Source organism: Schistocerca nitens, chromosome 9 (assembly GCF_023898315.1).
Source record: "Schistocerca nitens isolate TAMUIC-IGC-003100 chromosome 9, iqSchNite1.1, whole genome shotgun sequence".
NCBI lineage: Eukaryota > Metazoa > Arthropoda > Insecta > Orthoptera > Acrididae > Schistocerca > Schistocerca nitens.
Window position 1 is genome coordinate 295,320,453 of NC_064622.1, and position 144,179 is coordinate 295,464,631.

Sequence of the window (144,179 nt, forward strand, 5' to 3'; positions counted from 1 at the left end):
TCCTGCACACAGTTTTAATCTGCCAGGAAGTTTCACATCAGCGCACACTCCGCTGCATAGTGAAAATCTCATTCTAGATCATCCTTGTGATGGCACTATAGCCCTTGTTGGGCCTTGGCCTCCACAACAATCTGCCAGAATATTCGTTCTCTGCTTTTCTCCACTATCCTCGGTTCTCCCTCTTGGTATAGTCAGTCAACAGACTGTCCAGCTCTTGGTCGGTCCTACCTTCTGTTGGAATACCACCTGCCTTATTGAAAGTCAGAATGAAAGGAGAGAAATCCCCAGAAGTAAAACTAGCTTCGAGCGTACCCCAAAGAAGCGTTGTAGGACCATTACTTTTCAAATTATATATAAATGACCCACTAGATAATGTCAGAAGCTGAATGAGGTTGTGCGCGGATGATGCTGTTCTATACAGAGAAATCACAGAGCCAGAAAATTGTAACTAAATGCAGGATGATCTGTAGAGTGTTCCGTCACAAGTATGTTGGCGAGCTGTTCGTAGATTTAAGGCCGGTACTGCGGAGAGCCGAATTTGCTTTGTTGGCTGGGTACAAGTGGGCGAGACGAGGACGTCACACGGCCACCCCAGGCGAGCTCAGGTGCAGAGATAAGAAGTGCGTGGCCGCAAATGGGTAAATCCCGGTATGGGGAATTTTGACAGCTGTTGCTTGCATTGCCTTTCTGCAGAAGATGCACCAAAAAGGTGGAGTGTCAGACAAGCTGAAAGATGGCTTTTACAGCTCTCTGAGAATCTTTACTAATTTACAGTTAAGTATTAAAGGAAATCTGAATACATCTGCGATCTCGGCAAAATGAGATGCATCCAATGACAAGACAATATTTTCAAAATCTTTAAAAATACAGAAGTTAATATTTCACTATGACTAAACACTTTCGCAATGAATCTCTAAATTAACAACTTCTAATTTCTTCATGCGAGTTCAACAAATGACATCTCAGGTGACAGAATTGCACGACAGCTATCATCCCTGAAAGCCGCTCAATATTTATTGACTTATCAAGTCTTTTATATCTCTTTTATTTTGCAAATATTTGTCGAAAAACTGTATTCTCCACAATTGCACACCAAATGAATCCAGCATGAATATCTCTCATATTGACATACTTGTGTAATTATTTAATGAAGAGTTTACTATTTTGCCGGTAACTTAATTTAAACGTTAATTGCAAGTGCTATTCAAAATTGCGCTAATTGGAAAATGGTCAGTTGCATGTGTCAGCGGACACTACAGTTGAAAGGAGAAACAAAAGATTATTTTCTCAAGAAGACATAAATAATTCCTTAAACAATATTTCACGACAATGTGTTGCCATTTATCTTGAGCACACTTGTGCAAGAATACTAGCTTATTTATTTATGGACAACCCTTTATTTAAATTTATTTTGAATGGTCTGAATGTGACCGAATGTTTATAACAGTTCTTTTTTAAATATTGTTGTAATATATTAGTTTAGTCAGGGAAGTTTTCAACCTGAGTCAAATGATGTCCGAAGAACGCAAGAACGTAATATTTTTCGTGGGGACAGCCATCAGCCAATGGAATGTAGACCATAGTGCAATGCTACAAGAGTCAAGTGGATGATGTTTGATGATGTTTTGTTTGTGGGGCGCTCAAAAGCGCGGTCATCATCACCCGTACAAAGTCCCAATTTTTACACAATCCATTTTTTTCACAATCCAATCTAGTCACTGTCACAAATGATGATGATGATGACGAAATGATGAGGACAACACAAACACCCGTTCCCCAGGCAGAGAAAATCCCCAACGCGGCCCGGAATCGAAGCCGGGACCCCGTGATCCAGAGGCAGCAACGCTAGCCCCCAGACCACGAGCTGCGGACAAGTCAAGTGGAGACTGGGGCTTTCGAATGAAGAGCTCATGTGAACGGTTCTGGGCACTTTTACGCTAGTCCTGGAAGGAGGTAGACCTGCCTGTGATAAGGATGAGTATTCCATATGGAGGTGTTTAATTATGGCCGATGAACAGCCGTTACCATATTTGAACTTCTCAAGGAACTTTATATTTCAAGGCATCTGAACATGCTTCAGGGTATGACTTTAGCTTTCCCGCTTGTGTTGTGGAACTGAGGATACTCAGAACATGAGTTGCTACTCTTAGTATCATGTGTGACAATTTGTATATCATCATGTTGAACTCTGAACTGCTTTGAGCTGGTGAATATTTCGTCTATTGTGTTTACGAAATGGACTTAGTTTTCGCGTCTCTTTGATTACAATTTAGTCTGGGAACTTTGCTGTCATTCTAATAACGCTCTCAATGTAACTTTACTGCATTTGATAAGAGTATTTTCTGACTGTATTTTAACTGAATATCACAGGACCATTTCTCGTCTGTTGTGATGTCTCCTCTTAAACAAATATTATTCAACATAATTCTCTGTCGTATACATCAATTACAGAATATAGCCCCTGATATTAAACAATTTATTTAACTTTTATTTTTCTATTTCTGTGTATTTTATTAACTCGCAGTTCTAGCCAATGCATAGTCTATTTGACTGCACGGTGAGAGCTACAGATTGTTAGATTGTTATTTGGAGCTAATTAGCTACTGGGCACGAAAGCAGACATGCGCAGCTGGAATCTATGACTTTTTCGAGCCTTTTTTATTTTATTTTATTTTATTTATTTATTTTTTTTAACAGAGACTTGCATAGCTCCAGTGCCTAATGCACGAGTAACCATAGGCAAGGACGCAACTGGTTTGCTCGTATGGGATGCTGCAGCAAAAAACCGTTAGGTACCGTGGCGAAAGGATTGTCACTTGGAGCAGGGGCTGGCAGTTGACCCTCAGCAGAGACAAAAGTAACCTACTGCTCATAAATATGTAGAAAGAGCCATTATTGTATGACTACACGATTGCGGAAATAATCACTGGGAATATGTACACGAAATGATTTAATGTGGAACGATTAGGTAAAACTAACCATTTGTAAGGCAGATATTTTGAGATTCATTGAAAGAAACCTCAAGAAGCATAGTCCACCCAAGAAGGAGCTAACGTACGAAACCGTCGTTGGACCAGTATCTGAATATAGCTCGTCAATAACGATACAGAGAAAATATCCAAATAAGAGCAACATGTTTCCTCACAGGTTCATTTGGGAAGCGCGAAAGCGTCATAGAGATGCTCATCAAATTCCACTGGCAGATGCTGCAAGGGATGGCATTGTGCATAAAGTTTTGGTTTACTGTTAGAATTCCGAGAGCTTAGGTGCCTAGAAAAGTAAATCAATACATTGCTTCCCCTCGGGCATGGGTGTGGGTATTGTCCTTAGCGTAAGTTAGTGTAAGTTAGATTAAGTAGTTTGTAAGCCTAAGGACCGATGACCTCAGCGGTTTGGTCCCGTAGGAACTTACCACAAATTTAAAAAATTCATATACATTGCTTCCTCCTGCGTATATCTCAAGAAAAGATCATTGTGGCAAAATCAGAGAGATTCGAGATCTCACGGAGGCTTACCGACAACCATTCTTCTCGCTGAAATTTCGACACAGGATCGGAAAAGAGGGAAACGACTGTGGTATCCAGGGCATACAGCTTCTCATCTCTCCACATTATGTTTTTATACAGAAAAGAAAAATTTCTTTTCGTTTCGTAATCTGTTTGTGTTGCAAAATGAAATTCAGTTTGCAAGCGTGGCAGAGTTATATATGATAAATGCAAAATTGCCACAATTACTTCGTGAACCAGAGATTAGACTGGCAGTCGCGAATAGGAGTAGCAAGAGAGACAGGCTGGAGGGCAGTCGGCGTGCATAGCAGCTGCGATCTGGTTCACACGAAGGAAGAGTGTGTGGGAGAGGTCCATTATGCAAAACGCCCGGTGTGAGAGAAGTCCATTATGCAAAATGCCCGGTGTAAATGATGGAGTTGTTGGCTAGTACTGAGCATTAATTGGACGCATATTTCTGGAATCAATTTGAAACCAGAGCTGCGAGAGGACGACGCGCCGAAAGAATATGGAAGGTGATTCATAAGCCGATTTAACAATTGTATGAAATGGTCTGAATAAAAGCAGTACTGTTACTGCAACCTCTTTTACAGTCAGAAAAAACTTGGATGCTCTAACTTATTTGTAAAATTAGCTTCTGTTGCCGTATTTGAATTTCTTTATTGTCTAATGCTGGCTCCTGATAATTGCTGCTCGTATTCTTTCTAATGAACTATTTACAGTTTAAAAGTAAAATAAGGCAAATGTAGTATTGTTTCATGTAATTGTTTTGGGTCCATGAACGAATGAATTTACTATTTTCTGCCTTTTGTGTGTAACATTCTACACTACATTATACTAACGTGGTATTATGACAAGTTTTAATTTTAGCATATGCGATAAGCTACGCAATACCAGTTGTTAGTGTGTCTTTTAGTTGCAATGTTTTTTGTTATTGTACTAATGATTTTAAGCTGAATTATGTTTTTTCCAGAAATTAATTCGTCATGCGGTTTGCCATTTTGTCGATAACCTATGTTATATTTAAGAGTAATTTTTGAGTAATAAGTGCATGATTCATTACAAGGAAATTTTGAGGTACCCTAATAATCTACATCTACATCCATACTCCACAAGCCACCTGACGGTGTGTGGCGGAGGGTACCTTGAGTACCTCTATCGGTTCTCCCTTCTATTCCAGTCTCGTATTGTTCGTGGAAAGAAGGATTGTCGGTATGCCTCTGTGTGGGCTCTAATCTCTCTGATTTTATCCTCATGGTCTCTTCGCGAGATATACGTAGGAGGGAGCAATATACTACTTGACTCCTCGGTGAAGGTATGTTCTCGAAACTTCAACAAAAGCCCGTACCGAGCTACTGAGCGTCTCTCCTGCAGAGTCTTCCACTGGAGTTTATCATCTCCGTAACACTTTCGCGATTACTAAATGATCCTGTAACGAAGCGCGCTGCTCTCCGTTGGATCTTCTCTATCTCTTCTATCAACCCTATCTGGTACGGATCCCACACTGCTGAGCAGTATTCAAGCAGTGGGCGAACTAACGTACTGTAACCTACTTCCTTTGTTTTCGGATTGCATTTCCTTAGCATTCTTCCAATGAGTCTCAGTCTGGCATCTGCTTTACCGACGATCAACTTGATATGATCATTCCATTTTAAATCACTCCTAATGCGTACTCCCAGATAATTTATGGAATTAACAGCTTCCAGTTGCTGACCTGCTATATTGTAGCTAAATGATAAGGGATCTTTCTTTCTGTGTATTCGCAGCACATTATACTTGTCTACATTGAGATTCAATTGCCATTACCTGCACCATGCGTCAATTCGCTGCAGATCCTCCTGCATTTCAGTACAATTTTCCATTGTTACAACCTCTCGATATACCACAGCATCATCCGCAAAAAGCCTCAGTGAACTTCCGATGTTATCCACAACGTCATTTATGCATATTGTGAATAGCAACGGCCCTACGACACTCCCCTGTGGCACACCTGAAATCACTCTTACTTCGGAAAACTTCTCTTCATTGAGAATGACATGCTGCGTTCTGTTATCTAGGACCTCTTCAATCCAATCACACAATTGGTCTGTGTCTTAGAGAAGACCATTGTCTAAATTGCTTCAATGTCGTAAAAAAATCACTAGAGCGCAGGATTAGTCAATACAAGTGTGTAGATTTCTTTTTTCATGACAGTTCAGAGACGTCTTACAATCACCACAGGGATCGCTAGTGGTCTAGTCTTCTTCTTGTCACATGTAAATGATCTTCCATCACATACTGATTCGCCAAAAGTCATGGAATACCTCCTAATATTGTGTCGGACCTCCTTTTGCCAGGCGTAGGGCAGCAGCTCGACATGGCGTGGACTCAACAAGTCGTTGGAAGTTCCTTGCAGAAATATTGAGCCATACTGCCTCTATAGGTGTCCTTAAATGAGAAAGAATTTCCGGTGCAGAATTTTGTACACGAACAGGCCTGTCGCTTATATCCTATAAATGTTTGATGTGATCCATGTCGAGCGATCTGGGTGGCCAAATCATTCGTTCGAATTGTCCAGAATGTTCTTCAAACTAATCGCGAACAATTGTGGCCTGCTGGCATGCCGTACTGTCATCCATAAAAATTCCATAGTTGTTTGGAAACATAAAGTCCGTGTTGTTGTTGTTGTTGTGGTCTTCAGTCCTGAGACTGGTTTGATGAAGCTCTCCATGCTACTCTATCCTGTGCAAGCTTCTTCATCTCCCAGTACCTACTGCAACCTACATCCTTCTGAATCTGCTTAGTGTATTCACCTCTTGGTCTCCCTCTACGATTTTTACCCTCCACGCTGCCCTCCAATACTAAATTGGTGATGCCTCGATGTCTCAGAACATGTCCTACCAACCGATCCCTTCTTCTGGTCAGTCCATGAATGGCTGCAAATGGTGAACTCCACTGAATGATCGATTCAGTTGCGCCAGAGGAGTTAGTCCATTCCATGTCAACACAACCCACACCACGATGCCTTGTTGACAACTTCAGTCAGTGGTCTCGTGGGATCTGCACCACACTCGAACCTTTCCGTGAGCTCTTATCAACTGAAACCCGGACTCATCTGACCAGGACACTGTTTTCCAGTCGTCTAGGGTTCAACCAATATGGTCATGAGCTGCAGGTGATGATGTCGTGCTGTTAGCAAAGGCACTCGTGTCGGTCCTCTGCTGCCATAGCCCATTAATGTCAAATTTCGCCACACTGTCCTGATGGATACGTCCGTCGTACGTCCCACTTTGATTTCTGCGGATTTTTCACGCGTTGTTGCTTGTCTGTTAGCACTTACAACTCTATGCAAACGCCGCTGCTCTCGGTCGTTAATTCGAGGACGTCAGCCACTGTGTTGTCCGCGGTGACACGTGATCCAGAAATTTTGTGTATTCGGCACACTCTTGACGCTGTGGATCTCGGAACACTGAATCCCCTAACGATTTCCAAAATGGAACGTCGCCTGTGCCTAGCTCCAATTACAATCCCGCGCGCAGAATTTGTTAATTCCCTTTGTGCGTTCATAACACGTCGGAAACCTTTTCACATAAATCACTTGAGTACAAATGACAGCTCCGCCAACGCACTGCCGTTTTTCACCTGGTGTACGCGATACTTCCGCCATCTGTATACAGGGTTATTACAAATGATAGAAGCGATTTCACAGCTCTACAATAACTTTATTATTTGAGATATTTTCACAATGCTTTGCACACACATACAAAAACTCAAAAAGTTTTTTTAGGCATTCACAAATGTTCGATATGTGCCCCTTTAGTGATTCGGCAGACATCAAGCAGATAATCAAGTTACTCCCACACTCGGCGCAGCATGTCCCTATCAATGAGTTCGAAAGCATCGTTGATGCGAGCTGGCAGTTCTGGCACGTTTCTTGGTAGAGGAGGTTTAAACACTGAATCTTTCACATAACCCCACAGAAAGAAATTACATGGGGTTAAGTCGGGAGAGCGTGGAGGCCATGACATGAATTGCTGATCACGATCTCCACCACGAGCGATCCATCGGTTTTCCAATCTCCTGTTTAAGAAATGCCGAACATCATGATGGAAGTGCGGTGGAACACCATCCTGTTGAAAGATGAAGTCGGCGCTGTCGGTCTCCAGTTGTGGCATGAGCCAATTTTCCAGCATGTCCAAATACCCGTGTCCTGTAACGTTTTTTTCGCGGAAGAAAAACGGGCCGTAAACTTTAAATCGTGAGATTGCACAAAACACGTTAACTTTTGGTGAATTGCGAATTTGCTGCACGAATGCGTGAGGATTCTCTACCGGCCAGATACGCACATTGTGTCTGTTCACTTCACCATTAAGAAAAAATGTTGCTTCATCACTGGAAACAAGATTTGCACTGAACGCATCCTCTTCCATGAGCTGTTGCAACCGCGCCGAAAATTCAAAGCGTTTGACTTTGTCATCGGGTGTCAGGGCTTGTAGCAATTGTAAACGGTAAGGCTTCTGCTTTAGCCTTTTCCGTAAGATTTTCCAAACCGTCGGCTGTGGTACGTTTAGCTCCCTGCTTGCTTTATTCGTCGACTTCCGCCGGCTACGCGTGAAACTTGCCCGCACGCGTTCAACCGTTTCTTCGCTCACTGCAGGCCGACCCGTTGATTTCCCCTTACAGCGGCATCCAGAAGCTTTCAACTGTGCATACCATCGCCGAATGGAGTTAGCAGTTGGTGGATCTTTGTTGAACTTCGTTCTGAAGTGTCGTTGCACTGTTATGACTGACTGATGTGAGTGCATTTCAAGCACGACATACGCTTTCTCGGCTCCTGTCGCCATTTTGTCTCACTGCGCTCTCGAGCGCTCTGGCGGCAGAAACCTGAAGTGCGGCTTCAACCGAACAAAACTTTATGAGTTTTTCTACGTATCTGTAGTGTGTCGTGACCATATGTCAATGAATGGAGCTACAGTGAATTTATGAAATCGCTTCAATCATTTGTAATAGCCCTGTATGTTTATGTCGCTCTCCCGTGCGTTTTGTCACCACTGTGTGTATCCAACAAGCGGAAGCAATTATCTTTGCTGACAGCGCACGTATTATAATCAAGCCTCATGGAATAACTGTGAAATAAATAAACAACTTGAAAATAAATAAATAACTCGAAAATGTAAATAATATTTTCTTGGTCACACTATTATAAATAACTCATGAGCACAAATCGATAAACAAAAGAGAATATTCTTAATTCTTAAGTGTTTTATTCTTAATTCTTAAGAATGTGAACTGGAAGTCACATTATACAGATCTTCTTACTCGTCTTAGCTTTGCAACTTTCGTGTCATGGATAATATCAGCTTTTAGAAATGATAAAGGAAAAAAAATTGTGATTTATTTTTCCTATTTTCATTCACTAATGTCTTATGGCATCATAAACAGGAGCAACTTGTCACTGCGAAAAAAGTGGTTATTGAACAGAAGCGTGCAATAAGGGTAACGTGTGGTGTCTACTCTAGAACCGCCATTAGACAACTCCTTAAACAGTTGGTCTTACTGACAATAGCCTTACAGAAAATTTACTCCCTTATGAAGTTCGTGGTCAACCATGAATCGCCTAATCTAAACAACAGTAACATTCGTAAATTCATTATTAGAAGCAGAAACGATTTCTGCTATCCATCACTCAGTCCTCGTACGTCGCAAAAAGGAGTAGCGTACTCAACCGTAACAATTTTTCACCACCTACCCAGCAATATAAACAATTTGATGGATAATAAACTTCAAACAAATTCAATCGAAATGTACCACCCTGACATCTCCTTCTCCTCCATAAAATAATTTCTCAATGTCTGTCTGTGTGTGTGTGTGTGTGTGTGTGTGTGTATTTTGAAGAGAGGGGCAGAGAGACACTGAACATATTGTGTGATTCAGTCAGCAGACTAGTCTACTGCAGCACTTCATGCTAGTCTATCTAGTGCAGGCATGTTCTCTGCGCAACTATGGCAATCTACATCCATTTGAACTTGTTTGGAACATTCATTTCTTGGTCCCATTGTACAATTTTTACTCCTGCCCCCCTCACAGCCTGCCAACACACACACACGCGCGCGCGCGCGCGCGCGCGCGCGCTTCTTACCTCCAATACCAAATTGACGGTTTATTGATACTTCTGTAATGTGCACTGTCAATGATTCCTTCTCCCTAATACGATTCTGTATCACCTGGTTACGTGATCTACCCATCTAATCTTCAACATTCTTCTATCGTACCGTGTTTCAAAAGCTTCCATTCTCACCTGAAATGCTAATAGTCTAAGTATCACACATGTGCAAGACTACACGCCATTCAAATACCTTTGGAGAAGACTTCCTAACAGTTGCATTTGTATTTCGGGTTAGCAAATTTCTCTTTTTCAGAAACCGTTTCCTTGCTACAGTCAGTCTGAAAGTCATATTGACTGTTAATGGACAGTGACTGTTTCAAAATATGAAATTGTTTTTCAGACACCGCTACCGGTTTCAAAACATGTTTACTACTCAAACGGTTTAATGTAGCAACGTGTTCCCATCTGTCAACCTCATCTTCAAGCTACAGTGGCCATGTGGATATATTTAACAAATGTATGCGTAGATTTGCTACATTAAACCATGTATGCGTAGATACAGGGTAGACCCGTGGTCTAGGGGTAGCCGGCACGGTAGCTCAACGTTTCCGGTCAGAGGGTTTCACTACCTTCTGTAATAAAAAAACTGAGTGAACGGTTCAACGAAGAACCTGAACGGGTGTCATGAGACGTCCGCCCCGATCATGTACAAAAAAAAAAAAGGTGGCGTCTTTGATTCATAATCAAAACGTCTTCGGTCCCGGGTTCGATCCCTGCCACTGCCTAAATTTTGATAAATAATCAGCATTGGCGGCCGAAGACTTCCGGCATAAGAAGTCAGCCTCGTTCTGCCAACGGCCTTGTCAAAGAGGGCGGAGGAGCGGATAGAGGTTCAGGGCACTCTCTTGTCCTAGGGGTGGGAAATTGCCCCTAAAGGCGGAAGAATCAGCAATGATCAACGACATGAGGATGCAGAAGGCAATGGAAACCACTGCATTAAAGACACGTAACGTGTATCCACAGGACATGTAGCCTGTAATTGAAGAAGTGTCAAGATGATCTCTCCATTGGCAAAAGATTCCGGAATAGTCCCCCATTCGGATCTCTGGGAGGGGACTGCCAAGGGGGAGGTTACCATGAGAAAAAGATTGAATAATCAACGAAAGGATAACGTTCTACGAGTCGGGGCATGGAATGTCAGAAGCTTGAACGTGGTAGGGAAACAAGAAAATCTGAAAAGGGAAATGCAAAGGCTCAAGCCAGATATAGTAGGGGTCAGTGAAGTGAAGTGAAGTGGAAGGAAGACAAGGATTTCTGGTCAGATGAGTATCGGGTAATATCAACAGCAGCAGAAAATGGTATAACAGGTGTAGGATTCGTTATGAATAGGAAGGTAGGGCAGAGGGTGTGTTACTGTGAACAGTTCAGTGACCGGGTTGTTCTAATCAGAATCGACAGCAGACCAACACCGACAACGATAGTTCAGGTATACATGCCGACGTCGCAAGCTGAAGATGAACAGATAGAGGAAGTGTATGAGGATATTGAAAGGGTAATGCAGTATGTAAAGGGGGACGAAAATCTAATAGTCATGGGCGACTGGAATGCAGTTGTAGGGGAAGGAGTAGAAGAAAAGGTTACAGGAGAATATGGGCTTGGGACAAGGAATGAAAGAGGAAAAAGACTAATTGAGTTCCGTAACAAGTTTCAGCTAGTAATAGCGAATACCCTGTTCAAGAATCACAAGAGGAAGAGGTATACTTGGAAAAGGCCTGGAGATACGGGAAGATTTCAATTCGATTACATCATGGTCGGACAGAGATTCCGAAATCAGATACTGGATTGTAAGGCGCACCCAGGAGCAGATATAGACTCAGTTCACAATATAGTAGTGATGAAGAGTAGGCTGAAGTTCAAGACATTAGTCAGGAAGAATCAATACGCAAAGAAGTGGGATACGGAACTACTAAGGAATGACGAGATACGTTTGAAGTTCTCTAACGCTATAGATACAGCAATAAGGAGTAGCGCAGTAGGCAGTAGAGTTGAAGAGGAATGGACATCTCTAAAAATGGCCATCACAGAAGTTGGGAAGGAAAACATAGGTACAAAGAAGGTAGCTGCGAAGAAACCATGGGTAACAGAAGAAATACTTCAGTTGATTGATGAAAGGAGGAAGTACAAACATGTTCCGGGAAAATCAGGAATACAGAAATACAAGTCGCTGAGGAATGAAATAAATAGGAAGTGCAGGGAAGTTAAGACGAAATGGCTGCAGGAAAAATGTGAAGACATCGAAAAAGATATGATTGTCGGAAGGACAGACTCAGCATACAGGAAAGTCAAAACAACCTTTGGTGACATTAAAAGCAACGGTGGTAACATTAAGAGTGCAACGGGAATTCCACTGTTGAATGCAGAGGAGAGAGCAGATAGGTGGAAAGAATACATTGAAAGCCTCTATGAGGGTGAAGATTTGTCTGATGTGATAGAAGAAGAAACAGGAGTCGATTTAGAAGAGATAGGGGATCCAGTATTAGAATCGGAATTTAAAAGAGCTTTGGAGGACTTACATTCAAACAAGGCAGAAGGGATAGATAACATTCCATCAGAATTTCTAAAATCATTGGGGGAAGTGGCAACAAAACGACTATTCACGTTGGTTTATAGAATATATGAGTCTGGCGACATACCATCTGACTTCCGAAAAAGCATCATCCACACAATTCCCAAGACGGCAAGAGCTGACAAGTGCGAGAATTATCGCACAATCAGCTTAATAGCTCATGCATCGAAGCTGCTTACAAGAATAATATACAGAAGAATGGAAAAGAAAATTGAGACTGCGCTAGGTGACGTTCAGTTTGGCTTTAGGAAAAGTAAAGGGGCGAGAGAGGCAATTCTGACGTTACGGCTAATAATGGAAGCAAGGCTAAAGAAAAATCAAGACACTTTCATAGGATTTGTCGACCTGGAAAAAGCGATCGACAATATAAAATGGTGCAAGCTGTTCGAGATTCTGAAAAAAGTAGGGGTAAGCTATAGGGAGAGACGGGTCATATACAATATGTACAACAACCAAGAGGGAATAATAGGAGTGGACGATCAAGAACGAAGTGCTCGTATTAAGAAGGGTGTAAGACAATGCTGTAGCCTTTCGCCCCTACTCTTCAATCTGTACATCGAGGAAGCAATGATAGAAATAAAAGAAAGGTTCAGGAGTGGAATTAAAATACAAGGTGAAATGATATCAATGATACGATTCGCTGATGACATTGCTATCCTGAGTGAAAGTGAAGAAGAATTAAATGATCTGCTGAACAGAATGAACAGTCTAATGAGTACACAGTATGGTTTGAGAGAAAATCGGAGAAAGACGAAGGTAATGAGAAGTAGTAGAAATGAGAACAGCGAGAAACTTAACATCAGGATTGATGGTCACGAAGTCAATGAAGTTAAGGAATTCTGCTACCTAGGCAGTAAAATAACCAATGACGGACGGAGCAAGGAGGACATCAAAAACAGACTCGCTATGGCAAAAAAGGCACTTCTGGCCAAGAGAAGTCTACTAATATCAAATACCGGCCTTAATTTGAGGAGGAAATTTCTGAGGATGTACGTCTGGAGTACAGCATTGTATGGTAGTGAAACATGGACTATGGGAAAACCGGAACAGAAGAGAATCGAAGCATTTGAGATGTGGTGCTATAGACGAATGTTGAAAATTAGGTGGACTGATAAGGTAAGGAATGAGGAGGTTCTACGCAGAATCGGAGAGGAAAGCAATATGTGGAAAACACTGATAAGGAGAAGGGACAGGATGATAGGACATCTGCTAAGACATGAGGGAATGATTTCCATGGTACTAGAGGGAGCTGTAGAGGGCAAAAACTGTAGAGGAAGACAGATATTGGAATACGTCAAGCAAGTAATTGAGGACGTAGGTTGCAAGTGCTACTCTGAGATGAAGAGGTTAGCACAGGAAAGGAATTCGTGGCGGGCCGCATCAAACCAGTCAGTAGACTGATGACAAAAAAAAAAAAAAAATATGCGTAGATATTAAAGTTGTTCCTGAGACTCTTGGTATGTGTGACGTAGTCATTCTGTGGAGAAGGAGGAGGATAACTTAATATGAGGGAATATGTACCTCGTATGTTGGTCTGTCGTTCATATTTAAAATCACTCACGTTGTTTATATAATATGGTTATCTTCTTGTGATGTGTTCAGTCATCGCCATTGTTTTTCCTCCTCGGATCTTGTTTAACCAGTGTTCATAAACATGCAAAGGATTCTTAACACATGGAATCACAGTCTATCACCCTATGCAGCAAAAACCAGATGGCGGTAAGAACAAAGCTTGTTTCGATTTAACTAACGATATCTCGATACTCGCTAGGTTTATCAGATGCAACGTTATCAACAGATTCTACCCTTTTGTTTTGTTTTGTTTTTTTTCTGTTTTTTTCGCCAAAGTTTTCTTCCTCCGTTTATTTTTTCCCCGGAGTATTTTATGTATTAAAATGCATGTTCTTGAAAGTCTTTGTTATAATTTCTTTAGTTACACTGAATTACATGAATATTGGTCAAGCTTAAACTTCCAAACCAAAGCAACAACCAGCGATACCAATTCACATTGCTTTCTCGAGCAACTCTAGTCTGATTCAAGCATGTTTCGGAGTGCGTTGTTAATTCGTTTGTCTTCGCTTGAAAATTAGTTGGAACTAGAAATGTGTGATGGTGAACGAGATCATCAAAGATTCCTCTGCGAAAGAGTGATAGCCAATTATTAAAAAGCTCCAAAAGTTCAGTGACATAAATTACAATCATTTTGAATCTCCAAACAATCCTGTTGAAAGAACATCCGCAACTTAGCATTATACCAGAGGTTGAAAGTACCGCTTCAGTTGTAAATTTCTAATATTATCACGACCGGTTTCGGGCTCTCATATGCCCATCCTCAGGATCGCACCGGAAATAGCAAAAGACTGGAGATAATTTTAACACGCCACAACACACACAAAAAATTTCAAAAAATGTTTTAAAAAACTTTCAAAAAGCTTTCGAAACAGCTGGTCGGGCTAGGTACTGTGAGACCTATGCCAATGCGAAAGTGACATCAGACAGTACTACGGACGGCTGCCTGGGTAGGGAAATATACAAATAATACCAGGACACTTACACTGTGCTGTGGGCCCGAGCGTCGCGGTGGACGTGTACTAGGCGCGGTGTGCTGCCTATGAGCGCAGAACAGGAAGCAGCGGATGCCAACGAGGAAGCAAACTGGTAAACCAGAGTGGCAAAAGTGCTGCGATCTATTAACGAAGAGAAGAACGTGGGCTACTAGCCCAGCCATACACAATTTGAATTAGTGGTTTACATTTAAAATGAAGAAAAAAAGCAACAAAAAAAATTACATAAAAAATACACGAAATAAGTTAAAAGGGCATTATGCGTAGTAAAGGAGCGTATTGAACAGGTCAGAACAGAACTGTGGTAAAACTGAATGGAAGCTGCGATATAAGATTATTATATGTCCTGGTATTATTTGTATATTTCCCTACCCAGGCAGTCGTCCGTAGTACTGTCTGGTGTCACTTTCGCATTGACACAGGTTTCACAGCACCTAGCCCGACCATCTGTTTCGAAAGCTTTTTGAAAGTTTTCTAAAACTTTTTATGAATTTTTTTGTTTTTTTATATGTATTGGTTCAAATGGTTCAAATGGCTCTGAGCACTATGGGACTCAACTGCTGAGGTCATGAGTCCCCTAGAACTTAGAACTACTTAAACCTAACTAACCTAAAGGACAACACACACATCCATGCCCGAGGCAGGATTCGAACCTGCGACCGTAGCGGTCGCGCGGTTCCAGACTGTAGCGCCAGAACCGCTCGGCCACCAGCGGCCGGCTTTTATATGTATTGCGGTGTGTGAAAATTATCTCCTGCCTCTTGCTATTTCCAGTGCGACACCTGAGGATGGGCTTGTGAGAGCCCGAAACCGATCGTGATAATGAAATAAATTTACAACTTAAGGGGTATTTTCAACCTCTGACAGTTTGAATCTGATTAACTAGACCTTCAAAATCATAAATTTGTACTTTTTTTGTTCTTTAGATGCATACTTCGGCACTATTGCTATTTTGTAGCCTCTATCAAATATACGTAAGGGCTATGTATTTTTTATGTGCACAATGCGTGTATTTTAGTTCTGAAAATATTATTATAAACAAATAATGAGTCGTCACTATGTTCTCTTATTATTTTATAAAATCTGGCAATCCTGATCCTAGCGTTTCAGTCACTTGCAGTTTCTTTCTGCACACATTGCTGTCGCATCTCTGATGTTAGTTGGCGGAATATATTCCAGTATGAACCACTGTGAGCCTTTACTGTTAAAAACGACAGTATAAAAATTACTTTAAAGAATTAAAACATGTTACTGAAAAACAGATTCATATATGTTCTCAATTTTTACGTGTTTTCTATTTCTACAGTGTTAAATGGAAGTTGGTGAAGAAATGTGTGGTCTTAAACAGTGTAATTTCATTAAGAATCCCGCTTTTTCAGCTTTGACCACGGGTGAATATTTCCACTTCCTCCAAGATCTCCATTTTCCAGCTGTTTTCCAAAATACACTAACGGAAAATAAATCGCAACATCAAGAAAGAGCGCTAGTAGCTACACTATGAGAATGCAAATCAGATTTGCTTTAAATACGCTCTCTAACGGTCGTGAGTGTTAGCCACCATTGAGATTGGACGTGATTAGTCAATAATGCCTTTAAGGCAACAAAGACGCCATTACAACACCTCACTCAGTTTTAATGAGGTCTTGTAATAGGGCTACGAGAAGCTAGATGTTCCTTCTGCGATATGCAGGAATACTTGGTATGAATGTAGCAACTGTGCACAATTACTGGCAGACCGGGTTCGTATGGACACGTTGCACTACTGAGGGGGAAGACAGTCATGTTCGTCTATACCTCTGCTGCCTCGTACTGCATCTGCAGCAGAATGCTGAGCAGGTCTTCTAAACACTGGCAACGAACTGCTACAAACTGCTTACTTCAAGGATAGCTCCGAGCCACATTCCCTGTAGAGTGCGTTCCATTTCATCGGTGTCAAGCGAGAGCTCATTCCAGGCCAGGGTGGAGGTCTGTTGTGTTTTCGAATTAAAGTTGTTTCTGCCTCGGTGCCAGTGACGGGCGTGTCTTGGTTAGAAGGAAGCCATTGGGAGCCTGCAACCAGACTGTTTGCGTTCTGGACACACTGGACCAAAACCTAGTGTTCTGGTCTAGGGTTGCGATTTGGTATGGCAGCAGGAGCACTCTGGTGGTTAATCTACACACTCTGGCTGCAAATCTGTACGTCATTCTGGTGATTCGGCCTGTTGTGCTGCCATTCATGAACAGCATTCCGGGGGGTGTTTTTCAACAGGATAACGCTCGCGCACAATCTCTGCTGTAACCCAACATGGTCTACAGATTGTGGACACGCTGCCTTGGCCTGCTCGACCACCAGATCTGTCTCCAACCGAGCAAATATGCGACATCATCGGACGACAACTCCAGTGTCATCCGCAACCGTCCCTGGGGCGCCTTGCCACGGTCCACGCGGCTTCTCCCGTCGGAGGTTCGAGTGTTCCCTCGGGCATGGGTGTGTGTAAAGTTAGATTAAGTAGTTTGTAAGCTTAGGGACCGATGACCTCAGCAGTTTGGTCCCATAAGACCTTACCACAAATTTCCAGAATTTCCGTCCCTGGTGTTGACCGAGCAAATGCAACATGGACGGAACTCCATCCAAGAAGCTGACATATGGCACATGCGCAACGCAATGAATACCAGTTTGTATGCTTGAATTCAACATTCTGGCGGTTATATCTGATATTAAAGTTCTAGCATTTTATATTTGCAATGATTTATCTAACGCTTACCTGTGACCTTGCAACGTTAATGAGTTACATAAATTTCATAGACAAATGCATTTCAGAAATTTCGCTACTCTACATTAATTTCTCTTTTTTTTGTGCTGCTATTTTTTTCCGTCAGTGTATGCAGTATATTAAGATCGTTGACTATTACAACTCTGTGCCCTCTGTCGTCTATATGTTTTTCGCTAGATAACTGATTATTTTTATCAAGTCTGAAACAGTCGGTTTTTTAACGGGTTTTAAAATTTCTCCCCTTAGATGAATGTTATAATTTGTTGCAATGATCACGAGTTATTTTATAAATACCTGATTTGTTCAGTTTCTCAGCTGGTTGTGAGACGTCAGGCGCCGGTTTCTTAAAAGTGTTTGTCGTGGCAAAAGTGATCCTGATATCTGCTTACCTATTTTGTCTGTAGTGACTCCTAAATGCGGTATAGTTACACACCTAGGTCTTTGTATGTTGTTCTCAGTGGTGGCCATGTCGGTTTGTTAGTTTTTACTTCTTGTTATATGTAGTGTAACTGTATCTGTTTCATGTTTATGATAGCTATTGTAATGTGCAATGTACTGGACTGCATTCATTTCTGTCTGATAGTTGTTGTAGAATCATAAAAGAAGGTTGTATACCTGGAAGAATCCTGGAGATACTAATAGGTATCAGATAGATTATATAATGGTAAGACAGAGATTTAGGAACCAGGTTTTAAATTGTAAGACATTTCCAGGGGCAGATGTGGATTCTGACCACAATCTATTGGTTATGAACTGCAGATTGAAACTGAAGAAACTGCAAAAAGGTGGGAATTTAAGGAGATGGGACCTGGATAAACTGAAAGAACCAGAGGTTGTAGAGAGTTTCAGGGAGAGCATAAGGGAACAATTGACAGGAATGGGGGAAAGAAATACAGTAGAAGAAGAATGGGTAGCTCTGAGGGATGAAGTAGTGAAGGCAGCAGAGGATCAAGTAGGTAAAAAGACGAGGGCTAATAGAAATCCTTGGGTAACAGAAGAAATATTGAATTTAATTGATGAAAGGAGAAAATATAAAAATGCGGTAAATGAAGCAGGCAAAAGGGAATACAAACGTCTCAAAAATGAGATCGACAGAAAGTGCAAAATGGCTAAGCAGGGATGGCTAGAGGACAAATGTAAGGATGTAGAGGCTTGTCTCACTAGGGGTAAGATAGATACTGCCTACAGGAAAATTAAAGAGACCTTTGGAGAGAAGAGAACCACTTGTATGAATATCAAGAGCTCAGATGGCAATCCAGTTCTAAGCAAAGAAGGGAAGGCAGAAAGGTGGAAGGAGTATATAGAGGGTTTATACAAGGTCGATGTACTTGAGGACAATATTATGGAAATGGAAGAGGATGTAGATGAAATGGGAGATAAGATACTGCGTGAAGAGTTTGACAGAGCACTGAAAGACCTGAGTCGAAACAAGACCCCGGGAGTAGACAACATTCCATTAGAACTACTGATGGCCTTGGGAGAGCCAGTCATGACAAAACTCTACCATCTGGTGAGCAAGATGTATGAGACAGGCGAAATACCCACAGACTTCAAGAAGAATATAATAATTCCAATACCAAAGAAAGCAGGTGTTGTCAGATGTGAAAATTACCGAACTATCAGTTTAATAAGTCACAGCTGCAAAATACTAACGCGAATTCTTTACAGACGAATGGAAAAACTGGTAGAAGCGGACCTCGGGGAAGATCAGTTTGGATTCCGTAGAAATGTTGGAACACGTGAGGCAATACTAACCTTACGACTTATCTTAGAAGAAAGATTAAGAAAAGGCAAACCTACGTTTCTAGCATTTGTAGACTTAGAGAAAGCTTTTGACAACGTTAACTGGAATATTCTCTTTCAAATTCTGAAGGTGGCAGGGGTAAAATACAGGGAGCGAAAGGCTATTTACAATTTGTACAGAAACCAGATGGCAGTTATAAGAGTCGAGGGGCATGAAAGGGAAGCAGTGGTTGGGAAAGGAGTGAGACAGGGTTGTAGCCTCTCCCCGATGTTATTCAATCTGTATACTGAGCAAGCAGTAAAGGAAACAAAAGAAAAAATCGGAGTAGGTATTAAAATTCATGGAGAAGAAATAAAAACTTTGAGGTTCGCCGATGACATTGTAATTCTGTCAGAGACAGCAAAGGACTTGTAAGAGCAGTTGAACGGAATGGACAGTGTCTTGAAAGGAGGATATAAGATGAACATCAACAAAAGCAAAACGAGGATAATGGAATGTAGTCAAATTAAATCGGGTGATGCTGAGGGTATTAGATTAGGAAATGAGACACTTAAAGTAGTAAAGGAGTTTTGCTATTTAGGGAGTAAAATAACTGATGATGGTCGAAGTAGAGAGGATATAAAATGTAGACTGGCAATGGCAAGGAAATCGTTTCTGAAGAAGAGAAATTTGTTAACATCGAGTATAGATTTAAGTGTCAGGAAGTCGTTTCTGAAAGTATTTGTATGGAGTGTAGCCATGTATGGAAGTGAAACATGGACGATAAATAGTTTGGACAAGAAGAGAATAGAAGCTTTCGAAATGTGGTGCTACAGAAGAATGCTGAAGATAAGGTGGGTAGATCACGTAACTAATGAGGAGGTATTGAATAGGATTGGGGAGAAGAGAAGTTTGTGGCACAACTTGACTAGAAGAAGGGATCGGTTGGTAGGACATGTTTTGAGGCATCAAGGGATCACAAATTTAGCATTGGAGGGCAGCGTGGAGGGTAAAAATCGTAGAGGGAGACCAAGAGATCAATACACTAAGCAAATTCAGAAGGATGTAGGTTGCAGTAGGTACTGGGAGATGAAGAAGACATTACACATTCCGTTCAACTGCTCCTCCAAGCCCTGTGCTGTCTCTGACGGAATTACAGTGTCAGCAGTGCTAAGTAGTAATTTCTGTACTCTGTTTAAGAAAGCTCCAAATGCATCTTGCATACGTGAATTGGGATGTGTGGGGGACTTGGCAATGACAGTTTCTGCCTCTGTTGGTTTTCTGTTTACATTGATGTTCAGGGTCTGGTTTACGCTAGTTATTTCCACGCGTAAAAATTTTATTTTGTTATATTTTGGTATTAGGTTCGTGTATGTGGCTTTGTATTTGGTTTTATGTCCTGCAGGTCTGGATTAACTTGTGCCTACGTGCGGTACTGCAGGCTCTGACAGCCTGACAGGGAATTAGTGCAGCTCCAGGGTCTACGTGAGTAGAAACGACTCGAGCAGTGCCATTAGGACGGGGATTAGACGCGGACGTGGCAGAACGAGCTGTTGTAATGACAAGGTGCAGTACGTTACTGGCCAGCCTCAAGGTGGCTCGCGACACGGGCCGCAGTGGGGTGTGGTGAGGTGCGCCGTGACGTAATGTGGCCCCTGGAGGGGAGATGTGGTCCACGGCGCGGCCGGCGCTGGCGACTGGCGGCGCGGACCGGGGGGTTGGAATTTGAAAGCCGGCGGATAGTGGGGCAGTGGCGGCTCTATAAAGCGGGGCGGGGCCGGGCAGCGGCCAGTGTGTTCAGTGACCGCCGCACAGCAAGATGAAGGCCGCTCTTCTCACGGTGAGTAGCACCAGCCCCCCGCGGTCCACCGGCCCCACGTGCGCACCACGCGGCCACAGCGCAAGGCCGCCGCGCTGACCCAAATCCGCCGCCGGGACTGGTTCCGACGGCGCCAAACCGATCTGCCGCGTAGGGGGCAGTTCCACGCGTAACAGGAAGCTGCCCGCTCTTTCCCATGTGGAGGAGAAACATCCCGAATAGTACCTGATCACAACATTAGTAGTGAATATCGTCAAATCGTAGACAGGTATTAAGAGCAAATCAGCGGTGTGGCTCGATGGCATAGTGGCTAAGTTCCAGACCACGTATCCAAACATCGTGCATCCATCTCCCGCTAGATGCCGGTTGATGTTCTGCCATAACCAGGAAAGTAGGTTCAGTATAGCGGATGGAATTTTTTTTTGTATACTCTATGAGTTGTATGATGACGATTACAAGTGTACTACGTCAAATATTTTTACCTCAGGATGACTGAGTGCCGAAAAGGGTAATCAGAAATAGCAAAGTGCGACCAATAAACAAAATATCTGTGCGATTTCAAATAAAATAAGTCCTATAACTTAAGCGTCATAAGAAGGCAACAGCATATCGTGCCTAGTAAAGCACAATACCTTTCAATGCAACCCCCCGGTTGAAGACAGCTTACGAAATGGGGCGATCACGTAAATTCAGTATTAGCGACGGTGAACGGAAGACTTTAATTTGTTGGAAAAATTCTAGAAAACATCAGTATATCTGTAAATTAAATTGCATACAAGACGCTATTGCCATCAGTTCTAAAGCATTGTTCCAGCGTTTGGAGTTCTTCTCAAACATACAGTGAATGAATTCAAAGGCGCGCTGCTAAGATCGTGACACGTCGGTATAAACCACATAAAAATGTAACAGAAATGCTCATAGAACTTAAAATGCAATTACCTAGAAGAAAACGGCACAGTTCTCGCCAAACCCTTTTGGATAGTTAGGAGACCTGTATTTCGAGAGGACCGCACTACCATCGTATGTCTCGCGTAAGTGTCATGAGAGAAATTATGGTACCTACAGAGGCGCGCAGGCAACTTTTCTCTAGCTCAAAGCGCGAATAAAGCGGGAAAGGAAATCTATAATACTGGCAGTATGTACCCTCCATCATGCACTGTGCACAGGCTTGCAACAAGTACTGTGTGCCGCAGGTGGAATGGTCAATATATTCAGGGATATGACAGAATCACTCATTTGAAGCAACAAATTTCGCACGGATATATGCCTTATTTCGAATAATTTCTGAGATAGAACACATTTAATGTACTTTTTTTTCTATGGAACACAGCTGGCTGAATCATGCTTCACAAAGAGAATTCAGAAATTCGTGCGCAATAATTCAAATAACCTTCGACATATAAAAAAAATTACTTATTGCAGATAAATCACAAAGGGAGTCCTACAGGGTTTTGTATTGGGTCCACTTCTATTCCTATAGCAGACAGACATCGACAGAAAAGCGGTTGAAAGCAACGAGGTATGTTGGGCTAGAACAGAACATGAAGGACTTTGGGTACGTAAGACACATGCTTGCACACCACTAGCCCAAATACAAATGTATATTAAGTGTGTAACAGGTCACGTGTCCATAAGAAGTTTTCTGCGTTCCTGTCATATCTCTGAATACTGATCATGCCTCCTGGGACACCCCTCATATGTAGATGCAGAAGCGAAATCAGCTGAAGGACCATAAGGGGAAACTTCAAGAATTAGTATGAATTGAATCCTCCTGTTTTTCTTTCTCTGACTGCAGATTCTTCTTCTAGAGTGAATACCGTCGTTGAAAAATTTTCTGGCCGTTAAAACTGTGCTAGACATGCGGACAGGACTAGAACGTGGACCGGTGCCTGCTTGGTACCCCGGTTTCATTACAGCGCACATTCAGCTGCTGGGTGACAGATTCTTTCTGGAAACAGCCTCTTAGGCTGTGGGTAAGCAACGTCCCACGATGCCCTTGTTCCCAGGAGCCACTCCAGCAATACGAGCAAGGCAGCTTCTCTGGTGTTGGGAAACTGGCAAAGAGATAGCAGCGGGATCGAAGTGGCTTGGATAGCTCAGGCAGTAAAAGCTTTGACCGCGATAGCACACAATTTGCTCAGGAAATTTACCTTGATTCCTTCACGGAAACACTTTTCAGCACTTTTGTACCGTCTTCAGTGGGTTTCTCTTTCATATCTTAGCTGAAATTCATTTTTATTCAAGGTAGATTTTCATGCCTTATTTCGCTGTTGTGCTCTCATGTACATTGTCCTTCGTTGAAACATAGTAAGACGAACATAGTTCATGTCTTTTTTTACGCCACACTTGAACCCGCTAAGTATTGCACTGCACTATGTAAAATGCAGTATTTTCATTATTTCTGTAAACGCGTGATAGAGCAAAACTGAAGAATTGTCAAAAGAAAAGGCGGTTAGTGTTTCGTGTCTCGTCGACGTCGAGATAATTAGAGACGGAGCACAAGATGGGATTGCTCAAAAAGAGGTACGAAATGGACCATGGCCTCTACAAGAGCTATCCCAGCACACGGAACTTACAGAAATATCACTACAACATACCACATTTTACAATGCAGCCGATGACATTCCACGAAACTCAAGATTTCGCCGCTGAAAATGGGAAAAAGTCAGATGGCGAATAATAACATACAGCTGAGTATAGCTTAAACTAAATTATGAAACAAAGCAACCTTCAGTAGCTGTGCCTACTTACAGTTGTTTCATTTAAATATAAAATCTTTTTCGTTGGCTGTGTGGCGTCTCCCAAAATTCAGTATTATTCTTAAATAGGCGTTCGTTGGTATTATTACATTATATCTCGGTACATTTGCATATTCATCTAATTTCTCTTGTTGTCTATCTCAAAACCGTTTGTTCTACGTACTTCTCGAATATGCAATTTACCCATCAAGGAAAAAGGGATACATTTTACTTTAGAGAGTTTGTCCTCTTCTCTGTTTCATTTCATCAGTAGGAGAAACCAATTTACATTGTACAAACTACACATACAGAAGAGACATAGAAAGTAACAGTAATGTTTCATGTAATACAGCTAGCACGGCTAGTATAAAGATTTTTATAACAAAAGTATGTGAGAAAAATTTTCGAACGTCATTAGTGTTATGCCTACATCTTTCGCAGATGATACATGTTAAGTATAGTGGAATACTTGCGAATCTGAAAATAATTCTTCAAATCATAAAATAGTGCGCCAGATAAAAAGTGCAATGAGATTTTTTTGTACGAATAAAAGAAAATTTTACAATTTATCAAAAAAGAGTTAACATTAATTTCAGAATAAATAGTAAAAAGCTCCCGATAATGCGGCTGCACTCACGTGAAAAGTTTGGGAGAACGTAAAACAAAACACTGTTTTCACAGCGTGGACCAAACACACAGAATATTTTCAAGACTCTAACAAATTCTGCCCACAGCTTATCAACATCAGTTACGTACTCCCTATACCACAGAGATTGTCAACGAGGTCGTTATAATAGTTGCCCTTTCTCGTATTGCTGTTTTAGTTTTAGTCGTTCGCTTATAGACTCTGTATCTCCTACACCCAGGCTTTATCGTTATCCGCAGTACTTGGCTTACAGGGACTGTTGTTATAGCGGTGAGAAAAGAACGTACCTGGAGCTCGGGAAGAATCCGCCTTGCCCGATACTGGCTCCATTATCTACGGCGCAAATGGGATATGCCCTGTAGTCGTCATTATTGATCGGCTTTTCACAGCCATAAGTGGCAGAGAGCAAATATTTGTAACTGTGGCTACACCTTACGTCGGAGTTCCATACTGAAAAATCTTTGTATTGTCATCACACATGGTTTCCTCGACAGACAAAAAGAGAGGGAAATGATTGAGTTTTCGGTTACGCATAGTCATGTACACAGCGCCTCTTGAAATCCTGCACGATAATTCGTATACGTAATGTAAAATATGCAGATACGCAATTCCTGGTGGCAATAGCAATCGTAATTGCAATTTTAAATCTCCGTTCAGTAATGACAGTGGTTACTTCACAAAAAACAGCTAACATACGGTCCGCAGTAATAACGCCTAAGTACAAGTCACTAGCGACAATTATTGCTACACAGCTGTCCGAAGATAGCAGCGTCTCTAAAATGGAGCATAAACTGGCGCATTATGTTAATATACACTCGGATACTAGAGAAGGGAGCGACGCTGTAATCCGTTCGTGTTCCGTATCGTGAACGTAAGAAAATGTCTCAAGCTCATAAGAAGACTTGTCGCGGAGGGAAAACACAATTCAGTTGCGAAAAAGCGAGAAGCATTCTTAAGTACCGTACTGCCACCTCAGTATTGTTTGCAGAACGTCAAGGAACAATTTGAAGCTCCGAACACGCTTTGCAAGGAGCTCGAGCTACAGAAAGTAACGCAAGAGTGCAGTTTTGAAATCTCACAGACTAAAATGGAGCCCCTTGACTTTTGTGCCCCATCGCTAGTCCACTGGATGTTAGTCTTTTATAACAGATCCGTTAAACAAATCGGCTAGTTTATTTTGCTTGACCGTATACTTCCACCCGCTGAGAGAGTCAATAATATTTCGACTCGTAACGAATAACGTCTCCCTTTACATGTGGATTAAGGTAATGTAATGAACTCAATAAAGAGCGGAAATCCGACAAGATTAGTCATAAATGTATGGAACACGTCATGACGCATATTTGGTATAATCCTAAGAAGTTATATAAAATGGAACGATCACGTATAATCAGTATTAGGAAAGGCAAAAGCAAGACTTAGATTTGTAAGAACGCTTCCCGGAAAGCGTGGTGGATCTCTAAAGGAAATCAGCGTTTGGAGTCCTTATCAAATAGTTATGATAACAGAATCCGAAACAATTCAAAGACGCGCTGCTAGGAACGTAACATATCGGTATATTCTTAACGCAAGTGCCACAGGGGCGTTAGGTGGGTCTTAAATGGAAATCTTTGAAAGAAAGCTGACATAGTTGTCGCGAAACCCAGTTGGATAAATTTAGAGAAACTACATTCGAAGAAGACTGTGCAAAGTTTCTGCTGCCATCGTTGTATATCTCCCGTAGTGATAATGACAGTAAGATAAGAGAGACTGTAGGGCCTAAGCGACATACTATCTTTCCCTCGCTCAGTACGTGAAAGGTGTAGAACGGATATCGCAATACTGCTAAGAAGGACCCTCCATCAGGCTCTGCACAGTGGCTTGTGGAGCTTGTAATTAGATGCAAGTACCAATATTTTCATACAGTAGCACATACCGTCTTGTCTCTCGAACAATACTATTGTGACGAAGGTACGCATGCTATAGAGCGGCTGCGCACCATTGAGACGTAACTGGCAGGGCCAGATGACTCAGTCAAAGTTACGATAGGCTGCTGATGACGAGGTATGGAATGGCATCAAATACAGTGTTTTACACGCATGGTTCATTATCAAATGAGTCAATAGAGGTACAAGTCTCTCTTTTTGCTACATACATGAGCGCTCCAACGCTAGGCGGACCGTCTGCGATTGAATGGCCACAATAAAACCACAGTCATTCATATTAATAACAGCTTCTAGCTTCTCAACATGGTGTTGCACAAAATGGCGGCACTAGAAAAATTTCACGTTGAGTATCAGAACGCAGGGATGGGGGGGGCGGGGGGGGAGTTTTTGGATGCATCGTTAAATTGCTTAACCAAAACATTGAAATAAATATAATTTTACAGCAGCATTAAACAGCTCGCCATAAGGTACGTGCAGTAATTTAGCATATTTCAAAATTCGCAATGAGCTTTTTCACTAAACAAAGTCGGAAAATATTGTAAATCTGAGGAAAGGGTCTGGAGTACAGTACAGTTTCAACTCCCATATAAATATAGCCTAATAGGACTGATGTCATGCTGTGCTAGCAGCTTGCATTTTCACATTTAGCAATTTACCCAGCTTTTATTTTCTTTCTTTTTCAAGAATAATAGACTGTGAGCATTGACAGACTGTGAGCATTGACAGCGCCATATGATTGTTTGTCTGATGTATGGAACGCCTCTAGAGATGTACATCTTTCCAGTTTTCTTCAAATATCGGTATTACATCTCGCAACATCATTTGCTGGGCACCCATGACGATGGGTACCAACTGTACACGCTTCTAATAGATACCAAAGACAAGCACCCAAAAATTAGTCACCCTATGAAGACATTTGGACAGTATTGTCTAACAGCGGATCTAGCCTTTGTAACTATCCGAATTCGGCGAGGAAGAGAGTCGATAAGTTTCGTCACGTACGCTTTTTCCAACTGAAGCCACTCATTGGTTCAAAAATGGCTCTGAGCACTATGGGACTTAACTGCTGTGGTCATCAGTCCCCTAGAACTTAGAACTACTTAAACGTAACTAACCTAAGGACATCACACACATCCATTCCCGAGGCAGGATTCGAACCTGCGACCGTAGCGGTCGTGCGGTTCCAGACTGTAGCGCCTAGAACCGCTCGGCCACACTGGCCGGCTCCACTCATTGGTGATCAGGTCGTGTAGAAGTATCTGATTACGGGGATGTGGACAGCTACGTTTGACCTACTGCTCGAAGGAGTGGTTCAAATGGTTCAAATGGCTCTGAGCACTATGGGACTTAATATCTGTGGTCATCAGTCCCCTAGAACTTAGACCTACTTAAACATAACTAACCTAAGGACATCACACACATCCATGCCCGAGGCAGGATTCGAAGGAGTGCCAGACTTTTGTACGGGATTAAGATCGGTTGGCTTAGAGGGCCAGTCGAAGTGCTAAAGGGTGCTCGAATACTCGTCAACACAGGAACGTATGCGTGCGACTCTGTGAGCATTTCTGCAGTGGTCCTGGAAGATGGGAGTGCACGAGATACTCATCCTGATGATAAAGGAGATTGGGCAACAGCTGGTCACAGAGAAACTTAAAAGAATCATACTGGTTGACGTTCGCGGTAAAGTGAATTAATGGGCACAAATCGTGATTCGATGAGCACCCCCATAACATCACAGAACCAGCTATGACCTGATAGGCTACAGGTTAAATGCGCCAAGGCCCCGTCGATGCCTTGTATCATTTAAAAAGTGCAAAATCGCGATTCTTTGCACTGAAACACTTGCCTCCAGTTAGCTATAGTGTCTTGTCCTGTCTGCACCACTGAAAAGTACAGCTTTACGTGTGCCTGTGAGCAACGGCCTTTCACAAGGAACCCGACTCAAAATGGCCATTACAACAGTTCTCTTTGCAGTGTTCGCAAGAAAACTGGTTGATATGCACGTGCATTTATTGAAAGCAGCAACTTCTGCCGGATTTCAAATCGACGATCATTCACAAAGTGTGACACAGACGTGCTGACACTGTCGGTTAGGATCTTTTGCAGACCGCTGTTCTTTTTCTGTGTTTCATTGCTGCCAGTGGTACATCATCCTTTGTAGGCTCGTTGGACCGTGTGTGATGACACATCAATAGATCCAGAACTTCATCCACGGCGCTTGCAAAACCGAGAGCTCCTCTCAGCTGTCACTACTCCACGCCGCCTCATCTTGGCTGATTTGATACAAGCGACTGGCACGTACACATCAATCGATGACGCAGGGCCACGTGGCCACCCGGATCCACTTCTACACCGATCCAAAGCCGACACTGTATTGCTCTAAGGAGGTGATCAATGTTTTGTCCGGTGACTTTACTCCTAATGAGTACGAATGGAACACTGATATACAAACATTAAGAACGAAAGTAACTTTTGCATGATGTGTCACTGACAAGTAACGGAGCTCGATGAAAGTGGACGATACATAGAAAGCACTGCTTCAGTATAGTACAGAAGGTTGAGGCGGACACAAATGACACTTTTGTTAAAAGGCAGTAATTACACTGAACTCACCGTGATTTATGATGGTCCCCTAGACGGGACATGGTTCTTAATAGGATGTGTGATCAGCACGGATTGCAGTAGATGCTGTGCAACGTGTCCCCGTGCTGCTCACAAGTTTGGTAAGCAGTCATTGTGGTAAGGCATCCCATTCCTCCAGCAGTGCATTTAACAACTCATGATGTAGAGGTGGTGCAGTATGTCTCCCCAACGCACCCCAAACGTGCTGAATGGGATTTAAGTCGTGGAAACGAGCAGGCCAGTCCATTCTCCGGATATCCTCTCGTTCCAAGAGATACTCCACTTGTGCTGCTCGATGCTGTCGCGCATTTTCATCCATAAAATAAAGTCAAGGCAGAAAGTACCAGTGAAAGGAGGTACAGTTGGAAGGAGTGCAGCGTCCAGTAACGTGTGTACCTTGTTCAAAGGTTTCTAAGTTAGTATACTATTGCAACTTTAAGCTTCCCCACATCATAACACTATGACAACCAAAAAAAATGCCGGGATGGTTCCTCTGAAAGGGCACGGCCGCCTTCCTTCCCCATCCTTCCCTAATCCGATGAGACCGATGACCACGCTGTCTGGTCTCCTTCCCCAAACCAACCAACCAACCAACCAAAACAATCATGTTCGACCCTGCTCCTGGGCACATTTCGTGTTCCCACCTCTCACCATATGAGAGTGCGTCCAGCATTGCCGAAAACGACAGTTCTGGTGGACCAGGTGCTGTGGTGTGGGGAAGCATAATACTGCATGGGCGTATCGACCTCCAGATCTCTGAACACAATACACTCGGCGGTCAACGTTGCTGCGACACTGCACTCCTTCCCTATGTGCGACTTTTCACGGGTAAATTCGGTCTTGACTTCATTTTTATGGATGACAATACGCCGCATCATCGGGCCGCGCAGGTGAAGGAGCACTTGGAAGGACAGGATATTCGCCGAATGCACTGGCGTACCGTTTTCCCGTTGGGGAAACGTATTGCATCTCGTCCACCTACACTAACTACCATCGAGCAGTTTACAACCACGCTAGTGGGGGAATAGAACGTCACACATCCATAACTCCTTATCAGCTTTGTGACCAGCGTGGGAGCAATTAGCTGAACATGTATTGCCGTCCGAGGTCATCAAACATCTAATAAGAACCATGTGTTGCAGTTGTTAGCCCAAGGGATGACTTCAGAGTAATTAATGCCTTTGAATGAAAGTGTCATTTCTGTTCGTATCATTGCGTATTCCTTTCATTTGACCTCTGTACTATACTGTAGAAACTCTTTCTACACTATGTGATCAAAAGTATCCCCACACCCGGCTGAAAATGATTTATAAGTTCGTGGAGCCCTCCATCGGTACTGCTGGGATATGGTGTTGGCCCACCCTTAGCCTTGATGACAGCTTCCACTCTAACCGGCATACGTTCAGTCAGGTGCTGGAAGGTTTCATGAGGAATGCCAGCCCATTCTTCACGGAGTGCTGCACTGAGGAGAGGTATTGATGTCGGTCGGTGAGATCTGGCACGAAGTCGGCGTTCCAAAACACCCCAAAAGTGTTCTATAGGATTCAGGTCAGGACTCTGTGCAGGCCAGTACATTACAGGGATGTTATTGTCGCGCAAACACTCCACCACGAGCCGTGCATTATGAACAGGTGCTTGATCGTGTTGAAAGATGCAATCGCCATCCCCGAATTGCTCTTCAACAGCGGGAAGCAAGAAGGCGCTTAAAACATCAGTGTAAGCCTGTGCTGTGATACTGCCACGCAAAACAATAAGGGGTGCAAGCCCCTCCTTGATAAACACGACCACACCATAACACCACCACCTCCGAATTTTACTGTTGGCACTACACACGTTCACCGGGCATTAGCCATACCCACACCCTACCATCGGACCGCCACATTGTGTACCGTGATTGGTCACTCCATACAGAGTTTTTCCACTGTTCAATCGTCCAATGTTTACTCTCCTTACACCAAGCGACGCGACGTTTGGCACTTACCGGCGTGATGTGTGGCTTATGAGCAGCCGCTCGACCATGAAATCCAAGTTTTCTCACCTCCCGCCTAACATAGTAGTTGCAATGGGTTCTGATGTTGGAATTCCAGTGTAATGGTCTGGATAGATGTTTGCCTATTCAACTATCGGCAGTCTCTGTCGGTCAACAGACGACGTCGGCCTGTACGCTTGCGTGCTTTACGTGTCCCTTCACTTTTACACTTCACTATCACATCGGAAACAGTGGACCTACTGGTGTTTAGGAGTGTGGAAGTCTCCCTTACAGACGTATGACACAAGTGACAGCCAATCACCTGACCACGTTCGAAGTCCGTGAGTTCCGCGGAGCGCCCCATTCTGCTCTCTCACGATATCTAATGACCACTGAGTTCACTGATATGGAGTACCTGGCAGTAGGTGGCAGCACAGTGCACCTAATAAGAAAAACGTATGTTTTTGGAGGTCTCCGGATACTTTTGATCACATAGTGTATGTATGGTCCAAGTTTCTTCGAGCTGTGTTACTTAGCGACAGCTACTTTTGTTCTGAAGTTTTGCACACAAGTGTATAGGCTACTAACGATTATCAGTGGGACATACTCCTAATGATTAGCAACGGAACAAACACCTAATAGCTGCTGCTGGTAACTGCCCGAAAGTGTAGCAACGACATGCACTCGTAATGGGTAGCGACGCCGTCTGCCGTAATGAGCGGCGTTGGCAGTTGGCAGTTGCTCCTAATGCGGCGCCGACCTTCGTCGCCGTCCGCCGTTCGCCGGCCCACTGACCGTCTTGTCCACACCGCGTTGCGTCACAGCCGACGCGAGCCTCTGCGTCACCACAGCCCGGAAAACAAATCAAACACACTGCCTCTCGCCTGCACACGCCACCATCCACTTCACCCTCCAAGTCTACACGCTTTCGACTGGTTCACCCCCGCCGGCCGTGGTGGCCGTGCGGTTCTAGACGCTACAGTCTGGAACCGCAGGACCGCTACGGTCGCAGGTTCGAATCCTGCCTCGGGCATGGATGTGTGTGGTGTCCTGAGGTTAGTTGGGTTTAAGTAGTTCTAAGTTCTAGGGGACTGATGACCTCAGAAGTTAAGTCCCATAGTGCTCAGAACCATTTTGGTTCCTCCCCGCTTCCATGCCTGTCTATCCAGTGCCAATGTCCTCACCTACTACTACCTGTTACGTCTCCAATTAGCCGTGACTCACAGCCGAAGTTCCTCATTACAGACGTACACGAGAGAAAATCTGGGAGTAAAAAGCGATATCCACCCCAGTCTTTGTCGTTTTCTGCCATACCCGCAGATTGTTTCCCCTTTGTGCCTCCTTTGCGCTGTTGCCATTTTTCGGGGTGCACTCAGCCTCGTGGTGCCAATTGAGGAGCTACTCGACCGAATAGTAGTGGCTTCGGTCAAGAATACCATCATAACGACCGGGAGAGCGGTGTGCTGACCACACGCCCCTCCTATCCGCATCCTCCACTGAGGATGACACGGCGGTCGGATGGTCCCGGTAGGCCAGTCGTGGCCTGAAGACGGAGTGCTTTTTGTGCCTGCTTTTGGTAAGGATTTTCTGTAAGTTTCCTTCCTTCGTTAATTTAACACTCTTCTCCTTCTGTATTCACTCTCAAATATTTTCTAGTTTTCTACATCTACATTTACATCCATACTCCGCAAGCCACCTGACGGTGTGTGGCGGAGGGTACTTTGAGTACTTCTATCGGTTCTCCCTTCTATTCCAGTCTTGTATTGTTCGTGGAAAGAAAGATTGTCGGTATGCCTCTGTGTGGGCTCTCTCTGATTTTATCCTCATGGTCTCTTCGCGAGATATACGTAGAAGAGAGCAAGATGCTGCTTGACTCCTCAGTGAAGGTATGTTCTCGAAACTTCAACAAAAGCTCGTACCGAGCTACTGAGCGTCTCTCCTGCAGAGTCTTCCACTGGAGTTCATCTATCATCATCGTAATGCTTTCGCGATTACTAAATTATCCCGTAACGAAGAGCGCTGCTCTCCCTTCGATCTTCTCTATCTCTTCTATCAACCCTATCTGGTACGGATCCCACACTGGTGAGAAATATTCAAGAAGTGGGCAAACAAGTGTACTGTAACCTAGTTCCTTTGTTTTCGGATTGCATTTCCTTAGAATTCTTCCAATGAATCTGCTTTACCGACGATCAACTTTATATGATCATTCCATTTGCCGGTACTTATATGATTGATGGTCATAACATCATTGCAGGTGGCAGCATTGGGATTTCCCTATATAATATGGCGTGAGATGCAGATGAAGGGGAGGGTGAGAAATTCATCTTTCGAAAGCATAAAATACAGTCTGTGTGATGCCAATGGGTGGGTAGGCCACAGTACAATTTAAGACTGTGTATAGCGTTCGAACACAAGTCGGGAGTAATGTGTTGGCATTACTGCTGAAATGTCAGAGTCAGCTATGTTTAGAAACTGAGCTGTCTCCATTAAAGTTCACACATTTCTTTGTCAGTAAAAGCTGTCACGTTCACTTCTCAATCATAAAGCCTCATCGGAGAATTTACATTGTTTGTACGATGAGGAAGTCTGCACATCTGTACCTTTAGAAGCTAATAAGGATCTAGCTATTGAATTAGCGCCAGCCGTAGTGGCCGAGCGGTTCTAAGCGCTACAGTCTGGAGCCGCGCGATCGCTACGGTCGCAGGTTCGAATCCTGCCTCCGGAATGGATGTGTGTGATGTCATTAGGTTAGTTAGGTTTAAGTAGTTCTAAGTTCTAGTGGACTGATAACCTCAGAAGTCCCATAGTGCTCAGAGCATTTTTTTTATTAAATTAGCACATATGGATTCAGCAAAAAATTATCAGATATCTTGTTTTCACTTCTCAATACTATCTCATCTAAGTTTGTATTGAGGAATTTGCGCTGTGTGTCACTATATGAAAACTTTTTACGTCCTTAACCATATCACAACAGCTGACACTTGAGAAATTAATTTTCAAGCGTTTCTAAGGACTGTAGCAAGCAGAAACTCTGGACGGTGAATTTCTCCAGCTCACTCCTCGTTTAACACGCTGAATGGAGTGCAGATGAAAGTGAAACGTTTTATAATTTTTCGAGGTGGGTAAGTGGGTGCACCTGTCTAACTTGGAACGCGTGTCCCACTCAGCTTGACCGCGACGGGGTTCGCCCAAACCAGTTTCATAAAAATTTCCATATCATAACCTTTCGATTTAAATAGTTCCGCTTCGTATCACGTCGCTGAGTGTGAGGTCTTCATTTTCAAATTTAGAAATCAGTGAACATAATATGACTGCTCTTTTTTGCTTTAATCGTTACCTGCCGTATACAAGTAAACCAAATGAAACTGTCAGGCCTGTAGACATCCACAGCCTGTGTAGCATTCAAATTACGAACTTGCAGCCCTACGCGAACTGGGGTGACTTGGCTCAAGTAGATTTTCTTTGACATTGAACCAGAATCCTTGTCTGATACCGTTGTTTCGTTCTGGATTCTTATTCCCTTCCATGCACTTTCATTTACATGCTCTTACCACTGTCTTGGGTCGAATGACACCGAATACCGCTTTTCAATAGGGTTGAAATGATTTTTCTCTTTTTGTGGGCCACCAGAAAACAATCCAGTTTTAAGCAGTTTTGAGGCATGCTTACCAGCGTCACATAGGACATACGCAGTCAGATTCATGTTAGCGAAAAATGTACCCCAAAGTGTGAGATATGAAAAGATTTATTTCGTTCCAGTTTGCCGAAGATCATTAGTACCTACTAAGCCATCAGGAATATTCATTTTGAGTGTTTTTCATATTGATGCACCTGAACTCTCGTCTTTACGTTCCAACCTAACTTTACTATTTAGAAAAATAGCAAATATAACAAACCCGCGGAAGCACAAGCCCTGTGTATAATCTCGATTTAAAGTAGTTATACATGGAATTATTACGCAGTCCGGGGGATGTTGAAACTGAACTAGAGTTTCGACTTGTTCTCGTAGATCAGAGCAATGGCCACACGTTTACCTATTGGTAGTAACATCAATCACCAGGAAAATTCTTAAAGTTCAGTACTATAGAGCGGTTTACCTAGACAAAAATAAAATGATCTTCTTTTTTTACCAAAAGTATTAATCATATCAAATAATGACGGCAGTTAATTCGTACGATGTTACTCATACAGTCCAACGTGTAAGGCAATATTAAAATTCTGCTGTTGGTTTTTAAACTATCGATGCCAAACACGGAAGCTGAATATAACGCTTCCCAACGTTCGCTTGAGGGGTGTTAAGCTTCATATATCTATCCCTACTTGTACTCCGATTCAGATGTATATCAGCCCATTTTACGTGCATTTAGTCACTGTATCATTCTCCGTACAGCTTTTACATCGCGGTATTCGTCCAAATAACATATAAAAAAACACTTAACGAACTCTGTAACTGCGTACTTCCAATCTTGTCTCCATTTCTCATGTAATCATCTTCTACTATCAAAACAGAGAGACTCCCAGTATCTGCAAGTATGCTAAGCAGGACACACGTATACAGGACTGGAAATCGTGTTTACGATTTCCGTTGTCAAACAACTGCTGCAAGAGGAGGGAATGATCGATACGTAGACCGGCAACTTACAAACCTCGATGCTGAGATTAGCGATACGTCCCAGAGGCGGGCCACAAATCAGCAAAGTAATAGGGACCCGGCTCCTAACGGCCGGCGATCTAATTACGCGCCGAGATTTATGCCACGTATCGACACCTGGAGTGCCTTCGCGAGATAAATGTGATTCCAGGAACCAGTTGTGGTGCTAGTCCAATTGGGAATGGTACCCGATCATTAATAGGCACAGCACGGTGATTCGTGTCTAGGAGGCGCTCGTAGAGGAGGGGAAAAGAAACCATCATGCCCCTTCAGTCGACATTAAAGAACTGACAATCAACAGCTGAATCACTAATGTGAAGGTTGAAACTGCAGGCTACCAGCTCTTCTCTTCCTGCCAGGCAGATTCTCGGTTTGAAAATTTCTTTACAGTGACAGTAATACCGTGGGCTAGGTCCAAATCGGTCGCCATTATGTTCTAGGAAGTTGTCGATGTCGAACACGAGGGTGTGGTTTATCGAAAATTGCCTCATGACAGGCTGAAAGCGTGTGCAGCACGAAAAATGAAACGCAGTAGGTGTTTTGCAAATCGAGTAGGCTGATCACGCTTCACGAAAGGCCTCTCAGGTTAACTGGCCGGTTCCTCTCATTCCAAAACAATGCACCACTGAAACCATATCACTATGTGGAACATGTGAGGTGTATCTAAGAATTGAATGCTTTTGTTGCCTGCATCAGGGAAATTAAGTACTCACTCCGTCTTCAGGCCACGAGTGGCCAACCGGGACCACCAGACCGCCGTGTCATCCTCATAGAGGATGCGGATAGGAGGGCCGTGGGGTCAGCACACCGCTCTCCCGGTCGTTATGATGGTATTCTTGACCGAAGCCGCTACTATTCGGTCGAGTAGCTCCTCAATTGGCATCACGAGGCTTAGTGCACCACGAAAAATGGCAACAGCGCACGGCGGCCTGGATGGTCACCCATCCAAGTGCCGACCACGCCCGACAGCGCTTAACTTCGGTGATCTCACGGGAATGTGTATCGACTGCGGCAAGGCCGTTGCCCTCAGGGAAATTAAGTAAGTAATGTAATTAATATAATTTACGAAAATAAGTCTTGTTTCGAAATATAAACTTACATATGACATCTGTACAGCATGCATACATGCAATTCAGTGTATCATACTCATTTCTGCTACCAACAGAACATCGACTGGCAGTTGAGTCTCGTCGTAAATAGACGGAACTATTTTTTGTTTGATTATTACGCTAGTTATCAATCGATGTAAATAGTCAAATCACGCATTCGGGCCGATTTAAGGTGGAACGAAAACAAAGAACTGGTTAACAGTAATGACTGGTAGCGTTCAGCTGTTTTGTGTCCAACACACAACTCAACAACGCGTTTCGAGAGACAATGATTTCGTTATCAGTGTGTCCAATTCAGCTCATGATCTGAGTTTGACAACTTGATGAGTATAGCGTTCTCTCTTAAACGCATCGTTGAGTTGGGTGTAGGGCACAAAACAGTTGCATGCTCCCAATTATTCTTCTTTTTTTTGCCTTTGTCCCGCATCTACGCGGGGTGGACATGATTGTAATCAGATTTGGCATTGTTAGTTTAAGTTGCCTCTACGGATTCCTAAAAGCTATCCTGATCGGTAAATGGAGGCGAGACAACTGTTATTTCAGTTTTACAGTTCCAGAGAAACGCCCATTGTTATTGTTTTCTTTAAGCTATTTTCTTGAACGTTATTAAAAACAGAACGTTAATTTCATAGAACGCTTCAGTGAACTCTAGGGTTCGGAGCAACACAATTTAAAACCGCTTTCCAGAGGGGCATTACATTTCCTTTCGCGTCACCCTGGTGTTACCATTCAGTATTCACCGGCAAAGTAGCGTGTTCCTAAAGTGAGCATTCGCCGGAAGTTACCAAGGAAGGTGGCGTCCTCCATCATCAGCTCTGATCCGTGGCTGATTTTGGACGGCACCCAGGTCCCGCCAGCAGAGTGCAGGAACTTCCACCGTAGTACGTGATGAAGACAGTGAACTCAGGCCAGCAGAGCGTCGACCGGCCTGTTGAGCTACAAACGTGTCCTGTGCGACCATTCGCGTTCGCGCGTGTTGCGAGGCAAAGTGTGCGCCGCGATGTGCGAACAGGAAATCACGAATGTGCCGGTGAAAGCGGCATCGGAATGCGGCGGGCGAGATAACGCAGGCCTGTTACGAAATGACCGCTCTTTGCCCCAGGGCCCTAAACACATTTCAGCGGCCGGCGCCCTGCTCCGTGCCCTTATTTGGAGAGCTCCGCTAAGTAGTTTCTGTGTTTTCCTGACACGCCTGATCACCGTTCCTGCGGCCTATCTCCAGCTGCATTAGCGTAAAGATATCATAGCAGACGACGCTGCCGCTCAGCTAAAGAGATTGCCTCGCCCCAGAGACCGTGTCTGGGAAAACGATTTACGCTCATGATTCTAGGTTCTATGATCTCCGCAATTTTCTTGAAACATATCGCTTTCATTCTCTGCTGCTTTTGTTCTCTCCTCAGCTCATTCCCCACTGAGCAAGATGGTGAAATATCTGCAACGTTACACTCATATTCTGGAGGAGCGGTGTCCACATACCCGTTCGGCCAATCCGATCAACTTTTTAGTTTCCTCCATTTCACTTGATGCTAACACCACGCGAGACACTCGAGAGCAGGATGGTCAAAAGGTTTGAAATCTGATCTACATTTGCATCTAAAAAATTACTCTGCAACTCATACTTACGTGTTTGCTAGTGGGTTCATAGAACAACGTAAGACTGTTTCTCGACCGTTTCACTCTCGAACAGCATATGGGGAGAATTAAAACTCTGTGTGAGCTCTGATTTCCTTTATTTTATTGCGATCGTCATTTCTCCCTAGCAGGTGGAAGTCAATAAAATATTTTGGGATTCGGAGGAGAAAGTTAATGATTAAAATTTGGTGAAAAGATCTTGCCCCAACGAAAATGATTGCCACCCCAACTCGATTGCCATATCTGTGACTCTCTCTCTCTCTCTCTCTCTCTCTCTCTCTCTCTCTTTCTCTTTCCCGATAATACAAAAATAACTATCCATTGAACTTTCTCAGAGAAAAACGTCACGGGGGTTGCGGGGGGGGGGGGGGGGGGAGACTAGTAGACTTTTTTTGTGCAGGGTAAAATAATCACTGTGCGCTACGTTGCACAGGCTACTATCCCCGTGCCTCGGACCTTTCTTCGACATGAGAGTGATGCGCTTTTTCAGCAGGACAATGCACGACCACATACGACTGCCTAGACGGAACGTGCTCATCGTGGCGTACAAAAACTGCCCTGGCCAAGAAGATCACCAGATCTCTCGCCATTTAACACATATAGGACGTGATAAAGCGGAAACTTACTCGTCCTCCAGGGCCTACAAGAATCATTGCCAAATTGTAGCAAAAGGTCTAAAATGCTATGGACAGTCTACTCAAAAAGACCATTCGGCACCATTATGATCGCTTGTACGTGAAAATACATGCTTCTATTGTCACCAGAAGGGGATCGCTATATACTTATGCGTCTGTTCTGGCGCCTTTACTCTGACATGTGTGTTTTATGTCTGAATTTGTTACTTCTACAATGATACACCACCTTTCACCTCATTTATCAATAAAACAAACTTGTACTTGAGGGTGATGCGTTGTTTTCGGCCTTGTGTTCTATAAAACTGTCCGATTTTACAAGGGTATATGTTTTACATGCATCCTTGTGGTTGAATCGTAGTTTTCAATTACGTTTCACAAAAGTTCACTGTGCCCGTCACCGAACGCACATAAAACAACCAGGTGATAATCAAACTAGCCCCGAAAACATTAGAGTATGTGCCGAGTTAATGTACAGGCAGCTTCGCAGTTCGTCCAGTGCCATCATTGGTATTGTTGTTGGAAAAGAGACAGAGAAGTCCGTCACAAACCTCATCAAAAAAGTCGCCTCCTGTAAGATCAGGAGGCCAACATCACGTTCCACATTCATTACTGTTACTAGGCAGATTCCCAGTTCATCCATTGTTGTTGGAGAAAGGACGGCAGAGTCCGTCACAAACTTCGTCAAAAAATGCGGTATTTTAAGATCGAGCAGTAGTTTATCAACATCATGAAGGGCTTGTAAATAGAAAGTGAATCCTTTATGGTTTGAAACACAACGTCGGTGACAAACTCGCCACACAGACACATGATGAAAGGCTAACTCTCGGCTCGCACCACAAGTACACTTCCGTGCAAAACTGCAATGAACGCACTACACGTCAAGAACGAGTGCGACCTGTTGATTTCTCTTTACAAAGACAACCATTCTCTTGAAACTGTTGATGACAATATCTAATGCTACGAGCTACGCGAAGTGCACTGCGGTACTCTTGACGAATGTGACACCGCAGAGCCATAACTTTCCCCTGTTGAAATGGAGACGCAACACCACTTGACTTGCTGTTTTTGTTATCCTCTCGGCTCGATACCCATTGGGTAATTAACGAGATATGCAACGAAAAATCGAAACAGCTGGCTACATCCTCAGCATTGTTATCCAAAAGCGCCAATCGTGACCGACCTACCGCCATGTAACCCTCCGCCAATGGGTCATTTGAATGCAGTACTGAGGAGCACATCTCCTGGCCGTTGACAGCTTCCTAGACCTTGGAAAACCTAATTCACGTGGCTCCTCAATTGGCATCATAAGACTGGGTTCAGCTCATTCCAGTCCTCCCACAAAGGAAAAATCTTTAGTAATAGCAGGAATCGAACAAGGGTCCTTCGCATAGTAGCCAGGCTCGCTGAAGAGCTACGGAATTTACTAATTTAGAGCTAACGCCAATATAAATTTTTAGTATCAGTTCTTAAGTTATATTCACCCCACGTTTCTCTCTTCTTTCATGTAAAAAGTAGTGTCATGAAATCGGGGAGGCCGAAAGTAGATTAACAACATAAAACCAGGAAAAGCAGATTCCAGGCTACTCACTGGAAGCACCTTAAGGAAACATAATCTACCACGAAATAAATGGCTGGTTCTACTCAAAAGTACGATTTATCAGTCTTGGGAACCTTACCAGACTGGATTCCTGGATGAGATTCGAAACATGCAAGGAACAGCGGGTCGTTTCATCACGGGGTAGTTTATTCGGTGCGAGAGCGTTATGACGGAGATGTTGAACAAACTCGAGTGGCAAACGGTACAAGAGAGGCGTTGTGCACGACTTAGATGTTTATTATTGGAATTCCGAGAGAGTACGGTCCGGGAAGAGTCGGGATATATATTACTTCTTCACACATACGTCTCACGAAATGAGCATAATGAGAAAATCAGAGAAATTACAGCTTATACGGTTCACCGACAATCATTCCTCCAAGGGTTAACGGCCACGCTAAGGTGGTTACTTCGCTTCGCGTCACATCGAAGTTACGGCCGGGCGTCGACAGTAGTTGGATGGGTAGTCATCTGGATACGCTGCGTATTGTTTACAATCTTCGTTTGGCCTGTACGGCAGAGGGGACAGGAAGGTTGGTGGTAACAGGTCCCTTATCACCAGTCTTTGTGCCGGTGTCCTAGACTGAATTCCAAACCCGTCAGCAGCGTTTCTTGGAGTGAGGGCGTGTGACACTGTTGATCGTGAGCCGTCGTCCAGGAAGACTAAACTCGACGGCCCCGTTGGTAGTCTTGTAGGCTATGTGCCAGCACCCTGTTACACCTTCTCGCTTCTCTCGCCATCTCCAACACTTAACACGACACCACACACACACCATTACAATGATATACACTAAACAGATACACTTCCACACACAACTCTCATTCTTCGCGAATGAAAGGTGCCTGCGGACCGGAGGATAGGGAAAACCTTTCAGTTAAGCAGCAGAAGCTGCCTGTCGGGGTCTCCCAGCCATTCACGCCATTCGACTTTACTTTTTTCTTCCAACAGAAAATTCACGAACGCAACGGAAAGGGCCACTCGGCTTACGGAGTATGGATGTAGATGAATCTCATTGAAACAACATGTAGAATCCTACACACATACACTGATCAGCCAGAGCATTATGACCACTGATCTACTATCGATACAAACGAGTCTTGGCGATAGCAGCGTCACGTGGCGAGAAATGACTGCTAGTCAGGAACACGCGCGGTGCATTTAGTATCAGTGATTACGCTGTGCGCGTGTAGAATGGGCAAGGCGTAAGATCGATCTGAGTTTCACCGAGAGCAGATTGTGATGGCCCGAAGGCTCGGCACGAGCAGTTTCGGAAATTGCACGACTTTTCGCGTATTTGAGGAGTGCTGTGGTGTCTTCAATACGTGGCGAAACCAGGGTGAAAACACGTCCAGACATCGTGGTGTTGGGCAGCCACCCCTCATTACACCGTAGGCTGGGCAGACTGGAAGGACAGGCGGCGAACTGTGGTGGACCTAGCATCAGACTTTAATGCTAGGCAGGGTAACGGCGAGCCTCCGCAGCCGACTGTTAACACCACGACATCGGCAAATTGGACTGAAATGGGCACGTGACCATCGACACTGGACGGTCTGCTGAATCCCGATAACTTCTTCGCCATGCGGATGAGAGGTCGCAAATCCGTCGTCTTACTGGAGAATAGCTTCGTGACACCTCTACTGCGGGGCGGAGACAAGCTGGCAGCGGCTCCATATGCTCTGGGGAACATTCACGTTGTCACCCATGGGTCCACTGGCACCCGTGCAAGGCACCGTGACATCCTAGGTGTGTTGTACACTGGTTGCAGAACACGTGCACCGCCTCATGACGATTATATTGCCCGATGACAATGGCATTTTTCAACAAGATAATGCGCCATGACACAAGGCCAGGAGAGTGATGGAATGGTTCGAGGAACACAGTGGCGAGTTTCAGTTGATGTGCTGGCTCTCCAAACCGCCAGATCTGAACCCGATCGAGCATATCTGGGATGTATTTGAACGTGGCGTCGAAGCTCATGCCCCCACCCCTGCATCTTACGGGATTTAAGTGACTTGTGTGTGCAGTGTTGGAGCCAACTCCCTCCAGCGACCTAACAAGGCCTCATTCTTCCGTGCCACGACGCATCGCCTCTGTTACTCGCGGCAAATGTTGACATGCCGGCTGCTAGGTACGTGGTTGTTGTGTTCTGGCTGATCAGCGTAAACAAGCATCTCTGTGAATGTTACAGCAGCTAGTGATCGTAGGCACACCATGAGGGGCCTCTAGGAACCCAGAGATAGTCCGGAAATGGCGACCCCCGCTCCGCCAGAGCTGTTGCTGGCTCGCGTGGCGCCGCGGCGCAGCTGGACAGCCAGCTGTCAGGCCACGGAGGAGCCGCGGGCGCTCCAGGAAGCGGGCAGACGGCTGCCGCGTCGTGTCGCAAGCCGCCAGCCCCGGCCGGGCGCTAATTGCCGTTCGTGTAATCGCTGACGCCGTACGTAACGCGGTAGCGGCGCTGTCTGCTGTCTGCCTGTCTGCTGTCCTCCTACCCCCCCTTTCTTACCTCTCCTCCTCCCAGCCGAGGAGACCACTCCCCTGGTCTGGTCCGCCATTAGACTGCAACCAGCCTAAGCCGCGGCTGCGAAATACAGCCACGCACTCCACTGTACACCAGTGCACTTCTTCACAGCTACCCCTGACGTATGAACTACACTACTGGCCATTAAAATTGCTACACCAAGAAGAAATGCAGATGATAAACGGGTATTCATTCGACAAATATATTATACTAGAACTGACATGTGATTAAATTTTCACGCAATTTGGGTGCATAGATCCTGAGAAATCAGTACCCAGAACAACCACCTCTGGCCGTAATAACGGCCTTGATACGCCTGGGCATTGAGTCAAACAGAGCTTGGATGGCGTGTACAGGTACAGGTGCCCATGCACCTTCAACACGATACCACAGTTCATCAAGAGCAGTGACTGGTGTATTGTGACGAGCCAGTTGCTCGGCCACCATTGACCAGACGTTTTCAGTTGGTGAGAGATCTGGAGAATGTGCTGGCCAGGGCATCAGTCAAAAATTTTCTGTATCCAGAAAGGCCTGTACAGGACCTGTATCATGCGGTCATGCATTATCCTGCTGGAATGTAGGGTTTCGCAGGGATCGAACGAAGGGTAGAGCCACGGGTCGTAACACATCTGAAATGGAACGTCCACTATTCAAAGTGCCGTCAATGCGAACAAGAGGTGACCGAGACGTGTAACCAATGGCACCCCATACCGTCACGCCGGGTGGTACGTCAGTATGGCGATGACGAATACATGCTTCCAATATGCGTTCACCGCGATGTCGCCAAACACGGATGCGACCATCATGATGCTGTAAACAGAACCTGGATTCATCCCAAAAAAATGACGTTTTGCCATTCGTGCACCCAGGTTCGTCGTTGAGTACACCATCGCAGGTGCTCCTGTCTGTGATGCAGCGTCCAGGGTAACCGCAGCCATAGTCTCTGAGCTGATAGTCCATGGTGCTGCAAACGTCGTCGAACTGTTCGTGCAGATGGTTGTTGTTTTGCAAACGTCCCCATCTGTTGACTCAGGGATCGAGACGTGGCTGCACGATCCGTTTCAGCCATGCGGATAAGATGCCTGTCATCTCGACTGCTAGTGATACGAGGCCGTTTGGATCCAGCACGGCGTTCCGTATTACCCTCCTGAACCCACCGATTCCATATTCTGCTAACAGTCAGTGGATCTCGACCAACGCGAGCAAAAATGTCGCGATACGATATACCGCAATGGCGATAGGCTACAATCCGACGTTTATCAAAGGCGCAAACGTGATAGTACGCATTTCTCCTCCTTACACGAGGCATCACAACAACGTTTCACCAGGCAGCGCCGGTCAGCTGCTGTTTGTGTATGAGAAATCGGTTGGAAACTTTCCTCATGTCAGCACGTTGTAGTCGTCGCCACCGGTGCCAACCATGTCTGAATGCTCTGAAAAGCTAATCATTTGCATATCACAGCATTTCCTTCCTGTCGGTTAAATTTCGCGTCTGTAGCACGTCATCTTCGTGGTGTAGCAATTTTAATGGCCAGTAGTGTACATTGGCGTACCTAAAAATCTTCACAGCCTCACATCCAGCAACATCACTATCACACTACGAAGGCACTTACACTTTACTTGCTCCTCAGTCAATAACTTGCTATAGTGTTAGGACGGAGGATCTCGAGCTTCAGCCACTCGTGTTCTATATTAGCCGATAAAGCGGACTGAAGACCTGTCCAGTGTGGCGCCAGCGTCGTTTTTACACCCGAGAGACAGGTGGGAGGAGGGGGAAGGGAGCCAGAAACAGTGTACACTCCAGTCTCCTTACAGATCTCACGCGCTATGTGTCTTTACACCGATCCCCTTCATACTGCAACAGTTAAATACTGACTAGCACTTTTGTTTGTATAACCTCTCACGCTCTATCACTCTGACTTTTATTCGCAATGTAATGCGAACGAATCCTCCTTTCATCTGAATAAACCACTGACCTCTTTAACGACGCTTCGTTTTCTTGGTGAGACTCTAATGCAGCAAAGTTCTTCTGATAAAACCTTTTACCTCCGAGTTTCTTTGCTAATATTCTTCTGTGAGATAAAAACTGCGAAGAACTCCAGAATTGGCAATTTCTTTGTGCTGTTCATAAAATTGCTGCTGGTACGTAACAGCACATCTATACATATCGCTACTACAATATATGCAGGAAGTCCATACAACCCCTCTATCATTTCAAAAAGTCATAATTTGGAAACTGTTAGGGATGGAGCATCGTGGTTTGTTGCAAAACGTTTAGCAGTACTGTCTTTTTCTGTTGTGCCTGAATTTCAAATGTTGCCCCATCCGTCACTCGTGCAACACAAACGCGATACTCCAGTTCTGCCCATGTGCCCGTCTGCACTGCAACGTCAACAGTCCTAGCTGCTCCACTGATAAGTGCGCGAATATTTCTAGATTACCATAACTGTGGACCTGTGGTATATCGTCTCAGTTGTGCGACTGATTTCGTGATTTGCAGTCAGATAGGTCACAGTTCGTAGTAACTGACAGAAAGACGTTGAGTAAAGCAGAAGTGATATGTGGCGTTCCCCAAGTAACGCCCTCTGCTGTTCCTAATCGGCCGGCCGTTGTGGACGAGCGGTTCTAGGCGCTTCAGTCTGAAACCACGTGATCGCTACGGTCGCAGGTTCGAATCCTGCCTCGGGCATGGATGTGTGTGATGTCCTTAGGTTAGTTAGGTTTAAGTAGTTCTAAGTTCTAGGGGACTGATGACCTCAGATGTTAAGTCCCATTGTGCTCACAGCAATTTCAACCATTTTTGTTCCTAATCTATATTAATGGTTTAGGAGGAAGACTGAGCAGCCTTCTTAGATTGTTTGCAGGTGTTGTCATTTACCGTCTGGTAAATTCTCGTACGATCGGACCATCATGACCCACCTATCTGTAAGGAAATGTTTCATTCAGCAAATACCGCACGTTCAGACTGAAATACGGGAGTGCGCAGTCATGTCGAAAGACGACGGGCGGCTGCAGTACCGTTGTCACAGATTTGGGGTCTGCGTACCAAATGACATATTGCACCTTCCTTGTGTTTGTTTCCATTTTGATGCGCAGCAAATCAATGCTCCAACAAAGCACAAAGGAAAAACTTTTGGAAGCTGAAAACATTCTATAACAAACCACAATTCTATGTCTCTTAACAGTTTCCAAGTTATGCTTTTTTTTAATAATAGAGGCAACTAATGGACACCATATATATTGAGCGAACTTTGCTTGTATACACTTGAATCCCACTCCGTTTTTCATCTTTTCTTTCATACACAGTTTCGAACACCGTCGATTCACTTAGCTTAACATTTTTCTTGGACGTTCCGTCACGTTTTCAGTCTGCACTCTTTCTCATCCCCAATAAATTTAATGACGTTAACACCAAGCCGTCGGGGCATCCGGGAAGACATTCTCTGTGATCACTTGTTGGGCCTATACAGGGTGATTCAGGTGGCCCGCAACGCCTTCAAAAATCATTCGCGATATTTTTATTTTCTCTCGCTTGCTAAACACAAACTGTTAGTCCTGCAGAAAAAAACGAACTGAACCCTTTTGTAGGAAATTTGATAATACCTAGTTAAATTTTATACTGGGATACGTTTCAGCTTCAGGGCGCAGGGCTAACAGTTTGCACGTAGCGAGGGAGAGTGTATGAAAAGCTTGCTCGTGTTATCTGAAGGCGTTACGGGTTGCATTAAACCCATAGGTAGGGGCTGCCGGATCACCCATCATAGCGAGATAGCAATGCGCACTGCTTTAAACTGGAATGTGTCTGTAACCAGTAACTTAGGTTATTTCCCGCTACGACCAGGTCAACGTTCTACATTGTCAAGTACGAGGCGTGTTTTTTAAGTAAGTACCGTTTTGAAACTAAAAAAAAACGTGCTAAGATATCTCAATAATTTTATTTTTATATGAAAGCCTGTACCTTAATTTACTTTTCTACATAATTCCCGTCAATATTGAGGCACTTTTCATAGCGTTGTACCAGTTTTTGAATACCCTCCTCATCGAAGTCTGCCGCCTGACTTGTTAACCACTGCATCACCACTGTTTTGACTTTTTCATCGTCTTGAAGACGCTGACCGGCCAGGTGTTTCTTCAAGTGGAGGAACAGATGGTAGTCACTGGGCGCAAGATCGGGGCTGTACGGAGGATGATCTAGAGTTTCCCATCGAAAAGATGTGATGAGATATTTGCTCTGATTCGCCACATGCGGACGGGCATTGTCTTGCAGCAAAACGATGCCCTCGCTCAACTTCCATGGACTGTTGCTTTGATTCTGGTGTGACGTAGGCCACCCATGTTTCATCGTCCGTAACAATTTCGCTTAAGAAATCATCACCGTCGTTATGGTACCGCTCAAGGGAAGTCAATGCACTGTCTAAACGTTTGGTTTTGTGCACATCCATCAACATTTTCGGTACCCAACGTGCGCACAATTTTCGGTAATTCAAGTGCTCGGTCACAATGCCGTACAAAACACAACGGGAAACATTAGGAAAGTCATCCCGCAAGGAGGAAATGGAAAGCATCTATTTTCTCTCACCTTATTGTCCACTTCCTGCACCAAACTTTCATAAACGACCAAAGGACGCCCACTCCGTTGTTCATCATGCACATTTGTGCGGCCATCTTTAAATGCTCTCACCCACTTGCTTACCATTCCATCACTCATAATGTTTTTTCCGTAAACTGCACAGATCTTACGATGAATATCGATCGCTTTTAGGCCTTTAGCACTAAGAAATCTTATAACAGCCCGTACTTCACAGTCGGCGGGACTCACAACTATCGGAGGCATCTTAAACACTCAGTACACAACGTAAACAAGGAAGAATCAGACTGTAACGGCGTCAGTGCGTAGATTAAGGAACAGGCTTTCACGTAAAAATAAAATTATTGAAATACCTTAGCAGGTCTTTTTTTAATTTCAAAACGGTACTTACTTAAAAAACACGCTTCGTAATATGTCTGAATTTGGTACATACGCTAATTCATTAATGGGTAACCAATTTACACTGGAAAAAATTTGGGTCTCCAGGTACAGATCTAGCACTGTTAATGCAAGAAAAACGCACAGAAATGTTTTCATGTGTGATGGATTAGTAACGGGACATGGGCAGAAAAAGTCAAACAAGTGAGAAATACATAATGTTGACTGCATTATTAACCTCTATGGCTTGTCAAATTACAGCGTGGATGTCATACTGTCATACAAACAGTGTACAGCGCCAGATTTGCACCTGGTGACCAAAATTGGAACTAACTTTTGTTCAGCGTAAATCGGATCCACATTAACGCATTAACATATTTACCAAGTTTCGCTGCCATACGATAATTACAGCCCACACTGGACCTCTGTGAGTACCTATGCTTTAAGACCGCTGGTCGTATGGTATTCAAAAGGCTCGCAAAACTGTGAAAACTGTTGAGAAGCACATCGTACTACAGTAGTGTTCGGTATATCTAAGTAGGTACTGCAGTCCTGTGAAAAATGAACAAAATCTATGACCCGCTGGGGAGTATCATACAAAGAACTCTATGCTGTCGAGGTCTGGAATGGATTTCACACAGCCTCGTGAAGATAGCTGTGAAGTTGCTGAAAGGAGAGGTAGAAGTAGGTTTCGATTACACATTAAGAGATGGGTCAATGGATCACAGCCATTAATATCCCTTCCTTTACGCCCGTCCTACTAAGCATTGGGTGGAGGATAAAGCAGTGATACCACGCACTGTCGCCTGAGCCACGTCCGATGTTAAGCAGCAGACATGACGTAAATGCAGCAGCTCGCTACGTTCTGCGGCACCAAACACAGCGACACTGCCGATGTCGCTGGAAGACGGCTGACAGCAAGTACCGAGCAGCATTCCGAACGCTGGACAGGGATAATTGAATAAATAAACTGACGGGACGACAAAAAGCTGGAACTGAGAGAAGTAAAATTGGTCCAGCGGAGACGTGAAATAAAAACAGCGAATCCTGTTTTCGGCGGCCGAGGGTCCGCGAGGAGTTCGCGGCGAAACCTGTACTGGGCGGCATTAAAACACTTGCCACGTAGGCGAGGGTCTGCAGCGGCGGACAGTGGAGCGCGGCATTAGTATGCAGGGCGGCGCGGCTTCGAGTCCCGCCATCAGGAAGTGGACTGCGCGCCACTAATTCAGCCGGCTTCCTGCGGCTCTGCAACTGGTCCCCACGTCGCCTACAACTGTCAATTAACCGCCACAGCACAATCCCACAGCAGCCGCTGCCGCGCGCCGCCTGTCCGCCCTCCGCTTTCTGTGTCCGCAGGAGAGTTATCTGCTAGGGTAGCGCCGTGTTTGTCTCCGAGCCTAGCAGGACCAACACTGCATCTGTCGTTACGCTACTACTCGGATGTGAAATCTGCCGATATGTATACTGGAACAATCTGACTGATTCTGTTCACCCAATCTGACTGATAGGGTGAACAGAATCTGCGACTGTTTGCTGGTGACGCTGTAGTGTGCGTCATCGTTGACTGACTGCAGGAGGATACAGGATGACTTAGACAGAATTTCTGTCTGGTGTATAAAATGAAGAAAAATGTAAGTTGATGCATATGAGTAGGAAAGACAATCCTGTAATCTTCGAATACCGTATTAGTGACGTGCTGTTTGACACAGTCACGTTGATTAGATATCTATGCTTAACGTTGCAAAACGGTAAGAAAACGAACGAGCGCGTTAGGTCGGTAACAAGGAAGGCAAATGGAGGACTTCGTATTTGGGGAGAATTGTGCGAAACTGTTGCTAATCTATACAGGCGAACGCTTATAGAACAGTAGCGCAATCCGTTCTTGACTATTGCTCGAGAATTTTGGATCCCCACCTGGTGGTACCAAAGGAAGACATCGAAGCAGTTCAAAAGCGAGAGGATAGATCCATTAATGGTAGGTTCGAACAACACTCAAGTGTTCGTGAACTCAAATGGGAATTCCTCAAACGATTTTTTCCCAAAACGCAAGTGATAAAATTTAGAGAACCAGCGTTTTAGGCTGACTGCAGAACGGTTTTACTGCCACCAACATACATTTTGTATAAGGACCGAGAAGACTAGGTGAGAGGAATTGGGGCTCGAAAGAAGGCAAACAGGCAGTTGTTTATCCTAACACAAAGCCGCTTGTTGCTATGCTACCCTGACCTATCTCGGGGTGGGGTGGGAGGTTCGACTGTTGCCCTGACCAGCACGTTCTCCAGACCTCTCATCCGCTGAAAACATCTTGTCGCAGGTTGGCGAGAGACCGGCACGTCGCCACTTGCCAGCCTCTACAATTGATGGAATCTTGCAAGATAACCGAGCCGTCTTGTGCGAACGAGACTGTACAGTTTCAGAAAAGACATACAAGTCCAATTTTTCACCAAAATAATGAAGCATCATAATTAATAAGTCTAGCAGGTTATTCAAACGAAACATTGAATAAATGTTTATATATGTGTGGTGTCTGTTCTTTCTGACATGTCCGAGAGAACAAACATCACACATGCATAACTGTATACGTATTGATTTCAGTGCGGATGCACTCTCTCTCCTGAACGCTTGCTGGAAGATGGGGGGGGGGGGGGGGGGGGGGTTAGCTACAGTAATCTGTGACAAGACGGGAACTTGGGGCAAATTGAAAGCGTGCTCGGATAGCCGAATCTGTTAAGGCGACCGCTTGTATAAAGCGGGAAATCCGGGTTCTAATCCCGGTCCGGCTCAGATTTTCATTTTTCGCCATTGAAATTATTTCAGTGCCCAGCTGCGGCCGATCTCAGAATCTATGTCATTTCATTATGAGGAAATGTCACAGTCATAATGTGCGAGATGTTACGTGTTGTTCTATGTAGGACATCGGCATATAGACACGTAGCGTGTGCCAGCGCTCCTCTTGTAACAATACTGCAGTGACAATCGTGCTATCTCCCCTGTTTCTGGTGCGTAAATGCGCCGTCACTTACAACTCTGACCAGATCTTCGGCTCGCTTTGCCGGGTACCATCTCTGTGTAACTGCACGGCGCGCCATCTGAAGACTCGTATTTTGCGTGCCACCTCGGCGTTAGACCGCGAGCTTTTACAACGTTCTCCCACCCCGGAAGGGTCAGTGAGCGCTGCTCTCATAGCTGGGGCGCGCGCATCACGTTGTGTCCGCATATGTGGCCCGTACGACCAGTTGCCGGAAATCGGTGATTACGTACTCCACCTGTCCAAGCGCGACAGCTGAAAGAGGCAGCGAAAATGGATGCGGAATAAACTGCGACCCCTTGCGTAACTGATCGCCCTCGGAGGAAACGGAAACGGACCGGGTCGTAAAAGTCGCGGAGAGTGCAAAGTAATATTTTACGGCATCGCTCCTGCACGAGAGCGAACGTTTGCTGCGCGGAGAGGATCGACGTTGCAAAAACAGCGACCATCCGATCCAGATGGGCCGACGTAGTAACGAGCCAGCCGTTTTCTTGCGGAAGCAGCTTTTGGATCGTTTTATGTAACAGTGAAAACCAGGTCGGCTAAGAAATGGCGACGTCTGCAAATAAAATAAAAGGGCGAATGAAGCCTTAACGATCGCATTCACTTCCGGACACGTTTTACTCGTTGCTCGGACGCCGGCTGATACAAACGCATGCTCCCCCAGCCGTGTGCTGCCAGCATAGATTTATGATGACTGTCGCCGGTCGGAACTGCACTTTCCAAGTATCGTGTTGGTTTCTTCTCGGAGAAATTTCCTTTCCCTAAAGCTTCAACGCAGTCGTTTTTTCCATTGCTAAACACTGTTTCAGGTAGGCTATGACTTCCTTCCTAATTCGGTAGTTGTATTTAGCTCGTCCAGGAAATCTTCTGTTGTGTCGTGCCACGTGGTATGATACTGAATAAAGGCTACAGATTCTGAGGGCTTCCCCTTAACTCCTTCCACAACTTAGTAGCCGATTTCCTTTCTTAAATAAGGTCAGATTTAGTGTCCAGTCGACGTCATGGTCATTCGGGATGCACTAGCTCAACTAGGGAAAACATGGAGAACGACTTCTGTCGGAACGATCCCGGCATTCACTTAGAATATTTCGTGTAAATCGGAAAGATCGGTCGGCCATTTGAACCCTTCTTCTCATGGATACCCTTGGCAGATTACTACATGACTGGACTTAGTCGGGAAAACTGCATGCACTTAGCGCAGGCGAGCCACTAACATCTGCTTACGGAGAATAATTGCAAGGCTCGACTTCAAGTAGATCGTTTCCTTACGTCACCCAGGGATGTTTAACAAACGCCCCGCAGTTTTGCAATATTAAAGAATAAGCCGTGCTTTCTCGTGGTTCAAGGAAGCAAAATTAAATCGGTTAGACGCTCATGTCAATGAACGTCCACAAATCGATTTATTTTTCTCCTTTTTTTCTTAATCACAACTGCTAGTTGACATTCTTGTAGTGAAGCCCAACATACGCTAAAATGAAAGAAATCGAAAGTTAGTAAAACGTTCCTTCGAATCAGTTTACTGCAGAGTCTGTCTGTAAGCGATTGTGTTAACGTGAACCGCGTATCTGTCATAGTATCTGATCGTTACACGAAGGCATCTGTTTCGATTCCAAATACTTTTAACGGTTCTTGCTTCGAGAAAAACCAGAACGGTGTTCATTTGGGATTCTGAAGACAACTTAGAAACCATTCGAAAGAGAAGCAACGGCTTCGGTTACGAGATTCACTATTAAAGGTGCTATACAGCTGACGCACAGAGAAAGATATAGCATTCTGTAGAAAGCATAGTATGTTCCCGTGGGCCTGACCGCGAAATTATTTTTGCCAGAGTTGTCTGAGACATCACTACTGGCTGGACAAAATTTTAGTACGGTGCTGAAATCTCAGATTAACCTGATACGCCTGCTGTGCAGGAATAAATATAAAATTCAACTTTGTCTAAAAGGTCGTTTTGGCAAGGGAACTGCCTTTTTCCCCACGCACCTATTGTCTGCAAACAGTGAAGCAGCCAGCTTTGTACAGTCGGAAAGCGTAGAATTCCTCAGACATTGACGAACAGTTCCAGTTAGAAATGTTCACCTGCCGAAATTATTATTGTTACTGCTTCAACAAAGACAAAAATAGCAAATTACAAATTTCGGCACGAAAGTGGGAAGTTAACATACTCGGTTAAAGCATATAACAGATATTAGACTTTTAAGTGACAAAACGTTACTATCGGAGTTCTGTTCAGCTTTCTCGTATTTTCAGTTCCACGCTTAACTACTGGTACCCATCAAGAAAAGTTTTGAAGAATTAAGAACCTTGCTACCTTTCTGCATTCACATGCAGTTTCTACGTAACAGTGAATTCAATCCACTGTATTAGAGATTCCTTACATATGCCGAAAGTTATATGAACTAAATACCGAGCATACCAGCCGTGTACTACCTCCAGATATTCCCCTCCACGCCTCTGTTCTAATTTCAGCCGCGAACTGTATTATGTTTCGTAAAAGTTGGAAGTTTTTTCGACTAGTTTTCTGTGGAAATGAGATGGCTGAATATAGATTTTTAAAGCGTCATTGAAAGTAATCGCTTTCGATACTTCAGGAGGCGGACAGGAAACAAATGCTCTGAGATTGATAATTTTAAGCTACAGTTTCTTTTCTATCCATGCACTGAAGTCTCCATTTCTAAATGGCAGTGAATACTGATAGCAAAGTTTTCAACTTCCTCAGACGTTAAGCGTGTTAATTCACTATCGTCTCCAGATGGCAATAACGCGATCAACGTCCTACTTCCGTTGCGCCATCATTGAAGCCGAGCTCAAGTCGTCGATAGTTGCAGTTTCTTTCCTGTCCGTACACTGAAGTCTCCAACATTCGAATGTGTGTAATAGTTATGTCCAATCCGCAACAATGCTATAAACTTCAGCGACCGTCTAAAGAGATGTATTAAAACGGATTCACTATCGTAACCAGATGGTTAAACAAAAGAAGTGATTTATCCACTGCTTGCGTGTGTTCGCACATAGCCTGTGTTAAGAAACACTGTGAATATGAGTACCTTCATACTTGTTTCTGTCGATGATTACGGCAGTAATACACGCGTGCGCAACGAATCCTGCCACAGACAGCTGACCCTGGAGTGCGGACACGTCCGCAGCTGAATGTGGAGGAGCCAGGACTTGGGAGTGCTGTTGCCAGGCAAGAACAGGTCCTCGCCAGCCAGGAACGCCCTAGCCCGTCCGCTTTTTCGCGGCGTCTTCTCGCCCCATCATCTAAACGGCACTGCACCTCTTCTTTTATGTTATTTTTTGCTCGAACTTGTTCCTAACTGCCAAGGACAACAGGCTTGAAGGTCGTGACGAAAATAACGTACGTAGTTCTAAATTAGTGTTCGTGCGAGCTGGCATTTGAGAGACTGGCCGATCAGGTAACGAAGCTCAGAGTAGCCGCCTCTCCTGCTAGGCTACGTGAAAAACAGTACAGTAATTCAATCTAGATGTTGTCACTTTGACCCGAGAGGTTAGCTCTATCTACTGTGCCGTTTGCAACTGCAGCATTTAAACGAACAGTACTTAGAGAGAAAGATATTTCCTCTAGGTTAAAATAAGTACTTTGTGAAACACTACTGGCCAATTCCGAATGCTACCTCATTTTCAAATTCGCAAATAGACGTTAGGATACATCCTCCTCGAAGGTATATACCAAAAGACACATATCACGCATACTTTTCGTCGTATAACTGTAAATACATGAGGCTCGATTGCAAACAGTTGTGTATGACTACGTCTATTTATTTCGCGGTTGTGCCCACTGAGCATCAGGACATGTATAGCTGTGGGTTACATTTTACTGCTGACATATATTTACGAGGATATTGTATGCATATCCATTTGTGCATTTGAAAATGAGCCCAAGCGCGAAACGGTAGCACTACTTGGAAGCGACGGAAAGCTTTCTGGAAGTGTCACGTTCAAGATCTTGTCCAGAAACTGAACTCTGCTCACTTTACTATAGGAGTGATCTACAGTATCACCGGCACTGAAACGCCAAGGCTGGTTTCCTTTGCTTACTTTCACTCTATCATCTGGTACGATGTTACATTTTGAGCCAATTCTGTACACTTAACAAGGCTATTCCCACCCAAGAAAAGGGCGCCCGGAGTGAGCTGAGGTGTCAGTTCATGTAGGCCGTTGTTCAGGTGTCTCGGATTTCTAACTCTGTCGTCTCTGCACTTGCCTTCCACCATGGGATTTTTGTTGTTGACAATACTGATTCGTGCCAAAGAAACTGCAGCATATACCCAGTGAACACGGAAAAACCATATGTACGTAAATAACACTTGAACATTAATTTAATATTAATGTTTATTTTGCCGACACAGTTGCACAGTTATTTTCATGATGCGACTAGCTGCGATTAAAGTCACTGTATTCTGATTTTTAATTCCGTATGGACACGAGGGGTTGCTTATGCAGCTGCGTAGATCTGAAGATGATCATCTGCGACCGAAATTAGTCGTATCATAAAAACAAATTTGCAAATTTTAAATATCAATCCGGCTGCGGATAATCTCGCGATGAATTAGTTGGTAATAATGATTGTAGAGAAAGATGTGCACTGTTGAGCAGGTTTCATTTTTAATAGTCGTCCCGCAGGGCTGGAAAAAAACTGAACAGTAAATCCCATGTATTCAAATAAAAATTGAAATCTATTACTTGTACCATACATCTTTTTGTGCAAAAGTTCCTCGCAGTAGTTTATAACTTCGATGGTGCTTACCACTCTGGCCGAATCTTCTCTGTAATGCTTTATTTATTCGGATACTCTCACATTTTTTCTTCATCCTTCAAACATTTTGTTGACAGATTTTCTATTCATCATTCTGTAAACTACGTTCTGAGTCGTTCCAAAACCAAGTACTTTTGGTTAGCATGATACCATGAGCTCCAAAAATAAAACAGCCTGGTGGAAATGAAGTCTTTCGTTAAATATATCTAGGCTGTGGTGCCCATCGGAAGAAGTCAATCGCAAATGTGCTGTATTTCTCCAAGTCATTTCAGTACCCCACATAAGGCGACTTAGAGCATATATTCCTGCGATTTAGAAAATAAGCTTACAATATGACCTCCCGTGGACGAAAAGGCCATTAGAGGTGAAGTACTAGCTTGATTTGAACGAGTATGGGAAAGATAATTTACAGTGATATTCTTGACAACCATCCCACTAATATTTCCGAGTTGCTTAGGGAAACCGCAAGATATTTAAATCAGGATACGCAGAGTGGGGTTTGAACTTCGATTCTCCCAAATACAATCTATTGCTCCATCCAGTTACATTGTAACAAAGTTATTCGGAAGATACGAACCTGTGTAAATTCAAAGTAGCTTGCGTTCTGTAAATCTCGTAGTCGTACTCATTTTTTAAAAAAATGTTAAGAATCTAAAAATTATAAGCTGGATGAAAGAGCAAAGAGCTTTGCCAAACCTTGTCAGTTTCAGCTGTACGAAGTTATGAAGAACTAACACAAGTTATCCACGGCATTTACTGAAAACAGCTTTCTAAACCTCAAGTAAAACAGGTAGCAGATAAATCCCGCCTGCACTGTAAAGATTGTTTACATTTTCCGGCATTGCTCTCGTTTTATGTAGAGAATATGATATTTCGGTCTGTACATGGTATGAGTTGTAATATTATTGTGAGTTTTATGACACCAGTTTATTTAAAGTAAAGACATTCATTTGGTGAATGTTTCGGCAGTATATCAGTACCGTTGGTATTCGCCCCATTACGGCGTGAAATACATGCATACGGCTCACTATTACTGTCAGATCGAGGTAAATATCGCCAGAGCTGTGTAGCATGTAGGTGTCGTGTTTTTTGTGGGAACTGACTTCAGGGAATAGGTTATAACGGGGAAAAGAGGTGTTGAAGCAGTCGTTCATTTCACTCGCAGCAGGGTTCCCATGCAGATGTAACCAGCGGTCGCAATTTCAGGTGTTGGACTTAATTTATCGCGCAGTTTCGTCCGTAAAAAATGTGAATACAGCTTGAATTACCGTTATGGTGTTCATAATAGTCTTCAAAACCGGAACGGCTAACGTGCGCGTTAATACCGGCACTTATTGGAAGGTCGGCCACTTCGAATACAGGACATCATTACATTTTGAAAGATAGTTGTCGGAAACATAGGAGTGGTGATTTAAGTCTTTATCCCCACGCTGTTCGCCGTCCGGAGTTCTGTGCGTTACCCTAGTCTCTCCAATAAGTACTACAGAATTTTAAGCTAGTTCAATGCTCGTATTTGAGACTTCTCGGTTCATCTGCCCTGACTGTTCTCCTCAAGAAAATGGTACTTGTGAACTAGATATATAGCACCACACATAACACGTGATCATCCGTCATCTGCGTTGTACAGTTACGTAAGTTGGATGGTCACTCCACAAGCACGAAGGACCTGTAAGCGAGACAATAGTTAAAAATGTCCGGCATACGCTACGAAAGCGAGTAGCTACAGAAAAAAATTGGCTTCTTTTCTGTCCCTCCTGAGATGGCTCAGAGTAGCCTGGAATGCAGACCAGTGGTTAGGATTTTATCGACATCACAGTTAACAGAGGAGAACCACTAGTTCACTTGGTTGAGCATGCAGAAAGGAATTGGCCCAACTTCTTTAAAGGAAGGACGAATTAAATTCTTCTGGCGGAAGTGGAAGCAAGAATCCCCATGCCATTCTGAACTGATACACAACAGCAACATCAGTATGTGTGACTCCTGTGGGCAAAAATACACTTTTTTTATTCAATGTAGCATGTAAGCACACAGCCTCCGAAAATCATGTTGAGGAATTTATTACCGTACCTGAGACAAATGCTGTGTTAGCTGGAAGCAGGTACGAAAGTATACGTCTTCCCATTGCAACATAGACATGCTCTATGAGTGACAAATCAGACTGCCGTAGAAACAATCAATTATCCGTACATCCATCAAGGCATCTGCAGTATGAACCGAAGTGTGGTGTGCTACAGTATGCCATTTGGTACTCTGATCATAAAGGATATAACAACTAGCTCTAACGTTCCTACCACATTATGACGAGTATTCAATCCCCCTTCAACAATTACCAGATCAGTCTTATTGGACGGCCTCTGTGACCGAGCGGTTCTAGGTGCTTCAGTCCGGAATCGCGCTGCTGCTGCGATTGCAAGTTCGAATCCTGCCTCGGTCGTGGATGTGTGTGATGTCCTTAGGTTAGTTAGTTAGGTTTAAATAGTTCTAAGTCTAGGGGACGGATGACCTCAGATGTTAAGTCCCATAGTGCTTAGAGCTATTTGATTTGAAGTTCTATTGCTATATCCAACAGCTCCACACACCATTATTCCAGGAGTTGGAGAGATATGGCTCTCGAGAGTCACCGTTTTCTATGAATTTTCACAAGATTGCCTAGGACACGTTGTCATCGATCAGACCGCCAGAAACAGAAATGAGACTTGTCGCTCAAAACCTTACAATGCTACTCGATGTCCCAATTGACTTTGGATCCACATAAGTCTACATTGTCTGTGGTGTGCTGTCAGCTACAAACGCCGCATGGCAATTGGAGATCTCAACCCAGATTCCAGTAAACTGCTCCCTACGATTCGTGGTGACAGTGTTTCCGGTTTTCAGTAGTTGCCATCCACCTGTTCATGGTAACCATCGAACAATAAGGATCCGTGCCTACTTTTCTTGCCGCTCTGTTGTTCTGTATTCATTCCGTTCTTCAGTCATTACACTATAGTCGACTATCTGTCTACATGATACTCCCATGTCCGTCATGCTAAAGATTGGATCTTCTCCAAAGACCAAAAGATAAGCTGCACATAGCGGTGATCTGAGCATGCTGAGTTGCGTACTCCAAAGTTCCCGCAACCTTAGACACATTGAATAGCCTTTACGTGCGCGCATCATACTTCATCTGTAGGAATTACATATTTCCGTACGGAAAATGTTGAAAATAAGCTCCTATAAGGACGACATTTTAATCGGCATATCCCACAGATAACGTTCACTCAAAGTTTTCTGGTGTAACTGTTTCTATTTCTACCCGTTTAGATCGCAAACTTCATGCGTGCGTGTACTTGCAGACGTTGACTTCCGCAGTAACATATAAAATTGCAGTAGCTGGCGCCGCTGTAATTGACACGAGTGTTGCAAGAGCAGCCTGTTTCGTCGAAGTCGGCACCGCCGCTGTTGGTAAACACAGCTGGGCGTCGCGTTAATCGCCGGTCTTGCGAATAATGAGAGGCTGCCAGCGCCCTCAGCGCCTGCTCCCACACATTGGGGCGGCCGTGGCCCGTAATTATGATTCGGGGCCGCGGCTCTGGCAAATGCTCTGACCGCAGCGCTCAACCGGCACCCGCCAGAGGGCGCCCAGTCGTCCAAGAGCAACACTGTGCACCGCCAGGCATTGGAGACTTCAATGCACGGACAGAAAAGAAACTGTAGGAGATCGGCTTTAAACTGTATTGCTTCATAGGCGATGCGCCCATACAGCGAGGGGTACATGAGTAACAGCAGTTTGCGCTATCATCACAGACATATTTTCTGTCGGAATTAATGGCTACAGCTGGATGATTCTGAGGAACCGTGATTATGGGGTCCACTCAGGCACAGCCTGCCTGACCTACGAGAACTACTGCGTGCCATGCAGCATTGGAGACTTCAGTACATGGATGGGAAAGAAACGGCAGGTAACAGTGTGGTGAGCTCGGCTTCAAGCTGTATTTCTTCGTAGGTGACGCGTGTATACAACGCCGGGTACATGAGTACTTTCGATTTGCGTTATCATCACAGGTCAGAGCTTGATGATTCTGAGGAGTCTTGAGTACAGGGCCCAGAAACTCAAGTCGTGGAGAACCTAAAATCCTTTTTCTTTCTGGAGATGGTACTACATCTGCAGTGCCGTGGGAAAATCGCAGTACGTTGTGGAAGGAATAAGGAGAGCTCTGTGGCAGGTTGAAACTTCGAGTATGCTATGTTAGCGCAGCTGATGGGGCACTACCAGATTCGAAACACTGTCCGGCCAGGCCACACAGCTTTAATGTATCACTTATAATTACTGCAGCGTACTTCCAAAACACAGCAGTTCCTAGTTCTCAATGGGTGATACATGTATCTCAACTTCGTCTTCCCTAGAAGTGTCCCCTTCTGTTGACACAGCCTTTACTGGTGAACTGTTCCTAGATTCCTTAGTCAATGTTCCACAACTCTGTTCTTTAAAGTAAACCCATTTCATTTGTTTAACTATTTCAAGCCTCTTCATTTCGTACTTATTACCATCGCCATTCTTACTATACAAAAAATGACAATGAAGTCTGGGTTGCCAAGGTTTCATCTTCTGGACAACCACCATTTAGGAGATTTTGGTCACGGTGACGTGATACATCTGAGACGTCAATGTCACGAAGCGGCTGACGATCTATTGTAGCTAACGCTAATTTGTATCCGGCAAGCAGAGTTGAACTCCCAATTACTTTTTAGTCCACGTGCTGTCTATGATATCAACTTGCCCAAGAGGAATTGTGAATAAATCGTGAAACGTCTTTATATTAATTAGGAGCATGAAGTGATTTTCGCACCACCGAGCGATGTGACGCAGTGGTTACCACAGTGGACTAGCATTTAGATGCAGGGTTCAATTATTCAGTTTTTCCGTGGTTTTTTCAAGTCACTTCAGCCATATGTCGTAGTACTTACCTAAGGTCGCGTTAGCTTTCCTACGTACGAACGTTTGTTTTCGTCGCTGATGACGTCAGATCATAACACTTCTTCTTTCCTTCGAAAAAAAAAAGAAAAAAGAAAGAAAACAGTGTGTATGTGTCTCTTCGTCATTTAGTGCTAATCTACTGTTTAACTTCCTCGAGCCGGCCGCGATGGTCTCGCGGTTCTAGGCGCTCAGTCCGGAACCGCGCGACTGCTACGGTCGCAGGTTCGAATCCTGCCTCGGGCATGGATGTGTGTGATGTACTTAGGTTAGTTAGGTTTAAGTGGTTCTAAGTTCTAGGGGACTGATGACCTCAGAAGTTAAGTCCCATAGTGCTCAGAGCCATTTAACTTCCTCGACATTTTCAATTACGTTACTATTATACTGTCAAAGATGAAATTTAGAGTTTGCACATCACTCTCCGTGTGTAATATCTTTTGCAATTTTGTGCATCGTCATTGTACCCCCTTTGGCGATGATAACCAGGTAAAATCTGGTGATGGCTTTGTAAACCGAAAACCAATTAACGAAATAAGTTAATACTGCAGAACATATACAATTTAGTGCTTTTCATTTATTTGCTACCAAGCAGCGACGGAATAATCAGTTAACGCGATGAAATATTAAGCTAGTAGGCAACCGAGCACTACCATTCCTCTGCCAAAGATGAAACTTACTCCGTGTATGTCTGGAAACTAAGAACGTCGCAGGTCGGAAACCAAGGGGGCTTTATGGGGGAGGGGAGAAGTCAAAGTCTTTCGATTAGAGTGCTGCTGTCTGTAAATCAGACCTCGACTATATGTGCCTGTTAACTAATTGTAACTACGTACGGTTTCGAAGTAGTTTGCGTAAACTGAGGACTTGCCCGATCATCTAGACTTGCAGCACGCGAACGTAGCTCCGGCCTTAGCCCCGTGACAAATTGGCTTAAGGAGAGCTAATCTGCGCCGCTCTCGGGCGGTGTTCGCCGTCTGCCTGTCGTACTGACCGGTTCGTACCGAGTATCGCTTCGCAGCGCGGCGTACTGGTAGCCGGGGAATTTTAACTCGACTGTTCCCCGTGCGCCCGCCTGTCGTGGCGGTGGCTAAATTATGGCTGACTCCGACATGGTATTTACACGCAAATACAGTCCCGAAAAATGCGGCAGTTTGTTATTGGTGAAATACGACTTTCCTAAATGAGATGTAGATTCCGGAACGGGTTCCCAACTGAGTAGCAATTTATTTCTCGGAGGCGACAGAGCTGGCGAGCTGGGTGTACGTGCTGCGATGCCCAGCTCGCGCTGAACGCGGGGACTGCTGGTAACCGGGTGTGTGTTTCGACTCCTCACACTCATCTGCAGGAACTGGGTATGCTTCAGCACTAAGGCAGAATGGTGGTGCAGAACAGAACTGCTTCTTCTTGATGGATTTCCACGTGATGGTTTCCTTGGTTGGGTCCGCAGCTGCGTTACCCATATTGTAGTGGAAAGGAATCCAACACACAGCCACAATCTTTTTCCCGAACTTCCTTTGTTGGCCGATTTCGGAAAGTTTGTTCCCATACCCACTACTAAAAAAGAATAAAAAAGTTGTAACGCCAATAATATAAAAGATAAAAAGAACAAATTAACAACATTTTTTATATCATGAAACGCGACGCCGTGTCCTACAATGAATACAGACGGCACAACATGATGCACTGTTTAATTTTGGAGTAATCACAGCAAAAACTCTAATGTTAACAAACATGCCAAATTACATTAAAACCGGCAAAGAGATAACCGTAAGAAACTTGTGCACAGTTAAAAAATTTCCTTTTTGTAAAAAACGTTTACCCCTTTTTTTTCCTTTTTTTCCATTTTCGTCTCCCAAGAGCATGTTAATTCCGGTCAGCTTCGTTTCTTCTGAACTGTAGGCTTGGCTAATATTATTTCATTCTCATACTTTGCAAACCGTCTTCAGTTTCCTCTCCATAACGATTTTGTCCTGGGTATAAACTGTCCTGGAAATTTACAATAGTCTGATTATATTATTTGAAAGTAACCCTGTTGTAGCTCTTTGTTTCCTGTATTCCCATTTCCTCCAGATCCCTCTGAGACTCTTGGATCCAGGATTCGACATGGGTAGGTGTGCTGGCCAGCCAGGATGTGGCTTTTAGGTGGTTTTCCAAGTCCGGCTAGGTGAATATCGGGCTGCTACCCACATCCCGACTCAGTTACACTACTCACAAACATCTCGAAAACGTTATCACACTTTTACAATGGGGTAACACTAGACGCAGATAGCTGGGGTACAAAAATTTGACGATCCCATGAAGATACTGGATAAGACCAGGAAGAAGAAGAGTATTACATGTCTAACTCGTGTCTTTTCTCTCATAAATTTATATGTTTCTCTGATCCTTCTCGTTACATTCGAAGATCTTACCATTGTTCGTTGAGCAGCCTTCCAATTTTGATGTGTTTGCGCACTTACGTTCATGCATCACGTCCGTGACTTAGTCACACATTGGTACACAACATGTTCATGTTTGGCAAGAATAAGATTTGCAACACAACTGACGGTTCGTTGCCTGTGGCGTACGGTTGTCAGGTCTCTCGCAGTGGTCCCCGTGGCGTGTGTAATAACGGCTGCTGTCGGCGTACGCGGAACGGGCAATGATGTATGGCGACCGGCTACCGCTGCAGCCAGTAGCGGCACTCCAGCTACACACTGCACAGCGCCCGTGGGCCCGTGCTTTCGTTTCAATGACCCGACGATGTGCTGACTGCCACTTTACAAACACGTAATGCCACATCGAGCTTCCCGTCTAGCGCACGTCTCTTTAACTCCGGGCTAGCTCTTTTCTAAGTTTACGGCCTCCTGAAAGATAAAGTCCATTTGCCAATCGATACATTGGTGTAAGTCACGTTACCGTCTCCTCACGTATGTCTCATTTTCTTAGGTTAACACAACAGTTTGCAGATATCTAAATCACAATGACTTAACCCTGTACGGGATCAGTTCACAGTTGGGCGAATGCTAAATATTTGTTCACTTCTTCACGTCCAGTGTACATAAAAAGTCCGGAATCGATTGCCTAGTATTTGACAACAGACACCTTCAATCGTATCTCTTCCCGCTTCCTGTTCGACTAGAGATTAGAGTACGGGAAAAAATTAATAAATTGTTGGTTATCTCTTTCTTCTTTGGCCTTGTCCCGTTTCTCTGTGAGGTCGGCACTGTTAAATGATACAGGAAAAGTATTCGCAATTGCGAATATGATCCACCAACGGCTGTGTATTGGAAAGACGACAGTGAACATTTGTGCCGGACTGAGACTCGAACCCGGGTTTCCCGCTTTACTTGAGTAGTTAGTGACTTCCGGCAACCTTTAACATAGTTTTTATCAAAATTTTTCTCGCTGACATGCTTCAAAATACGATGAAAGGCAAAAAGTTTGTAGCCTACTACGTTTTCGCTGTTCCTACAATAAAACTCCAGCATCATGCATAACTTTTCTACTGCTTTAGTAGTGGCTCTATTCGTAACACATTTTGCAGACAGTGTCCACATATACCACTGAATGCACTTGCAAAATTACACTGAAGCGCCAAAGAAACGTATAGGCATGCGTATTCAGATACGGACATATGTAAACAAAAATGATTAAATGTGTGTGAAATCTTATGGGACTCAACTGCTAAGGTCATCAGTCCCTAAGCTTACACACTACTTAACCTAAATTATCCTAAGGACACACACACACACGCATGCCCGAGGTAGGACTCGAACCTCCGCCGGGATCAGCGGCACAGTCCATGACAGCAGCGCCCAAGACCGATCGGCTAACCCCGCGCCGCCGGAGATATGTAAACAAGCACAATATGGCACTGCCGTCGGAAATGCCTATATAAGACAACAAGCGTCTGGCGGAGTTGTTAGATCGGTTACTGCTGCTACAATGGTAGGTTATCAAGATTTAACTGAATTTGAACCTGGTGTTATAGTTAGCGCACGAGCGATAGGACAGAGCATCTCCGAGGTAGCGATGAAGTGAGGACTTTCCCGTGCGACCATTTCACGAGTGTACCGTGAAAATCAGGAATCCGGTAAAGCATCAGATCTCCGGCCGGAAAAACATCCTGCAAGAACGGGGCCAGCGACGAATGAAGAGAATCATTCAGCTTGACAGATGTGCAACCCTTCCGCAAATTGCAACATATTTCAATACTGGGCCATCAAGAAGTGTCAGCGTTTGAACCATTCAGCGAAACATCACCGATATGGGCTTCCGGAGGCGAAGGCCCACTCGTGTATCTGTGATGACTACACGACACAAAGCTTTATGCCTCGCCTGGGCCCGTCAACACCGGCATTGGCCTGTTGATGACTGGAAACATGTTGCCTGGTCGGATGAGTTTCGTTTCAAATTGTATCGAGCGGATGGACGTGTACGGGTATGGAGGCGACCTCATGAATCCATGGACCCTGCATGTCAGCGGGGGGCTGTTGAAGCTGGTGGAGGTTCTGTAATGGTGTGGAGCGTGTACAGTTGCAGTGATACGTCTAGATACGACTCTGACAGGTGACACTGAAACATCCCCTTAGAAAAATTTATGAATTACTGTGCTGGTAAACCTCTTACGTTATTTGATTTTCAAACAGCTGAGCAAAACTGAACGTACTCAGACATTTCTCTCTTTACTTATTTTGATCTCCACTAAACTGACACACAATATTTTTAGCGCAACGCAATCTGACTTTCAATAATCCCTACAAAAGAATGGCCGCGAGTAACAATAACCTTTACCTTTCATGAATCACTTACCTCACAAAAATCTTCATTACTGGAACTACTGCAATACAGTGAGCGCGAATACTGCCAGCTAAATAAAAAATTCTAACTACTGAAGGCACTAACTACTGATAGGCATCGTTAGCAAATGACAGATTTTGATAGAGAACAAACAATGTATTTACCTTAATAGTCTTCAAAAGTCATAACATATATATATCAGTTCATGACATCCAGTCCTACAAATTTCGTTTTTCTGACGGACACACGTCCAGATCGTCCGCTCTCAAAACTCTGTCATCTCTCTTCTCATATCCACCACTCCTGGCGGCTCACCAACTGCGCAAGGCTACGCTCTGTTCACATCCAACTGCCCAACACTACAATAGCAAATATTCCAAGAATGCAAACTAGCCACACACTGCACACAGCACAGTCAGAGATTTTCATACAGAGAGCTACGTGGCATTACCAACAGTGATACGTGTAAATATGACTCTGACAGGTGACACATACGTAAGGGTCCTGTCTGATCATTTGTATCCGTGTCCAATGTGCATTCCGACGGACTTGGGCAATTTCAACAGGACAATGGAACACCCCACACGTCCAGAATTACTACTGAGTTACTCCAGGAACAGTCTTCTGAGTTTAAACACTTCCGCTAGCCACCAAACACCCCAGACATGAAGATTATTGAGCATATCTGGGTTGCCTTGCAACATGCTGTTCATAAGAGATATCCACCCCTTCGTACTCTTACGAATTAACGGACAGCCCTCCAGCTTTCATGGTATGAGCTCCCTCCAGCACTACTTCAGACATTAATGGAGTCCATACCACGTCGTGTTGCGACACTTCTGAGGGAGCGCTACACAATGTTAGGCAGGTGTACCAGTTTCTTTGGCTGTTCAGTTTGTATCATTGTACGTAACATAGTTCGAGAGATGTGACATTTAATACATGTAAGCTCGATTACTTTAGGAATAGACTTTGGGATGGGAGTAAGGATGGAATACTGGTATGGCTTCAAATTTTGCAGTTGTTGTTGTTGTTGTCTTCAGCCCAGAGACTGGTTTGATGCAGCTCTGCATACTACTCTATCCTGTGCAAGCTTCTTCATCTCCCAGTACCTACGGCAACCTACATCCTTCTGAATCTGTTTAGTGTATTCATCTCTTGCTCTCCCTCTACGATTTTTACCCTCCACGCTGGCCTCCAATACTAAATTGCTGATCCCTTGATGCCTCAGAATGTGCCCTACCAACCTATCCTTTCCTCTAGTCAAGTTGTGCCACAAATTTCTCTTCTCTCCAATTCTACTCAATACCTCCTTGTTAGTTATGTGAGCTACCCATCTAATCTTCAGCATTCTTCTGTAGCACCACATTTCGAAAGCTTCTATTCTCTTCTTGTCTAAACTATTTATCGTCCACGTTTCACTTCCATACAAGGCAACACCCCATATCAATACTTTCAGAAACGACTTCCTGACACTTAAATCTATACTCGATGTTAACAAACTTCTCTTCTTCAGAAACGCTTTCCTTTCCATTCTCAGTCTACATTTTATATCCTCTCTACTTCGACCATCATTTTGCTCCCCAAATAGCAAAACTGCACTACTACTCTAAGTGTCTCATTTCCTAATCTATTTCCCTGAGCATCACCCGACTTAATTCGACTACATTCCATGATCCTCGTTTTGCTTTTGTTGATGTTCATCTTATATCCTCCTTTCAAGACACTGTCCATTCCGTTCAACTGCTCTTCCAAGTCCTTTGCTGTCTATGACAGAATTACAGTGTCATCGGCGAACCTCAAAGTTTTTATTTCTTCTCCATGGATTTTAATACCTACTCCGAATTTTTCTTTTTTTTTTCCTTTACTACTTGCTCAATATACAGATTGAATAACATCGGGGATAGGCTACAACCCTGTCTCACTCCCTTCCCAACCAGTGCTTCCCTTTCATGCTCCTCGACTCTTATAACTGCCATCTGGTTTCTGTACACCCCCTCGTAGTCTTACGGATTTATGGACAGCCCTGCGGCATTCATGGTATCATCTCCCTCCAACACTAGTTCAGACATTAGTTGAGTTGCGGCACTTCTGAGGGGGCGCTAGACGATGTTAGGCAGGTGTACCTGTTTCTTTGGCTGTTCAGTTTACATCATTGTACGAAACATAGTTCGGGAGATGTAACATTTAATACATATAAGCTCGATTGCTTAAGGAATGGACTTTGGGATGCGAGGGAGGATAGAATACTGGTATGGCTTCAAATGTTGGAGAATTCTGCAGTATGTTACTGAAATAAATTTTTTTAAAAAAAGAAAGAAACAGAGAGGCATGAACAGGAGCGAGAGAACTGGTCCGATATGTGCTGTGGGAGAAAGCGGGATACATTTCCCCGCGAGATAGGTGACGCCAACGGTGACTCCAGTGGCCGGGCCCGCTTCTAAAAAAGGAGGCGAGTGCGCGCGCTTGCGTAAGCGCAGCCGCGGGGAGGCGTTATTATTTGGAGGCCGCGTTCCACGGCGGCGGCAGCAGCAGCAGCAAGCAGCAGCAGCAGCAAGGAGCAGCAGCAGCAGCGAAAGCCCGCCGCCTCCTAATGAGATGCAGCCGGGGACGGGGCTGCGCGCCGCGCTGCAATCCGCGGGACGGACCTGCCGCAGGCCGCTGGCCCGTGGGCGGGGCCCCGGCGTCCGCGGCCGCGGCCGCTTACGTGACGGGGCCGTTCTGTGGCGTCGGCACGGCTGGTTTCCTGACTCCGGGGTACTCGTCGCACGCTTCTCTAGTGGACGAGCGAGCTTTAAGGTAGTGCTCAGCGGTCAGTGGTGGGACGTGCTACAGGAAAGACGTTATGCAACCCGGAAAAGGTCACTAATAAGAATCTATAGTTCAATTCTTTTATCTTGGCGGCTCGCGCATGCCCGCCCAGACGCGGGAGATTGCTGCGTTGCCAGTTGTAGGCGCTAAGAGAAGCAGCGCCATAGTATAGTATAGTATAGTTCGCAGACTTACGTTTAGGGGGAACAAGCAGTTTATGAAGTAAAGCCACCACGGCCGCATTAACCCTTTCGCTGCTACACAGACGTGCTTCCCGCATTCCGTGCTGTCCGCGATTTTGTCATCACTGCACTGCTCGCCTGTGCAGACACATGGTGTTCCGACTGCTTTGACACACTTATCATTCGATTTCACAAAAACTATTTGGCCCAAAAATTTAATTTTTATACATCTTCTTGACTGATACCTTCCCCCTATAAATGACTTAATTTTGTTTCGATGTTCAACGCAGTTATTGTGCAGCATTAAATGTAGTAAACCATTGCACGAAATTTTGAAGAGTTTCCAGAGGTAAAAGTCACAGCATATACTTTCCGTATGATCCATTTTAGTAGCTACTAGAAATATCAAAAAGTTTCATTCAAACGAAAAAAATTCATGAAGTAAGGCACTTCGATATGGTTTTTAAATACAGAAAATATTAGGCACCAAACAAGCTTCGAACTCGGAACCTTTTGCTTAGCAGCCAAACACCTTAACCATTACACTAACGCAGCTAGTCATTTATAGGAATTCCTGTAGGAGTTTAAAAAATCACGCAAAATACCGACAAACACTGTTGGTATGACTATGAATTACGTTTCGTCTAAGTACAATAGGAAGTAAACAATTACCGCTGTTCTTTATTGCGAAAAAGCGGTTAATGAGAATGGATTTCCCTGCTATCGCCTGAATTAGGAGGCTTATTGCTTGTTTGGTTTAATTAATTAATAGAATATGAAGCAATTGGTGTAAAGAATGCTTTTTCCAAACTTTCTTTTTATAGAAAGTCTGCTATCAAGACATTGCTTTTGTTCAATTACTTTATTTATGACTGAACGTTTCTAAAACTAAAGACACTCGTCCGTGCTCTGCACTGCAGTCGAGGTCTGACAACCTCGTTCTCTGTTCATTGGCTGACTGTGTTTTGTGACGTCAGTTGCGCAGAACGAACCTAAACTCGGCCGCCGTCGTAAATGACGCGCACTTAAGCATATCAAAATTTCACAAACCACATATTTGTATTTAGAGTACATCTAAGGTGGACAGTTCTACGTGGATCGTTCAGTAAGTGACGTGACATCTTATTTTCTAAAAATCAGGTTGGTTTTATTCAGGATTCCAATACGCAATATTATTCCCCACTCTCTTGTATGCAGTCCGCCCCGGTAACTGAGTGGCGCCGGTACACTAGCTCAGCGTGTTCGGCCAGAGGGCTGCGTGCTCTCTGTAATAAAAAAAAAAAAAAAAAACTGAGTCAAGGAATCAACGATCAACTTGAAGGGATGTCTTGTGACGTCCGCGCAGACAAAACGCAACGAACTTAAAAAAAAAAAAAAGTGGGCAGCGTGGCGGTCTGTCACGCCAAGGGGACCGGGTTCGATTCCCAGCTGGGTCGGAGAGTTTTCTCCGCTGAGGGATTGGGTATTGTGTTGTCCTCGTTATCATTCCATCATCACCAGTGGAAGGCAACGGGAAACCACCACTGGAATCACTTCCCTACAGGCTCATGCGGTGGACCTCTCTTACTAGGCTTCCCCTATGACAAGACCTGCCGTAAGGCAGAACACAAAGTTTTTTTTCTTGTACCGGTATACAAAATCCTATTTTTCAGGATAATTTCCGTTGACCAGACGGCCTTACGCCACCTCACTGGAAGGGCCTGTGTGGCTGCATGGCGCCACTCTACTGGTCGACGTCGGAGTCAATGTCTTGCTGCATCCATCATCTCCCCATCACGCATGTACTGCTTCCCGTGGAGTAGATTCTTCGAAGGCCCAAACAGATGGCAGTCGGAAGGTGCTGTAGGGTGGATAAGAACAGTCAGTCCTGTGAAGTTTTGTGAGATCCTTTCGGGTACACAGACTTGTGTGAAGGCAGCTGGGCAGCGAGGTATTTGACTCCCATGAGAGAGTCCGCTCCTTCCAGCACTGCGACGGCCGGCACGCGGAGATCGGAGTTTTGCGAGACCCTGTTTCGATGATTACAGACACGTCTCCCATTGTGCTTTTGCTCACTGCCAGGTCTCCGTAGATATTTGGCAGGCCCTTATGAGTATCTGTGATTCTCTGCATTTCCTCCAAAAGAAAGTCAGTGGCAGCTCTCTGCTTGGAACGCAACTTTATTACAGACGCCATTTTGAAGGCTACGTATAGCGGCGACACCTATCGGAACTTCATGAAAGATGGATTATTCCACGACGTCCCGTAGCAAATTCTGCATTTTCTTCAAACGAAACTGGCCGAGAAAAAGTATTGCATTACTTACTGGACGCCCCTCGTCATCACGCTTAAAGACATTTCATATCTTCATTACGCAACAAGACGTAATTCAAGTGACAGTGATATTTTATACACAATGGACAATTTGTTCTTACTGGATTACACTGTGTATCAATCAGTCTTATTTGTAGTAGGTGTATTTGAGAGATGCAAAAGGCGACATACTGAAATTCTTTATATCTAATATATCAGTTCCTGGCTGCATCCTTCGGATAGTGGTGGTCACTATTGTGAAAGCCAGCGTCGGTTTTCGGGTGGACATACCGAGCGAGGTGGCACAGTGGCTAGTACAATGGACTCGCGTCCGGCCATCCTGATTTAGGTTTTCCGTGATTTTCCTAAATCGCTTCAGACAAATGCTGGAATGGTTCTCTTGAAAGGACACGGCCGAGCTCCTTCTCCATCCTTCCCTAATCCGATGGGACGCATGACCTCGCTATTTGGTCCCCTCCTTCAAATCAACCAACAACAACAAACAACCGTCGGGTGGACAGGGTCTTCTCCAGTCTGGAGTTAATGAGCGGGCCCTCCCTTCTGTTGTGGCTGTTGTTGTTTGTTTCTTTCAGTCCGAAGAGTCGTTGGAAACAGCTCTCCACGCTACTGTGCGACCGTCTTCATGTCCGAATGACTACTGCAACTTTCATCCATTTGAAACTTCTTACTGTATTCGTGTCTTGGTCTTCCTCTACAATGTTTACCCTCCCTCCCCAACTTCTCTTTAATGCTAAACTGATGATTCCCTGATGCCTCAGAACGTGTCCTACCAACTTCTTTTAGTCAATGTCGATTGCCTTCCCTAGCCTCGAATCGAAGCTGTACTCCGTTTCTGATGACTTCGTTGTTAATAGGAAGTTAAACCGTGATCTCCCTTCTGCGTTTCTCTTGGATCGTGCCGCGCGTGGTAGCCGCACGTTCTGAGGCGCCTTGCCACAATTCGCTGGCCTCCCCCCGTCGGAGGTTCAAGTCCTCTCTCGGACATGGGTGTGTGTGGTGTGTGTTGTCCTTAGCGTAAGTCAGTGTAAGATGGATTAAGTAGTGCGTAAACCTAGGCACCGATGACCTCAGCAGTTTGGTCCCATAGGAACTTACCACAAATTTCCAAATTTTTTTCTTAGATCGTCTACGATCGGAATGTCAACAGCAAACTACTCCGTACCAATATGCCTATTCAGCAGCGTCTGCTGCTGGGAGTAGATGAGAACTCTGTGATGCTCTTCTTTCCATATTTTGTTTCCAGTATTGTTCTAGATAAAAATTTGTAATGGTAAAAGCCACTGCATAAATGCAGTTCACAGTAACCCGTGGTTTTCCGTAATTAGTAAAAGATGCAATGCAGGAATCGTCTTTAAACACAGGAAAGTTGCGGTTCGCATTCCGCAAACAAGTGGGTAATGAAATCGAGCCAGCGTGGCCAAGCAGCAAGCTATGTGGCGTACTGCCATGGTTTCCCTGTCAACCTAAGCGCGTTCTCTGCAAGAGCATGACGCAGCTGGCGGTCGGCATCGCGCGTTCGCAGTTACCGTCGCTCCCGCTGTAGACGCAACGCGTACGTCGACTTTCCGCAGTCTAGATCGCTGGCGCGGGCGCCTAGAAAGTGGTTGCGTAACGCAGATAACCCAGGGCCCAAGCTCCGCCTACTACCCGTTAATTATCGGCTGCAGCGTTACTGTCTTCCCTCCACCGATCGTTCGTCCGTTTACGGAGGAGCGATCGGTAGGGGGAAGGAACGTTGAAACCGCGACGACGTTGGGGTCGTTGGGAACCGAAAACACTCTTAACCTGGTGTACGACTGAGAAGGTAATCGACCGTGGCTGTATTTAAAGATCCATCCTAACATTCTCTTTAAGTGGTTCAGCGAAAAGACAAAGATCGTAAGTCATAAATTTAAATTCCGCTTTTGACATACGTGGATCTACACAGATACATACAATTTCCTGTAAACTGCTCCTAGTGAAATCTGCACCTAGTGAAATTTGCTCCCAGGAATAGTCGAGAGAATGTTTGCCAGCCCCTCTGTCCGAAGTTTGTAACTCATCCGGCAGGTGCAAGCCCCTTAAGCTTGATGAAGAGGACTGAGATACTCGAACAACAACTGTGATGCCAGAATTCTTACAATCGGAAACGATGATAATCTGTGTTGTATTCTATATGAGGCAATCACAGTTTTTTTCTGATATCTGTGCGGCTTGGCACGGCCTTTTTATAATATGATTTTTCTTGCTTTCTGTTTTTGCATTTCAGTAAATTATGCCCTTGACCGAGAAGGTCACGAAATTCTTCGAAATGTTGAAAAGAACTATATGGTTTCAGAGAAATTTTCAAATCTCAAATATCTATGTGTACACATGCAGACTGAAGCGGTTGAAGCGGTGAATGAAAATTTGTACCAAGGTACGGATCCGAACACAGATTTCTTGCTCATTAGGCAGATGCGCTAATCACTACACCTCCCTGATACAGTGGCTTTGCACAACTGCACAGACAGTAGTGAACAGGAAACCGATTCGAATTTCACCTTAGTACAAATTTTCATTCATCGCTTCGGCCTTCTTTCCAAATATATTTTAGAAGTCGGGTTGTCTTAATCTCGCAGCATCTTCTTCGCCTGATTCGATGTACGGTCTTGTAACCGTGTGTCCTCTGAAGCTTCACATTAACGTTCGTTCGAAGTGGGCGCCTTACATCCTTTATTCTTTAGCAATCCACAGTAATACTTTGATTTCTTTTTCAAGTAGCACAAAATCACGAACCCGTCTACTTTGGTTCTCTTTCAGACACACTATTAACCTTAATGGTGGGCACACGGCTTACTGCAGATGGTCGTTGGCTCTTCTTATCGAACCTATTAGCAGAAAAATACACAACAGTTACGAACTGAACCCTACGAAAGTTCAGAGTCGTACCCATAGCCCGGAGCGACTATTCAAGTGCTCAAGCGCTGGATGAACGAGGACTTAGGGAGTGAGGGCAGACTTTAATTCGGAGGGAGCATTTGCGGTGGACCAGACTCTCAGGGTGCAAGTAGGCCGTGACTTAGTGAGCAGCTGATTTCCAGAAATACGCGGCGCCAGTTTCGCTAGCAGCAGTTTTGCATGTATACATACATATTCCCTTCCTCACTCTCTGTTGATGATGCACGACCCCACATAACTCTATCAGCCATTTCCCACAAAAAGCGACAGTTTGCACAGGCCTTTCTTTAAGTAAGTTATGAGGCTACGGCTTACAGCTGGTGAGTACATAAGGTCTGGGTGTCTGCAGAAATTCATCCAGCCTTATCTACAACTGAGCTAGCGATCATTCCATTTCATATCACTACATGTTGTTACAGCCAGGTCTTTGTATGAGTTGACTGATTCTGTACGTGAATCATTAGCATTTTAGTCATCAGGCTACTAAGTTTGTTTTCGTTTTTTGATGTGCACAATTTTTCATTTCTGGACATTTAAAGCAAGTTGGCCATATTTGTACCACTTTGAAACCTGATCAAAATCTGAACATTTCCGTCGCTTTTTTCACTAACTGCGTCATATGCGAAGAGCCAGACGTTACTCTTAATACTGTCAGGTCAGCATCAGAGAAGAGAGATGCGTCTAACATTCTCGAGTGCAATGAGCTACTTTGCCGGTTTCAGAAATACCACCCCACGAGCTTTGGCGCGGCAGAGTGCTGGGACACGCGAGGCTCCGTCCCCCGCGAGACGTGTCGCCGACCCCTGCCGCCCGGGCCGGCCGTATTTCTCACCTCCGCGTTATCGCCATCTCCAGAAACGCAGCTTCGGCCACGAGCGGCGCTTAATATCGCACGGGCGGTCGTTTCTCAGCAGCCGTTACGGCGCGCGCCTCGCTGCGACCGCGTCAGCTCTAACTGCGCTCCATTTATCCGCTGTCCGCCACACGCGATATGCCGGCCATTCTCAACGACACCTCTTTTTTTTCCTTCCCTTGCCCCCGCTGCAGCTAAAACGATTTCCCGCTGCAGAGAAGCAGAGTCATTTCTTTTAATGCGCCGGGAAATTGCATCGCAGAAGACAAGTAACCGACGCGGTTATTGAGAAGTTACAGATAGCGCGCTAATGCATAATGTGTCAACCAGCTGTCGACCATTTATCTCGTGTACTCGCATTTGGATGCATGTACGTGAATGCTCTTTCACTGTCTTCATCACTGGGGAGCGCTTTAGAATATTAACTACCACAGCTCTCTAGCAAGTAAGTTCAAGTTCCGCCTGCACCCACCTTCCAAACCCACTCTCCCTCTCTTTCTCTCTCTCTCTCTCTCTCTCTCTCTCTCTCTCTCTCTCTCTCCACCCCTCTCTCTCTATCTACCTATCTATCCTCTATTCCTCTGTTTCCAACTCGTCCTCCTCACACTTCATTACTTAGTCAGGAATGAAGATAGAAGTATAATATAACGTCGACGATGAGGTTACTGGAGCCCGATCTCGGATTGGGAAAAGATGGGGAAAAATTCTTTTTGGTGAGATTGTCCCAATATTTGAAACTTCCTGGCAAAATTAAAACTGTGTGCCGGACCGAGACTCGAACTCGCGACTTGCCCGCGAAAGGCGAGTTCGAGTCTCGGTGCGCCACACAGTTTTAATCTGCGAGGAAGTTTCATATCAGCGCACACTCCGCTGTAGAGTGAAAATTTCATTCTGGCCCAATATTTTCCCTAAGCTATTTAGGCAAAACATATAAAACCCGCATTTGGATGGCGGAACGGAGGTCTGAGCCGCCGTTCTCCCGAATGCGACTCCAGTGAATTGCCACTACGCGAACTTACTCGTTCCATTGGTTGGGACACTGACTTAAAAAAAAAAAAAAAAGAAAAAAAAACATTTTCGGTCATCTTGATTTGATTTTCTTTAGCTTTTTTTTCTGGATCGCGAACGCTGGTTTGGTTCCTCACTGCAAAGCCCCACCCATATACCCTTTCATCATATCCAGCGACTTAGTACTCTCTGTCCAATACTATGTTGTTCGTAGCCGGGGGAGCGTCATACCCCAAACTCCGAGGTTTAAATGTCAGCGGGTGCTGGAATGTTACTGTAATTTCCAACACTGGTAACCCACCGCGCTTCGGGCTCTACGTTGAATTGCAGGTTTCCCGTATCTGGCAATGTGAGCCGTTCCTCCGACCGTAGAAAGTAGAGGGTACACATTTTCAGTAGGGCCATGTGGTCTTCGAACCAAATATTGCGTCTGAATCTTTCGCTCTATTTAGGAGTGTGGAACTTTCAGTCGAAAGTTTCAGGTTTTGTTCGCTGGAAAGTCCTCTATCGTTTAGGCCATATGACCCGGGAGTTTACTTTTACCCTAGTGGGCAGGTCTTCCTAGAGTCAAATTTGCGCCTCAGATGCACTTAAACATTAAATAACAGCACCTCCAACCGTCTAAGCTTCGTACTTCCAAAGTATGAAGACATGTGCAGGGAACAGTGCCCTTTTCGCTGTGTCGGAGTCATGCTTGCTTCATTGCTCGCAGTGACTAGTACGAGAAGCCGGCCGGAGCGGCCGAGCGGTTCTAGGCCCTTCAGTCTAAAACCGCGCGACCGCTACGGGCGCAGGTTCGAATCCTGCCTCGAGCATGAATGTGTGTGATGTCCTTAGGTTAGTTAGGTTTAAGTAGTTCTAAGTTCTAGGGGACTGATGTCCTCAGATTTAAGTCCCATAGTGCTCAGAGCCATTTGAACCACTTTGAACCAGTACGAGAAACACTATGGCCGGATAGTTGTCTTCACCGCCCCCACTTTCTTGTACCTCACGCCCACCACCCCTCCCGCACTTACATGTCTTCCTGACTGATCAGTGAAATGACAGCCAGCAGCGAAGTTGCACATTATGCCACGTCATGTACTCTGCAGGCCTGCGTTTCGCCAGATTCGCACACATCCTGGTAACCAGCAAATTGGAAAACCATTTCTCTTCCTGCTGAAGTCCTTGAAAGGGTGTTCAGTACATCGCGACTAACGAGTCCAGCGTCGTAATCAGTAAACAGCCTCGAGTGCTTCATTGCAGCTACCAGCCGAATCGTCGTTACGAAGCTCGGAAGTAACGGAGTGCTGGCCTTGTGAAGCAATGACAATCCGCTGACAACACCCTGAAGAGCAAGCTGCGGTGCAGAAATCCTCGCGCTTCGCAGGATGTCTGCCATCAGCGGTCTCCGTCACAAACAGTAAATACACAACTGGACATTAAAATTGCTACACCAAGAAGAAATGCAGATGATAAACGAGTATCATTGGACAAATATGTTACACTAGAACTGACATGTGATTACATTTTCACGGAATTTAGGTGCATACCACAGTTCATCACAGTTGTTCAGCCACCACTGACCAGACGTTTTCAGTTGGTGAGAGATCTGGAGAATGCGCTGGCCAGGGCAGCAGTCGAACATTTTCTGTATCCAGAAAGGCCCGTACAGGACCTGCAACATGCGGTCGTGCATTATTCTGCTGAAATGTAGGGTTTCGCAGGGATCAAATGAAGGGTAGAGCCACGGGTCGTAACACATCTGAAATGTAACGTCCACTGTTCAAAGTGCCATCAATGCGAACAAGAGGTAACCGAGACCTGTAACCAATGGCACCCCGTACCATCACGCCGGGTGATAAGCCAGTATGGCGATGACGAATACACGCTTCCAATGTGCGTTCACCGCGATGTCGCCAAACACGGATGCGACCATCATGATGCAGTAAACAGAACCTGGATTCATCCGAAAAAATGACGTTTTGCCATTCGTGCACCCAGGTTCGTCGTTGAGTAAACCATCGCAGGCGCTCCTGTCTATGATGCAGGGTCAAGGGTAACCGCAGCCATGGTCTCCGAGCTGATAGTCCATGCTGCTACAAACGTCGTCTAACTGTTCGTGCATATGGTTGTTGTCTTGCAAACAAAAACGGTTCAAATGGCTCTGAGCACTATGGGAATCAACTTCGGAGGTCATTAGTCCCCTATAACTTAGAACTAGTTAACTAACCTAATGACATCACACACATCCATGCCCGAGGCAGGATTCGAACCTGCGACCGTAGCGGTCTCGCGGTTCCAGACTGCAGCGCCTAGAACCGCACGGCCACTTCGGCCGCCGTCTCGCAAACGTCCCCATCTGTTGACTCAGGGATCGAGACGTGGCTGCACGATCCGTTACAGCCATGCGGATAAGATGTCTGTCATCTCGACTGTTAGTGATACGAGGCCGTTGGGATCCAGCACGGCGTTCCGTATTACCCTCCTGAACCCACCGATCCCACATTCTGCTAACAGTCATTGGATCTCGACCAACGCGAGCACCAATGTCGCGATTCGATAAATCGCAATCGCGATAGGTTACAATCCGACCTTTATCAAAGTCGGAAACGTGATGGTACGCATTTCTCCTCCTTACACGAGGCATCACAGCAACGTTTCACCAGGCAACGCCGGTCAACTGCTGTTTGTGTATGAGAAATCGGTTGGAAACTTTCCTCACGTCAGCAAGTTGTAGGTGTCGCCACCGGCGCCAAACTTGTGTGAATGTTCTGAAAAGATAATCATTTGCATATCACAGCATCTTCTTCCTGTCGGTTAAATTTCGCGCCTGTAGCATCATCTTCGTGGCGTAGCAATTTCAATGCGCAGTAGTGTATCTCGAGTGCTTCATTGCAACTATCAGCCAAATTGTCGTGATGCAGCTCATAAGTAAAGGAATGGTGAACTTGCTGACAGCGCCCTGAGGAGCAAGTCGCGGCGCAGAAACGGTCACGCTTCGCCGTAGGTCTATCGCAGGAGGTCCGCCGTCGGTAATCGGCTGTCGGTCCCGTCACGGCAGCCCCCAGGTTGGTGCAGAGAACGGGCGAAAAAAGGAGGAGGGCCTCCGGTAGCGGCAACTATTTGTCAGCGCTGACAGCCGCCGCGGCAGCGCCACGATATTCCGGGGCGCAACACGGGCGCCAGCGTCTGAGGACTGGGCGCGAACCGGTTCCGTCACCACAGAGCCCCGACACGAATCCTCGCCAGCGAGGGAAGAGGACAGCACCGAAACCTCTGTTACCACCATCTATGCCACTGAAATCAGAGTTTGGGGTTCCACGTCACCTTGACACGCGCTTATTAAAGATGGAGCACAGTTCCGGACCGGGGAAAGATGGTGAAGAAAGACAGGAGTGCCCTACCAAACGAACTAGCGCGGCATTAGCCTTCAGCAATTTAGGGAAATCACGGGAATCTTAAACCTGTATGGCCAACGAATAGCAACTAGTTTTAAATACTCATATATTTAAAACTGTGCTGTTCAAACAGCGAAAAACCGAAGTATCCTATGACTAAAATATCAGTAATTCACGATTAGAATCATGCAACTCATGCAAATACCTGGGTGTAGCAATTTTTATGATTATGAATTGGGACGATCACAGAGGCACAAAATAAAAGCCCTGAGCTCTATGGGACTTAACATCTGAGGTCAACAGTCCCCTAGAACTTAGAACTACTTAAACCTAACTAACCTAAGGACATCACACACATCCATGTTAACGTGCCACAGCAATGCCTCTGCGACGTGCATGGCGTCGTCGCTGGCGGCGCAGCGTACCTGAGTATCGCAGTTTGAAGGCGATTGATATTGACTTGGCTGGGCAGTTTAATAAACAGCAATTGATTGGAGGTCCAAATGTTCTTCGTGGACTGCATCTGAACTTCACTTGTGATGTTCAGGCTGTGTTTGGAGGTAGTACATGGCTCACACTGGCTGTTGTATGGGGCAACCAAGCAGATTATGGTGGCCTTGAAGCTTTTCCAGATGCTAACATATTGGCTTGGAAAACATGGAGTATAGCAGAGACCACAGGACTGTTGGCTAAACAACCTTATGGTACGCTTGTTCCAAGCATGCCATTTGTTTTGACTACGAGAAGGAAGAAGAAATTAAATGCTGATGAGTACCTGTTTATATGGGCCAAAGTCGGTAATGGCAATTGTAAAATAAAGATCAACGGTGACTGTATGATTTATTACAGACAATAAAGTGTGTTTTGTCCTTTCCTTATCTCCTTTCCTTACCTCCCGTGAAATTTTTTTTTAATTAAAAAAATTTATTCACTTTTTGTTTTGGTGGCCGTGCCGCTCTTGGTTGCTCGCTAGGCGCGTGACCTTGAATGGGACTTAGCTGCTGGAGGAGGCTGCCGGGCAACACGGGCTCTAGTTTTACTAGGCCCGTGTTGCGCTATAATTCACTTCCGGTCGGGCTGATAAGGCGCGCTGGCGCTGTGCGAGGTCCGTAGCGGTCGCGCGGTTCCAGACTGTAGCGCCTAGAACCGCTCGGCCGAACGGTCTAGGGCGCCCCAGTCATGGACTGTGCGGCTGGTCCCGGCGGAAGTTCGAGTCCTCCCTCGCGCATGGGTGTGTGTGTGTGTTTGTCCTCAGGATAATTTAGGTTAAGTAGTGTGCAAGCTTAGGGACTGATGACCTTAGCAGTTAAGTCCCATAAGATTTCACACATTTTTTGTGTGTTTGCAAAAAGGCGGAACAGGAAACACAACAGCTGCATATACAAAAAAATAAAAAAAATGGCTCTGAGCACTATGGGACTCAACATGTGAGGTCATCAGTCCCCTAGAACTTAGAACTACTTAAACCTAACTAACCTAACGACACCACAGACATCCATGCCCGAGGCAGGATTCGAACCTGCGACCGTTGGGGTCGCGCGGTTCCAGACTGAAGCGCCTAGAACCGCTCGGCCACACTGGCCGGCCATATCAAAAAGATGAATAACTCTAATTACTTTACTGTTTCGTTTCCGGAAACTACAATTTGTTTGCCCAATATTGGGCAATGTCCAATGCTTCTTCTTTAGCCAGCCATAGATCGTCGAGGGTGCATCTGTGCGGGCAGGCTGGGCATTGTAGGAGATGTTCCATGTCCTGTCGAGTGCCGTTGTCGCATTTGTCGTCATTTTCGTCCAACAAACCCCATTTGATCAGATTAGATTTCACAGGAGCCACCCCAGTTATGATGCAGTTAAGCATTCTCCAGGTTTTCCAATCACCAGAAACGCCGCTTGGTGGGTCCTCTCTTAGTGTATAGTAGATGGGGGGCTCATCTAAGGCGCAACTTCGGAAACGGCGTCTGGATTTGAGTCTGCTGGGGCCACACTCTAGGCCAAATATTGAGTGACGAGCATCAAAGGTTTGTTTTAGCTTCTCGGTATGTTCATGGGTTTTCCTACGTGAGTCAGGGTTTGTGAAACCTGCGGCCCTGTAAAGATTTTCTATGGGGGTAGGTTTCATGCAGCCTGTCACTATCCTGCACTCTAATAAAGGCGTATTGCTGTTCCTAGAAACGTGTTTACCTTGGCTGACAAGTTCTGAGTCACTTATCCATTTCAGATAGGCTGCCACTTTTCTCATGTCTTTTGCGATGCCATGCCAGTCGCAAGTTGAGCGGCGCAGCTTCTGCCGGCAGCTCCAGTTTGTTGTTACGCGTCTGCGGACAGCGGAGTGGAGCGTGGAGCAGGTGCCGCCGCCAAGGCCGCGCGCCCTGCGCATGCGCACGGGGGCCGTACCGGCCCGGGCGCGGCCTTCCCCTTCGGCCAGAGAGTCAGTGACCAGGCCGGCAAGGTCGCGGCCACGGAGCCAGCGGTCGCGGCGCTGCCTCTCGCCGGCTAATTCATATTTATAGCCGCAGCTGCTACCGCTACTGGCGCTGATCTACAGGGCCTAATTACTCTAATTACCTCCTTCACAGAGAAGGACCCGTCCGCGAAAAACGAGCAAAAAAGCGGCGAGTGGGTCCCATGCCTCTCTTGCGCGTCCGTGTCATTAGCTGGTTGGCTTTACCTCACGCGTCCCTACTTGTTGCTAAATTCTTCTCACCGCTTTCTGCTAACCGAGCGGCTTGGCTATGTCGTAAGACACAGTCCTCATGTGTTTATGCAGACTGAAGTGACGAATGAAAATTTGTACAAAGGCCGGGATTCGAACCCAGGTCCCTGATCACTGGGCAGGTGTGCTAACCACTACGCTGCCCTGGCACAGTAGCCTTGCATAACTGCACGAACTACGTTAGCACGCCTCCCTCCTCAATCAAAATTCCCATTCACGTTTCAGCCCACTTGGTATTCCCCTTAAACTCAAACAGGTAACAGTGGTTAGTGCATCTACCTGTCGAGTGGGAGACCCGGGTTCGAATCCTGCTCTCGGTGTAAATTTTCATTCGTCGCTTCAAAAATGGTTCAAATGGCTCTAAGCACTATGGGACTTAACATCTCAGGTCATCAGTCCCCTAGACTTACAACTAAGTAAACCTAAGTAACCTAAGCCCGCCCGGTTGGCTGTCCGGTCTAACGCACGGCTTTCCGGGAGGAAATGAGCGCCGGTCCTCGGCACGAATCCGCCCGGCGGATTTGTGTCGAGTTCCTGTGAGCCGGCCAGTCTGTGGGTGGTTTGTAGGCGGTTTTCCATCTGCCTCGGCAAGTGCGGGCTGGTTCCCCTTATTCCGCCTCAGCTACACTATGTCGGCGATTGCTGCGCAAAAAAGTTCTCCACGTCCGCGTACACCACCATTACTCTACCACGCAAACATTGGGGCTACACTCGTCTGGTGTGAGACGTTCCCTGGGGAGTCCACCAGAAACCGAACTGCACAATAACCCTGGGTTCGGTATGGGGCGGCGGAGGGGTGAAGTGGACTGCGGTAGTCGTCGTGGGGTTGCGGACCACTGCGGCTGCGGCGGGGACGGAGCCTCTCCGTCGTTTCTAGGTCCCCAGTTAACATAACATAATATAACTAACCTAAGTACATCACACACATCCATGCCCGAGACAGGATTCGAACCTGCGACCGTAGCAGCCGCATGGTTCCGGACAGCTCGGCCATAGCGGCCGGCTTTCGTCGCTTCAGTCTGTATATATACATCATAGAGGTCTCTGAGACTTGCAAAGGTCCCTGGAACCATACAGCTTTTCATTTGGCAGTCTCTATATTGCGCAGGACCGCAGTTTAAAATTCTCCCTGGTCAGCCAGTCAGATTTAGGTTTCCCATTATCGTCCTAAATCTCTCAGTGTAAGTGCTGTGATGCCATTTTTAAAAGGGCACGGCCAATTTATTTCTTCATCCTTCGCTAATCCAAACTTGTGCCTGGTTTCTAATGCCCTTGACGCCGGCAGCACGTTAAATTGTTAATCTTCCTTCTGTTGTTTTCAGTAACTCAAATGTGAAAACTTCAGGTTTCAATTGACAGGACCTCCTAGTGCACTGTAATAGAAGCAGAGTGTTCAACTTTAATATCAAGTGTGTTCCAAAGATACATTTAGGATCACATATGTTCTCATAAAGTTATTATCACCGTATCGGCCAATTTCCTAAGTTGCAATACCATTGGATGACAGCAGGGAAATGTAAAACCAAGTATCCACTCTTTCCACTCTAAATGGCACCTTTCCTTAAACGTATATAAAAGCAAGACAATTCGTATAAACAAGAAAAATTATGTTCTACAGTCACAATATAGCACTTATGGAAAGATTTTCTCGTCTTATAAATACCTGGAGGCAAATATGCGAGGTCAGTAGCTGCCGATGAGAGACATAGATTTGTTGGGAGGAATCTGAGAAAGTGTAGACTGTGTAGAACGTTTTACAATACCATTGTTGCTCCTCCATCTGCGGTTCTCATTAAGTAACCTGACTGCTGTGTTTGATGGAAGTAAAAGGCGCACTTCAAGACCGTAAAGCGGTCATAGAACCTATACGAAATTACGACACAGATGGTCGGAGAACTTAAACTGGAATACCTGTAACGATGAGGACGCTGTGCTCGTGCAACTACTCAGAGAGTTATTCGAGGTGAAATTTATAAGATTTACACAGTGTCCACCTATATCTCACGAAACAATCATGAGAAATACATTAGGAGAAGTGACGAAGCATATAGAGCAATGTAGGTAGTTACACTTCACTCGCTCAATAACCGAATACAATCGTACAGGGAGTGGCTGATATTAGAATAGATTGTAGAATACGTGCTACATATTGCTTATATATTGGTGAAAATGCATTAGAGCTGACGTTCTGGGCATGTGCCGCTAAACAGAAGTTGTTTTGGTTGCAAATTTTGCTGGTGATAATCTCGTACTATTTGCCTTTAGTACACGTGAACTTCAAAGACTAATTGAACAAATAAAGTTGATCAAGCTTCAAAGTAGGCGTGAAAATCAATTATGATAAGACTAAAATAGTGTGTAATCACCGTATCAAAAAGGAAAATTCTGTAAATTAACAGTAAAATCACATAACCAGTTGGCAAGGTTTTGTATTCAGGGCAGATGAAGAGAGCAACTGGGTAGACAGTAAAATAAATACTGGGTGTTGTGTGTTGTCCTTAGGTTAGTTAGGTTTAAGTATTTCTAAGTTCTAGGGGACTCTTGACCATAGGTGTTAAGTCCCATAGTGCTCAGAGCCATTTGAACCAATAAAATAAATAAATAGAAATGTAAAGATTGCCTTGGAGCGTTTTTGGGGACAGTAAATAGAGTTTCGAAAACTGCACTTCCGATGTGGCTGAAAGGGGAAGTTTGCAATGAATGCGTGTTACCGGCTCTGACTTACGGCAGTGTGACATGGACACCCCGTGTGAAAATCAAACACTGAGACCCGAGGACTGATCAGTGAGGCATTGTGAGATCTACATTGACAGTTACAAGGAGAGCCTGGGGAAAAAAGGTGGAACAGGAAACAGACCGCATCGAAACATCTACAACTACATATGTACTCCGCGTGCCACCTTAAGGTGTGTGGTGGTACATAGAAGTTCCACTTTCTCCTGTTCCAATCGCGAATGGCTCGAGGGAAGAATGATCGCTGATGAGTCTCTGTGTGGGGTCGAATCTTCCTGATTTTGTCTTCAGGCATTTTTCGCGAGATATACGCAGGAGAAAACAATATATTGGTTCATACTTCTGGGAACATACGCTCCCGAAATTTTAATAGTAAATGCAAATGCCTCTCTTGAAGCGTCTGCCAGTCGAGTTGGCTGAGCATCTCCAGGATGCTTTCGCGTTCAATAAATGATTCTGTGTCGAAACGTGCTGCACTACTTTGAATCTTCGCTATTTCTTCCATCAATCGTACGTAGTTCAGGTCCCATCCTGTCGGGAAAAATTCAAGTATCGATCGAATGAGGATTTTGTAAAGTACCTCCTTCGTGGGAAGACTACACATCCTGAGGATTCTTCCAGTGAATCTGCTTTTCCAGAGATTTGTTTTACGAGCTCGTTCCACTTTATATCTAAAGTAAATATGACCACTGATAAAAAACTACGACGAGTGTGACGTGTAGCCTGGCAAATGGATAGTAAATGGAGCAAGGAAGGTACTTGCTGGATTCCAAAAAATGAGAAAAAACTTCTTATTGGAAGGTGGGTAGCTGACATTAGAAAACATACAAGACCAACATGGATGGGTGTAGCTGTAAACTGCACAACACGGAAAAGTATACAAAGGCATTTATCCAGCTGTGAATATGGAAAGATGATGACGATGATGATGGCGTTAACGGTTGCTGTATCTGTTCCAATACTTACTTGTCCAGGAAAGTGCACTGTATGATCGAAAGAAATCGGACAGCTATTAGTGAACATTGAGATGGGGCGCGTGCACCCTTCGCTTTTGTGATGGATGAACTCTGCTGGGGTAACCTCCAATGATGTGTCCGATGTCTCTGGAGAATAACAGTCCATTCTTCCTCAAGAGTCGAGACCAGAGAAGGTAGCGGTGTTAGACACTGGGGTCTGGAGCAAGGTCAACATCCTGCCTCCTCCCGAAGGTGTTCCATTGGGTTCAGGTAGGAATTTTGGGCAGGCCAGTCCATTTCAGGGATGTTACTGTCCACATACTGCCCCACGGACACTGTTTCATGACAGGTACGCTGTCTTCCTGATACAAACAATAATCGTCTCCGAACTGCTTCTCTACTGCAAGCAGTACACCGTGCTTTAAAATGTGTTCGTATCCTTCCTGATTTAGCGTTTTCTTAAGCGCAATAATGGGATCACAACCTAACTACGAGAAACACCGCCATACCGTAACACAATGCATACCTCACTACTGATACTACACATGGTGCAGGTAGCGTTCTCAAGGAATTCACCAAACCCAAACCCTTCCATCGGATTACCACAGGGTATAGCGTGATTTATCACTGCAAAGCACGAGTTTCCAATCATCCAGTGTCCAGTTATGTCGCTCTATACACCAGCTCTGATTACAGAATGTACGACTTCTGACGAGCTGTTGCACCACTCTACCACATTCTCTTTAACATAGCTGTTGCACCACTCTACCACATTCTCTTTAACATATTCTTTAATGCACACTCGTTGTGCTAGCTGATCCGCTGGTAGCACTTTAGAAGTCACAGGTAATTCCTTTCGCTCATTTCGTGCCATCATTTTTTACAGCCACCCTCTCCACTGCTAGACGGTCCCTGTCCGCCAGTGCAGTAGGACTGCCAGGTGTTGATTTAGCTGAGCTTCTTCCTTCGTGTTTCCACTTCACAGTCACATTACCAACAGTCGATTTAGACAGCTGTAGACTGATTGAAATGTGCCTGATGGATTTGTTACTCAGGAGCTTTCCAATAACTACTCCAAGTTCGAAGTTACTGAACTCTGCTGCCCGGCCCATTTTGGTATTACCGCTACTCTACTGGCAACAAAGTACTACTCGCCTCCTTTTATACTGGTAGGTCCACCTGTCGAGACATCTAGAGATCAATTCCGCATTACATCCAAGTGTTCGGATACATTTGATCAGATACTATATATTTTCTTTCCGTTTTCTGCCCTAGAGAAACTTTCCCTTTAGACCACGTAGGTGCATTAGGAAAGGGAGTGGGGGTAGGGCAGTACATCGCAGGCGGTGGTCTGTCATAGGTGCAGAAGACAGGTGGTGTGCGGCGAGCCGGAATGCGGCGGCGAGACTGGAGCGACATTCCAGAGACGCCGACTGTCCACTGTAGGCCGCCGGTGGTCGGCGCACCTGCGTCGTCACCGCCAGCACACGCGCAAATGAATTGAGAAGTTGCGAGGCAAGGCCAATGTGCCCGTTTACTCCCCGCTGACGTGCTGTGGCAGCTGGCTGTCAAGGCCGATTGTCGCTGGGGGTCGAACGGACCGTAAACGATAGCAAAGCTGCCGACGCTCTGCTTCGGGTCACAGCCACGAGGTGGTATCCAAAAGTTCCCGAAGTACGAGGGACGTTACGAAAGTAAGTTTCGTATTTGTTTTTCATATGGAAACGTTATTTCCAAAAACAAATACACCATGGCACCATGAACTACACACCTTGCACTATTTTTCCGACACGGTTGCCACCGACATTGGGACACTTATCGTAGTGTGCAATCAGTTTGAAGAAACCGCTCATGTAAGACTGGACGCCCTACCATGCAAGGAATTGCCGCACAACCTCAGCACTGATTTGCAGATGACATTCCGAAATTGCAGCTTTCAATATAGGGAACAGGTGAAATTCCTATGGGGCAATATCGGGGCTGTAGGGCGGGCGATCCACTCTTTTCCATACGCAGCCACGAATCTGGTCCTGCATGAGCCTTCTGGGGTGTGTGGTATTGCGTTGTCATCCAAGAGCACAACACCTTCACTCAAGAGCCCTCGTCTCTTTCGTCGAATGGTGGGTCTGAGTTTGATGGGCTTGTCGCAGTAGCGTGCCGCATTGCTGGAGAAAAGCCGGCCGCTGGTGGCCGAGCGGTTCTGGCGCTACAGTCTGGAACCGCGCGACCGCTACGGTCGCAGGTTCGAATCCTGCCTCGGGCATGGATGTGTGTGTTGTCCTTAGGTTAGTTAGGTTTAAGTAGTTCAAAGTTCTATGGGACTTATGACCTCAGCAGTTGAGTCCCATAGTGCTCAGAGTCATTTGAACCATTTTTTTGCTGGAGAAAACCGAGGAGAATCACACCTTCCGCGTCCCAGAACACTATGGCCATAACCTTTCCTGTGGAGGATAACAATTTGAATTTTTTTCCCGCTGGTGAAGTGAGATGCTTTCCCCATCATTGGGGGGCCCTTAGATTCTGGGGTAAAGTGCTGCACCCTCGTCTCATCCCCTGTGATGATACCGAAAATGAACTCATTTCCATCTCCCACGTATCGCTTCAAGTGATCAAGGCTGATCTCCATTCTTGCTTCCTTGTGATCTGGGTTCAGGAGGTCTCAACAGCCATCTTGCAGATTCTTTTAGGTAACCCAACACATCGTGGAGCATGTGATGGGCACCGTCAATATGTCTGACACCGTTATGAGCCTGTCTGCTAACACCACTGCTACTGCAGCAATGTTGCTTTCATTCGTTGATGTGGACGGACGCCCACTTCGACTTTTATCCTCCGCACTCTGCCTTCTTTCTCTGAACATGCAACACCAGTGACAAACCATTTGAAGAGACATCATGACCTCTTCACCATACATGGTCTGTAGGCGTGCATAGATGATGAATACATTAGACCCACATGCTCAGTCATATTCGATAATAGTACGCACTTACACTGGTGACAATGTTGTCGGCATGCATCTGTATACCATCATGATTTGTCCTCCAATAGTCTCGGACACTCCGGTCTGCTGCTACTCTCTCTTCTTCGGCGCTTTGCACATGCGTCATTCCTCCCCAGCTGACACCCCTTCCGTTGCTGAATCAACAATGGGTGAGGATTCATATGGCGTTTGTTTGTCACCTAGTGTACCATCCTTTTTTTTTTCAAAAACAAGGACGAAACTTACTTTTGGAACGTCCCTCGCATATTAACTAAAATTGTTACGTCTAATTTAAATCTTGTAGCGCACACACCTTTCAAATTAGCTCCTTTGGAGCGAAAACACAGACCATAAGCTTTCTACCACTTTTTAAATGCATGCAAACGACAGAAGAAGCTAGAATTACTTTACATCTAGATCAATACTTTTCAAGAGACTTTACGGTGTGCGGCAGAGGGAACTTCCGGCATCACTATCAGTTCCCACCCTTCCCTGATCCATAGGCTAGTGGTGTGTGGGGAGGATGGTTGTTGATGAATCTCCGTATGAGCTCTAACACTCTGATTTTGCCGTCGTGCTCATTTCGTGAGATATGTAGGAGAAAGTAATATGCTGCCCGGCCCGACTCTCCTTCTTACACACGCTCTTAGAAATTAAACGGTAAATCTCTCAGTGCTACATAAATTTCTGTCTTGAAGGTTTGCCACTGGAATTTTTAAGCATCCCGGTAATGCTTAGCAAACGATCCCGTGACGAAACAAGCCATTTCTAGTTCGATCTTCTAGGAAGGGTCTCAGGCTAAAAAATAATACTCAAGAATCGCTCGTAGTCTCGCATCTGCTTATAGTACAATTAATTTTACGTGGTCAATCTACTTTAGGTACCTTAGTGTTTCCAGAGGTTTGTCGCCAATAGCGTTATCGATAAGTAACGCGTCTCTTCATCTATTTATACGGAATGTGTAGAGTTTCTTTACGTGCAGAGTCAGCTGAGAGTCTCTGCACGAATTGTAGAATCTTCGCAGCTCTGCCTGCGTACAGTGTTTTAGTGTCGTAGCAGCACCGTTCTGGCGTCAGACGGCCCAATAGGGACAGACCGACCGATGTTTTTGCGAATGGCGTCATTTGCACGGTGTATAGAGGGACACAGGGTAAGCACACCATTCTCTCGGCCAGTGTCGGATTTGCAGACCTGAGAACCGCTATTTCTCATTCAAATAGTTCCTCAGTTGGCATCATGAGGCTGAGTGCACACCGTTCCCGTCTTCCTACCAAAGAGACTATCAGGAATCGAACCCCAGTCAACCAGGTGGCAGTGTCAAGCTGATCACTCAGTTATGGAGGAAGACTCCTATAGACTCAATTGCAGCTTAACACACGACAAGGTGAGCTCGAATGTTCGTCGACTGTGAGCCAAATGGAGACTTTTTCTATGTGGGCAAGATAAACAGTCCCATATAACACACGTCAGCTCTAGCGCATACATCCTGTAGTGTGTGGTAAGCCAGCACTGCTGCTGTGGCTCTGGTGGCGATCGCTGACCTCTGCATCCCGGCTGTTGCAGGTGATGCTCAGCTGCGCCCTGGCGCTGGCCTCGGCCTACTACGACCACGACCTTGCGCACCACACGCACACGACGCAGTGCGGACACCTGCCACTGGCCGCCGCCCCCGCAGTCGCCGCTGTCGCCGCCCCCGCAGTCGCCGCCGTCGCCGCTCCCGCAGTGGCCAGCTACTCGACAGGCTCCTCCTATTCGGCTGGGTCCGCCTACTCCGCCGGCGCAGCCTACTCGGCCGGCGCCGCTCTCAGGGTGAGCTCAGTTCCACTGCACCTCTTCAACGACTCTAGGAGATCCCACCTGACAGATGAGATATCAGTCATCTTCATTATGTACTAACAAGGGAACCTCCCCATCGCACCCCCGTCAGATTTAGTTATAGGTTGGCACATTCGATAGGCCTTGAAAAACTAAACACAGATCAATCGAGAAAACAGGAAGAAGTTGTGTGGAACTATGAAAAAATAAGCAAAATATTCAAACTGAGTAGTCCATGTGCAAGATAAGCAACATCAAGGATAGCACGCCGTGGTCTCGTGGTTAGCGTGAGCAGCTGCGGAATGAGAGGTCCATGGTTCAAGTCTTCCCTCGAGTGAAAAGTTTACTTTACTTACTTTCGCAAAGTTATGATCTGTCCGTTCGTTCATTGACGTCTCTGTTCACTGTAATAAGTTTAGTGTCTGTGTTTTGCGACCGCACCGCGAAACAGTGCGATTAGTAGACGAAAGGACGTGCCTCTCCAATGGGAACCGAAAACATTTGATCGCAAGGTCATAGGTCAACCGATTCCTCCACAGGAAAAGACGTCTGATATATTCTATACGACACTGGTGACGGCATGTGCGTCATATGACAAGAATATGTTGTCGACTCACCGAACTTGTACACTTGGCGAATGGGTAAAAAGATTCTTCTACCTTGCCCAATTTAGGTTTTCTTGTGGATGTAATAAACACTCCCAAAAAAATGATGAAAACATAAGCGTTTGTCACATAATGAAAACATAAGCGTTTGTCACATAAACTGAAAATTAAAAAGTTAAACTTTTCACTCTAGGTAAGTCTTGAACCAAGGACCTCTCGTTCCGCAGCTGCTCACGCTAACCACGAGACTACGGCACCCCTGAGCTTGTTCTTTCCTTTTTGTTGCCTATCTTGCGCATGGACTACTCAGTTTGTATATGTTGCTTATTTTTTCATAGTTCCACACAACTTCTTCCTGTTTTCTCGATTGATCTGTGTTCAGTTTTTCAAGGCCTATCCACTGTGCCAACTTATAACTAAATCTGAGGGGGGTGCGATGGGGAGGTTCCCTTGTAAGTAGAGCTACAGTTCACGTCTCTATTGCCTCGGCAGCACAGCTGTCGTTACTTTGTGTCAGAACCTATTAGAGGCACCTGAAATCTACTTTCCCGTGCTGACAGTGACTGTACTGACATTTGTGTAGTTAGGAGTTAGATAGAGTGATTTCGGATAATGTTCATGAGATCTCCAGAAGGTGATGTTACAAATTTATTGCAATTTCAAGTGTAAAACGAACACCAGCTGCAAATTACAGGACAACCAAGTTCCCAGTCTCTAACTCAGCATCTTTCTGTCTGTCTCTCTCCCCAGCAGCACAGCATAAAGAAAGTGTATGACTGCATCGCCCCAATTAGTTACATAATTATATTCTCACAGCTATGCAAGTAAGACTGTGTAGCAAATAGCCCGAAGGTCCATTAGTGAACATTGTAGTTCTTGCCTTTATTAACCTCCCCTTCTTACCCAATGCACATCTGCACACAGACGGCAGCGCTGGCAGCCCCTGCAGTAGCCTACTCGGCGCCGGCAGTGGCGAGCTACGCAGCACCTGCGGTGGCCGCCTACTCGGCACCGGCAGTGGCCACCTACTCCGCACCGGCTGTGGTGAGTGCGGGCTACTCTGGCTACTCTGGCGCCAGCAGGGCCTATGCGGGATCTGCTGCCACCTCCTACACCTCGGCCATTAAGTCCGTGGTGGCAGCCCCCGCAGTCGCCGCTGCCCCTGTGGTCGCCGCCGCTCCTGTAGTCGCCGCTGCACCTGCCGTCGTCGCCACTGGCTACTCTGGAGGATACTCTGGGGGCTACTCGTCTGGCTACTCTACTGGCTACTCAGGATCGTCTTACAGTTCAGGTGAGCGTGCAGCGACAAGAAAAGTTTTCGTTTGCCGTATTCGAGCTTATACACCAAGGCCTCTGATAAAATTACCCTCTTATTCACATGCAGAACAGCCTGGCAGTCTTGTCTGTGAGCATAGTGGCCTGGACATGTCCAAAAGTGTCCAGAGCCAGTCTTGCACCTGGATTGACTGTCTCCCAATTCTAACAACTCCATTCTGTCACACTCTTTAAGTATTTGGCGGTAATCTAAGAAGCAGGATGGAATGGGACGATTACACAAAATTAATATTAAGGAAGGCGGATGGAAGACTTGGATTTGTTGGAAGCATTCTGGGAAACTTCAGTGCCTCTGTAAAGGAAATCACAAACAAGACACTACTGCTCCAGTGTTTGAAGTCATTATCAAGTAGTCGTGACTACAGACTTCGAACGAATTCAGAGACGAGCTGCTAAGATTGTAACAGCTTTGTATCCTCCATATGAAAGTGTAATAGAAACGCTTTGGAAACTTTAACGGGCATCTTTCGAAGAAATATGACGTTGTTCTCTCAAAACTCTGCTCGGTTAATTTACAGACCCCGTATTCGAAGAAGATTGTGCGACCATTATGCAATCACCACCGAATATCTCGTATACTTATAATGAGAATATGACAGGAGAGATTAGAGGATATGCAGATGTATGTACGAGAGATACAGTATTTTTTTCCGTAGCTTATTACACGAATGAAATAGGAAAGCAAGTCGATAATAATAACTACAAGGTACTATCCAACATGCATTTTAGAGTATGTAGAGTATGTAGGTGTAGTAGCTGACGAGTCACAGATGACTAGTAGAGTCACTTTTTGACGTTCACTGCACACCAGGCATGTCATTCCGTCGATCATCTTCACTGTCTCAACAGTAAAAGAACGTTAGGAGGCTTTTAGAAATATTTACTCAGAATTGCCATGTTTGTGGGAAGGAGAAACCAAATCCCAATCTAACAGGAAAGTAAGAAACAGGTCATGCAACGAACTCACCAAAATTGTAAAAAAATTGCTATGAATAAAGTATGCATTACTAAATGTTTGTTCTTACCACCCCTATATCTGCTTCCCCATTTAGAAAGCCCTCCAAACTGAGTCAGCAGAGAGTGCAGTTGTGTCAGGCCAACCAGATGGTTTCGCCTGTCGCCTAATCGCTATGGACGAATGCTGGGTGTATCACTATGACCCCGAGAGAAAGGAGCAAATCAAACTGTGGAAACACTTGGATTCACACCGGCATCGAGAAAAGTCAAAGAGCAATCATCAGGCAAGGTGATGTTCAAACTGTTTTGGGACTGGCATGGTTTGGAGCTAACAGATTATACTCATAGAGGGCAAACTGTCAGAGCAGCATATCACTGAAGTCTCCTGACGATGTTATGAGTACTACCAAGAAAAATCATCGCAGGATGGCGGACAGGTGTCAAAGGAGGAGGACTGGCGCCATCACAACGTCCCTACCAATTCTGGACAATACACAGTCACACTTGCTTCTTTGGGCTATCAAATTTTGTACCCACCTCACCCCAACCCTCCACCCACACAACATTCTCCTAACAAGCCACTGAATGAATTTTTCCCCTTTCCTCGTATGAAGAATCCATTGAGTGACAGAAGCTTCTGAATTATGACGAGATGATTTTCGAGGAATAACATTTTCTGAACAGCTAAAGTGCCTCTGTCAGGTGATCCATTGTTGGGAGATAAGTGTTGCATTACATTGTGAATATGTGGGGAAGACTGTTAACACCATCGCCAAGCTACATGGGCACAGCTTCAGTTTTTGAGGTGACAGTTAAAAACTTTATGACTGTCGTTGGTAAAGCTACGAGGAGGGAACATTTCACACGGGACTATACTCGGAAGACTAATACGAAAATAAACCGTAAATTAAAACTCATTAATACCATGTATAAAATAAAACAGTTCAAAGTAACAGACTATGTCAGAATTGGAGAGTCAAGGAAGACATAAAAACCATTGTTCAGACATCGGTAATTCTCTCGCCAGTGGGGTGCAGTTGGTTATCGAACGCAACCTTGGATGTCCTGAAGGTGATTTGAAACAAGTGGACAAATAAGACAAATGGAATTAGACGTATTACTTCCGTCATTATATATTATATCATGGTGAGATCTCACACGATGTAACATTGTGTTTGTGGTGTTGATTACGCTGAGACTTCTGCAGCCAAGGTCGTAACTAAGTCATCCGTCATTGGGAAAAATGTTTCGCATTGAAATGTGAATACGTAACGAAGTACACAGTTGGATATTTAGAGGTGATGAAACTTCATGACTACCAATTGTACAGACGCAAGACCTGGATAGGTGGTGGAATAGACACGTTTTTCATCATTTGTTGTTCAGTTTAGCCATCCGATCTGGGGTACTTACCCTGTGAGTCTCAAATAAGAGCGAGAGGTGGTTCTGACACTGAGGGGATCCATCACCTGCTGCAGGGATCAAGTCCGCCGCAGTGATATCCGCCCCCGCAGTCGTCGCCACTGCCGCCCCCGCCATCGCCTACAAGGCCGTCGCCCCCGCAGTCGCTGTGAAGGCGGTCGCCCCGGCAGTGGCCGCCTACTCGGCCGGTGGCTACTCCGGATACTCCGGCTACTCCAGCGGCAGCTCCTACTCCGCAGCACGCCTGGGCGCCGCCGCCAGGTACTCTGCCCCCGCAGTCGCCGTCGCTGCCGCCCCCGCCGTCGCCGTCGCCCCCGCAGTAGCCACCGTCACCGCCCCCGCCTACGCAGCTGGTGGATACGCCGCTGGTGGCTACGCCGCTTCCAGGCTGGCCTCATACTCTGCAGGTATGAAGACACCGAGTACTTTCGCCGCTACATACGTCGCACATTGCATCTTTTTCATTGTTAGGTTCAAGTAAGGTGCTTTTGGCCAGATACGTTTATATGACGTAATGATACTGATTCTAGTATTAATTCAGCCCAAACACCCATGGTAGAGAAAACTGTTCCTCTTCTATAGTTCCTTAATGGTAGCTGATTTGCAGATTTGGACATAAACAGTTGTTAGATAGGGCAGCACTATAACAAGCGATAGTGGAAACACAGTAATAAACAACAAATAATATTTATTAAGAATATGCTACAAACGATACTTAACTTTCATAAAGTTTGATTTGTGCCACTTGATTTTCCAACCTAACACAGTGATATCTAAAATAATTTCGCTGTCTCCCCACAGTCTTTGACCTTGACTCTATAAATTAATTTAATATAGTCGACACTCTGGGTTGGTCCAAGTTCTCCGTAAACAGTGACTAATACGAGGCCTGTTCAGAAAGTAAGCTCCGATTGATTGCCAAATTGAAACCACAGTGAACATCAGAAATGTTTTACTTGTAACAATTAGCTACACCTTTCAGCTACTTCTCTACGTAGTCGCCGTTCTGACTTAGACTTTTGTCATAGCGTTGTACCAACTTTTCAATAGCCTCATCATAGAAGGCAGCCGCCAGTGCTTTCCGCCAATTCTCCACGCTGGCCTACACCTCGTTGTCTGTGTCAAAATGTTGTCTTCAAAGACAGCGGTTCATTTGACCAGAGATGAAACTCAGGGAGAGACAATTGCGGACTGTATTGTGGGTAATCTCACATTTCCATTTGAAAACGATGCAGGAGCATCTTCATTGCCCCTGCAGAATGCGGCTGAGAATTGTCTTGAAGAAGAAACAGCACGACAGTTATGTAATGTTAGCTGCATAGCTTCAGGCGAAATTATTCACCAGGCCCTCGTACTTGGCGGCAGACACTATTTTCTAGACATCTTTACGCACTCACTGCGAGCTCAGATATGAGAAGAGCGACGTGATGCTAACTGGGGTTATACTAGAGACACTACCCAACACATCTGTGCAAAGCTTTATCGGATTTTCATAGTCGTTTCCATTTCGCGACCGATCGGAGCTTACTTTCTGAACGCCCCTCGTAAGTCGGAATGTAGTCTTGAGAGTATTGTACTGAGTTGACTGCACGCACTAAAGAGTGCAGTCTGATTCTTAACTGTGTGAGGGTCTGTTGCACATCGTGTTTTAAGCCAGTCAAAGGAACTGGCGCTGAAGAGGTCCGGTTTTGAGAGTGGCATCTGGAGGCTGCTGCATGAGGTTAAGGAGGACCAGGTGAATGGCTGTGCCTGTGTGTTGGCAGTTTCTCACAGTATTTCTTGTGTGCCTCCTGCTTCGTACACAATATATGGAAACAGGACATTTAAATTTTCTGTGATAGACTTTTTGTATTAGGCGCTTTAGGTGCACTTTTAGCGTAAATAACCGATGAAAATCCGAGCTTTGACAGTACCCGCCAATGTCATCGTCAGGAAAGCTACTGACTGTTGAAGAAATAAATGAATTTCTCAGATGTAACAAATGTAGCAGTGCCCACTGCGATCAAGGATTACATTGGGTCAACGATGAAGTCTCAGACAGCATCTTTGTTCCCATCACGATACGGGACATAATCCTGTGTGGTCACAGGTACACTGCATATATCAAGTAGGTTATCGACATCACTGTGCACACAGTTTAAAAAACACTCCTATACATGTACTAAGCATTCATATTCTTCATCTGGAACATATTATCACAATATTAAATCGAAAATAGTTTCCCACCTTTCAGATCTCACCAAGATTTTCTGGAGCTTGTCCTTAGCTGAAGGCAAAAGATGGGACATCCTCTCCCAAGTATTCCCAACTGGTACTCCCTTTAACCCTCCACCAGTTTGCCTGGTATTTGACTGAAAATTTCTGGCTCTTCAGTGGGTCATTGCTTGCTCAAATAACCCTACTCTACTCTTAGGGGTAGGTGCAGTCTCCAGGTACAAAGTATCCGCCCTACTCACTACTGAATCCCGTATCTCTATCAAGATTCTCCACTCTCGGTCTTATTTTCAGTCATTGATGACTTCCAGTCCTACGAGTCTAAGGGAATTAGAACGTGGTTGAACAATTTTTATTGAGATTTGGGTTTCTGGCTCAGTAGTGGTTGCTGACGTGCAATTCGTATCGATTAGTGAATCAGAATAACAAACTGATTAGGAGCTAGGCGTTTACGAAAGAACTTCCGTAGGAACAAGTAACGAGAAAACAAACTCGGGAGCGCCTTCTGTTTTTTCATCGTTGCCTTGTCGGTCTATAGGCTTCAATTCCGACCACTAAAGTACCTCTTAATTCTTATTTTTCATGTGATTTGTTTCTTTGAGCTCATTATTTTAATACTCAAAAGAATGGACACAGCAAGCAGCGAAAGTGAGTAGAAAGGTGGTGAGGCTGCTACGATTCTGTAAGGCAAACTCAGTAGCACAGGATACAGCAAGAAATACGAGGTTACAGCGAGAAGTACGAAGGAATTGAGTTCCGAATTTCTTTGCTGTTAATGCCGCTGCCACGGACAGCCTGGGCGTGCTGGATTAAAAGGGACCGACAACATCCACACTTTCCATGTTGGTCAGTCTCGTTGCTACTCCTGAGTACATCCTTTATTATATATCGTGATAGAAACCAAGAGGTTGCGAGTGAGGTTTCATCGTAGGCAGCAATGAACACTTTGCTCGTAGTGGTCACTACTGCTCCAGTTATACCTGAGTAATTCCTTTACTTCTTCCTCAGTCAGTTGCTTCTTTTACTATGACAATGATGGATACTGTCGAAAGCTCGTACTTTCATCGATAAGTAACGCTGCTCCTGCATCCAGAACATTTAATACAAATACGACTTTTTTGGCCTAATCCGCAAAATCTCAAACACAAACTCACCTAAAAAATTTAATCATGTATTCTTGTTAGTATACTGTATGCACTTAGTAATTAAAATTTCGTTGTCTTCCATCCTTCCCAGTGTTGCAATGTTATTGGTTGACAGTGTAGAGTTCGTTCAGAACTTCCAGAACCAGGGCTCCCTAGTTATGAATCGGCACAAATCAGTAGAAGTCAGTCGGCTGGTAATATTTTGCGTCTGGCCGTTGCCGACATAGTCAACCCTACAGTACCAAGCTCCTACCACGCCGAAACGGAGAAGTGATGCAACTGTTTTCGAATTGATCCGCTATTTACAGGGGCGAATATAATTACTGACCTAGCGGTTTGAAAGGTATGACAGGCAACGAAATGAAACGAAAGAACAAAATAAAAAGATGTTTCCTTCACAACATCTACTGAACAATCACGTCTGTCATTCTTGTCTGAATCTACTTTCTTAGCATTCTGTATTATGTCGGAATCAAAAAACGCGAAGTTATATCTATTTAAGAATTTAGCAATCCTTTACTAGGAGCCAAATTCGGCAAGTTATCTATTCAAATTAGATGCACGAATCTTATGAGGTAGCGTATAGTGAGACTGTTTAATCATTCATTTTCAGTTCTTATTTAATATTTCCTTACACATCTTCTGCATCTCTCTTAACCCCCTAATTTCCAGCCTGTAACTTATTTTTGAATGGCATAGATTTATCTACCTTTCTTTCCACAATTTTATCGTATTTTTCCTTCAACATTCTTGATCTTGAATAATTATAAGCCCCTTTCTCAGATTTTTTTTCTAACTGCATTAAGAGTCATTATGAACGTTATTAACACTATTAAATCATTGTGTGTGCAACGTTTTATAAGATATTTGACATAATTTACTAAGCGCGAACACAGCGTTACACTGCAAATAACAGCTCTTTTTTCTGTTCAATACGGGACTGCTGCACCAGCGCCAATGAGTGATCTACGAGGGGCGTTTGAAAAGCCCGTGGAAAAATGAAAACTACTTACGTGTTTGGGGTAAACCTTTTTCATTCTTCGACGTAGTCTCCTTTTAGACTTATACACTTCGTCCAACGCTGTTCTAATTTGTTGATCCCTTCCGAATAATAGGAATTCTCCAAGTCTGTTAAATAGCTATTAGTTGCAGCAATCACATCCTCGTTTGAATAAAATCTTTGTCCCGCCAGCCATTTCTTCAAAGTGAGGAACAAATAGTAGTCCGAGGGAGCCAAGTCTGGAGAACAGGGGGGATGTGAAAGGAGTTGGAATCTTATTTCCATTAATTTTGCGATCACAACTGCTGAGGTGTGTGCTGGTGCATTGTCGTGATGGAAAAGGATTTTTTTGCGGTCCAATCGCCGGCGTTTTTCTTGCAGCTCGGTTTTCATACAGTCCAATAACGATGAATAATATGCACCTGTAATAGTTTCCCTTTTCCAGATAGTCGACGAGGATTATCCCTTGCGAATACCAAAGGACAGTCGCCATAACCATTCCGGCCGAAGGACTGGTCTTCGCCTTTTTTGCTGCAGATTCTCCCTTGGTAACCCATTGTTTAGATTGTTCTTTGGTCTCAGGAGTATAGTAATGTATCCATGTTTCATCCACAGTGACGAAACGATGCTTAAAGTCCTGCTGATTCTTCCTGAACAGCTGCAAACCATCCTTCTAACACTTCACACGATTCCGTTTTTGGTCAAGCGTGAGCAATCGCGGAACCCATCTTGCGGATAGCTTTCTGATGTCCAAATGTTTATGCAAAATATTATGTACCCGTTCATTCGAGATGCCCACAGCACTAGCAATCTCACGCACCTTAACTCTTCTGTCATCCATCACCACATCATGGATTTTATCAACGATTTCTGGAGTAGTAACCTCCACAGGGCGTCCAGAACGTTCACCATTTGTGCCCATGTGGCCACTCCGAAAATTTTGAAATCACTTATAAACTGTTCTAATCGAAAGTGCAGAGTCACCTTAATGTTTATCAAGCTTCTCTTTAGTCTCCTGAGGCGTTTTGCCTTTCATAAAGGCATGTTTAATCACCACACGAAATTCTTCTTCGTCCATTGTTTGGAAATCACTGAGCTTCCTTGATTCACACGCATGCCAGACACAAAGAAATAGACCAATATGGCTGAAATTTGGTGTGCGTTCTTTCCAAAGATGCTACTAACTAAACATGACCTCGAACGCGCCGGTGGTGCCATCTATCGGACTTTGCACGGACTTTACAAAAGCCCCTCGTGGTTACTGTTAGACACTTAGACACTCTTTGAAAAGGACAGCGGCTGCGTGTACCTTAACCGTCAAGTAGTGACTGCAAGTACATATATAATGTCAGCACTGCATGACGAAAGGGCGGTCTTTTCCTCGCCCCCCCCCCCCTCCGTCATACACGGTCAAGCCAATTGCCAGGTCATATGCTGGGAGTCAGTCCAAAACACCTTGCTTCCCCTGCTACCCGCACAAACCTGGGAATTCGCACAGAACATTGTCAACAAACAACAGATATACATACAATACCCCAGCGAATGCATAGATGCCCCTGTGTCAGCGAAGTTCATCTGAAGGCTAGTGGAGGAGCCGGATTCCCAATATGCGCCAGTAACTTGATTCCGGAACGCGACTATCGTAACAGCCCTTCACGTGTGGAGGTGCAGTGCCCATCAGCAGCCGACTGTCGGCGTCTGACAGAGCCCGTTTGCGCAGCTTCCAGCCTGAATGCCGCGTCGGCGTACCGCGCGGCGGCGCCGGCCATCGCCGTGCAGAAGTACGTCGCCGCCGCCCCCGTGGTCGCCGCCGCCCCCGCAGTCGGCGTGAGGTACTCGTCCGCCGCGGGCGGCCTGGGCTACGCTTCCAGCGGCTACGCGGCCAGCGGCTACGCCGGCTATTCCGGCCAGGCGGGAGCCGTGCGCTACGCCGCCGCCGCCGCCCCCGCCTACGTCGCCACGGCGCCAGTAGCCGCCGTCGCTAAGGTGCCCGTGGCCGCCGCCGTCGTCAAGCCCATCGTCAAGGAATATGTGAGTACCGTCGCAAGCCTAGCTCTTAATTTGCTCATATACTCGAGTTGTTGCTGTTGTGGTCTTCAGTCCAGAGACTGGTTTGATGCAGCTCTCCATGCTACTCTATTCTGTGCAAGCTTCTTTATCTCCCAGTATCTACTGCAACCTAAAACCTTCAGAATCTGTTTAGCGTATTCATCTCTTGCTCTCCCTCTACGATTTTTACCCTCCACGCTGCCCTGCAATACTAAATTGGTGATCCCTCGATGTCTCAGAATATGCCCTACCAACCTATCCCTTCTTCTAGCCAAGTTGTGCCACAAACTCCTCTTCCCCAATTCTATTCAATACTTCCTCATTAGTTATATGATCTACCCATCTAATCTTCAGCATTCCTCTGTAGCACCACATTTCGAAAGCTTCTATTCTTGTCTAAACTATTTATCGTCCACGTTTCACTTCCATACATGGCTCCACTCCATACAAAAATACTTTCAGAAACGACTTCCTGACACTAAAATCTATACTCGATGTTAACAAATTTCTCTTCTTCAGAAACGCTTTCCTTGCCATTGTCAGTCTACATTTTATATCCTCTTTACTTCGACCATCATCAGTTATTTTGCTCCTCAAATAGGAAAACTCATTTACTACTTTAAGCGCCTCATTTCCTAATCTAATTCCCGCAGCATCACCCGATTTAATTCGACTACATTCCATTATCCTAGTTTTGCTTTTGTTGATGTTCATCTTATATCCTTCTTTCAAGACACTGTCCATTCCGTCCAGCTACTCTTCCAGGTCCTTTGCTGTCTCTGACAGAATTACAATGTCATCGGCGAACCTCAAAGTTTTTATTTCTTCTCTATGGATTTTAATTCCTACTCCTCGAGTATTTACACTAAAAACTTTTCTTGTATCTATTACCTGTTACTATTTACACCGCACAAAATATTTTAGCGCACTGGTCACATTGGAACGCCGTAAATGATGTGGAACAGGCCCCAGGGGGTCGTTGACCCTCCGCCAGTCGGGATGGAGTGGGGTGTATGTGACAGATAATCGTATGTGATCGTTGCACTAAGACAGGTTAATAGGGTGACGTGACAGAATGGCAGAAATGAGCTGTCGCGAATGGACATGTGCCCGTGACCATATCGTGAAGTCGGCCCGATTTGTGGGTGTACCAATGCAGATTGTCCATCGGGTCTACGAGGAAATGTATACTGCTTGCAGTCATGTAACATGGCCGAAGTACAGTTGTCGTGAAAAGAAAAGCGACAGGGGCCACAGACCACTGTCATACCTAGTCACTCACAAACATTTTCAGACTAGACAGGAAATTGTGCTGTCAGTCAACGCAGATCCATCTCAACCAGTTTCGTAATTTGATACGACTGACATTCAGAGTTCAGTATCTCGCAAAAGAACATTTCTCACATTGGCACATGTAGCTACAAATTTTCAATGATCGAAATGACATAGAAATTCGACAGTAGCTGCCTGTAGGCATGCCGTGATGTCTGACGTATCGACATTTTGTTTCTTTGGAAACGATGCAAGGCGTGGAGTGCACCGACGTCCCACTGAAGCGTTTACCACACAGTGTGTGTGGAGGGTGTAGCTCAAGCCAGAGGTGATTCTGTCATGTTGTCCGGACGTTTTTCGTACCATGAATAGACCCTACTTATTCAAGTTACCGTGTACATGAACAAGGTTAGTTCAAAATTCTCGATGGCCAAGTGTTGGTCCTTCTCACTCCCGTGTCCCAGATGACAATAGCTGTGTCCATAGTGTTTTCACACATATGTTCCTCGCTTAGCGAACACAGATACACTAAATAATAAAATGTCGTGTGACTAGGGCCTCCCGTCTGGTAGACCGTTCGCCAGGTGCATGTCTTTCGATTTGACGCCACTTCGGCGAATTTCCGTCGATGGAGATGAGATGATGATTAGGACAACACAACACCCGGTCCCTGATCGGAGAAAATCTCCTATCCAGCCGGGAATCGAACCCGGGTCCTTAGGATTGACATTCTGTCGCGCTGACCACTCAGCTACCGGGGGCGGACACAGATGCACTGGCTCATCTCGACTGGCGAGCTAAATCACTCGAACTGAATAAAAATGTCTTGTACTGTTTACATCAGCGGGACAAACATAGCAGTCAACATCCCAGCAATCTGGTAACTTCGTCCGGATATGCCGGACCTGGCGAGACATGTGGACTCTCTTTATCGCTGAGCTGAGACAATTATGAACACTAGCAGCGATGATGTCTCATGAACGCAACCAGTTTTTGTCTGGTGTGCTTATCCGTTACATCCGTCGAAGTTTTGGGCATTTTCTTTTCAGACATACTTACCACATCTGCTTGCTCCTTGCGATGTTCGACATCCGATTCCCAACCACGATACAATACTCTCTCTTTTTATCCACCGTCCCCACTCTCCTCCTTCGCGAACAATCCAAAGTTGTGATCATAACCCTTCCTCTATCACTTTACTTTGAAACCTTCCTTCCGTGTCGTCGTCGAAGCTTCCATGTCGTCGCACGAAGTCTCAGTGGCGGTCGCCGCCAAACTCGAGGGATGTGTGGCGCGCGGGACAAATAACGCGACGTATTGCCCCACAGGTTTACTCGGGAACACTTATAACTGTATTTCGATTACTCCTCTCCACTTCTACGCTACCAAAGTAGTCTGAAAGAATGGTCGTCAGCCTCATTTCGATACGCGGGGCAGGGTTAAAACTGCCAATCAGTATCACTCATAAATACTCTGACATTCTGACTACTTTCAAAAACCTCTCAGATCTGACCACAAAAAAAGGAAAACGAGCACTGTAAACACTCATTACACCACCCCTAACTCGTTTCCACCGACAATATCCTCCGTAAACAAATATGCTAACAGTCTAAAGTCAAAAAGGAAAAAAAGACTCACTCAAAAACGCCACACTCTAGTTTTCATGGGGACAAAAGGAATTTACTCGTATTATCTTCTATCAGACCTTGCCAAATCCGCGTCATTCATTAAACACATCCATTTAGATAACTGCCCCACTCCTTACTACGTAGCCTCTTCCCACGTATTCCTACACTTGCCTGGAAAATGAGCGGATGGCTAAACCAGGCCCGCGCACAGAGATACTCGTGCGAAATCTTTCAGTACTAATCGCGCCGGCAGAACAACTTTAGTAATCACTGAGAATCAGCAATCCTGAAACGTCACCCCTGCACCACAGGGCCCACGGCTAAGTTCTTGCACCCCTGAGGACCGCCATCCAGCCCCGACTTCCACGAGCTCCAAAAGACTTTCACGAAATTGCTTTAACATCAAGGCTATTGAGCCAGTCAGCCTCAGAATGAAAACGCATTTGCTATTCCCATTAATAATATTTCTCTGGGAGGTACTGCACCGTGCCAGAAATTTTCAAAGGTTCATCTCCAAGATGTGCAGGAAAACACCCTCCATGATGGAAAGTCGCAAACCCTTATGTCAGCCTAGTATGTCCGGCTCATTTAGGAGTACGGAGAGTCTGGCGCACTATCTCTGGACTGGACAAGGTTATCTTCCCATGGACGTCACAAACTACTTCTGCCTACCACAATAGCCACACGAAGAGCTCAAGTATGTGGCTGAGAATCTATCGGAGGCAAATCCACAGAAAACTCTCAACCGGTTGGGCCCGTTAGCAGGGAGATGTGTAAAACAACTTAAGCCAGATGCACGTCTTAGAAGATGGAATGAAGTGCCTCCAGATCTACAGTGATGGTGATAATTTTTTATGGCAGTGAGAGGACTTCTCAGCCTCTTAGAAGTGGCTGATGGCGACGATGCCGGCCGCTGTGACCGAGCGTTTCTAAGCATTTCAGTCCGGATCCGCGCTGCTACTACGGTCGCAGGTTCGAATCCTGCCTCGGGCATGGCTGTGTGTGATGTCCTTAGGTTTGTTAGGTTTAAGTAGTTCTAAGTCTAGGGGACTGATACCGAGCGAGGTGGCGCAGTGGTTAGCACACTGGACTCGCATTCGGGAGGACGACGGTTCAATCCTGTCTCCAGCCATCTGATTTAGGTTTTCCGTGATTTCCCTAAATCGTTTCAGGCAAATGCCGGGATGGTTACTTTGAAAGGGCACGGCCGATTTCCTTCCCCATCCTTCCCTAACCCGAGCTTGCGCTCCGTCTCTAATGACCTCGTTGTCGACGGGACGTTGATCACTAACCTCCTCCTCTAGGGGATTGATGACCTCAGATGTCAAGTCCCATAGTGCTTAGCGCCATTTGAACAATTTTTTATGGCGACGATGGTGCTGACGCTGGTATTCAGAGAATTCACACTGTAGAAGACACATATCAACCAGATGAGATCAAATTCTGGTGCTGACAGGCCGCTACGTACCTGCATGGGTGTCTGCTTGCAGTGCTGCTCATAGCTGCTAAAAACGGCGAGATAGAGGAGTAATACAGTTAAAATGATTCAGACCATACCACAGACGTACGTCTGGGTTAAGGTTGAAGGAGAAGGGGGAGAGAAGGGTCTTGTGTGCAGAAAAATACGTAGGAAACTTGATTATGTTAACTAAACCATTGGGAGAGCGCTAAATTTCAAGGCGCATCATCTTTGTTGAAAAAAATCGCTCTCCAAAGGGTCGAGAATCATTTTGAGTCTCTAGAAACACGGAGTTGCAGTAATTCTAAGACACTGAGAAAAAATCGTATCCATCATTCCAACACCATTCTATTTCAACTGCTTGCCTGATAAATACAGTGACCTCAGGGCAAATCCCGATAGGGACAATGCTCTAAAATTATCAGTTCAAAGTAGTCCCACATTGAGGAACTGAACGTAGACGTGTAGATGCAGGAATCCTGTATCGCCGTTCTAGACGAAGTCCAAGAGGAGGTGGTTTGCCGTTGCCTTCCTCCAACATTTTACGAGGTGCCAAATGTATACCTGTGTCGTGTGGGCGACTGTACAGTGTAGTGTTGCGTCCGTGTTGTTGTGGATGAGGGGACAGTAGAGTGTGAAACCCAGTGCCAGCACATAACCTAATCCTCTCCAGTAGCACCAAGTGGGCCGCCGAACTTAACGTCCTCACCGTCAAAGATGTCACGTGAGCTCGCTTCCTGGGGCTCTGCGAGGCAGTATGGAATTTAATCCAAGACTTTGGCGCAAATAGTGGTGATCAGGAACTTAACGTCACCATCTCCTCTCCCCTTCCCAGCCAAATAAAAGCAGTGAAAATTTTCTCCCACCAGGGTTCTAATCGGTTCACCTCCGAGTCGAACGTCACTGCACAGGCCTGCGTGAGCGACCTCGGCAATGGAGGCGGGTTCTAAAAAGTACCAGAAAAATGAAATATCAAGGCACCTGCATGTGTACCCTTTTCAAGGTCGCAGCACTATTACACGATCGTCAGAGAAAGAAAAAGAACTGTGGACTGATGCCGAAAGCAATAACTTGCCTTTACTTCGGTAAAACCTGTAGGAAATAGCTAATGAGTTTTCCGAAAGACAGTGAATTGTAAGGGATGAAGCGTCACTGATGAAATCGAGTCAGCCCTCTACACTACAGGAAACGGAGAATAAAGCTTCGGTTTCTGAACGGGATTTTAAGTAACTACACAATTTAAGGAATTCTCGCAAATGAATACGCAGCTGGAGCATGAGAGCACGAGATCTGTCATAATCCAACAGCAAGTTAGTTCCTTAGAAAATAATCCAATCTTGGGCAGCTTGCTTTATCGAATCGTTCTGTAAAACAACATCATAGTTCAGGTTTCCATGTCCGATCATGTCTTTGTCGTCTTATTCTGCCGGCCTTAAAAAAAAAAAAACAGCCCTGCGCAACTTTGTTCGCCCGATCATACAGAAATGGACGGCGCGTGTTCTTTTCAATTTACACCGGGCATAATTCTCATAATCCGACGCGGCCAGTTGTAAAGCAGAAATATGGCTCACTAAACGTAGAAAAAGCCAGAGCGCCGCTCCAGCAGCACACATTTGTTTGGAAGAGGAGGCCGCCGCTCTTTGAACGCGCGTAATAAACATCCAGAAGAGCCGGACGGCCGCTATTTCAAAGGGCGCGCGATGGCACGGGCTCTGCCGCAGTAATTAAGAGCTCCATTTAAAAACTGTAAATAACACAGCAGTTGCGCTGCAGAGGCACGGTCCACAAGTCGTGAGGGAATATCACCCGTGATTCATAGCTCTGTCCGTCTCACCTAACACCCCACTAGCTACCAGATTAACTCGCTCCCCTGTCGTCCGGGCATCGTACTGATACAGCATTTTCAGGATTTACGTTGTTGCCATCACAGAACGTATTCAGGTAGTCAAAGAGATCAAATATACAAACCTTAGCGACATAATAATCGTATCAAAATTAAATTCCTCGAACAATTGAGAACTTGTTTGTAGCTTTGGATGAGCACCTCAACTGAGCAGAAAATAATTTCATGAATGTACGAAGATATTCGCTTATCTCTATGCCCTCCATAAGTTTCGAAATATATTTTCATATGGCGAGAGACGTAAACTAGAGCAAGCACTCGTGATCGAAAACGGCACGAGTAGCGAAAACTCTACACTGTTAGAACTCACCATGAATGTTTGTATGCGCTGCTTCTACAATGTTGTCATGTTCGACGAGTTACGCTTTCTTCTCTTTTCGACAAATCGCTTCCTTTTCCCTGTCTATATTACCTGTTCTATCACGTTACTCAACCTCTTCCTATCTCCCTTGGCTCACATCTTTTGTTGCTCTCATTTCTAATCTACTCCTATACATATATTTCTCAGCCACTTCCTTCCCAGAATAGTCATGGATCTCAAACGCTCCACCTAACGTGATACCCATACCCACCTGCTCGGCTGCTTGTCCATACCTTACAGCCACTTCTCTTCCAAATTATCCATCACCAAGGCGCTTCCTTTCTTATATTGCAGCATTTACTCTGCTAGTTATCTGATTTACCGATATAATTTTAAAACAACAGCTCACTTCAGTCACCACTCAAAACACATGTCATAATTTTACAACCATTTTAGTACTTTTCAATTGTGTATATACTTTATTCTTTTTAAAATAATGTAGTTCCATGTTTTGTTATTTTTCTCTTATATTATTTTAGCTACTGAGAGAATAGCCTCCTGTAAAGAGGTTATAGGACTAAAAAAAATAAAAATAACACCAAGGGTAATTGAATGTGGTCGAAATTACATCAGGCGATACACAGGAAACTGGACTAGGAAATATGCTGCAGAATAACTGACGACAACCGATTTAGAATTTATATACATTTGGCAAGTAATCAGAACAGTGTTTCTGAAAAACACAAAATTGTTAACAACTAATATAAAGTTAAGTGGCAGGAAGTTTTTCCTGAGGTTCTTTGTCTGCAGTGAAGCCTTCTCCCGAAATGAAATGTTTACGATAAAGATTTCAGGCAAGGGTACAATAGAAGCTTTTCAAAATGTGGTGTAACAGAACAAAACAGTAGACCATATGGGTCTATGCCATAACTAACGACGAGGTATTATATTAGACATATGGTTCTATGCTATAACTAACGACGAGGTATTATTTAGACATATGGGTCTATGCTATAACTAACGACGAGGAATTATATTAGACTGGGGAGAAAAAAATTATGGCACACTTGGACAAAAAAAAAAGAAGGGACCGGCTGATAAGACACATTCTGAGACATCAAGGAATGATCACTTTGGTAATGGAGACAAGTGTGGGGGAAAATGGAAATGAGCGTTTGACGTCATTGGCCGGGAGGTCCTTACGGGGCAGGTCCGGCCGCTTTGGCGAAGGTCTTATTATATTCGGCGCCACACTGGGATGGGGATGAAATGATGATGAAGACAATACAACACCCAGTCCCTGAGCGGAGACAATCCCTGGCCCAGCCGGGAATCGAACCCGGGCCCGTAGGACGCAAACCGTCACGCTGATCATCAGCTATCGGGGGGGACCAGTGTCGGGGAATTACAGTTGCAGGGGGAGACCAATACAGTAAGCAGGTCAAGTGGATATAGGCTGCAATAGTTCTACAGAGATGAATGGCTTCCAGGGGATAGGCTAGCGTGGAGAGCTGCATCAAACCAGTCTTTGGACTGAAGACCACGACGATTAGCAGGCAGAGAGAGAATTCTTACTACTGACAAACGGAAAAAGTACACAATAGTACCTTCCCACACCTTATTTTCCTTCCAGTATTCAAAACATCGTTTTTCTACCCTGTCTTCCCCAGCAGCAACTGTGCACACACAGCAGTTTGACTCACCCTCGTCGGCCGGTGTGGCCGAGCGGTTCTAGGCGCTACAGTCTGGAACCGCGCGACTGCTACGGTCGCAGGTTCGAATCCTGCCTCGGGCATGGGTGTGTAGGTTTAAGTAGTTGTAAGTTCTAGGGGACAGATGCCCTCAGAAGTTAAGTCCCATTGTGCTCACAGCCATTTGAACCATTTGGCTCACCCTCCCACTTGCACTCTGCCCGCAGGACGACCACCCCCGTTACGCGTTCGAGTACAGCGTGCACGACGCCCACACCGGGGACATCAAGCACCAGTGGGAGCAGCGCGACGGAGACGTCGTGAAGGGACAGTACTCGCTGGTCGAGCCCGACGGCTCGGTCCGCACCGTGGACTACGTCGCCGACTGGGAGACCGGCTTCCACGCCACGGTCCACAAGGACAGGCCACAGGCGCACCCCTAAGTTCGCTGCCAGATGACCACGAGCCTCGCTCACCCTCTCTGGTCACGTGTCTTCCACAGCCGTGCACGTCATGTTCAGAGCAGATTCTCCGTTGTTCCATTCCTCTCTCCCAATTCCCGGTGGATTTTTGACCAGGAGGCTTTCTCGTGTCTAAATCAAGTCTGACACCCCGAACCTTCTTTCTGTCCACCTTCGGTTGTCCAAAATCTCGAGGCAGCTCTCGCCTGGCCGGCCTCTTTTCGTGGCATCGATTTATCACATCTCGGTCTACAAGTTGTCCGTAAGGCCAGATTCCAGGTGCACAAATGGCTCTAAAAGTATTCACGATCATTCGTTGCCTGCATGGTGCAAAATACCTGTAGATAGCAGCCTGGAAATAATTCGCGAATGTTACCCCAGATAAAAAAAGTTCCTTCGTATCAACTAAGCCACTAACCTCGCGCCATGAAATATTTCTGCTATATCCAAAACGGCAATTTTTTTTTCTTTCGGCTATAATCATTATTTTCCACTACTATGCCATTTTCAAGCGATAGTTGACGTGCGTGAGGATTAGCCACCAAACAGTCCAGCCATCAGCATATACCGGACAAGCGTGAAACTTTGGACAAGTAGTCGTGCGAACAAGTGGTGTACAAAACGTTTAAAAGTAATGGCAGAAATAGAGCACTGCACACTGCAAGCCAACTGTAATAAATTAACTTGTAGCAGCTATCACCAGTAACGACATCAATAACAGAGTGCACATTGAGTCATTGTTTTCGATCGTGTCAACACGAAAACTGTTTGAAAATGGTATAATAGCAGAAATTGGACGATAATGGAAATGTTTCAGAAATTTTGCACGACTGTGGTATGTGCCCGAAAAAATGTAATTTCCGTTATCGTTACTCCCAGAACATTTAGAATGCGATTTCCGTACTTTTCGGGTTCTGTAAATAACGCATACTTAACTTTAAAAAGTACCGTACAGAGAGGGAAGCAGCGAAGCAACACAAAATATAATGCGTTCCGCTGTAACTTGTTTATCAGTGCTCACAAGCGTGAAACCTTTGACATGCTATTCAATGCAGGAAAGAGAAATGTGTAAATAACTATGACTGTAATGTTGAAGTGGCGTTCTGCCTTCTTTGGATGTGTTACCTCTAACCTCTCAGCGAGTTCGAATGTATATACACCCCTTGTTTCGAACCGCCTTTCTCATTTCTTGAGCACTTTGTACTATTTTCTTGCCCCACATACTGTTTATAATCAGAGGCTGTAAATTATGTGAGCTTCTGCCACACAAAGTAAAAGCTGATTCTCAGCATTATTATTACCCCACAATTCTCCACATTTCTAACGTCGTGGGAAAGATGTTCGCATGTTGGGAACTTGGCTTCATTTCACGATAAAGAACATCTTCACTTTTCACAGAGCGTGCTTTATTTTGCTGAGAGAAACCTTTACTGTGAGGTACAAGATGGGTGCACAAGAGAATATGTAAAAATCTCATTATGAGATTCTCTCTTCCTATAGCCTCGGGAGGTAGCAAACGAGAAATTTTTTGCTATAGGAATGTAGATTACCAGTCTGCCAATGCTTTTTGTCTTGAAATCTTCATTATTTCCACAAACTCTTCACAGAAATTTCCCCTATTCAGCACTATTCACCTCACAATTCCCGCATATCTTCCGTTGCAAACGGTTTGTGGGTCTTCCTTTTGAGCAGAGAACGAACCTAAAGATTCAACATACAGTCTAAATCATATCATTGTATTACATGTATATATTTATATTCACTTCATTATTTTCTGGACTACGTTTTGCGTCATCAGACATCAAGAATAATGTCCTAGACAGTATTATATTTTTCTCGGCTGCAGAAAATATTTCTCTGCAGCGTTTTCCGAGAACTGCCGCATAGTATAGAGCTCGCTGTCAGCTTAAAGCCAGCTAATAGTATCGCTGCATTTCATTCGAGGTGTATTTGGTCGATGGAAGATACTTTATGTTTAGTAAGTGGTTCTTTTCTTAGCAGGAAGTTCGAAGCGCTAGTCCTAATTTTTGTATATACTGTGCTCTTATCGCTTTCACGTGCAATCCAAATACATTTATATACCCATACACAGAGTACATTCATATATCAATTTTACTCACACTGGTGTTGTTCCAGGATGTGCACATATCATTTTCTATCGTATGTAGTTTTTTTATACCATGGTGCTGTTCATTAGCGATATCATTTGTAAGTAATAATTCAGCTTCACAGCAAACAAGCTTGTAACACAATATGCTTGTATAATAAGTACAATTTGAAATGTAAATGACATAACTGTACATATTATGTATACTTATATAAATGTATGTAAGTACATGCGTCAAATAAATTTTTGAAATGATATTGTTTTATTTCTTCTCTACCCTCGCGTCGATTACCGTACTTTTTCGAGAATGATTTATCTTGTATCAGAATAAATAGAAGGGCTCTGTGACAAGCACACACAGATAACAAACATTACACTGAAGCTGTAATCACATTTTTCAGTTAAGAAGATTCCTAACATTCTCTTTCCTACTCCTGAAGACGATCGCATAAGCCACGAGCTTTTCAGGACTGTAGTGAATTCTTGAAGGAGTACCTCTTCGAGTATCCCAGACACAAAACATGGAATGTTCTTTAGTTGTTGCATACAGCGAAAACTGTAATAAGAAAAGGCATTAAAATGTCTATTTGTAAGAGCATTATAAAAAATTAATAACTCTGACAAGAGAGTTACTTCTTTGGAATATAATTGGACGAGGTGAGAAGATATAGTGCAAGATTAGACACTGTACTGTCAATTATAATTCAGGAACTCTAAATATTAGCGGAAATTATTTCATGGATGCGTACTCAAATGGAAAAATTTTAATTTAAAGGTTTCTCAAGAATACAAATTAGATGCACGTTGATACTCTGTACTCCAGATCTTTCTATTACTGGTAGTAAATTAGGAAACTCAAGCATATTTTTAAATAAAAGTATCTTCAAAGTAACAGACAGTTTTCTTTTGAAAGCCATACGAATGGAAATTTTCAAATTACACTTTGCTATAGTGATCAGTACAAGGGAGGCAGCTTTCTAGAGGCTGCCTTTCGTTCTGCAGCTTTGACAAGCTCGTTAGGAAATAAAATAATATACTAACTGACAAAAAAAGTGAAGCATCCAAAAGAGAAGAAAACAAAACGCAAATCCTGGAATTGAGAAGGTCTGATATTATTATAGTAATGAGAAAAATCGAGTCAAATTTATGAAGAAGTTGGCAGTATGAGCCCGCTCGCTTATCAGAATGACGTCGTCCCCCCTCCCTCACAGGTCTCTGGCTGGAATTGATGATGCATGGATTCGCTTGTCTCTCAGGAGTGGTGGCATAAAGTCTTTGTATCTTCTCCTACGGCAAGCTGGCCCAAGGCTGCTGTAATTATTAACACCTGCGTACTAACACTGGTCCCACACATGTTCTTTTGGGGACGCATGTGGGGATCTTGCTGCCCACGAGAGTTCCTCAGTTTCACACAGACAGTTCATACAGACACGTTCGACATGTGAATTAGCATTATCCTGTGGAAAAACAGCATCACGATACGGTCGCATGACGGGTAACACGTGAGGACGCAGGATGACGTACTGTTGTGTCCTCATATTCCCTCCAATGCTACCAGCCGTGACCTGATGTCATATCCGATGGCTCACCACATCATGCCGCCAAGAGTAATACCGCTGCCTCTCGCAAAAACATTGGAATTATAAGATCTCTGCCCAAGTCGCCGCGACACAGGCCGACGGTCATCCAGTGTAGTGTAGAACTGCGATACGTTGCTGAACACAATATGACGCCACTCATCCACTGTCCACACTTTCTGGTCACGGCACTGATCCAAACGCAGTCGTTTATGTTGTGGTGTTAACAGCAACCTAAACGTGGAACAGTAATTCCCTAGCCCGGCTGCTGCTAGTTTCCGACCGATGTTGTGGCATGACACAAAATGTTGCAAGACTCCGTTATTTGGCAGGGACATACACTATGTGATCAAAAGTATCCGAACACCTCCAAAAACATAAGTTTTTCTTATTAGGTGCATTATGCTGCTACCTACTACCAGGCACTCCATATCAGCGACCTCAGTAGTCATTAGACATCGTGAGAGAGCAGAATGGGGTGCTCCATGGAACTCACGGACTTCGAACGTGGTCAGGTGATTGGGTGTCACTTGTGTCACTTTTGTCACTTGTGTCATAGGTCTGTGCGCAAGATTTCCACACTCCTGAACATCCCTAGGTCCACTGTTTCCGATGTGATAGTGAAGTGGAAACGTGAAAGGACACGTACAGCACAAAAACGTACAGGCCGACCTCGTCTCTTGACTGACAGAGACCACCGACAGTTAAAGGGGGGTCTTAATGTGTAATAGAAAGACATCTATCCAGACTGTCACACAGGAGTTCCACACTGCATCAGGATCCACTTCAAGTGCTATGACAGATAGGCGGGAGGCGGCAAAACTTGGATTTCATGGTCGAACAGCTCCTCATAAGCCACACATCACGCTGGTAAATGTCAAACGACGCCTCGCTTGCTGTAAGGAGCGTAAACATTGGACGATTGAACAGTGGAAAAACGTTGTGTAGAGTGTCGAATCACGGTCCGATGGCAGGGTGTCGGTATGGCGAATGCCTGGTAAACGCCATCTACCAGCGTGTGTAGCGCCAACAGTAAAATTCGGAGGCGGTGGTGTTATGACGTGGTCGTGTTTTTCATGGAGGGGGCTTGCACCCCTTGTTTTGCGTGGCACTATCACAGCGCAGGCCTACATTGATATTTTAAGCACCTCCTTGCTTCCCACTGTTGAAGAGCAACTCGGGGATGGTGATACCATCTTCCAACACGACCGAGCACCTGTTCATAATGCACGGCCTGTGGCGGAGTAGTTACACGACAATAACATCCCTGTAATGGACTGGCCTGCAACAGAGTCCTGACCTGAATCATATAGAACACCTTTGGGATGTTTTGGAACGCAGACTTCGTGCCAGGCCTCGCCGACAGACATTGATACCTCTCCTCAGTGCAGCACTCCGTGAACAATAGGCTGCCATCTTCCAGCACCTGAATGAACGTATGCCTGCGAGAGTGAAAGCTGTCATCAAGGCTAAGGGTGGGCCAACACCATACTGAATTCCAGCATTACCGATGAAGAGCACCACGAACTCTTAAGTCATTTTCAGCTAGGTGTCCGGATACATTTTGTCACAAAATGTATGTGAATGCGTAACGATATGCTTCGTGCAGGACTCTACGATCCTCCTTTGTGATGGTCAAACGTGATCGACCGAAACGTTGATGACGGTTATGCCTGCCCTAGCGTTCATATGCCGCAGAACATCGCGCTATTGTCACATCCGAATGACTCACCGACCTGGCTATTGCACAATTTGGAAAGCTGACCAAACTCTCTCAGCTGCTGATAACGCTGTCTCAGTCGAGTATGCGACATCTCCCTGACCTCCGCAGTGATCACGCAACGTCTGTGGCAGTTCAGTTCCAGGCCTGATAAGAACGCTAAACAAAACATTACTAACGCACTCTGGTGACCGTCCTATCTGTCACAGAGAATTACAACTGTATTTATATACTCTCATATGATGTATACATCAACGAAGTTACATCGCCGGCCGGAATGGCCATGCGGTTCTAGGCGCTACAGTCTGGAACCGAGCGACCGCTACGGTCGCGGGTTCGAATCCTGGATGTGTGTTATGTCCTTAGGTTAGTTAGGTTTAATTAGTTCTAAGTTCTAGGCGACTGATAACCTCATATGTTAATTCCCATAGTGCTCAGAGACATTTGAACCATTTGAAGTTACATCGACATCAGATCATGCACTTTTTCTTTTTTGCAAAGCGAAGTGCACAGAACCCATCCTTTCACAACAATATGCCTTGATGCTACTTAACAGCTACGACACAAAAATTATAGAAAGCGCGGGAGCTTTTAGCTAGTGCGCGTTAATAGATATTTTAGCCTGTGCAGGAGCAGTTTGTCACTTCGTACATCCAGAACCAAGCATTGCAAAACTTCCTTTTCTGCATGCAGTTGTCTCTCCCTTCAATTTTGTGAGGCGCCCCGCATCAATGGAAACTTCTTTCGTAAGTTAACACCACCGTGTTCTTTGAATTTCATGTGTACATCCACCTCACAGAATAAAAATAAACATCTTCTGAAGTTGACGCAAGAGTGCTGCAGTACATTTGCATATTGCAATTAAAATAATACCATAGGAGCTTGGGAAAGGATGGTCGTTTGGTAAATACACTGAAGAAAAAAAATCACACCAAGAAGGAGGTGTGCGACATAAACGGAAGTTGGTAGGTGTGCTTCCACATCTGAAAAACGATGACTATTCATATTCCGCAGTCGCGTAAGAGTGGCGCTAGAAGAGCCACTATGAGGATGCAAATCAGGTTTAATTTAAATACAGGAAGTAACGGTCGTGAGCGTTAGTTACCTTTGAGACTGGACGTGGAGAATTGGTGTTAGACAGCAGGACCTTTAAGGCGACAAAGACGCCATTATCAGCATCTCACTGAGTTTGAACGAGGTCGTGTAACGGCTACGAGAAGCTGGATGTTCCGTCTGCGATAATGCAGAAAGACTTGGCAGGAATGTAGTCACTGTACATGATTGCTGACACCAGTGGACACTAAAATGTACAGTTGCAAGAAGACCGAGCTTCAGACAGTCACTTGGCCCTACTGAGAACGATCATCGTGTCTCTGGTGCATGTGCAACATTTGAGCAGCAGTTACCACCAAGTGATACAACAAAATGTTACAAATTCCTTACTTCAAAGACAGCTCTGAGCCAGACGCCCTGTAGCGCGTGTTCCACCAACCTAAACCGCCGCTATAAGCGACTTCAGTGGTGTCGAGTGAGTGCTCTTTGGAGGGCAGAGTGGAGGTCTGTTGTGTTGCCTGAGGAAGGCTGGTTCTGCCTCAATGCAATTGACGGTCGTATGTTGGTTAGAAGGAAGCCAGTTGAGGGCCTTCTACTAACCTGTTGTGTGCTAGACACAGCCGACCTACATCCTGAAGTTATGGTCTGTGGTGCGATTTCGTATGACAGATGGAGCACTCTCTTGGTTATCCGCAACACCCTGACTGCGAATTTGTACGTCAGTCTGATGATTCGACCTGTCCTGCTGCCATTCATGAACAGTATTCCAGGCGGTATTTTCCAACAGAATACCGCTCGCCCACATACCGCTGTTGTAACCCAATATGCTCGACATGTTTGAGACCTGGTACGAAGGAAGATACAATTGGGATGCGATTGTGGCTGTGCCGTAATCAATTACTGATGGTTGGTTTATTTTTTTCAATCACGTACACTTTATTTGGAAACAACAACAAATAAAAGGTGACAATAAATTAATAAGTGTTCCACGGCTGAAGGCCTTAATGACAACAAATTCGAACTATTTCTCGGCTGAAGGCTCCAATAGTGATAATTTAAAAACTGTTTCACCGCTGAAGGCCTGAATAGCAATCTTAAGAACCAGTTAAACTACTTCAACCAGCAATTATAGTTATTAAAATATTTTTCAAAAAAACAATCATCAACTCTGACCAAACCAACGGGGAGGGGAGGGGGCCGCAGACGCTGCTCCAAGGATCGACCTGGGAAAGTCCCTCAAAACTTCGCAAGCGATGAGACAGGCGGCCTAGAGTTGCATTCACTTCACGAGATGGTAACTCAGAGTAGTGGCAGTTTAAACGCATGACCATTTGCCGAATCTACCTAATGTGCGATGACCAATGCAACAATGGAATAATACACCTAAGCTGGAACCGCCAGTCAGCACTACGTCTTCAGACTCCGGTGTTTAGAGTATCCGGAAGCAGAAGGGAACCCTACTATCAGTGTAGGAAAAAAAACGCCACCCGGCCCACAAATCAAGGAAGGCTATACGCCTTATCAGACAGCAATGGCAAGGCGAGGAAAAGTACACTGCCGTAACATACACTAAGTTCCAGGGCGGGTAACTGGGGCACTGGGGCGTTAGCGGCCACTAGGCAGGAAAAATACCACTGGTTGAACCTCACAAATAATAACATATAGAATGCAACAATTAATAATAAGAAGTGGGGGAAGGCTAATTAGGTTCGCCTTACCCAAACGCTCCACTCGCTGCTCTTCGTCTCGGCGACACTGCGAGCCGAAACAAGCAAGCAAATGGCGGGATCTCACTCTGGTGGAGGTTTCCTACTTGAATTAAGGCCCACTCAAATTTCCTGGGTCCGGTTGACAACGAGGTTGTGCCCTTCGGACTACAGCCCTTCCATCTGGCAGTGCATGCGTCCCACCAGTGGTCCTGGCGTGTTCTTGCGCTACCGGGACCTGGCTGCTCGTCCGTCCCCAATCGAACTGCCGACTCACACACGGGAAAACCACAACGTCGCCCCAAAGATAGTACCACCGTTACTAGATATCGATATCCGCGGCTGCTGCCACTAGCGGGCAGACAACGCTTGCAAATGGAGTGGCGCCAATGGACACAAGAAGAAGACAACCGTAACTATACCAACTAAACGATGCCAAGCTAGCAACGGCACCAACGCGAGCCCCAGCTCAGCTCAATATTCCCTTGTCCTGCTCAGTCACTAAATCTGTCTCCAGTCGAGCATATATGGGGCATCTTCGGATGACACTTCCAGGGTCATCCACAAACAGCATTAATCTACCCTGTATTGACAGGCCAAGTGCAACTGACGTGGAACTCCATTTCACAAACTGACATCCGGAATCCATACAACACAATGCATTCACGTTAGCATGCTTGCCTCTAACAGCCAGGCGGCTACACCGGTTATTAATGTACCAGCATTTCACATTTGCAATGATTCATGTCGCGCTTACATTAACCTGTGATCTTGCAATGTTAATCACTTACAAATGTTACCTAGACAAATGTATTGCCGAAATTTCATTACTATACATTAATTATTTTTTGGTGCTGTGATTTTTTCCGTCAGTGTACTTTTGTAATATTCTACTCCTGCAGCAAGACGTAACTGCAGAAGGGTTGTCTCGACCAGTGGTCTTGTCTTCTATTTGCACCTCGTCAACCAAATTCATATCACTGCTTCTCACGTAACGTGATGCACTCGTAACAAGACAGGAGAATGACAAGTTCTGTGGGGAGGGATAGAGAGACAGAGAGCGGTGGGGGGGGGGGGGGGGGGGGGGGAGAAAGAATACTCTGCAGTGACGGCACTTTCTCTACAGGTTTTTACCACAGCACACTCTCCACCCGTTCTGAATCATCACTCGCCAGGTCTGGAATTATTGCAGACCTGGCGAGTGATAGAAATAAGGGAGCTGTTTCTACTTCCAACAGTCCCTTGAAGAAAAATTTAACTATAAAAGCTCCTGATATCGCCTGTTAACGTTACATTCATTTATTTACTTTACGTCAACTATGATGAAAATTAAGGTTGATAAAATACACTGATTAGCCAAAACATTATGACCACGGCCATCGTGACATTGGATGTCGCTTGATGGGCTTGGACGCACATGAGGTGGTAACAGAAGTACTCATATGTAAGTGGAGCAGACGCAGATGGGGATGACACTAGCGAAGATATAGGCACCAAATGGGGAAATCCTTTGAGATAAGCGACTTTGAGAAAGAGGAGATTATTTTTAAGCTGGAGAAGCTGGTCGAAAGTTCACATGCTACTGTTGTGAGCATCTACGGATAGAGGCAGAAAGACAGTGAATGTAGGGTTTGGAGGCTTATCTGCTGCATATCGTAACATAGAAATGTGATCTGTGACACCACTACTGAAAGGGCACAATTCTGGTGCATGCACAATTATTTTGAAGCACACCATTCATTGTACATTGTTGAACATGGAGTTCCACAGCAGACACCCGCTTCATGTTCATTTGATGTCCCAACGACATCGTCAGTTACGATTGCAGAGGGCACGGGAGCATCAGGATTCGACATGCGATCAATGGAAACTTGTCAGCTCTTTGGGTGAATCACATTTTTGCTACACTAGGTCAATGGCCTTCCCCATAAGCGCCATCATCAAGATTAATGGCAGCAGTGCGACAAGAGGGGCATCAGGACAATTTGTTAGTGCGGGTTGTCTACATCAGTGCAAGTATACATTAGAGGCAAACCTATTATTCTCCTTTAATTGACAGGCCGTTAACCTATTGTTCTGATAAGAGGATTATGACCCCCTGGGCATAATCTGGCCTAAGAAACCTTCCCCAACCCCTCTCCCCCCTCCTCCTCCCAACCCCTCAGAAAACCTCTAACCATCCCCCGCCCTCTCGCTGATACAGGTGCACATTGATGCCTGAGTTAGCCCCTCTCACTATCAATTTTATTGACTATTTAATTAAATTGATCAATTAATTAATCTATCTCCTCTAGAACCATCAAACCCCACTTTCCCCTCTCCCCCTCACCTACCTGGAAATTGGTGGCTCTGTGGTAGATAGGAAGGCTCTCACAACAGGAAATTGTTACATAGCAGAGAGTGTGTTGTTTATTTAGAAACAATTCAGTTTTTTGGGGCTGGATCTCTCTTTCTCATCATTCTCTGCTGTCTGGGTAGACGAAAGTCTTGTAAAATACATCAAAAACAAGTAATTACATCGATCAGCTTGAAACGTCCACTTAGAAAAATTAATGAATTACTGTGCTGGTAAATCCCTTACGTTATTTGATTTTCAAACACCTGAGCAGAACCGAACGTACTCAGACATTTCTCTCTTTACTTATTCTGATCACTAAACTGACACACAATATTTTTTAGCGCAACGCAATCTGACTTTCAAAAATCCCTACAAAAGAATGGCCATGACTAACATTAACCTATACCTTTCACAAATCACTTACCTCACAAGAATCTTCGTCACTCAAGCTACTGCAATACAGCGAGCGCCACTACTGCCAGCTAAATAAAAGATTCAAACTACTGAAGGCACTAACTACTGATGGGCATAGTTAGCAAATGAAAGATTTTGATAGAGAACAAACAATGTATTTACCTTAATAATGTTCAAAAGTCATAATATATATAGCAGTTCATGACATCCAGTCTTACAAATTTCAAAACTCCGCCATTTCTCTCCCCACATCCACCACTGCTGGCGGCTCACCTCCAACTGCGCAACGCTACGCGCTGTTAACATCCAGATGCCCAACACTACAATGGCCGACAACAATGCAAACCAGCCACAGACTGCACACAGCACAGCCAGTGATTTTCACACAGAGCGCTACCTGGCGTTACCAATATAAAGAACCTAAACAGCCTACTTACAAGCTTTTTTTATCCCGATCACACAAGGAATAATTTTACAAATCACCCACCACAAGTAATTACACTGTTAAAAATCTTTCGATCACAAAGCATATACCATCCACTATCCCACACAGAATGCCACCCACATAGGCTGCCAGGAGGTGCAGACTACCAGGGCCATGCATGAATTGACGTGACCGTCAGTGGCCACGCCACGTGCAAGGATCCAAAAGGTGGCTGCTCGGGTCCCACAACTGAGAGACCAGATGTCACGCTAATCCTGAGCAAAGGCACCAAAGAAATTCTTGTCGAAACGTGTGCTGTCGCTGTGTCTCCCCCTGTGGCGTCCCACTGCTGGGCCTGTACGTGCTGTCAGTCGTGGCCAGATCAAACTGCAAACTAACCAGTGTTTACCCCATAATCCCCTGTGGATTACTGAAACACGTGAGAACTCTTTTCAAGGTAAATGCCTAATTGAGAATCGTTCCAGATGTACTGCTGAAGTCAATAAATAATTTCTGGTCACATCATCGTGACATAGGAGATAAGGTGAGCATGATAGCTCACCACTCCCACTCTCAGCCAGTCTCTGGAAGAATAAGGACCATGGAGTGTCGCCAGTAGTCGAGATCCTGCCCCTCCATCACAAAAGAAGTGTAAAAGTAAGTACTCATTACATTTCGTTGCTGCTATTATTGCATGTAGCAGTTCCTCCTCTTAGTTTTTCAACTCTGTGTCATTGTCTGTGGATTCTTCTTCTTCTTCTTCATTCAGCGACCTCTCAGGTGTCTGGACCAGCAGCAGCCACCATCGCCTCGTCGGGACTTGCAGCGAACTCTGGCCATTCAGGATCAGCTGCAGTAGCAGCACCTTGGGAGCCTGTGGCGCACCTGACCAGCATGCTGGGGCAGGACAGCAAGCTGCTATTATCCATTCCGGTCATTGATTTAGACACTCGGCAAGTCCCCGACTCTCAGAAGAAATGCACGGGGGGACCTACACCACACGGTGTGGGTCAGTACTGGTCTCCGACACAGGCACTATCCCAGAACATTCCGGTGTTACTGCAAGGGCAGAGTGTTGGTGTGGTGGATGAGAAGCTGCCGATTCCCCCAGTGCTCTACTGCTTTTCACTTCAGCTTATAATTTAACAGCTTGCGGTTCAACGTGCTCAAATATTGATAAAGAAGTGTCTGTGGACAGTGACTGGTTTGTCGTGTTAGAGATTGAAAACGTCTCAAGAAGTATTAAAGTGCTGTTTACAGAGCTGGAATGAGAGAAACTGTGCCATGCAGAACATTACATCAACCAACAGATGACCTCTGAGTATTCTCCATCTCCAGATATTTACTGTGCATTTCTTATGCTTTCTATAACATCATTTTACGATGGCGTGACATTCATGGTGAGATCTGGAGGTCGATCCATTTATCTGTAACAGTCCAACATTACAAACTTATTTGGTCTATGGATAGTGCTATCCTTTCTGCTAGAAAGACTGAACTGTGGGCAACTGTGTGTGCAAACTATGTATAAAGACATCGCGAACTATTTCCAAACATATAGTGTGCATGCAGATGATATACAACAGTACATCAATACGGTGTCAAAAGAAGAAACTAAAGGAACTTCCATTGGTTTGAATGAAATAAATGCTGAAGTAGAGCACTAGTTAAATAGGTTGGTTTCCTGCAGCACAAAACAGCTAGACTGATGCTGATATTTGCTATATAATAAGTGATACGTGGTACTTAATAGAATTAACGAAAACGAGGAAAGGAAGGAACCACCAACATAACTTTCTTTTCATACAACCTGTTTACTTAACAATATATAACTGTAAAATTTTCTTTAACAAAATGAACAAATATACAAAATTCTTTTGACCTTAAGCCTTAAGTTGAATAAGCTTCTGCAAAAAAATCAAAACAGCAAACAGTATGATAATCTGATTCTTGAGTTTCTCCCGGCGTATTTGATAATCAAAATATCCACGGGTGTGCTGCCGGTCTATAGTGTCCAACGGCAGCACACCCGTGGATATTTTGAGTATGATAATCATTACAAGACAGCTGGACCCGCAGCCCACCCATTATCAGGTGAAACAGTCGTGTTTACTACCGCGCTGGACACAGTCTGTCTTATTAAATGCCCTTCTCCAACACATGAAAACTATGTAAGTACAAGGTTGATTCAGTTACTCAAAACAGATGACGTAAATTTTAATTAGAAAGCTGTATGTCGAAAAGTTCAGACTTAAGATGCACACCTGTGCTTAAAGGTTAAACAGATTAGGAAACAATATGACAATGACAAGGCTTACTTCAAAGCACTCAACCTCCTAATTTCAATCGGTAACCAAGGTGCGACTGATTCCTAACCTGTCCCTTCTGAAAATCTTATTTTGACTAAATCCCTAGTGACAGTTGACTTAATATTTTCAAAAATAAACTGATCTCAGTTATTAAGACCCACCTGAAGGAACGTCTTAAAATATTACCTGTGAACACTTATTACAAGAGAACTCACTCGGCGGAACCACAAGATCCAATAAAATACATCAGTAATGGCCCGGTCTTTCAAACACAACTACGAACATCTTAATACCACAGGTTGTACAGATTATAACTAATGACTGAGAAATGTAATTACAATCAAAGAATTGATCCGGCTAACATCTAAATCTAACCACGAGGTCCCTCTTTTGTTTAACGGCAACCCATGCCCTAGTACAATTGTTCTGGCTGTATCTACGACCAGGAGCTGATTCATTAGAACATTAATGATCGGGTACAAACCATAAGGAAAGGCAGTATAATAGCAGGACAAATTTTCTAACGACAGCTAGTGTACTAGTGTCTTAGTGCAAAACTACGACCTATATTTACGAGGATGCGACCCCACCCGCGGCTGGCGTCATTTCTCAGCGAACCGGGAATCCTCGTACTAAATGGTCACGTGCGCCGCATCAAAAAAGAGCCCCTGATTTCATTGACCCTTGTGCTCAACCTATCATACAAACACTGAACCAGAGTTAAGTAAGTTTTGATGTGTGTGTGTGTGTGTGTGTGTGTGTGTGTGTGTGTGTGTGTGTGTGTGTCGCCCGCCCCATTAACCCATTTCGCTGGTTGTTGGCAAAGGACTATTCCATAACAGAGTTAACTAGATTCTCCAGCTCACGAAGAGTGACCGGACGAGGAAAGAGTGCGATCGAAGACCTATCTTCTGGTCGAAAAACTTCCAAGACATTAGCAAGTAAATTCACCTCAGGAACATCCATACGTAGTGTCTATACTGCCTCACGAACCCGCTCTATATATTCAAACAACGATTTGTGACAGTCCTGCATGCGCCAATAATATCTACACTCTAGCTGATAACTTACCCTCCACGACCAACTGCCTCTGTTGCCCGATCGTCTTACCCTGATGTAAGGTTTCAGATAGCAGATTACTTAAGCTACCGTGTGATAACGGGTAAGTACTACGTGATGGGGGATCCTTAATGCGTCAGCATGCGATTCAAACTTAACTAGTAGCCACAATACCTGTTGTATATTTTCTGACGTTTCAATTGACAATTTCCGAATACTATTTAAGAGACACATCATCAGGTTAGGGAGGTGGGCAAAATATTTGCCAGATCGATCACTTTGACTTCGGGCAATGGATCCACATCCGGCTATTGGATTGTCAGAAACACCATCTACATTATTTGTATCAGCCCCACTTACTGATTCTAAAGCAGCAGTTTGGATTTGCAAATCAAACAAGATATTATTTAACTGAATGACAGGTGCTAGCTGCTCAGGGCTCGGTTTTAGAAGCTTAAGATCCTTTACTCTACTGCCCAGGTGGACTAATTGTGCATGAATGCGCTTCACCTGACTCACAGTTGATTGATCATTTTGGAGAAAGGAGAGATTTTCTTGTAACTGATTCAGTCCTACCATGATAGTCTGTAAATTTTGGCTCACCTCGCCAACAGTGCTGTCAGAAACGGAAAGTGGTGTTGACAACGCTGCCCGTAATCTGGCTGCCAGCCCTCCCACTGTACCACGAACATTTTGTTGCCTAATGCTCAGCTCATGGTCCAGCTGATTCCGTTTTAGGTACGAAATACCGGGACACTGACGTGGATCCATGTTGCGGCTGTGAATAAAACAGAATAATTTGACGATGTCCCAAAAGAATAAAGTACAGAATTTAAACTGAAGCAGGTTACGTAAAATGAAATTCATGACAACCCCCCGCTAACAGGTCGAAAGCCACGCTTTGCTACCAATCATAAGTGGTACTTACTGGAATTAAGGAAACTTGGAAGGGAGGACCCACCAATATAACTTTCTTTTCACACAACCTGTTTTCTTAGCAATATATAACCATGACATTTTCTTTAACAAAATGAACAAATTTTCCAAAATTCTTCTCAACTTAAACCTTAAGTTGAATAAGCTGTTGCAAAAGAAATGAAAACAGCAAACAATATGACAATGATTACAAGACAGCCAGACCTGCAGCCCGCCAATTATCGGGTGAAACAGTCGTGTTTACTACCGCGCTGGACACAGTCTGTCATATTAAACGCCCTTCTGCAACACATGAAAACCACTGATGACAAGAGCGATTCCGTTACTCAAAACAGATGACATAGCTTTTAATTTGAAAGCTGTATGTCGAAAGGTATGGGGTTAAGATGCGCACCTGTGCTAAAAAGTTAAACAGATTAGGAAACAATATGACAACGATAAGATTTACTTCAAAGCAACCAACCTCTTAATTTCAATTGGCAATCAAGATATGACTGGATCCCAACCCGTCCCTTCTGACAATCTTATTTTGACTAAACCCCTAGTGACAGTCGACTGTTAATATTTTCAAAGTTAAACTGATTTCAGTTATTAAGACTGATCTGAAGCAACGTCTTAAAACATTACCTGTGAACGCTTATTACAAGAGAACTCACTCGGCGGAACCACAAGATCCAATAAAATACACCAATAATGACCCGGTCTTTCAAACACAACGACGAACATCTTAATACAACAGGTTGTTCAGATTATAACTAATGACTGAGAAATGCAATTACAATCAAAGAATTGAACTGGTTAACATCAAACTCTAACCACAAGGTCCCTCTTTTGTTTAACGGCAACCCGTGCCCTAGTGCAATTGTTCTGGCTGTATCTACGACCAGGAGCTGATTTATTATAACATTAGTGATCGGGTACAAACCAGAAGGAAAGGCAATATAATAGCGGGACAAAAATGTTCAAATGTGTGTGAAATCTTATGGGACTTAACTGCTAAGGTCATCAGTCCCTAAGCTTACACACTACTTAACCTAAATTATCCTACGGACGAACACATACACCCATGCCGGAGGGAGGACTCTAACCTCCGCCGGGACCAGCCGCACAGTCCATGACTGCAGCGGCTAAGACAGCTCGGCTAATCCCGCGCGGCATAGCGGGACAAATTTTCAAACGACAACTAGTGTCTTAGTACAAAACTATGGCCTATATTTACGACCAACGAGCCGACCGAGTAAAACTCTGGGGATCGGGCACAATACAGGAAATAATGAGGGCAGGTAGACAATGACACAAATCACCATGAGGATTATAGAATCTTATTCCCCTTTTCAGCAAGCAGGTCCACGCATGCACGGTGCGTCACAGCGGTTGGTGAGTGGTGCCGATGAAAGCCAGGTAGATGAGGGCAGCCAGGCCACGAGCAGTCATCCGACACAAATGTTGCCAACAAACCGATGGGATGTCAGCCTGCTGCTTGTAGTCGACACTGCCCCCAGTGAAGTACTCCGGTATCTTCGCTCTGTGCAGGCCCTTGTTGCGCAGCTCGTGCCTTTGGCCACTCGGACCTAATGACCCACCTCTTGTCGTGACGCTATCGCCAATGCTCAACTGTGTGTCTCTCTCTCGGGCCAGCGAACCCCATATATACGAGGGTGAGTCAAATACCTTAAATATTTTTTTTAAATATTATTTATGGTGCAGACGTGGTACAAAGCTGTCTTACTTTTCAACATAATCTCCCCCACGCTCAATGCAAGTCCTCCAGCGCTTAAAAAGTGCATAAATTCCTTTAGAAAAAAATTCTTTTGCTAGTTCGCTCAAGCACTCATGCACCACGTGGCGTACCTCTTCATCAGAACGGAACTTCTTTCCTCCCATTGCGTCTTTGAGTGGTCCAGACGTATGGAAATCACTTGAGGCAAGGTCTGCTGAGTATGGTGGATAAGGAAGACACTCGAAATGCAGGTCTGTGACTGTTGCAACTGTTGTACGGGCAGTGGGGGGCCTTGCATTGTCATGTTGCAAAAGGACACCTGCTGACAACAATCCACGTCGCTTTGGTGATGAGGAATGGCGCCATTCCTTGCTCGCTCTCTTCGTTTCCGGTTGGTGGAAGTGAACCCAGCTTTCGTCCCCAGTAACGATTCTTGCAAGGAAGTCGCCACCTTCTCGTTCAAAGCACCGAAAAAGTTCTTCACAAGCATCAACACGTCGTTCTCTCATTTCTGGAGTAGGCTACCGTGGCACCCATCTAGCAGACACTTTGTGAAATTGGAGCACATCATGCACAATGTGGTGTGCTGACCCATGACTAATCTGTAAACATGCTGCAATGTCATTCAGTGTCACTCGGCGCTTTTCCTTCACTATGGCTTCAACTTTTGCAATGTTCTGTGAAGTCACAAATCGTTGTGCCTGACCTGGACGAGGTGCATCTTCCACTGAAGTCACATTATTTGCGAACTTCCTACTCCATACGTAGACATGCTGCTGTAACAGACATGCATCACCGTACTGAACCTTCATTCGTCGATGAATTTCAGTAGGTTTCACACCTTCACTACGCAAAAACCGAATAACAGAACGCTGTTCTTCCCTGGTGCAAGTCGCAAGTGGGGCGTCCATCTTTATACTGATACTGCGACGGTATCTGTGCATCTGCACTATGCTGCCACCTACAGGCCATTCTGCACGCTGTTTGTAGCACGCTTACCAACTTACAGGATAATGGCGCGAAATTTCGATTTATTATTACAAATTTAAGTTTTTCATTTGACTCACCCTCGTATATCGGAAAGCAAGAACCTTCTAAGGGCATAACCCACTCTTCCTCATAGATATTGGCAATGGGGCCACAAGAGGGATAGTCGATACTACACCTGAGCCAGTGGCGCCAGACTGAACAGTCTGTTAACTCAATGGCGCCACAGCTCAATAGAGTGCATAGAGCACAACCGGCGCAGTAGCAGTACATGCATACTAGTAGACACAGTAGAGGAGGTGGCGGTATTCTAGACAAACTGTCAGTGGAATTACACGTTCCAGGATATAATTGCTGTGGATCAGGAACAAACCTGTAAATATGCTTGGCACGAGGTGACCAAGGGGTTAATCTGCTCGACAAAGCGTGTATGGAACACCACATTGCATATGCTGCAAATAAATATCTCCCAAGTCGCTACATTGCAGATAGGAATTTAGCTGATAAGGATACGCAGAAGAAAGGACTATGGTATAGGTCATCTCATTGCAGAATTTGTAGTTGTTAAAACCATGCATGGAAAAATGAAGTTGGTTTTAGGAGCATTGAATTTCAAGCAAGTTATGAATGCTGCACGTGGTGCACTGAAGAAAAAGACAACGATGAAGGAGGAGAAGAAGGGATGCTTAAAAACTATATTCTGACAGCGATGTATGCAGATAAAAGTGCTCTAAAGCAGAAGGGTGTGAGAAGAAGAAGAGGATCGGTTAAAGCACCTCGAGATCTACCAATACCCAAGAACTCAGGTGGTTTTCTTCAATTCCTCATTCCAGCCCTCTCCGCGCTCTCAGCGGTGTGTTCAAGGCTGGTGGTGCCGTGGCTATTGGCATGACAGTCAAGAACGTACAAAACTCCCGGAATAGCTAGAAGAAGCTAGAAAACATAACCGCATGATGGAAGCAGTAGCCACCAGAAAAGGAGTATACCTGAAACCATATGGTCTATACATAAATTAAAGAAAAAAATACATTAGCAGTCCTAACAGTACGGCCACTCACAAACAGAGATCTTCTTAAATTTGCTAGAAAAAAATTCAACATCCCAAGATTCCGCTGTGTGTTTATGTGGAATACCATATCAAAGACTATGTGGAAAACTGGTGAACGTGGTATTGTGTAGATGTTGCTGAAGGTCCCGGTATCCACTGGGTGGCATGTTACAAAAAATGAAAATACTCATTTGATGACCTGTAACAGCCAGAACAATTACAACGATACTTCACTCGCTATCGGGACTTAAATACACAGCTCTGCGGACACCTTTACATCATGTTGCACTTGACGTTTACAAAGAAGAAGAAGACGAATATATAAGGTAGAGCTTTAAACATTTCTTCTTCAGTTAAGGTTCGGATTCAATGTCATACACTTTGACTTTAAAAAAAATCATCGTTATTACGTGCAAATTACTTTCCACCAACTGATCTGAGCATTCGTGAATGTTGCATAAATTGGACTGGAGACATACAACAGCATTCCCATGCCAATGAGGTTAACGACAAACTGCATCTGGATATTAATGGTGAAAAAGACATTGTGGAAATAGAACTGGTGCATACGATGTCCACGAATTAAAGCAAGTCTTAAAATAGTCTGGAAAAGGTACTGAGCTGCGTGCAAACAGCACAGAAATACGAACTGAGAATGAAACTACTGACTAACCAGAAAGTTTCAGTAGAACATCTACTGGTTTTCACAAAGGACATGTTCTGAAGAAAGATTCTAGTAAATTTTACAAGTCAGATCAGACTGTGGATATACTGCCAGTCACCACAATCTGAGTTGAGTGTAACATTGCAACGAACTCCTGTCTCAACGACGGTCTGATTCATACTATTTATGGATTCTTCCCCTCAGTTGCAACAGGGTATAAAATTGTTGAGTCTCCCACCAATGCAATATACCTTCCAGTGACAGTTCAGACATTGGACTATTTGGGGTTGCATATTGTGGACCAGAATACTCAACTCGTCGATTTTCGTCATGAGGAAATCATTGTACGATTACATCTAAGGCAGGAAGGACATACCAGTGCACGCAATCCACAGCACGTCACTTCGCTGCCGAACCCCAAAGTGATAACACGTGTGAACTACGAGTTTCTTAATTCCGTTGGCTTGAAACCGTGGAATGACGTCCTCACTCAATACAACCATTCCAATAGAGTATGACGAGCGAATTATACATCAGGAATACTTCTCGCATAAACCTCACCAAGACAGGTGATATTAAGATTGTTATCTAGCATCAAGTCGCGCTGACACTTCCATGCAAGAGCTTCTTATATTTGGAGGTGTCATTCAAGAAAACTGATGGCAGCGCTACACTGTGATCCAAGCTCATACGTAACACTTCAGCATTTCTGCTTCAAGAGATATGCTATGAACTCAATGGGTCAGATCGACCACACACGCAATGGCGGCATAACATCAACCCTTAAAACATATGTCTCTGCATCACCCACGGATCTGAATAGTTTAGAAAATGCGGGCTGGTTCATAGACGATCTGGTGGATAGAACAGTTGCAGAGTACAAACGATTTACTGCATACATATCTGTAAAAATGCTTATGGGCTACTTTGATGACACAAGGCAGATTATTATCAATGCTAAACAGGAACTCATTTTCGTACGGAGTGCAATGTACAATAACGCATTCATTCGAGGAACTCAAGAGCAGAATACGATCACAATCAGCAAGATAATACGGAAAATGGCTCATATCAGTGTATCAGAGAGGAGCGTTAAAGCTTTCAAAAGTTCTGAATTACGGTACATATCTGTCACTAATATTTCGCTCATGAGAGATTTTCGAGTACCTAGTGCTACCGACTAGGCTATAAGAACCTCTTCGCAGCTAGAGACGCCTAAATTCATCATACTTGTGTTCCTGACTGATAGAAGGGAGAATATAGCAAATTATTCCACTGTATTCGGCAACTGCAAGTTAACTAATGCTCAGGTCTACTCGAATTCAGAATTCCACCCATATGACAACTTACACCTGCAGTGGTATGAAAATGTGCACAGTCTGGCATATGACATGTATGCGAGGTTTTGTGCTTCTTACTATGAAAGTGCTGAAGGAGGAGGAAGGTGTCTAGTCAGTCTACGGAAATTCAAGGAACTATCACCGATCATCATAATAGATTGCTCGAAACAGAACGAGACAATTAAGTATGGACCTATAAATGTAAGAACTGAACTTGAAACTTCAGCAAATTTCCCGGAACACACTGCAACATATGCTCTAGGTCTACATGACCGTGTGATCAACTACTGCCTGGTCACCAGTGTTGTGCAACGAGCTGTGTAAATGCACAGGTGCTGTGCCATACTCTTCTAACAAGGGAACCTCCCCATCGCACCCCCCTCAGATTTAGTTATAAGTTGACACAGTGGATAGGCCTTGAAAAACTGAACACAGATCAATCGAGAAAACAGGAAGAAGTTGTGTGGAACTACGAAAAAATAAGCAAAATATACAAACTGAGTAGTCCATGTTGAAGATAGGCAACATAAAGGACAGTTTGAACTTAGCAGTGCCGTGGTCCCGTGGTTAGCGTGAGCAACTGCGGAGCGAGAGGTCCTTCATTCAAGCCTACCCTCGATTGAAAAATTTAATTTTTTATTTTCAATTTATGTCACAAACTCTTATGTTTTCATCACTTTTTTGGGAGTGATTATCACATCCACAAGAAAACCTAAATCGGGCAAGGTAGAAGAATATTTTTACCCATTCGCCAAGTGTACAAGTTAGGTGGGTCGACAACATACTCCTGTCATGTGACGCACATGCCGTCACCAGTGTCGTATAGAATATATCAGACGTGTTTTCCTCTGGAGGAATCGGTTGACTATGGCCTTGCGATCAACTGTTTTCGGTTCCCATTGGAGAGGCACGTCCTTTCGTCTACTAATCGCACGGTTTTGCGGTGCGGTCGCAAAACACAGGCACTAAACTTATTACAGTGAACAGAGACGTCAGTGAACGAACGGACAGATCAAAACATTGCGAAAATAAAGAAAATAAATTTTTCGCTCGAGGGAAGACTTGAACCAAGGACCTCTTGTTCCGCATCTGCTCTCGCTAACCACGGGACCACGGCACTGCTCAACTTACATTGCCTATCTTGCAGATGGACTACTCAGGTTGTATAATTTGCTTATTTTTCCATAGTTCCACACAACTTCTTCCTGTTTTCTCGATTGATCTGTGTTCAGTTTTTCAAGCCCTATCCACTGTGCCAACTTATAACTAAGTCTGAGGGGGGTGCGATGGGGAGGTTCCCTTGTAAGTATTTAGTGAAATTCGATTCAACGTCGTCTCCATCGTAACTTGATGTTGGTAGTTGTGCTAATAGGGGTGCAACAGTGCATGGGTATATTTAAGAAACCATATTTTAGATTTGCAGCAGTATTTTTTGTTATGGTCTCGTGCAGTTCCTTCAAAAGCGCTGGAAAAACTCGTTTTTGAAGCACAGTATCTTTGATTTTATTTGAGCCATATTTGTATTGGGACAAAATACATCTCCACTTTCTCTTCAACGGTCCAAAGAAAGCAACATGTAAGGGCTGTGTAAGATGAATTCTACTGGTGGGGGGTTGCAGGCATAAGCTTAGCACATCTTGCGTAATGTCAGAGGACAAATTATCTCCTATCACCACTTTCTTCCCCTCTAACTGTTTAAGTCTTGGAAGCAACATAGACTGGAAGCAATCAAAAAATGTAACAGAGTCAAACCAACCACTTGGTGTGTTGCTGTACCTGGCAACTTTCGGTCCATTTTCAGTCCATGTACTCCACATATGGGCAGCATTATATACAACATAAGGAGGAAGAAGTTCTCCATCTGCATTGCCACAGTCCATTAAGGAAATGTTTCGTATTATTTCTGGATGTTTCATTCCCCTCTTGGTAAGCACCAGGAATATCACTTCTGACCAGGATTATCACTCAAGTTCGTTTCGTCATAGTTCCAGATGTTCTGTTTAGGAATACCTTTCACAGCTTCATTCGAGTTTCTTATATAGTCTTGCAGAACTTGTTCCCTGATGCCAGCCCTTGCTTCTTTTTTTTTTTTCAGCAAAGTGCACAGACAAGCATTGACGTCGTTTCATAAAAGATTGTTCCTGAAATAGGGTATACACCTTCCCCTGGCTTGCAAATAATACTTAACAATATGCTTCAGGTCGAATGCATCGATTGGGAACCCAAAATTACTCAATTTTTATAACACACTCAACAAATGTTTCTTCTTCTTGAGGGAAAAACATGTTGGTTTTCCTGACTTCTTGGAGTATTTGCCCTTCAGTTTACAAGTAATTGTCCTCCTGGGGATTTTGAAATAATCTTCAGCGGCCCTCTAGCTCATTTTTCCACTTCTCGCTGCTTCAAGACACTTCCATTTCTTCCTATGAGTAGTTATTATACGGTCCGGAATCGAAGCATGACTGAAATGAGAAACAGAAAACAAATCTAAATAATTCATATAAGTTAAATAAAACAGTTTAGTATTTTAGTATGTTTCTGTAATGATAATGACATAATTTAATAACATAAAACCAAATGGCGATAACATAATCTAATTTCAATACCTGGTGTAAAGTAACCCCATATTAGCCTCAGATCTGTCTTGGTGACAATATTGTTCTCTGATGCGAAATACTTTCACATGAGATTAAGAAACTATATCAGACAACGTAAATAAATAAATGAGAAGTAATTTGATATGAATCTTACCTTCTTTTTATGCACACAAGTTGTGGTGGAAGTTACTTAACTTCACTTATACTTCACTCACTGGGTATGTGTGTTCACTAACTCCAACAATGAGATGCTCATTGACGGTGATTATAGCTGGCACAATGCATTTGCATGCCATCTATCGACGAAAGGGTAAAACAAATTGATTTAGTTCTCTCAGACGCCGCTAGAGTGTTACAAATAGTTTTCTAAAAATAGTGCAAAGTTCATACTCAAACAATACGAAATTCTTAGTGAAATGAAAAGAAGTAACGTTTATCGATATTGATCTTTGAAATCTTCTGTAGCAACAACAACATATTACTTAAATGATGAAAAGTATATACACGACTTACGATAATATTGCTGCTACTTATGAAGATATTGCTGCCTTCAGCTCTTCCACAATTTGGAGGATGCATGCTGAAACAACAGGAAATAAATTAACACCTAAATCTCAAACTTGATACTGCGAAACTTTTTACGAAAATATGCACTGTGGAATCCGACCTCATGCTATAAATAAATGTAAATGTTGTGTGACTAGGGCCTCCCGTCGGGTAGACCGTTCAACGGATGCAAGTCTTTCGATTTGACGCCACTTCGGCGACTGCCTGGCTGTGGTTTTCGCGGACAAGCAGATTAAGCTGTGAAAACCCTATTTCCAGTCTGTACTTCACTCTGTAGCGAACTGCTGGCGGACGCGCTGCCACTTAGCAGGTCTCCCCCACTTACGACTGTTCCTCGTATAGGATCGTCTTCAGAGTTTAGACACAGTGTATTTGAGCTCATTTATTTTAGCGATAAATTTGTTTAGAGTGCATTTTGCTGTAATGTATTTCCGTTCCACGTTTACCTGGGAAGACAGTGCAGTGTGTTTTGTGCAAGTGTATCAGAAACAAATTGTTTAAAGCAACATTTGCAAATGTATTGAGGCTTTGGGCTCTGAGCACTATGGGACTTCACATCTGAGGTCATCAGTCCCCTAGAACTTAGAACTACTTAAACCTAACCAACCTAAGGACATCACACACGTCCATGCCCGAGGCAGGATTCGAACCTGCGACCGTAGCGGTCGCGCGGTTCCAGACTGAAACGCCTAGAACCTCTCGGCCACCAGCGGCCGGCTAATGAGGCTTTAAACACTTTATTTGCGTTTAGAGCATATTCACATCGGTTTAGTAAGTCCTCAAGCAGCTCATGCTCAAAGATAGTGGTATTTCCACCAAAAGCACTAAAAGTGTCTCAGGGACAGTTTCACAAATGTCTCACGATCTTTTCTTTTAGAGTATGTGTTCAAATATGCCAGTGGAGGTATTCCTCGGAATCGTTTAAATATTCTCGCATCATCTGCACAGCTTTCTTTGTGCACTGGTACATTTAGTTCCTGTGACTTCTTCAAGTTATGTATGTGACAATATTCTTCAACATTATATGTAATAATTCCTGAAGCAGTTCGTGAAATGCAACACAAGAAAGTGCGCCAGAGAAGCTGGAGCAGTTTAGAGACCATGGCGAAATCTATTCACAGAGAGACATTCGCCCTGGAAGGAGTTTTTGTGTGTGGCTGTATTCCGCAGAGGTTTAGAAAGTAAATGCTGCTTTGTTTGCGGTTCGTTCCGATCACAACTTACGGCGCGTGCGGGCCCAGAAGTGGGGCGCCACAGGAGGAAAAACAGAGAGACAGCACATGTTCCGACAGGAATTTCTCGAGTGCTTTTGTTTGGAGATTAGTGTGACATTCGGTCTGCCACTCACGGGGATCGAGCAGCCACCTCTGGGACACCTGTGCGTGGTGTGGACGCTGACGGTCATGTCGCTTCACGGCGGCCCCCAGTATGCTCTGACCCCTGGCAGCCTGTGTTGGTGATGTTCTGGGTGGGCCAGTGGATGTCGCATCAATTGTGATTGAAAGATTTTTAACAGTGTCATCGCTTGTGACGGGTGTTTCGTGATAGTACTCTTTGTGCGATCAGGATGAAAAAAAAGAAAGTGATTAATTTAATTACTTCTTTTCGATGTATTTTACAAGACATTCGTCTCCTCAAACAGCAGAGAATGATGAGCAAGAGAGATCCAAACCCTGAAAACTGAATTTCTTATAAATGAACAACGTAACCTCTACTATGTAATTGAATTTCCTGCCATGAGATCCTTCCTCTCCAGCTCAGAGCCACCAATTTCCTGGTAGGGGAGTAGGAGAGGGGAGGGTTGGGTTTGGATGTTTACCAGAGGGGGAGGGGTTAATTAATTGATCAATTTAATTGAGTAGTCAATCAAATTGATAGTGAGAGGGGGCTAACTCAGGTCTGAAACTGTACCTGTATCAGCAAGGACCAAGGGGAGGCTTGGATGTTTCCTGAGGGGTTGGGAGGAGGAGGGGGAGGGGTGCAGGACGTTTCTCAGAACGAGAGATTATCCTCAGGGGTCATAATCCTCTTAGTATAACAATAGGTTAAGGACCTGTCAATCAAAGGAGAACAATAGATTTGTCCCTGAATGTATACTTGGCCCTCTTGTAGACATCTGTCCTGATGCCACCCTTGTCCCACTACTAATGGCAGCTAGAAATGTGCAGTACACCATAGATGCAGGCTAGTGGGAGCAGTATTACGCTATGGGACCTCCTCCTGCACTTGCATGGGACCGCTGGTCACAGTTGACGACAAGCTGTGCCCAGCCAAACACCTGCAACCCTTCATGCTTGATGTCTTCTCTGTCGGCAGTGTCATCTTTCAGCAATATAATTGTCCATGTCTCAGAGCCAGATCTTTGCTACGATGGTTTGAGGATCATTACAGTAAACTCATGTTGATGTCTTTGCGAGCAAATGGATACCATTTAACCAATCTGTGCTGCTACCGGGTGTCGTCACTGCATACGCAAATCTCCAGCCTCTTATTTACGCGGAATACATGACCTGGGCATAGGCATCTAATGCCGCATGCCTTCACAAACCTACCAACAAACTGTCGGATCCCTGACATGCAGAATCAGTGATATATTTCGTTCCAAATATGGACAAGCAAGTTACTAAGCAGATGGTCATAATTTTTCCGTTCATCAGTGTATCCGTCGCGGTATATACACATGTTGTTGTTGTTGTTGTTGTTGTTGTTGTGGTCTTCAGTCCAGAGACTGGTTTGATGCATCTCTCCATGCTACTCTATCCTGTGCAAGCTTCTTCATCTCCCAGTACCTACTGCAATCTACATCCTTCTGAATCTGTTTAGTGTATTCATCTCTTGGTTCCCCTCTACGATTTTTACCCTCCACGCTGCCCTCCAATACTACACTCCTGGAAATGGAAAAAAGAACACATTGACACCGGTGTGTCAGACCCACCATACTTGCTCCGGACACTGCGAGAGGGCTGTACAAGCAATGATCACACGCACGGCACAGCGGACACACCAGGAACCGCGGTGTTGGCCGTCGAATGGCGCTAGCTGCGCAGCATTTGTGCACCACCGCCGTCAGTGTCAGCCAGTTTGCCGTGGCATACGGAGCTCCATCGCAGTCTTTAACACTGGTAGCATGCCGCGACAGCGTGGACGTGAACCGTATGTGCAGTTGACGGACTTTGAGCGAGGGCGTATAGTGGGCATGCGGGAGGCCGGGTGGACGTACCGCCGAATTGCTCAACACGTGGGGCGTGAGGTCTCCACAGTACATCGATGTTGTCGCCAGTGGTCGGCGGAAGGTGCACGTGCCCGTCGACCTGGGGCCGGACCGCAGCGACGCGCGGATGCACGCCAAGACCGTAGGATCCTACGCAGTGCCGTAGGGGACCGCACCGCCACTTCCCAGCAAATTAGGGACACTGTTGCTCCTGGGGTATCGGCGAGGACCATTCGCAACCGTCTCCATGAAGCTGGGCTACGGTCCCGCACACCGTTAGGCCGTCTTCCGCTCACGCCCCAACATCGTGCAGCCCCCCTCCAGTGGTGTCGCGACAGGCGTGAATGGAGGGACGAATGGAGACGTGTCGTCTTCAGCGATGAGAGTCGCTTCTGCCTTGGTGCCAATGATGGTCGTATGCGTGTTTGGCGCCGTGCAGGTGAGCGCCACAATCAGGACTGCATACGACTGAGGCACACAGGGCCAACACCCGGCATCATGGTGTGGGGAGCGATCTCCTACACTGGCCGTAAACCACTGGTGATCGTCGAGGGGACACTGAATAGTGCACGGTACATCCAAACCGTCATCGAACCCATCGTTCTACCATTCCTAGACCGGCAAGGGAACTTGCTGTTCCAACAGGACAATGCACGTCCGCATGTATCCCGTGCCACCCAACGTGCTCTAGAAGGTGTAAGTCAACTACCCTGGCCAGCAAGATCTCCGGATCTGTCCCCCATTGAGCATGTTTGGGACTGGATGAAGCGTCGTCTCACGCGGTCTGCACGTCCAGCACGAACGCTGGTCCAACTGAGGCGCCAGGTGGAAATGGCATGGCAAGCCGTTCCACAGGACTACATCCAGCATCTCTACGATCGTCTCCATGGGAGAATAGCAGCCTGCATTGCTGCGAAAGGTGGATATACACTGTACTAGTGCCGACATTGTGCATGCTCTGTTGCCTGTGTCTATGTGCCTGTGGTTCTGTCAGTGTGATCATGTGATGTATCTGACCCCCAGGAATGTGTCAATAAAGTTTCCCCTTCCTGGGACAATGAATTCACGGTGTTCTTATTTCAATTTCCAGGAGTGTAAATTGGTGATCCCTTGATGCCTCAGAACATGTCCTACCAACCAATCCCTTCTTCGAGTCAAGTTGTGAAACAAATCTCTCTTCTCTCCAATTCTATTCAATACCTCCTCCTTAGTTATGTGATCTACCCTTCTAATATTCAGCTTTCTGCTTCAGCACCAGATTTCGAAAGCTTCTATTCTCTTCTTGTCCGAACTATTTATCGTCCACGTTTCACTTCCATACATGGCTACACTCCATACAAATACTTTCAGAAACGACTTCCTGACATTTAAATCTAAACTCGATGTTAACAAATTTTTCGTCTTCAGAAACGCTTTCGTTGCCATTGCCAGTCTACATTTTATATCCTCTCTACTTCGACTATCATCAGTTATTTTGCTTCCCAAATAGCAAAACTCCTTTACTACCTCAAGTGTCTCATTTCCTAATCTAATTCCCTCAGCATCACCCGATTTAATTCGACTACATTCCATTTCCTGGTTTTGCTTTTGTTGATGTTCATCTTATACCCTCCTTTCAAGACACTGTCCATTCCGTTCAACTGCTCTTCCAAGTCCTTTGCTGTCTCTGACAGAATTACAATGTCATCGGCGAACCTCAAAGTTTTTATTTCTTCTCCATGGATTTTAATCCCTTCTTTTGTTTCCTTTATTGCTTGCTCAATATACAGATTGAATAACATCAGGGATAGGCTACAACCCCGTCTCACTCCTTTCCCAACCACTGCTTCCCTTTCATGCCCCTCGACTCTTGTAACTGCCATCTGGTTTCTGTACAAATTGTAAATAGCCTTTCGCTCCCTGTATTTTACCACTGCCACCTTCAGAATATGAAAGAGTATTCCAGTCAACATTGTCAAAAGCTCTCTCTAAGTCTACAAATGCTAGAAACGTAAGTTTGCCTTTTCTTAATCTATTTTCTAAGATAAGTCGTAGGGTCAGTATTGCGCGCGTGTTCCAACATTTCTACGGAATCCAAACTAATCTTCCCCGATGTCGGTTTCTACTAGTTTTTCCATTCGTCTGTAAAGAATTCGCGTTAGTATTTTGCAGCCGTGAGTTATTAAACTGATAGTTCGGGAATTTTCACATCTGTCAACACCTGCTTTCTTTGGGATTGGAATTATTATATTATTCTTGAATTCTGAGGGAATTTCGCCTGTCTCATACATCTTGCTCACCAGATGGTAGAGTTTTGTCAGGACTGGTTCTTCCAAGGCTGTCAGTAGTTCTAATGGAATGTTGTCTACTCCCGGGGCCTTGTTTCGACTCAGGTCTTTCAGTGCTCTGTCAAACTCTTCACGCAGTATCATATCTCCCATTTCATCTTCATCTACATCCTCTTCCATTTCCATAATATTGTCCTCAAGTACATCGTCCTTGTATAGACCCTATATATGCTCCTTCCACCTTTCTGCTTTCCCTTCTTTGCTTAGAACTGGGTTTCCATCTGAGCTCTTGATGTTCATGCAAGTGGTTCTCTTTTCTCCAAAGGTCTCTTTAATTTTCCTGTAGGCAGTATCTATCTTACCCCTCGTGAGATAAGCCTCTACATCCTTACATTTGTCCTCTAGCCATCACTGCTTAACTATTTTGCACTTCCTGTCGATCTTATTTTTGAGACGTTTGTATTCCTTTTTGCCTGCTTCACTTACTACATTTTTGTATTTTCTCCTTTCATCAATTAAATTCAGCATCTCTTCTGTCACCCAAGGGTTTCTACTAGCACTCGTCTTTTTAACTAATTGATCCTCTGCTGCCTTCACTATCTTATTCCTCAAAGCTACTCATTCTTCTTCTACTGTATTTCTTCCCCCATTCCTGTCAATTGTTCCCTTATCCTCTCCCTGAAACTCTGTACAACCTCTGGTTCTTTCAGTTTATCCAGGTCCGATCTCCTTAAATTCCCACATATTAACGATAAATATTCAATAAATAAACAAAGTGCTCGCTGTAGGCAGGCGATGTGGGACCACGCCTTAAATATAAGTCTGAAGTCCCACTGCGCCATTCGCAATTGAAATAAGACATTACTGTGTGTCTACTTCCACACACTGTATGGTGACGTATAGAGAAAGTCTAACGAAGAATATTTGTTACACGTTACTTCGTGGGATTTTTCCAGATAGTTTCAGTAATATCCATTTTATTTCTGCCTTTAAATGTACAAAGCATGGTACGTTAGTAATACTGGTTTGTAAGTTAAGATAAAATTCGTTGTGCATTTAACATTCTTCCGTTCTTCTAGATCTCATCTATGATGCACTAATTATTGAAAAGTTTCTGGACTCTGTTGGTGTCCATTCCTAGTATGGTCCACCAGAGAGACACCATCACATGGCTGCAGAGCTTGGTGATGACTGCAGGCACCCAGCACGCCCATGGATGAAAGAAGATCCGCACCCAGACCTCCTGCCCCATGCAGAAGGAGTGTGCCGGAGTGCCAGTCTATCCGGTCCATCGCTTTCCGTCTCCATCCTCTGACACCCAAATTTTTCATGTATTCTTCAATTCCATCCATCCATCTCTTTCTGGGACGTCCGTTCCGTCGTCTGCCTCCAGCCTTGCCATCAAAAATCTTCTTACATGTTCTAATTTCCTCCATTCTGACCATTTGTCCTGCCCAACGCAGTCTTAGTATTTTAAAAGTAGTGACAATGTCAGGTTCTTCAAAATGTTGTTGTAATTCTGTATTCGTACAGATGCACCAAATTTATTGATCGTATATTGGGCCATATATTTTATGCACAACCTTCCTCTCCCAAATGCCAAGGGTTCTTTCCTCATTTGTAGTCATGGTCCATGTCTTGGCACCATACATAACAGCTGGTCTTATAATTGTTTTGTAAATGAGGATTTGAAATTTTCAGGATAGGAGTGAGCTCCTAAGCGTGGATAGTGTGGCAAAGTAGCGCCTGTTGCCTGGTGCTATTCCAGCATTCACCTCACTGCTGATATCATTTGTCTCTAAAATAGTGGATCCGAGGTATTTGAAGACTCTCACACTTTCAAACTCCTTGTCGGCTATCCTGAGATTTGGTAGGTTTCATTAGTTGGTCATTGACATATATTTGGTTTTTTCGACGTTGACCACCAGGCCAAGTTCCCTTGCACCTCTCTGCAGTTGCGGTCAGGCATCAGCCAGCACAGCAGTGCTTCGTGCAAGTAATGCTCCATCATCTGCATAGGCTTGGTACTGCACTGAATGATTAAAAATGGTTCCTCTATTTATCTCTATCTGACTTCTGACTTTTTTTAGGCAGAGGTTGAATAGCAGTGAGGAGATATTATCACTTTGTCTCAGTCCTTTCTTCACTGCCATTTTTCTGGAGATTTCGCCCTGTATTTTTAATTTACAGTTGGTTTCACTGAGGGACATCATAGTAAGCTGGACGAGCTTCTTAGGTATTCATGCCTCTTCCATCACATTCCGCAATGTATGTTTATTTGATGTTCATAACATTTTTCAAGTAGTTTGCGTAATGTGAATATTTGGTCAGTTGTTGACCTATTTTTTCTAAACCCACTCTGGTTGTCTCCAATCCTCTCTTCCACATAGGGAGTGAGCATCCTAGTTAGGATCTTGGAGAACACTTTATATGTAGTATTCAGCAGGGATATTCCTCGGTAATTCTGGCAGTTTAATTTATCTCCTCTTTTATGTATGGGGCATATAATGGCCGTTTTCCACTCCATTGGCATGCTCTTCTCCTGCCAGATGTTCAATATTACCTTATGTATTGCTTTCCACAATGCTTCCCCCCCATATTTGAGAAATTCCGCCTGGATCTTGTCTTCTCCAGGTGCCCTATTATTTTTTAAGGTCTTAATGGCTTGTATCACTTCCTCCAGTGTGGGTTCTGGTGTCAAGACCTCTGGTCCATAATAAGTTATTTCCACCAGTTCTTGTTCTAATCCTTCTATGTCTGGGTTCAATAACTCTTGGAAGTATTCCGCCTATATGTCGAGTGTTTTATTAGTCTCCCCTATCAAATCTTCTTCTTTATTTTAACATATATTTGTTCTGGCTTGAAACCCAGCCTTTCTGTCTTTAATCTTTTGGTACATTTCATGTACTTGCTTCTCTTCTCCTAGCTGTTCAATTTCTTCCAATTTTTTCTTTTCTAGTGCTCTCTTCTTCCTTCTGCGAATCTTCTTAACTACACGGCGTTTCTCAATATATTCATTCAGATTAGCTCTAGTTCTCTGAAATAGTTTCATTCATGCTATGTTACGCGCCTGAATTCTTCCCATACATTCTTCAACAAACCAATCTGCTTCTCTTGAGCCCGTACATATCCCAAACCCTATCCAGCTGCCTCGAGGATTGCAGTCTTACATTGTTTCTACATTATTTCTATATGTTTATTTGATGTGTCGGTATCATTCTTAATCCCCTCTTCTATTTTCGTCTGACATGCTCTCCGTATTTGTTCTGACTTCAGTTTCTAAACGTCAAAACTCTTCTGTTTATGGCCTTTTTGTTTACTCAATAGTGAGATCCTTTGCCTGCACTTCATTCTCGCTAGATAATGGTCTGAATTGCAGTCAGCTCCATGTTGGCTCCTAACATCCATTATGTCTGATCCGTGCCACCGGCCAATCAATATATGATCTATCTGATTTATAATTTGTCCATCTGGTGACTCCTATTTCTTTGTGTATCTTGTGTGAAAAACATGTACAGCTGAAAGTCATGTTTTTGCTTATAGCAAAATCTACAACCCTAATTCCATTGTCATTTGATATTTCATGGAAGCTGTGTCTTCCTATAGTTGGATGATAAGCCTTTTCCTATTTTTGCATCTTAACCTCATGTTTAGGAGCCTGATCATACAACTGCTCTATCTTGCTATAAAACTCATCCTTATGTTGTTCTTCTGCCTCCCCTGTGGGTGTATGTACATTTATAATTGTTATGTTGAAAAATTTTCCCCTTAATCTTAATATGGATATCCATTCACTGACTGGTTCGAAGTGTATTACAGCATGTTTCAGTCCTTTAGCGACCACAAACCTGTACCGACGGTATTCTCCTCCCGCAACTACAGAAGATTGTGAAATTTCCTGAGTCCATTATGTCACTTCCCTTAAACCTAATATCCTGGAGAGCAAATAGTGTTATACCATTGTTATTTACTTGCGTTATCAGCTGCCGTAGGGCTCCAGCTTGGTACAGGCTCCGCACATTCAATGTTCCTATGTACAGTCGTGCTCAAAAGTATCCGAACGACCTGAATTGCATTTCGCCTGATTCGCATGCAACCCACGTAACGCAGCTGTCTAGCAGGTCCTCTAATCGCTCCTTGGTACAGTCGTTTGACTATTGAAAATGGTTCCAACAAGTCACCACTAGAAAACACTACTCTGTATCGCAATAACTCAAGATGTAAAGTAATACTAAGATACTACAAATATCAGGGAACACCTTATCACAGGTAAGACTGTTATTAAGGCTTGTAAGCTCACATTTATTACAATAAATGACAATACCTGAAATGTTACCACTCTCATTATTACGTCAGATAGGTAATGCACGTAGTAAGTTCGTCGTATTCATTATTTCCTCTTCAAAGT

The 144,179-nt window shown here is 44.7% G+C and overlaps 1 protein-coding gene across 1 annotated transcript; it reads left to right on the top strand.

Moving 5' to 3' along the window:
• Positions 1-21,065: 21,065 nt before the first annotated feature.
• LOC126204191 (fibroin heavy chain-like) lies at positions 21,066-111,969 on the top strand. Its single transcript, XM_049938593.1, has 6 exons — positions 21,066-21,097; positions 90,034-90,279; positions 91,815-92,181; positions 94,661-95,011; positions 100,684-100,994; positions 109,494-111,969. The coding sequence occupies exons 1-6, from the start codon at positions 21,077-21,079 to the stop codon at positions 109,707-109,709; spliced, it is 1,512 nt and encodes a 503-aa protein (XP_049794550.1). The 5' UTR covers positions 21,066-21,076; the 3' UTR covers positions 109,710-111,969.
• Positions 111,970-144,179: the final 32,210 nt, after the last annotated feature.

Coding starts and splice junctions, on each gene's coding strand:
- LOC126204191 (XM_049938593.1), top strand. CDS start 21,077: ATGAAGGCCGCTCTTCTCACG. Junction 92,182..94,660: donor AGGATCGTCTTACAGTTCAG/GTGAGCGTGCAG, acceptor CACCTGCTGCAG/GGATCAAGTCCGCCGCAGTG. Junction 100,995..109,493: donor AGCCCATCGTCAAGGAATAT/GTGAGTACCGTC, acceptor CTCTGCCCGCAG/GACGACCACCCCCGTTACGC.